The 142,980-nt window shown below is 47.2% G+C and overlaps 2 protein-coding genes, 1 long non-coding RNA gene, 1 other non-coding gene and 2 pseudogenes across 6 annotated transcripts; 4 read left to right on the top strand and 2 right to left on the bottom strand.

Annotated features, from left to right (window-relative positions):
- Positions 1-2,471: 2,471 nt before the first annotated feature.
- On the bottom strand, positions 2,472-5,901 carry LOC129137740 (UPF0450 protein C17orf58-like; annotated as a pseudogene).
- Positions 5,902-11,565: 5,664 nt separating this feature from the next.
- LOC100611605 (dead end protein homolog 1-like) lies at positions 11,566-12,766 on the top strand (annotated as a pseudogene).
- A 13,107-nt stretch (positions 12,767-25,873) lies between these two features.
- Positions 25,874-28,087, bottom strand: LOC107969027 (C-Jun-amino-terminal kinase-interacting protein 1-like). Its single transcript, XM_054671334.2, is given in 2 exon segments — positions 25,874-27,620; positions 27,623-28,087. Coding segments are annotated over 2 exon segments (1,425 nt in total). The 5' UTR covers positions 28,053-28,087; the 3' UTR covers positions 25,874-26,625.
- A 2,014-nt stretch (positions 28,088-30,101) lies between these two features.
- Positions 30,102-39,380, top strand: LOC129137741 (uncharacterized). The gene is made up of 3 exons (XR_008540512.2): positions 30,102-30,190; positions 30,876-30,939; positions 39,301-39,380. It is a non-coding gene; the product is annotated as an uncharacterized LOC129137741 (long non-coding RNA).
- A 5,922-nt stretch (positions 39,381-45,302) lies between these two features.
- Positions 45,303-64,183, top strand: LOC112207920 (uncharacterized). 3 transcript variants are annotated; one of them, XR_008540510.2, is made up of 4 exons: positions 45,303-45,684; positions 47,221-47,354; positions 56,122-56,377; positions 62,507-64,183. It is a non-coding gene; the product is annotated as an uncharacterized LOC112207920 (transcript). The 3 variants fall into 3 exon arrangements; XR_010152815.1 differs by lacking the exon at positions 45,303-45,684 and adding an exon at positions 45,927-46,464; XR_008540511.2 differs by lacking the exon at positions 45,303-45,684 and adding an exon at positions 46,095-46,221.
- A 2,403-nt stretch (positions 64,184-66,586) lies between these two features.
- On the top strand, positions 66,587-68,111 carry LOC134806930 (putative uncharacterized protein encoded by CRHR1-IT1). The gene is made up of 2 exons (XM_063798408.1): positions 66,587-66,797; positions 67,600-68,111. The coding sequence occupies exons 1-2, from the start codon at positions 66,713-66,715 to the stop codon at positions 67,983-67,985; spliced, it is 471 nt and encodes a 156-aa protein (XP_063654478.1). The 5' UTR covers positions 66,587-66,712; the 3' UTR covers positions 67,986-68,111.
- The last annotated feature ends 74,869 nt before the right edge of the window (positions 68,112-142,980 follow it).

Here is a 142,980-nt window from a genome sequence, read left to right on the forward strand (position 1 = left end):
CTTAGGATGTTTCTACCACAGGCCTTGGGCTTGTAAATATATTTAATTTGCATCAGTAGATTTCCTTGGCTAAAAGTATTTTCAATAACTGTTATGCTTCACCTGCCAAGTTCACAATCCTTGAAACCATTTCATGAAAAGTATTTTCCTATTGGTAAAGCTTTTATTCTCCTATCCAAATTCTACAGGAGGTTTAAATAAAATTGTGGCTGGGCATGGTGGCTCACGCCTATAATCCCAGCACTCTGGGAGGCTGAAGCGGGCAGATCACAAGGTCAGGAGTTAGAGACCTGCCTGACCAACATGGTGAAACCCTGTTTCTACTAAAAATACAACAATTTAGCTGGACAAGTGGCACACACCTGTAGTCCCAGCTACTCTGGAGGCTGAGGTGGGAGGATGGCTTGAACTGGGGAGGCAGATGTTGTAGTGAGCTGAGATTGTGCCACTGCACTCCAGCCTGGGCGACACAGCAAGACTCTGTCTCAAAAAAAAAGTGAACTTTTGGAGATATTTTCTGAAGTAAAATAATTACCTTTTTATATTCCAAATGGCCTAGAGTGTTATTTAGAGACACTAAGATTTGCTGTTGTTTGTAATCTACCCTCCTGGGATCTGCAAATAAAAGTTATTTCCCTATTTCTGCTAATTCCTTTAGGCAAACTCTCTACTTCTTTATGTTAAAGAGCCAACCTGGTGGACTTTCAGATCTCTGCACACTTAGTTAGACAAAGTTACATGGTTATTACAGCTTTCACTCTTCCTGATTGAAACTATCATGATATGGCTGGGCGTGGTGGCTCACACGTATAATCCCAGCACTTTGGGAGGCCAAGGCAGGTGGATCACCTGAGGTTGGGAGTTTGAAACCAGCCTGACAAACATGGAGAAACCCCATCTCTACTAAAAATACAAAAAAAAAAAAAAAATTAGCTAGGTAAAGTGGCACATGCCTGTAATCCCAGCTACTTGGGAGGCTAGAGCAGGAGAATCACTTGAACCCAGGAGGGAGAGGTTGCGGTGAGCTGACATCACGCCATTACACTCCAGCCTAGGCAACAAGAGCGAAACTCCTTCTCAAAAAAAAAAAAAAAAAAAAAGAAAAGAAAAAAAGAAACTATTACCATAGGTCTCAGATTTCTTGCCCTTAATGTGAGAATGGGGATATTCCATGGATAAAATAATGAAGTACTTGAGGAGGTGGAGGGAAGAGCCAACCGAGAAGTATTTTTAATAATTTGAAACATTCTAAGGTCTATTTCTAGATACTTGGAGCGAGATACTAAAAGACTTTTCTTAGAAGATTATACCACTTGATCCAATTTGAACCAAATTCAACTAAAGAAATTAGCCATATAGATATACTTTTTGTTGTTGTTTGAGACAGAGTCTCGCTCTGTTGCCCAGGCTGGAGGGCAGTGGCACGATTTCGGCTCACTGCAACCTCTGCCTACTAGGTTCAAGCGATCCTCCTGCCCCCCAATAGCTGGGATTAGAGGCATGCACCACCATGCCCAGCTAATTTTTGTATTTTTAGTAGAGACAGAGTTTCGCTATGTTGGCCAGGCTGGTCTCAAACTCCTGACCTTGTGATCCACCCGCCTTGGTCTCCCAAAGTGCTGGGATTACAGGTGTGAGTCACAGCTCCCGGCCTAGCCTTTTGACATTTAAAAATTCAACTTTGATTTGACTGGCCTGAGTTATGCCTGAGTTAATTTTTTTTATCTTAAAGAAAACTAGCTCAGAAGCTCTTCATTAGCTATAATTCTATCATGCAATAATGCATCTGACTCCCAAAAAGCAATTCTAGTAAAATTTATAATAAATTTCGACAAAACTCATTTTTGGAAAATACTCTAGAAATCTCTCAGTAGTGCTTTACCATAGAACACTCAGAACCTCTCAACTCTTTATTACCTGTCTGCCCCATAATTGGAACAAATAATAGTATCAGGTATTGTAATGTTAGGCTGTTGCCTCTTGGCTCCTGTGATTCCCTAGCGTCCCGTCCTGGATGTCCTTTATGTGTACAGTGCTACTACTGGGTGCCATGGACAGCGTCAGGACACATTCTGACCTTCCTGAGTGCATCACCGTGAGGCCAAATAGGCTGCTCTCTCTCCAGTGAAATTCCTTCCCCTGTCTCTCTTTAGGCGGTCATCTTCATCTATGCATTAGTGGTGTCTCTGTTCACCGTACTTCTTATAAACTGAAGTACAGCCTTATCTTCTGAAAAAATACTCTCATGTCTTTGTGGACTCAGGTATAAAATCAATATTTAATTTAGCTAGTGATTAAACCTTTTTAAAACCAACTGAAAAATGTTTAGAATTCACTTGCTTGTGAGCTGTCATTGGTTAATATTGGTTCCAAGGTTTGGGGAATGAATTTGAGAAAGGCTTTTTCTCAAACCTTTAGGGCTCAAAGGCTAAAACAAAACAAAACAAAAATAAACAGGTGCATCCAAGATGTAATTTCAAGGCAAGATTTATTGCTTTACAAGCAAACATTATACTTGGTCTTAATAGAAAAATGACATCAGATACACCCAGAATACAGTTCACATTGGGATAGCTGCCAGTTCAGCACAAAACATACATTATTAGGAGCAGGGAGGCATGAAAATAAACTATATCTTACTCTTTGGTACATCAGGAACACTTTCGCCTGAAGTAAGCCCTTTGGCACTTTTTAAAAATTTATTTTTTTAATCCACCCATCCGCACACTGGCCCTTTTGTACACTTTGTTGGTTTTTGAGACGGAGTTTTGCTCTTGTTGCCCAGGCTGGCGCGATCTTGGCTCACCACAACCTCTGCCTCCTGGGTTCAAGTAATTCTCCTGCCTCAGCCTCCCTCAGCTGGGATTACAGGCATGTGCCACCACACCCGGCTAATTTTTGTATTTTTAGTAGAGACAGGGTTTTTCCATGTTGGTCAGCCTGGTCTCGAACTCCCGACCTCAGGTGATCCACCCGCCTCGGCCTCTCAAAGTGCTGGGATTACAGGTGTGAGCCACCGCGCCCGGCTTGGTACTTTTTAAGTGTAAAATTTTAATCCTTGTCCTGGGCTTTGACCCTTGTGTTTGATCTAAATGACGTTTCATAGGTAAATGTCTTTTGACTAGTGCGCTTACTGTTATGTGAAGAATTTAATCTTCACGTATTAGTTTTGAATATAAATCAGGTTTGAATATAAAATCAGGTTTGATACATGATATAAAAGTTGTGTATTTAAATTCAGGAAAATGTTTTGTGGACTATTTCTACTAAAGAATGTATTAAATTAAAATATTTAAAAACATGAAGCAGTGATCTGTTAACTAGACAGGTCAGTTATCTGAGCTGTGTAAATCACTGTCTGGCACAACAGTTGAATCACCTTGACACTGAGCTCAGGAGCAGCCCATTTAAGAAGCATCTTGTAAATAACAAAGTGACACCTTCGAGATTACAGTTGTAACTATGCAGGTCATTCATAGAGTAGCTTTGGGCTCTCTTCTAAAGGAGGACCCATTACATGAAGATAGACCTTTCATGTCTTGTTGCCGATGTCTCTTGTGATCCAGAAATGCCAGGATGGTTGTTTCAAATGCATTGGGTATGAATTGCACCTTGAATTTGCCCTTCCCTTTTTGGGTTAAACCTTTTCACATAGCTGCTGCTGCTCCTCAGCAGTCCATCCCCTGGACAGAGATGGCCTCTCAGGACCTGGAGCAGAGCTGTAGGAAGCTGCCCTCTCTTATGGTAGATGTGGCCCATCACAATATACCTGCTGCCTGGACAAAATAACCAGAACATTAATTCATAGCGTTTTTTAAATGCCATGAAACAGAAAATATAAGGCCTTTAAGAAATACCTAAGCTGCAATCTACTATCTTGCTGCACAAGTTGAAACTGATATTTAGTCTACAGGCAAGGTGGAAACAGTCTAGCGACCTTTAGAAGATAACCACCCCAACCAGGCCAGTGCAGTGGCCCACGCCTTTAATCCCAGCACTTCGGGAGGCCGAGGCGGGCAGATTACTTGAGGTCAGGAGTTTGAGACCAGCCTAGCCAACATGGTGAAACCCCATCTGTACTAAAAATACAAAAAGTAGCACGGGGTGTGGGGAAGGGAAAGCAATATGTAACCAGCCCACATTACAGAACAAAGGTCCTTATCACATTGTATCAGGATTTCCCAGAGCACATGCCTAGAAAGATGTGGGAGTGGGGCCGGGCGCAGTGGCTCAGCCTGTAATCCCAGCTACTTGGGAGGCTGAGGGCAGGAGAATGGCTTGAACCTGGGGGACGGAGGTTGCAGTGAGCTGAGATGGCGCCATTGCACTCCAGCCTGGGCAACAGAGCGAGACTCTGTCTAAAAAAAAAAAAAAGATGCGGGAGTGGGTATTCCCCGCTACCAACCCTCCACACACTCCCCCAAAAAAGCAGCTTTTCTAAACTCAGTTCTGTACAGTCCCTTATGGCAATGGTGTTTGGTGGTCGCTCACTCCATTTGTGAACATCTATTTATTGACAGCCCGCTTTGTGCCAACAGCTGCCGTTCTCACCCGTGGGGGTGGGGCTGACGGTGCTTAAATCACAGAGTGGCGGAAATAATACCTGTCGTCTAAATCCTAATCATGTTACAATACTGTCCCCCATCCCTCCCAAAAAAAGACTGGGCGACCCACAGCCCGGGCTGTGGCACCCACGTTACAAACGGTGGTATAAAGTACATATGCAGCGTCATTCAGCTCAGTTTCAATACCAGGTTTAAACTCTGGACACGGTTTATTGCAGCTGGAGGAGTCCAGGACTAACATGTGGACTCGGAAGAAGCCGTCGGGGGTGAGTGAGGTACAGGCGGTTCATCTTGTACAGCCCGTCCCGATCCACCAGCAGGGTCACCAGCCAGATGCCCGCGCCCAGCACGTCCACGTCATGCACTATCCCGTTCATCGCTGCTTCCAAAAAACAGTTTGGGAACCCCAGTTCCTCTCCCAGTCCCCGGGCGTTGGTTTTTAGCAACAGCGAAACGGCCCTCATGGGTCGGGCGCCCTGAGATCTCGCGTGCAGGATTCTCCGGGACTCGGAAAGGCTCGCGGGGCGGCGGCGCGGCGGCCGGGCTCACCGATTTCGCGCTTGCAGAACGCCTCTCGCCCGTCCATGCCCGCCCGGCAAGCGCAAGCGCAGGACTCGGCGCCGGGCTCCGCGTCCCTGCGCGGCTGACTGAGGCCGAAGCTGAAGCTGAGGCGCGGCGGCGGCGCGGGCGGTGAGCCGGGGGCCGGCACGACGGCGCGCGGCCGGTTGGGGTGGGCAGGGCCGGCGGGGCCCTCGGCGGCGCGCGCGAGCGGCCGGGCGGCGGGGAAGCGTAGGGCCCGTGAGCGCGCGCGTCTCGGGGCTTCCTCCGACGCCGGCCCGCGGCGCCGCAACGCGCGGTTCTCGGCTTGCGCCAGGCGCGGGCCTGTGGGCGCGTGTGCTGCCTCACGGAAGGTGGCCCGGTTGTCAGCCGGCGGCTGAGGCCTGGGCGCCCCCTCCCCAGATCCCCGCTCCGCTCCCAGGGCTCCGCACTACAGCGATCTTACTTTTTCTCTCCACCGGAGGTTCGGGGGATGATCCGACGATTAAACAGAGGAGCCAGAAAGCTCTAGCTGTCATTTTTGCAGACAGGGTTCCCAGGCTCTAAAAGTGAGCCTGGGCTTTGCTTGCTTTCTCTCCCCTAACCCCTTCTCCACACCCGCGTCCCCGTTCATGCTAATGAGGGGCAGCCTTTGGGGAAACGGGAATCACTCGCTGAGCAGACCATTGGAACAAAACCGAGCCGCAGGGATTTCTCCCTCTTCCTTCCTAAGGGGGACGAGCACATGGCCTCGCAAAGTTGTCCCCGAGAATGTCTGTCCTGTGATCTGCGGGCGAGGATAGCATCACAGCCTAAACTTTAAACTCGTGTGCGTTTGCGCGCTGCGGTGGGGGCAGCAGAGGGTGGGGTGACAAGTGCGGAGAATAAGGATGTTTTGGGACTGAGGGACTGAGTGGGGGAGAAAGAGTGATGGCCGCTTTTTTCTAGATTAGGTCAACAACAAATAGGAAAATAGTGCTTAAGACAGCGTGGGTTTGTGGAAGGGAGGAGATTCCAGATGACAGAGAATGTATCCTGGAATGTGTATGTTAGGCAATTTCTAGAGACACCAAGTCACTGCTTCCTAAGTTTAGTAAAACTGTTTCATTATATATGACAGCTCACTGTAACCTCTGCCTCCCGGGTTCAAGCGATTCTCGTGCCTCAGCCTCCCAAGTAGCTGGGATTACAGGCATACGCCACCATGCCAGGCTAATTTTTGTATTTTTAGCAGAAACGGGGTTTCACCGTGTTGGCCAGGCTGGTCTCAAACGCCCGACCTCAAGCGATCCACCCGCCTTGGCCTTCCAAAGTGCTGGAATTACAGGCATCAGCCACGACGGCCGGCCCAGAGGTCTAATTATTAATCAGAAGGTTGCCTGTTGAGGCCGGGCATGGTGGCTCATGCTTGTAATCCCAGGACTTTGGGAGCCTGAGACAGGATGATCTCTTGAGCCCAGGAGTTCAAGACCAGCCTAAGCAACATGGAGAGACCCTGTCTCTACAAAAAATACAAAAATTAGCCAGGCATGGTAGCTCACGCCTGTGGTCCCAGCCACATGGGAAGCTGAGGTGGGAGGATCGCTTGAGCCTAGGAGGTGGAGGTTGCAGTGAGCCGAGATCGTGCCACTGCACTCCAGCCTGGGTGACGGAGACCCTGTCTCAAAACCGAAAAAAAAGAAAGAAGAAGAAGAAGGAAGAGGAGGAGGAAGAGGAGGAGGAGAGGAAGAGGAAGAAGAGTAGGAAGAGGAGGAGGAGGAAGGAGGAGGAGAAGGAAGAGAAAAGAAGAAGGAGAAGGAGGAGGAGGAGAAGAAGAAGAAGAAGAAGAAGAAGAAGAAGAAGAAGAAGAAGAAGAAGAAGAAGAAGGGGGGAAGTTTGTCCGTTGAGCATTAAATCAAAGAAGAGAAATTTGCCAAACTGCAGCTGAAGGAGGTGGGTTAATCTACCGTCATTCAGGTGTTGGAGGAGTGAACTATCTTCTCCCTCCAAAAGAGCAAACCTCTACAGCCACTGCAAAGCTTGGGTACACCAGAGTCAGGTTCTCCAGACTAGACAGGCCCAGATAAACACTAGTCAGATAAACACTAGTAAGTTCATGCCCTCGGGGCCCTGTTCATAGATGTCCTCAGATCCCCTTCTTTCACGTGCTCTTTCTTTAAGTCAAGTGGAATAAAATTCACTAGGCTTAAGATTTCTCAGTTACAACCACATCTCTGACATACAACCACATCTCTGACATACATTCAAATCACCCACATCCTGCTGGGGGTGTTCCCAAAACTCTTCTGTTGCCGGAATGTTGTGAATGCCCTGAAACCCACACCGTGAAATGTAGAGACAGAGAGCAAGCTGGATGGTTCCCAGGGGCTCCCAGAGGCTCCTGGGGTGGCAACAGCTGGAAGAACTCACCAGAGTCCAGTGCTGGGTCTTGGGCAGTGTCTGGCTTGCAGCCTTAGAAATCACACTAATGGTGGAAGGTACAAAGAGTTCAAAGAGACTGATCTATGTAGCCAGAATGCCAGTTTATTAATTTACAATGAGAAATCAACTCAGAAATGCAACTCACGTCAGCCTGGGTAGCATTCTTTTTCTATAAACAAGCCACACAGGAAGCCAAGTTATCATCAGGGTGCTTGGTAATATAAACCAGAGCCCAGGGAGTTTGTCACCTGATTGGAAGGTTTAACAGTATTGGTTTCTCACAGCCTAATGTGTTCATCTTTACAATAGGTGCGTATACCTGTCGGGAGGAAGAACCCAAGAGACCAACTGGCAACTTCCTTGATAATTTCTGGTATTTTGAGTGTATGTTTCTGCTTAGCAAATATTTATTGAGCATCTACTGTGTGTTGTATAATAAAGAATTTGTAGGCCAGGCTCGGTGGCTCACACATGTAATTCCAGCACTTTGGGAGACTGAGGGAAGCAGATCACTTGAGCTCAAGAATTCAAAACCAGCCTGGTCTCTACAAAAAAAAAAAAAAAAAAAAAAGTCAGCTGAGGTGGTAATTCTAGAGAATTTGAATTATCCAGAATGACTCACAGAACTCAGGATAGCATTTTACTTACAATGAATTGTATTATTATTTTGTCGGTTCATTATTTTATGTTTATTTTATCTTATTTTAATAGAGATGGTGGGAGCCAGATGCAGTGGCCCACACCAGTAATCCCAGCACTTTGGGAGGCTGAGGCGGGCAGATCACTTGAGGTCAGGAGTCCAAGACCAGCCTGGCCAACCTGGTGAAACACTGTCTCTCTCTCTCTCTCTTTTTTTTTTTTTTTGGAGACAGAGTCTCACTCTTGTTGCCCAGTCTGGAGTGCAGTGGCACAATCTCGGCTCACTGCAACCTCCACCTCCCAGGTTCAAGCGATTCTCCTGCCTCAGCCTCCCAGGTAGCTGGGATTACAGGCATGTGCCACCACGACCTGCTAATACTGTATTTTTGGCAGAGACGGGGTTTCTCCATGTTGGTCAGGCTGGTCTCAAACTCCCGACCTCAGGTGATCTGCCCGGCTCAGCCTCTCAAAGTGCTGGGATTACAGGCGTGAGCCACTCTGCTCGGCCTTTTTTTTTTTTTTTTTTTTTGAGACAGAGTCTGGCTTTGTCACCCAGGCTGGAGTGCAGTGGTGTGATCTCAGCTCACTGCAACCTCCACCTCCTGGGTTCAATCAATTCTCCTGTCTCAGCCTCTCAAGTAGCTGGGATTATAGGCACACACCACCATGCCTGGCTAATTTTTGTATTTTTAGTAGAGACGGGGTTTCACCATGTTGGGCAGACTGGTCTCAAACTCCTGGGCCAAGTAATCTGCCCACCTCAGCCTCCCAAAGTTCTGGGATTACAGGCGTGAGCCACTGCACCGGGCCCCATTTTATCTTCTAGCTCTACAATTATTTATTTGTTTGTTTGTTTGTTTATTGAGACAGGGTCTCACTGTTGCTTAGGCTGGAGTGCAGTGGCAAAACTCTATCAAGGCTCACTGTGGCCTTGACCTCCCGGGACTCAGGTGATCCTCCCTCCTTCGCCTCCAGAGTAGCTGGGACTACAGGTACCCACCACCAAACCCAGCTAACTTTTATATTTTCTGTAGAGATGGGGTTTCACCATGTTGGCCAGGCTCGTCTCCAACTCCTGGGCTCAAGCTAACTAACCTCCTTGGCCTCACAAAGTGCTGGGATGACAGGCATAAACTACCACACCCGGATTTCCTTGTTACTCTAGGAGACATTCTGGAACTTGTACATCAGCCGCTGATTTCATTTTCAGTGCCATCAATTCTGCTTTTTGCTCTGTCCAATGAGGATCTTCCTTCCTTTCTTTTTTCTTTTCTTTTCTTTTCTTTTTTTTTCCGAGACCGAGTTTTGCTCTTGTTGTCCAGGCTGGAGTGCAATGGCTTGATCTTGGCTCACCGCAACCTCCGCCTCCCGGTTCAAGTGATTCTCCTGCCTCAGCCTCCCAAGTAGCTGGGATTACAAGTTACGGGAATTCTCACAAAAGTACAAGGAGAAATAGTCCTTATGAAGAAGGAAATTATAAAAAGGGAATAGACTGAAATGAACAAACAACAGGATGAACAAAAAAGGAAGCTGACTAATAATTCCTGAGCTTTTAAATCCTTACTGGGGCCAGGCGCAGTGGCTCACGCCCTTAATCCCAGGACTTTGGGAAGCTGAAGCGAGCAGATAGCTTGAGCCCAGGAGTTTGAAACCAGCCTAAGCAACATGGCAAAATCCCATCTCTATTAATTAAAAAAGAAGAAGAAGAAGAGGAGGGGAAGGGAGAAAGGAAGGAAGATCGGCTGGGCGCAGTGGCTCACGCCTGTAATGCCAGGACTTTGGGAGGCCAAGGCAGGTGGATCACCTGAGGTCAGGAGTTTGAGAGGCCCGGCGCAGTGGCTCATGCCTGTAATGCTAGCACTTTGGGAGGCCAAGGTGGGTGGATCACTTGAGGCCAGGAGTTCAAGACCAGCCTGTGCAATATGATGAAACCCCGTCTCTACTGAAAATATAAAAATTAACCAGGCATGATGGTGCTCGCCTGTAGTCCCAGCTGCTCAGGAGGCTGAGACAGGAGAATTGCTTAAACTCGGGAGACGGAGTTTACAGTGAGCTCAGGTGGCACCACTGCACTCCAGCCTGGGCAACAGAGCAAGAACCTGTCTCAAAAAATAATAATAACAATAATTGTCTTTAGGATTCTTTGTCAACATTATTTGAGGTATGCTCTGCACATTTTTAAGGGGAAAATATTTTTACTTTTATTAAACATTTAAAAAGTTATGGAGAATAATGTAATGAATACCTGCATAAGTATAACCCAGTTTTATCAGATCTTAATATTTTCCCATACTTGTTTCTTTTTCTTCTTCTTCTTCTTCTTTTTTTTTTTTTTTTAGTGGTTAAAATATTACAAATATAGCCAGGCACCATGGCTCGGGCCTGTAATCCCAGCACTCTGGGAGGCCGAGGCGGGCAGATCACCTGAGGTCAGGAGTTTGAGACCAGCCTGACCAACATGGAGAAACCCCGTCTCTACTAAAAATACAAAAAATTAGCTGGGTGTGGTGGTGCGTGCCTGTAATCCCAGCTACTCGGGAGGCTGAGGCAGGAGAATCACTTGAACGCAGGGGGTGGATGTTGCAGCGAGCTGAGATCGTGCCATTGCACTCCAGCCTGGGCAACAGAGCAAGACTCCATCTCAAGAAAAAAAAAATTACAAATATAGTTTGTAGTAACCATCCTCCAAATAGCCAGTCCCCAATGGCCCCCACTTTCTGGTATTCACATCCCATGTAGTCTCCCCTACCCTGTAGCAGGGTTGGTCTGGGAGACTGATAGCCTATGGAAGAAGTAATATACACTTCCAAGATTAGGTTACAGAAAGACCAAACTCTTTTTTTAAAAAAACATTTTTATTTCCATAGGATATTGGGGAACAGCTGGTGTTTGGTTACATGAGTAAGTTCTTTAGTGGTGATTTGTGAAATTTTTGTGCACCCATCACCCAAGCAATATAGACTGCACCCAATTAATAGTCTTTTATCCCTCACCCCCTTCCCATCCTTTCCCCCTGATTCCCCAAAGTCCACTGTGTCATTCTTATGCCTTTGCATCCTCCTAGCTTAGCTCCCATTTATGAGTGAGAACGTACGATGTTTGGTTTTCCATTCCTGAGTTACTCCATAGACGGGGCACGGTGGCTCATGCCTGTAATCCCAGCACTATGCGAGGCCGAGGTGGGTGGATCACCTGAGGTCGGGAGTTTGCGACCAGCCTGACCAACAGGGAGAAACCCCGTCTCTACTAAAAATACAAAATTAGCCAGGCATGGTGGCGCGTGCCTGTAATCCCAGCTACTTGGGAGGCTGAGGCAGGAGAATCGCTTGAACCCGGGAGGCGGAGGTTGCGGTGAGCCGAGATCCCGCCATTGCACTCCAGCCTGGAGAACAAGAGTGAAACTACGTCTCAAAAAAAAAAAAAAAAAAAAAAAAGAGAATAGAGAGCCATGCAGTCCAAGCGGGATTGTGAGCTGTGGTGTGAGAGGGTGAAGCCAGAGAACAAGGCGGCGCTGGAGGCGTGGGTCAGGGAGACAGGCATCGCCTGGTGCAGGTGAACGGGCAGAGGAAGTATGGCGGGCCACCCCCAGGCTGGGTGGGCAGCCCGCCGCCGCCGGCTGGGTCAGAGGTGTTCATCGGGCGGCTGCCTCAGGAAGTGTACGAGCACCAGCTTATGCCGCTGTTCCGGCGCGTGGGCCGCCTCTACGAGTTCCGCCTGATGATGACCTTCAGCGGCCTGAACCGCGGCTTCGCATATGCCCGCTGCAGCTCGCGGCGCGGCGCGCAGGCCGCCATCGCCCGCTGCACAACCACCCGCTGCGGCCGTCCTGCCCGCTGCTCGTGTGCCGCAGCACCGGGAAGTGTGAGCTGAGCGTTGACTGCCTGCCGCCGAATCTGACCCGCACCGCGCTGCTGCTCGCGCTGCAGCCCGCGCTGCAGCCGCTGGGTCCCGGCCTGCAGGAGGCGCGGCTGCTGCCCAGCCCCGGACCGGCGCCCGGGCAGATCGCTCTGCTCAAATTCAGCTCGCACTGGACCGCTGCCATGGCCAAAAAGGCCCTGGAGGAAGGGCAGTCACACCTCTGTGGAGAGCAGGTGGCTGTGGAGTGGCTCAAGCCAGAACTGAAGCAGCAACTTCGCCAGCAGCTTGTGGGTCCCTCCTTGCGGTCCCCACAGCCAGAGGGCAGCCAGTTGGCCTTGGCAAGGGACAAGTTAGGGTCCCAAGGGGCTCGGGCTACCCTGCAGTTGCTGTGCCAACGAATGAAGCTGGGCAGCCCTGTGTTCCTCACCAAGTGTTTGGGCATAGGACCTGCTGGCTGGCACCGCTTCTGGTACCAGGTGGTGATTCCTGGGCATCCGGTGCCCTTCAGCGGCCTCATCTGGGTTGTGCTGATCCTAGATGGCCGGGATGGGCATGAGGTGGCCAAGGATGCTGTGTCTGTACGGCTGCTGCAGGCACTCAGTGAATCTGGGGCCAACCTCCTGTGGTCTGCTGGGGCTGAGGCAGGTAGCACGGTTAAACAGTGACTCCATTCTCGCTCCACAGGCAGCGCGAATGCGCATGCAGAGCCTGTGTCAGGCCCCAGCCCAGCAGACCTGGGTGGCCACTATCTGACCCCCAAAGGTGGGGAGGGGCATGGGCCCAGGCCCATCAGCCTCCCTGCTGGGACAGGGACCTATGGCACCTGGGGGCAGCTTAGGTTTGGCTTAAGTTGTGGTGATGGGCCTTGCCCTCCCCCTCCCAGCCCAGGGTCCAACCTGACCCAGTTATCTTCCATGGCCATTCCTTGTCCCACCCCCACCCGATCATACCTTCCCCCCTCTGCCACAGCTTAGCATGAATCTTCTTTATTGTCCTGATTTGTCCTGTTTGTTGGTTTTTATTTGTGGGGAAGGGCAGCTGAGCCAAAGGGGTCAGAAATTCTGCCCTTTGCCTCCACCACATGGCATTCTGGTTTTGGTTTCTGTATAGTTTTGGGTCTTTCTATGCTGGTTGTATTTATATTAAACCCCTGGTTAGTAAAAAAAAAAAAAAAAAAAAAAAAAAAGGCCGGGTGCGGTGGCTCACGCCTGTAATCCCAGCACTTTGGGAGGCTGAGGCGGGTGGATCACGAAGTCAGGAGATCGAGACCATCCTGGCTAACATGGTGAAACCCGGTCTCTACTAAAAATACAAAAAAAAAAAAAAAAAAAAAAAAATTAGCCGGGCATGGTGGCAGGCGCCTGTAGTCTCAGCTACTTGGGAGGCTGAGGCAGGAGAATGGTGTGAACCCAGGAGGCAGAGCTTGCAGTGAGCCAAGATTGCGCAACTGCACTCCAGCCTGGGTGACTGAGTGAGACTCTATCTCAAAAAAAAAAAAAAAAAAAACCAAGAATAATAGTCTCCAATCCCGTCCAGGTTGCTGCAAATGCCATTAATTCATTCCTTTTTATGACTGAGTAGTATTCCACTGTGTATCTATACCACAGTTTCTTTAGCCACTCATTGATTGATGGGCATTTGGGCTGGTTCCACATTTTTACAATTGTGAATAGTGCTACTATAAACGTGTGTGCAAGAATCTTTTTCGGCCAGGCGCGGTGGCTCACGCCTGTAATCCCAGCACTTTGGGAGGCCAAGGCGGGCAGATCACAAGGTCAAGAGATCAAGACCATCCTGGCCAACATGGTGAAACCCCGTCTCTATTAAAAGTACAGAAATTAGCTGGGCATAGTGGCACACGCCTGTAATCCCAGCTACTTGGGAGGCTGAGGCAGGAGAATCACTTGAACCCGGGAGGCAGAGGTTGCAGTGAGCTGGGATCGTGCCGCTGCACTCCAGCCTGGCGACAGAGCGAGACTCCATCTCAAAAAAAAAAAAAAGAATCTTTTTATATAATGACTTAGAAAGACTGAACTCTTACCTGGGCTGTGTGTGTTCTCTCTCTCTTTTAGTTCATTCACTCTAGCTACGTGGGGAGGACATTCAGGCAGTCTATGGAGAAGTCCAGGTAGTAAGCCAATGAAGTCTTCAACCAATATTCAGTGAGGAACTACAGCCTGCCAACAACCAGTGAGTGACCTTGAATGCATATTTTCTCCCAATTGAGTCTTCAGATAAGAGTGCAGCCCCAGGCCACTGCTTGACTGAAACATCCCAAGAGAACTGAGCAGAACCACCCAGCTAAGTCCCTCCCAGATTCCTGACCCACAGAAAGTGTGATATAATAAATGTTTTTTGTTTTAAGCTGCTAAATGTTGGGGATAATTTTTTTCGACATGGGCCTCACTCTGTCGCCTAGGCTGGAGTGCAGTGGTATGATCATGGCTCATTGCAGCCTCAACCTCCAAGGCTCAAGGGATCCTCCCATCTCAGCCTCCCAAGTAGCTGGGATCACAGGTGTGTACCACCACACCTGACTTTGGTGTTTTTTTTTTTTTTTTTTAAGTAGAAACAAAGTCTTGCTTTGTTGTCCAGGCTGGTCTGGAACTCCTGGGTTCAAGTAATCCTCCCTCTTCAGGCTCCCAAAGTGCTGGTATTAGAGGCATGAGCCACCATGCCTGGCCCAATTGTTAAATCTTTTTTAAATTTTATTATTTTTTTCTTTTTTGTTCAAAGTGTTTTTTTTTTTTTTTTTTTTTTTTTTTTTGAGACAGAGTCTAACTCTGTTGCCTGGGCTAGAGTGCAGTGGCATGATCTCGGCTCACTGCAACCTCCGCCTCCCAGGTTTAGTTCAAGCAATTCTCCTGCCTCAGCCTCCCGAGTAGCTGGGATTACAGACTTGCGCCACCCACTTGGCACCCACTTGGCACAATCACGTGCCACCACACCCAGCTAATTTTTTGTATTTTTAGTAGAGACAGGGTTTTGCCATGTTGGCCAGTCTGGTCTTGAACTCCTGACCTCAGGTGATCCACCCTCCTCGGCCTCCCAAAGTGCTGGGATTACAGGTGTGAGCCACCATGCCCAGCCTAGTGTTAAATCTTTATAACAACATAAGTATGAGGTTGAGACTTATTACCCTGTTTTACAGATGAGTAACTGAGGCACAGAAAGGTTGAGTTACTTGGCCAAGGTTATACAACTAATAATTACAGGATACCAAAACCGCTAGCTTCTGCCAGTGCTCTTAATATAAGGTTGAAAGAAAAAAGAAGAGAAAAGAGCCAATTAACATAAAACATAGCTGGTAGAAGCTTCCTTCTACAAATGGCCATGAAGTCTAAGTTGATAATCATAGCCGCCTTCTTCCACCACTTCTTCCAATCCCCTTTCGAAGGGTTCTGTGCCTCATAGGGACACTCAATACTTTATTCCATAAGACCTGACTTCTTGGTGGTCTTGTTTTTATTGGGTTGCTCTACTTTTCCATTAACTAGGTCTTAGGGTCAAGAGCCTGCTAAGATGTGTCCCCAGTGAATTTTTGGCTTTCAGACATAGCCTCCTTCCTCTACTAAGTAACAGAGCCATTTTCCTCTTGCTAATCATAGGTAAAGAGGCTAGTTTGGTGATGGTTTTAGTTAGCTCAGGCTGCTATTACATACTGGGTGGCTTAAACAACAGACATTGATTTCTCACAGTTCTGGAGGCTGGGAAGTCCCATATCAGGGTGATAGCACGATTGGGTGCTGGCAAGGGCTCTTTTCCTGGCTTGCAGATGGCTGCCTTCTTGCCATATCTTCACTTGGTGGACAAAGAGAAGAAAGGCTCTCTGGTCTCTTCTTTTTTTTTTTTTCTTTTTGTTTTGAGACAGAGACTCTCAGATGCTTTCTCTGTCCAGGCTGGAGGCTGGAGTGCAATGACATGATCTGGGCTCACTGCAACCTCCACCTCCTGGGTTCAAGCGATTCTCCCACCTCAGCCTCCCAAGTAGCTGGGATTACAGACTTGCGCCACCACGCCCAGCTAATTTTTGTATTTTTAGTAGAGATGGCTTTTCACCATATTGCCCAGGCTGGTCTCAAACACCTGATCTCAAGTGATCCACCCACCTTGGCCTCCCAAAGTGCTGAGATTTCAGGGGTGAGTCACTAGGCAGACCACCTGGTCTTTTCTTTTAAGACACTCATCCCATCGTGGGGCACTGTAAGCCTAATTACGTCCCAAAGGCCCCACCTTCTAATACCATCACATGGAGGTGAGGGCTTCAACATAAGAATTTGGGGGCCAAGGCCGGGCGCGGTGGCTCACGCCTGTAATCCCAGCACTTTGGGAGGCTGAGGCGGGCAGATCACGAGGTCAGGAGATCGAGACCATCGTGGCTAACACAGTGAAACCCCGTGTCCACTAAAAATACAAAAAATTAGCCAGGCGTGGTGGAGGGCGCCTGTAGTCCCAGCTACTTGGGAGGCTGAGGCAGGAGAATGGCGTGAACCCGGGAAGCAGAGCTTGCAGTGAGCCAAGATCATGCCACTGCACTCCAGCCTGGGTGACAGAGCGAGACTCCGTCTCAAACAAACAAACAAACAAACAAACAACAAAAAAAACAATTTGGGGGCCGGGCACGGTGGCTCATGCCTGTAATCCCAGCACTTTGGGAGGCTGAGGTCAGCAGATCACCTGAGGTCGGGAGTTTGAGACCAGCCTGACCAACATGGAGAAACCCCATCTCTACTAAAAATACAAAATTAGCCGGGTGTGGTGGCGTATGCCTGTAATCCCAGCTAACTCAGGAGGCTGAGGCAGGAGAATCACTTGAACCTGGGAGGTGGAGGTTGCAGTGAGCAGAGATCGCGCCACTGCACTCTAGCCTGGGCAACAAGAGCAAAACTCCATCTCAAAAAAAAAAAAAAAAGAATTTGGGGAGGATACAAACACTTAGCCCTTAATAGTAGCTGCCTTCCATCCTTATTGATTCAGCAGCATGAGGAACTTTAAATGGCCAGCTTCGGCTGGGCAAGGTGGCTCATGCTTGTAATCCAAGCACATTGGGAGGCCGAGGAAGGAAGATCACTTGAGCCCAGGAGTTCCAGAGCACTCTTGGGCAGCATACTTGCCCATAGTGTAAAAATTAGCTGGGCAGGGCTGGGCTTGATGGCTCACACCTATAATCCCAGCACTTTGGGAGGCCGAGGTGGGTGGATCACCTGAAGTCAGGAGTTTGAGACCAGCCTGGCCAACATGGTGAAACCCCACCTCTACTAAAAATACAAAAATTAGCTGGGCATAGTGGCGTGCGCCTATAATCCCAGCTACTTGGGAGGCTAAGGCAGGAGAATCGCTTGAACCCAGGAGGCAGAGGTTGCAGTGAGCTGAGATCGCACCACTGCACTCCAGCCTGGGTGACAGAGATTCTGTCAGAAAACAAAACAAAACAAAACAAAAAAAACAGGCGCGGTGGCTTATGTCTGCAATCCCAGCGCTTTGGGAGGCTGAGGCAGGCGGATCACAAGGTCAGGAGTTGAGACCAGCCTGGCCAACATGGTGAAACCCCGCCTCTACTAAAAAAAAAAATTGCCAGGCGCGGTGGCACATGCCTGTAATCCCAGTTACTCGGGAGGCTGAGACAGGAGAATCGCTTCAACCCAGGAGGTGGAGGTTGCAGTGAGCCAAGACCGCACCACTGCACTCTAGCCTGGGCAACAAAATGAGACTGCGTCTCAAAAAAAAAAAAAGAAAAAAAAATTAGCTGGGCAAGGTGGCATGCGACTGTAGTACCAGCTACTCAGGAGGCTAAGGTAGGAGGATCTCTTGAGCCTGGGAGCCTGGGAAACAAGAGTGAGATTCTGTCTCAAAATAAATAAATAAATAAATAGATAGATAAATAAATAAATACAATAAATGGCTAGCCTCGGCTTCCAGTTGAATAAAACCATAATAGTATTTCCTGATCTACACATTTCTTCCTTTGGCACTAGGACCTCTGGACCCACTGAGTCCCGGGTCCCTGGCAAGGAAAGCAAAAATTCTTCATGTGAATTATTAGGGGCCACAGTGAGAAGAGCCACTCCCATCTCCTCTCCTCGGTTCCTGGACTCATTCTAGCATGGTCTAAGTCTAGGAACGGCAGTGCTAGCAGAAGTCCCGCAGGCAAGGGAGGCAAATCCACACCCAGAACACGGGTCTGTCGTTGTGAGGATGAGGCACTGTCCTTACACCCCAGTCTGGTCCTACAAAAAAGGATGGCCTCTCAGGGTGCGACCTTCACCTTGGAGCAGCGCCCTCTGCTGGCCGCCTCTAAGATCTGTGGCCACTTGCATCCCCCTTCTAATCTTCCCCTACCTCTGTTGGTTCAAATCATCTCTCAGTTTATTAATCCTTGGAAAGAATTACATAGCGGTTATTCACAGCTTGTAAATTACAATAGAAAGGTTCCTTTCAAATGGTAGAGTTGCACTAAAGAGGAAATTGGGTTTATAAGAAAATGGAGGCAAAGAACTTAAGTTTTAAGAAAAAGCACTTCAAAACAGAAGGGCAAATGGAAAAGGGGGATATAAAACAAACCAATAAAAATACCATCTGAGGGTGTTACTGTCCAAAAGTAAAGAATAAGATGCATCACTAAGCCCTTTGCACTCGTGTTGACCTCGTAAGTAAAAATTATTACTTAGAATAATAATAAGTGGTGCACACTACATTCCCTGTCCCTCTTCTAGACTTTTTTTTTTTGTAGAAGAATCAGAAAACAATTTACTAACCTCCCTGTTTGATATTAAAAACTCAATAGGAAGGTTTTTAATATTTTCTGTCAGTACAAGTTGAACTTGATTGTGTCAACTGAAACCCTAGAGGTTTGTGTATCAGTAGAATGCAAGAACATTGTTAAAGTTGCTTACAATCTTTTTTGTTTTCCTTTCCATTCCATTGTATCAATTTTTTGAGTAACTTTCAAATGGCTAGAAAATGGTCTTTTTGCTTTGCCCTTTTATAGCTGAAATAACCAGCTCCATTCTTTTCATGAGTAGTAAGTTGATATATTTATTTATCAGGTATCTTTCAGTTGTCACTAAATACTGTAGTTTTCTTGTGTTGTATGGAAATTATAGTTCAATTATTCTAATGTGATGGAGTGCAACAAGTCATTGTAGAACTTTTCACCTGTTAATGTTGAAGTTATACCTCTGAACTTCTGCTGTGGATATCAAGGAAATAATAAAGCGAAAACCCTAAGACATTTGAAAAAAAAAAAAACCCAGCCTGGGAAACATGATGAAAACCCATCTCTACAAAAAATACAAAAATTAGCCGGGCATGGTGGCACACGCCTGTATTTCCAGCTACTTGGGAGGCTGAGGCGGGAGAATCACTTAAGCCCAGGAAGTGGAGATTGCGGTGAACTGAGATTATGCCACTGCACTCCAACGTGGGTGACAGAGCAAGATCCTGTCTGAAAAAAAAAATCAATGAATCAAAGAATGGTGACCCTAGTAAATACCTGATACTTTATTTATTTGGCTCAATGAAAATAAAAAAGAGAATTTTATGCAAAAATTTCAGACAACTGAATTTTGCCAAATGATTCCATTTACTAAGGATTCCATCTTTGGTTCTAATGTAGTATATATTCCCTGTGGAGGAAATGGATTTCTCCAAATAACTGGATCCATAGTCATGTAATGCTAGTGGGGACAATCACCCCAGCTTAGATACCATCAAATGAATTCCAACATATGTGGGCTCTCCCATTATTTGTCTTCTCACCTGCCAGCCTGCCTCTCTTGGCAATGCTAGGATTCCAGAATCAGGCCCTAAGCTCAGCAAGGGCCTCCATGAGGGCCATATTACACCCTAAGATTCCCAGATGTCTATTTGGAACCACCTTTGACTTACTCCCTTATTTTGCCCCTGAAACTGCATGGGGACAAAGAAGAAATCATAAAAACAGGGATAATGGATATGGCCCTAAGTATTTTAATGTGGCCTATCAATAGTGTCGTCATACCATCCCTGTTTACCAAGCCTTTATGGCAATTTCTTCACCTTGATACTGTTGATATTTTCGGCTGGTCATCATTTTTTTATGGGGGAACTGTCCTGTGTGTTTTAAGACATTAAGCAGGCCGGGTGAGGTGGCTCACACCTGTAATCCCAGCACTTTGGGAGGCTGAGGCGGGCTGATCACCTAAGGTTGGGAGTTTGAGACCAGCCTGACCAACATGGAGAAACCCCATCTCTACTAAAAATACAAAATTAGCCAGGCGTGATGGTGCATGCCCATAATCCCAGCTACTCGGGAGGCTGAGGCAGGAGAATCGCTTGAACCCGGCAGACAGAGGTTGCAGTGAGGCGAGAGCGTGCCATTTCACTCTAGCCTGGGCAACAAGAGCAAAACTGTGTCTCAAAAAAAAAAAAAAAAAAAAAAAAGATGTTAAGCAGCGTCCTTGACCTCTGCCCAGATATTGCCAAATGTCACTTGGGGAGCAAAATTGGCCCAGTTGAGAACCACGGGACTAAAGTAAGCAGAATTATCAGGATAAAACAGACAATTCACCTCTATCATACCAGAGTTTTTTGTTTGTTTTTTGAGACAGGGTCTTGCTCTGTCACCCAGGCAGGAGTGTGGGAGTGTGATCATAGCTCACTGCAGCCTCAAACTCCTGGGCTCTCAGGAGGCTGAGAAGCAGTGAGTCACAATTGTGCCACTACAATCCAGCCTTGGCAACAGAGGGAGAACCTTTCTCAAACAAACAAGAGGAAGAAGAGGAAGAGGAAGGAGAGGAAGAGGAGGAAGAGGAAGAGGAGAAAGGGGAAGGGAAGAGAAGGACAAGGAGAAGGAGAAGAAGAAGACTCGGGCTCAAGCCATCCTCCTGCCTGAGCCTCCCAAAGTACTGGGATTACAGGTGTGTCACCGAGCGTATTAGTCAGGGTTCTCTAGAGGGACAGAATTAATGGAATACATACAGGAGCTTATTAAGTATTAACTCACAGGATCACAAGGTCCCACAATAGGCCGTCTGCAGGCTGAGGAGCAAGGAGAGCCAGTCTGAGTTCCAAAACTGAAGAACTTGGAGTCCGATGTTGGAGGGTAGGAAGCATCCAGCACGGGAGAAAGATGTTGGCTGGGAGGCTAAGCCAGTCTCTCACATTTTTCTGCCTGCTTATATTCTAGCCTTGCTGGCAGCTGATTAGCTTGTGCCCACCCAGATGAAGGGTGGGTCTGCCTTTCTCAGCCCGCTGACTCAAAGGTTAATCTCCTTTGGGAACACCCTCACGGACACACCCAAGATCAATACTTTGTATCCTTCAATCCAATCAAGTTGACACTCAGTATTAACCATCACACTGAGCCTGGCCAAAGCTGGACTACTTGTAAGCTTTTGTCTGGAACCGTGATTTGGAAGCCAGTGGCCCGAGGACGATGAAAACTATCAGAGGTGGCTGGGCACAGTGGTTCATGCCTGTAATCCCAGCACTTTGGGAGGCGGAGGTGGATGGATCACTTGAGGTCAGGAGTTTGAGACCAACCTGGCCAACATGGCAAAACCAGTCTCTACTAAATATACAAAAACTGGCCAGGCATGGTGGCTCACGCCTGTAATCCCAGCACTTTGGGAGGCCGAGGCAAGTGGATCGCCTGGGGTCAGGAGTTTGAGACGAACATGTTGAAACCCCATCTCTATTAAAAATATAAAGAACTAGTCGGGCATGGTGGCAGGCTCCTGTAGTCCCAGTTACTCGGGAGGCTGAGGCAGGAGAATTGCTTGAACCCGGGAGGTGGAGGTTGCGGTGAGCCGAGATCATGCCACTGCACTCCAGCCTGGGCAACAGAGCGAGACTCCATCTCAAAAACAAACAATCAGAGGCGCTGACTGCAGTGACAGCCATCCGGCTCTGACAGTTCCTGTGCTTCCAGCTTCTTGCTATTTCAGGGGCTCTGGTCTTGATTCTTGCAGGTTCCCAAACCTGGTCCTACAGCTCCCCACCTCCTGTCTCTTTAGAGGTTTAGTGGGCGCCCCCTCCCCTGTATCTTTCTAGTGAGTTTTAATGTGCTTTGCTTAGGTAGGGCTGGTTTGTTTCCATTGTTGGCAACAAGAAGGAGTTGGTCAAGGAGTCTAAGAAGTTGTCTGGAGAACCAAGAAAAAGATTTCCTGGAAGCATAGAAAGAGTGCGTTTCCGGAAGAAAGATTCATCAAGAATTTCAAACATCAGGGCCAAGTCAAGCAGGACAAGAACTGAAAGGTGCTCCTCAAATTTGCCTATGAAGAGGCCACTGCTGGGGAGGAGTGTGTCAGGCGGCAGTGGAGGGAGGACAGCAAGTGTAAAGGAGACTCTGCAACCTCCACCTCCCAGCTTCAAGCACTTCTCGTGCCTCAGCCTCCTGAGTAGCTGAGATTACAGGCGTGTGCCACCACACCTGGCTAATTTGTGTATTTTTAGTAGAGATGGGGTTTCCACACAACTGGAATACTACTGAGCAATAAAAAGGAGTGAACAGTTGTCCCTCGGCGTCTGCAGGGGATTGGCTCCAGGACCCCCTGCCGACACCAAAGTCCACAGATGCTGAAGTCTTTTCTATGAAATGACATAATGTTTGTATATAGCCTCAGGTATGCTTTAAATACCTAATACAGTGTAAATGGTATGTAAATAATTATACTGTATTTTAAATTTTCTACTGTTTTTATTGTCTTACAGTCATTTTATATATTTCATTTTTTTCAAGTATTCTCCATCCATGTTTAGTTGAATCCATGGATGAGGAACCTGCAGATATGGAGGGCCAGCTGTAGTGATGGGTGCAGCAACATGGATGGCAGCATAATTTCAAAAAATAATATGATAAGTGAGGCCAGGTGAGGTGGCTCACACCTGTAATCCTAGCACTTTGGGAAGCCAAGGCAGGCGGATCACTTGAGGTCAGGACTTCGAAACCAGCCTGGCCAACATGGTGAAACCTCGTCTCTACTAAAAATACAAAAATTAGCCAGGCGTGGTGGCATGTGCCTGTAATCCCAGCTACTCAGGAGGCTGAGGCAGGAGAATCACTTGAACCTGGGAGGTGGAGGTTGCAGTGAGTCTAGGTCATGCTGCTGCACTGCAGCCTGGGCAACAGTGAGACTCCATCTCAAAACAGAAAAAATTATGCTAAGTGAAAGAAGTCAAATACAAGAGGCTACATGCTATATGATTTCATTTATAAGATATTCTGGAAAAGGCAAAACTATAGGAAATCAGATTAGTAGCTAACAGGGGGTGACGGTGGGAGGAGGTGATTGACTACAAAGGGACACGAGGGACCTTTTTGAGGCGACAGAAATGCTTTATATTGGGAATGTGGTGGTGGTTATGTAACTATACATTTGTCAAAACTCATCAAATTGTGCACTTAAAAAGGGTGAATGTTAGTATATGAAAATTATACCTCAATAAACCTGACTTAAGAAAATAATAAAACAAACCTAAAAATGCAACAAGGTGAAAATAAGTCTAAGAAAAAAATAACTTACAGTTTTTCCAGTTCAACGGTCATCATGAGAATGTTCTTAAGTGTTGTAAGTGGGACTTGCGTTGTTCCCACATCTCTGAAGAAGAAAGCCGAAACAGTCATGATATGAACCCCAATAAAAAATTCTGTACTTAAAAAGATAATTCAAGGACATGTGATTACTTCAATTTTGGCTTCCCTATAAAACAAGCCAGTTCAACAGTTTATTTGCCACAAAATTCCAGAGAGCTCTTATTAAAGAAATTAAAGTTGATTTGCATCATCAAATTAATGATATTTAAGAGTAGGTCTTATACGGTTTTTTTTTTTTACCATTATCTTACTTCTCATTTTCATATTGCATTCACCCATCTTGATTATTTACTCTTTTCTTCCTTTTTAGAATAATGAACACCTTTTCCCCTTTGCTTTCTTGGTTAAGTAATATTCCTCCATGTGTCTACATGTTCCAAATCTATATGGGTTCTTCAACACTGTTCTCTTTCCCCTGCTGGCTATCTTGACCATTACACATCCTTTCCTTTGCCAATAATGTTTTTCAATAACTCAGTTAAAATTTAAATTATGACATTTTAGCCTAAATGCAAAATACTTAATCTTTGATGAAAAATTTAAAAAGAGTATAAATCATCTCATGACTCCCAAGAGTACTATAGTACTTACAGATATTTTAATGCCAGTAATTTAAAGAGATACGGATCTTCAACAGTTGTCAGAGGATTGTGATTGAGAATTCTGAAAAATGCAGTGGAATTAAAATAACCTGCATTTTCAATGTGTGAAACTGCATAAGAAGTTTACATTCATTTTTTGGTATGGAACTTGTGGGTAAAAAAAAAATCATTTTCTGTTTTTACCTAATAAATCAACATTAGACTCCGTAAAGCATTATTCCTTTGGGAACTACCTAGATCTCTAGGAGATAAAGTAGAGGAGAGAAAGAGGGGAAAAAAATAGGGAAAAAAAAGTGGATAGCAAAGAAAAAAGATGCCACAGAACTTTTCAGGTCAAAAACCCTAGAAGTGACTATGTTGGTAGGAAGCCCTGATTCTGTAGGAAACACTATTTCTAGTGTCCTCCATAATTCAAGTTGCTCATCTTCTTGTTTTGTTTTGTTTTGAGACAGAGTCTTGCTCTGTAGCCCAGGCTGGAGAGCAATGGCTCCATTTCGTCTCACTGCAAACTCCGCCTCCCAGGTTCAAGCGATTCTCCTGCCTCAGCCTCCTGAGTAGCTGGGATTACAGGTGCCTGCCACCACACCTAGCTAATTTTTGTATTTTTAGTAGAGACAGGGTTTCGCGATGTTGGCCAGGCTGGTCTCGAACTCCTGACCTCAGGTTATCCACCTGCCTCGGCCTCCCAAAGTGTTGGGATTATAGGTGTGAGCCACTGAATCTGACCACTTGCCTTTTATCTTTATAAAGTTATTAAAATTTATGATTTAATTTGCAAAGTTAAGAAAAAAATAGGACCAATTCTTTTGCTTTATAGCCAAAGAAAAAGGGATAAATCTAAGAGCAGGAACTGGTCAAAACCATACTCCCATCACATACTCCCACTTGTCTTCTTGTATGACATCATAGCCTTTGTTACATTGCATGTAATCACCTGTCTACTTATCAGTCTCCTGGACTATCAGCTCCCTGAGGGCAGAGACCACATCTTATTGTCATTGTCATCCCTGTGCCTGGCATTACGTCTGAAATTTACTAGACATTTAATAAACGTTTATTGAATAAACAAATGACATTTTATTTGTATGTCAATAAAATGAATAAATTCTTTTTGATGCAAATTTTTATTCCAAAATGCTGGAATCGATTTTCTTTTTAATTCTTTAAAGTGAACAAGGAAAAGAAAAGAAACAGGAAGAAATAAAAGAAAATCTGCCTTTAGGTTAACCCAAGAATCATCACCATACTTTTGCAGAAATTATAAAAATAATAATTATTACAGTGAGTATCTATTGGGCTGCTAGGTATTTGTGATCAGCATTTCACATTTAATCCTCACAATGCCTTATGGGCTAGATATTATTATTGCCCTATTTTATAAATGAGGAAACTGAGGCACAGAGAGGTTACATAACTTGTCCTACATCACCAAGCTATTAAGAAGCAAAGCTGTAATTTGAAGTCATGTGTTTTAATCTGTATGAAGAAAAAGGGTTTGCTTTAACCTTATGGTTTTTTAATTTTTATTTTATTTCTCTTTCTTTCTTTCTCTTTCCTTCTTTCTTTCTATTTCCCTCCCTGCCTCCTTCTTTCCCTTTTTTCCTCCCTTCCCTCCCTCCCTCTCTTCCTTCCTTCCTGCCTCCCTCCCCCCCTCCCTTTTCTTTTCTTTTCTTTTCTTTTTTTTTTTTTTGACAGGAAATGGCACTTTAATAGTTGGGGCCAGGGTGACAGGACCAAGATGGGGCTAGCCTGTGTCAGTCAGGAAGCCTCCCTCTCCTGCTGGGATAGGGCTTGCGGCAGCTCCTCCTCCCCGCTGAGGTCCTAGGCCTGCCACAGGCTAGCATGCCAGTGAGGTCGGTGGCAGGAGCCACCCAGAGGCCCCACAGATGACAGAGCTGAGAACAGGGACTTCACTTCCACGTGTTGCCATTTCCTCACTGGAAAGTCCTTGGGAGGTGGCTGGGCTCAGCCTGAGCTCAGGGCTCTTCGGTGGGTGTTGGGACAGGGGCAGGGCGGGCACTTGCAGGTGGCACAGGCTTCATCAAGGCAGGACATGGGCTTCATCAAGGCAGGAGCCAGAGCACGCGAGCCCTGGCAGGGGAGGTATGGCCCAGGATGGGGCAGGGCCGTGTGCTCCTGGAACGGACATCCTTCTCTGCCAGAGACCTGCTCCCCAAGCCCTGTCCCTCCCAATCCCCAGGCAGCCCACTCTGCCCTCCATAGATGAATCTAATCCCATATATTACAATAAACTGCATTTACCTCTCCCCATTGCCCCACCCTCCCCTACCCTGAGCCAGCGGCCCCCACTTCCTCATCCCCTGGCGGTGGCAGGTGCCCCTCCTCAAGCAGTGCCACATCCTGTCAGCAGCCAGCTGTCCTGGCACTGGCCTGAGGGCCGGGGGACGCAGAGGGCGGGGCTGCGCGGCTACTCCAGGTAGATATCTTCTGTGGGGCAGGTGTACTCCACAAACTGCTTGTGAAACTGCTGGAATGCTCTCCCCACGGACTCTGCCAGGGCTTTGGTGGAGTCTTCAGACACAAAGACGTGGCAGGCAAACCGGTGGTCGGCGAGGTGCTTGGTGATGAACCCAAAGTACTTGTTGTTCTTTGGATGATATCCGCGGAAAGAGATGTTTTTTAACTGGAAAAAGTGGCTACATTTATTCCCCTTGGCCTCCTGGGAGTCATCGGCCTTGACACCTATCTTCACACCCCGCACGCTGATCTCCAGGACACAGCTGGAGGGCGGGTTAAAGTGCACGGTTAGCCGGCGGGTGGTGGCAATCTTTTGCATAGCGGCAGAGAGGACGACATTGCCCTTGTGATAGGGAACCTGGACTGAGCCCAGGAACTTCCCCCGGAACTGGTCCACCCAGTCACTGTTTTTAGCCAGGACTGCCATGTGCTCGGGCTCCTTGGTGACCTCGATGGCGTAATAGGCAGTAAAGATGCCCCGGGCACCAGTGCGCATGTTGTAGGCCTCGTACCAGTAGTCTTCAGCCTGGAGCTCCACTAGCAGAGGGTCATCCACTTCCAGCTCAAGTTCGTCTTCGTGTCGAGGCACAAACCTGAATATGGTCCGGTGGGTCTGCTCCTGCTCCTCCCCGTTGATGATGCAGGAGAACAGCCCGAAGGACTCGGCACTGGAGGAGCGGGAGCGGCCACTCATGAAGATGTTCAGGAACTTCTTGGAGAAATGGACGTCGGGTTCGTCAGGCGTGGAGTCCTTGGAGAGGCAGGCAGGAGGCTGGGGCCGGGAGGCCTCCTCATATTCCTCTCCGATGGCTGACTCATAGGGCGAGGAGACGGAGGCACAGTTGTCGTAGACGATGGCCGAGTCACTCTCGTCACTGTAGTCTCCGAAGCACGGCCGCAGGCTCACCAGCTCCAGCTGCGCGTGCTCATCTACCAGCAGCGTGGGCTGTTGGTGGAGGTCCCTCGATCTGTGGTGGGGGCGGGGCTGCTCTGGGGGGGCAGCTCATCGCTCAGGCAAATGTGTTCATGCGGTGGTGTCTGCTCCCCTGTCTTCAGGGGTGAGGATGATCGAGACACCCGATCCTGCCAACTGTACTTTTTGCCCAGAGAATTATTATTCAGTGTGTCCTGAGACAACTGCACCTGCGGAAAGAGGTTGAGCGTGGTGGGCCGCTTGGGCCGGTACGTGTCCCCGCTGCCCGGGCCCTGGCTCTGGCCTTGGCTCTGGCCCTGGCCGCGGGACGCCGGCTCCTGGCCGGACTCGGCCTTGGGCGGCCCCGCTCCCGGCCGCCGGGCCGCGCGCTCCTCCTCGTCCTCCTCGTCGTCCTCGGCCCCGGGAGTGTCCCCCGTCGCGTCGATCAGGTCCATCTGCAGCATCTCGGCCTGCAACCGGCTCCCGCAGAGCCCTCCCTTTTCTTTTCTTTTGTCTTTTCTTTTCTTCTTTCTTTCTTTATTCTCTTCATGTCCCTTCCTCCCTCCTTCCTTCCCTTTCTTCCATCCTTCCCTCCCTCCCTCCTTCCTCCCTCCTTTTCTTCTTTCTTTCTTTCCTTCCTTCTTCTTTCTTTTCTTCCTCTCCCTCCCTTTCCCTTCTTCCCTCCTTCTTTTCCTTCCTTCCCTCCCCTTCCTTCTTTCTCTCTCTTTTTCTCTCTCTTTTCTGTCTTTCTCTCTTTTCGCCTTCCTTCCTTTTTTCCTTCCTTCCCTCCCTCCCTCCTCTTTCTCTCTCTCGCAAAAAAAGAGTAAGCAGACATGATATCAATATATTCATTTACCTCAAGGACTGAGAATAATGAATTTAGTTCATGCAACTATGATTCTTCTTGTCATTTATTCAAGAAACTTTGAGATTCATTCCCATTATAGCTAAACACTCTTGACACTGGGAATATAAAGATAAATAACTCACAGTCCCCACCCTCAAAGGTTTATAATAGAGTAGGAGAAGGGAAACAGTAAACAAAAGTTTGAAGTGTGATATAGTGAAATATATATATTTGGTCTTTGACCTCATTTCCTCGTATACACTTAGAATCTCCAAAGTGATATCTTCTTGTATGCAAACAAATTGACTGGTAGCTTCAGGATGGGGGCTGGCAGCAAAAGACCAAAGCAGGATTAGAGGGTTGGGACTTTTCTTCCCCACCCCCCAACCTCCCAGGAGGTGAGAGGAGCTGAAGATTAAGTTCAGGGACAGAAAAAGCTGTCCTTGAAAATTCAAGGCCTTGAAAATGCAGAATTAAGTTTGAATATGAAAGGGAATAATAGACCCAGTGCTTTGGGAGGCTGAAGCAGGAGGAACCTTTGAAACCAGGAGTTCAAGACCAGCCTGGGCAAGGTAGGGATGCCCTGTCTCTACAAAAAAAATAGAAAAATTAGCTGGGCATGGTGGCATATGCCTTTAATCCCAGCTACTTGAGAGGCTAAGGTGGGAGAATCATCTGAGCCCAGGGAGGTTGAGGCTGCAGGGAGCCATGATTGCACCATTGCACTCCAGCCTGGGTGACAGACCCAGCACTTTGGGAGGCCAAGGCGGGTAGAACGCAAGGTCAGGAGTTCAAGACCAGCCTGGCCAAGATGGTGAAACCCCATCTCTACTAAAAATACAAAAACTAGCCAGGCGTGGTGGCAGGCGCCTGTAATCCCAGCTACTTGGGAGGCTGAGGCAGAGAATTGCTTGAACCCGGGAGGCAGAGGTTGCAGTGAGCCAAGATCATGCTGCTGCACTCCAGCCTGGGCGACAGAGTGAGACGTCGTCTGAAAAAAAAAAAAAAAAAAAAAAGAATAGATTTCCTGTGACCAATTTCGATATTATTTATTTTTAGCCAAACTTATTGACCCAGAATGACCAGTTTAGATAAATCGTGGTCCTGGGATGGAACACAAAAAAGTGGAATTTTATTAGCAAAGGAGAAGGGGAATGGCTATTGAATGTTGATGTTGTGTTCAATTTAGTGAGGGTTTTTTATTTTGTTTTTTGAGACAGGGTCTCAGGGTCTTGCTCTGTCTCCCAGGCTGGAGTGCAGTGCAGTGGCATGATCATAACACTGTAGCCTTGAACTCTTCAGGCTCAAGTGACCTTCCCACCTCAGCCTCCTGAGTAGCCAGGACTACAGGCATGCACTGCCACACCTGGCTCATTTTTCAATTTTTGGTAGAGATACTATCTCATTATGTTGACCCGGCTTGTCTCAAACTCCTGGGCTCAAGCAATCCTCCGACCTTAGCCTCCCAATGCACTGGGATTACAGGCACAAGCCACTACACCTGGCCTGAACTTTCTTATTCTAAGGATTTGCAGAGTTTCTGTTTAAGCCATTATCTTCAAATAATGGTTTTAATTTCTTTTTAATCCTTATGTAAAATACCTTATTTCTTTCTTTTTTTTTTTTTTTTAGATGGAATTTCACTCTTGTTGCCCAGGCTGGAGTGCAATGGTACGATCTTGGCTCACCACAACCTCCACCTCCCAGGTTCAAGCGATTCTCCTGCCTCAGCCTCCCGAGTAGCTGAGATTACAGGTATGTGCCACCACGACCTGCTAATATTGTATTTTTAGTGGAGGTGGGGTTTCTCCATGTTGGTCAGGCTGGCCGCAAACTCCCAACCTCAGGTGATCCATCCATCTTGGCCTCCCAAAGTGCTGGGATTACAGGCATGAGCCATCGTGCCCAGCCCTATTATTCTTTTTTAAATTTTTTTAAAAATTGAGGTGGGATTTTGCCATGTTACCTAGGCTGGTATCAAACTCCTGGGCTCAAGCAATCCTGCCACCTCTTTCTCCCGAAGTGTGGGATTACAGGTGTGAGCCAGCATGCTTGGCTCTTTATTTTATTTTATTTATTTTATTTTATTTTATTTTATTTTATTTTTTGAGAGAGAGTCTTGCTCTGTCACCCAGGCTGGAGTGCAGTGGTGTGATCTCGGCTCACTGCAACCTCCACCTCCCAGGTTCAAGTGATTCTCCTGCCTCCCTCTCAAATACCTGGGATTACAGGTGCCCACCACCACGCCTGGCTAATTTTTGTAGTTTTAATAGAGATGTGGTTTCATCATGTTGGCCAGGCTGGTCTTGAACTGCTGACCTCAAGTGATCTGCCCACCTTTGCCTCCCAACGTGCTGGGAGGGCGTGAGCCACGGTGCCCAGCCTTTTATTTTTTATTTTTATTTTTAATCTGTCTTGATTTTGCTTCCTTCCTAAACAGTTTTGGCTTCGTGATCACGTAAACCAAGAGTCACAAACTGAAATGCCATCAAGGGGCCAAGCAGGTAACAAAATTCAAGTCATACAGGCTCAATGTCTTAGTCACCCCAGGCTACAACAGAATATCATAGACTGGGTAGCCTAATAATACAGATCATTTTCTCATGGTTCTAGAGGCTAGAAAGTCCAAGATCGAGATTCCCAAAGGGTTAAGTTTCTGGTGTTGATGCAGGGCAGGTAAGCCACAAAACTGGGGGTTAGACTGAGAGGGTTCTTGGCTTCACCCAGGAACTAATTCAAGGGCAAACCGAAGGTGTTAGAGGCCAACTTTTTTTTTTTTTTTCGGGACAGGGTCTCACTCTGTCACCCAGGCTGGAGTGCAGTGGCTAACTGCAGACTCTGCCTCCTGGGTTCAAGTGATTCTCCCGCCTCAACCTCCTGAGTAGCTGGGAGTGCAGGTGTGCGCCAAAACAACCAACTAATTTTTTTGTATTTTTAGTAGAGATGGGGTTTCACCATGTTGACCAGGCTGGTCTCAAACTCCTGGCCTCAAATGATCCACCCGCCTCAGCCTCCTAGAGTGCTGGGATTACAGGCATTACCCACTGCACCTGGCCTAGATGCCAACTTTTATTGAAGCAGTGGCCTATAGCAATAGCAGAGGGACTGCTCCTTGCAGAGCAGGGCTACCCTGTAGGTAGTGTGACCAGAGTAGCAGCTCAGGGCAGTTCTGCAGTCATATTTACATTGACCTTTAATTACATGCAAATTAAGGGGCAGACTATACAGACGTTTCTAGAAAAAGGCTGATAACTTCTGGGTTGTCAAGTTGTTGCCATTGAAAGGGGTGGTAGGCTGAGCACAGTGGCTCATGCCTGTAATTCCAGCACTTTGGGAGGCCAAGGCAGGTGGATCATGAGGTCAAAAGTTCAAGACCAGCCTGGCCAAGATGGTGAAACACTGTCTCTACTAAAAATATGAAAATCAGTTTGGTGCGGTGGCAGGCACCTGTAATCCCAGCTACTCGGGAGGCTGAGGCAGGAGAATCGCTTGAACCCGGGGGGTGGAGCTTGCAGTGAGCCAAGACTGTGCCACTGCACTCCAGCCTGGGCGACAGAGTGAGACTCCGTCTCAAAAAAAAGGCGGTGGGGTGGTAACTCTGAGTTCTGCCATGGAAATGGTAAGCTGACATGGCGCACTGGTGAGCGTGTCTTATGGAAAGCTGCTTTCACCCTGTCCCTGTTTCAGCTAGTCATCAATTTGGTCTGGTGTCCAAGCCCCATCTCTGGAGTCCAGTTCCACCTCCTACCTCAGCGTGGGCTTTATTACCTGGCTTGCCTTCTTGAAGTGGCCTCATGTGGCAGAGAGAAAGCTAGGGAGCTCTCTGGGTTCTCGTCTCATAAAGACACTAATTCTATTAGATCAGTGCCCAGCTTTATGACCTCATTTGACCTTAATTACTTCCCATAAATCCCTTTTTTTTTTTTTTGAGACAGAGTCTTACTCTGTCACCCTGGCTGGAGTGCAGTGGCATGATCTCGACTCACTGCAACCTCTGCCTCCCAGGTTCAAGCAATTCTCCTTCCTCAGCCTCCTGAGTAGCTAGGACTACAGGTGCACACCACCATGCCTGGCTAATTTTCGTTTTTTTTTTTTTTTTTTGAGATGGAGTCTTGCTCTGTCGCCCAGGCTGGAGTGCAGTGGTGTGATCTCGGCTCACTGCAACCTCTGTCTCCCGGGTTCAAGCGATTCTCCTGCCTCAGCCTCCCAAGTAGCTGGGACTACAGGCGTGTGCCACGACACCTGGCTAATTTTCTTTTTTTTTTTTTTTGTATTTTTAGTAGAGATGGGTTTCACTGTGTTAGCCGGGATGGTCTTGATCTCTTGACCTCGTGATCTGCCTGCCTCGGCCTCCCAAAGTGGTGAGATTACAGGTGTGAGCCACTGCACCCCGCCAAGTTTTTATATTTTTAGTAGAGATGTTTTTAGTAGAGATGGGGGTTTCACCATATTGGCCAGGCTGGTCTTGAACACCTGATCTCAAATGATCCACCCGCCTTGGCCTCCCAAAGTGCTGTGATTACAGGCTTGAGCCATTGCATCCAGCCCCACAGGTAATACTTAATGATGAAAGACTATAAGTTTTTCTCCTAAGATCAGGAAGAAGACAAGGATATTCACTCTTGCCACCTCTATTCAACATTATACTTAAATTTCTAGCCAGGAAATTAGCAAGAAAAAGAAATAAAAGCCACACAAATTAGAAAGGAAGAAATAAAACCATATGTATTTGCATATGACATGATCTTGTATGTAGGAAATTCTAAGGAATCCACAAAACCGTCAGAACAAGTAAACAAATTCAGCAAAGTTGCAGGTGTAAGAGTGATATAAAAAAAATTGGCCTGGTGCAGTGGCTCATGCCTATAATCCCAGCACTTTGGGAGGCCTAGGTGGGCAGATCATGAGGTCAGGAGTTCGAGACTAACCTGACCAACATGGTGAAAACCCATCTCTACTAAAAATACAAAAATTAGCTGGGGGTTGCGGCACGCACCTGTAATCACAGCTGTTCGGGAGACTGAGGCAAGAGAATTGCTTGAACCCAGGAGGCAGAGGTTGCAGTGAGCCGAGATCACACCACTGCACTCCAGCCTGGGTAACAGAGCGAGACTGTCTCAAAAAAAAAAAAAAGTAAATAAATAAATAAATTGTATTTCTATACAGTAACAATTAGCAAGCTGAAAATGAAACTAAGAAAATTCATTTACAATATCGTTTACAAACACACACTTAGGAATAAATTTGACCAAAGTGCTAGACCTTTTTCTTATTTATTTATCTTTTGGTTCCTAAAGTATCCACACCAAACACAAAATAAAGCAAAATCTTTTTTTTTTTTTTTTTTTTTTTGAGACGGAGTCTCACTCTTTTGCCCAGGCCGGACTGCAGTGGCGCTATCTTGGCTCACTGCAAGCTCCGCCACCCGGGTTCACACCATTCTCCTGCCTCAGCCTCCCGAGTAGCTGGGACTACAGGTGCCTGCCACTGCGCCTGGCTAATTTTTTGTATTTTTAGTAGAGACGGGGTTTCACCGTGTTAGCCAGGATGGTCTCGATCTCCTGACCTCGTGATCTGCCCGCCTCGGCCTCCCAAAGTGCTGGGATTACAGGCATGAGCCACCGTGCCCAGCCACAAAGTCTTAATAGTAATAAATTAATTTTGCAAAGTTGGAGGATACAAGATCAACGTACAAAAATCAGTTGTTTATTTATTTATTTTTTAAGAGACAAGACCGCACTATGTTGCCGAGGCTAGAATGCAGTGATCATTTACAGGCACAATTATAATGCACTATAGCCTCAAACATGGCCACAAGCAATCCTCCTGACTCAGCCTCCCAAGTAGCTGGTACTACAGGTGGTGCACCACTACACCTGGCTCAGTTGAATTTCTATACACTAGAAATGAACAATCCAAAAATGAAATTAATAAAACAATTCCATTTGTGATGGCACCCAAAAAAAACTTAGGAATGAATTTAACCAACGAAGTGCAAACTACAAAACATTATTGAAAGAAATTAAACTTAAATACATGAAAAGACATTGTGTGTTCATGGATTGAAACACTTACTACTCTTCACATAGCAATGCTTCCCAAATTGATCTACAGACTCAACACAATCTCTATCAAAATCCCAACTACCTTTTTTGCAAAAATGGACAAGCTGATTCTAAAATTCACATTAAATTGTAAGGAACTTCAAATAGACAAAACAATCTTGAAAAATAAGAACAAAATTGGAAGACTCACGCTTCTTGATTCAAAATCTAATTCAAAGTACCAGTAGTTGAGCCCCTGGGCACTGGCATAAGGACTGACATATAGATCAATGGAATAGAATTGAAAGTCCAGAAATGAGTGCTCACATTACGGTCAACTGATTTTTTTTCTTTTTTGAGACAGGGTCTCACTCTGTCACCCAGGCTGGAGTGCAGTGATCAAGGCTCACTGCAGCCTCCGTCTCCCGATCCCCCTGCCTCAGCCTCCTAAGTCACTGGGACCACAGGCATGTGCCACCACGCCCAGCTAATCTTTTTTTTTTTTTTTTTTTTTTTTTTGAGACAGAGTTTCATTCTTGTTGCCCAGGCTGGAGTGCAATGGCGCAATCTCGGCTCACCACAACCTCCGCCTTCTGGGTTCAAGCGATTCTTCTGCCTCAGCCTCCCTAGTAGCTGGGATTACAGGCATGAGTCACCACGCCAGACTAATTTTGTATTTTTAGCAGAAATGGGGTTTCTCCATGTTGGTCAGGCTGGTCTCGAACTTCTGACCTCAGGTGATCCACCTGCATTGGCCTCCCAAAGTGCTGGGATTACAGGCGTGAGCCACCATGTCTGGCCTGCCCAGCTAATCTTTTTAATAATTATTTTTAGAAATGGAGTGTGCCTATATTGCCCAGGCGGGTTTTGAACTTCTGGGCTCAAATGGTCTTCTTGCCTTGGCCTCCCAAAATACTGGGATTACAGGTGTGAACCATGGTGCCCAGCCAAGGTCAACTGATTTTTAACAAATATGCCAAGACAATTCAATGAGAGAAAGTGTAGAAAAAAAAGTCTTTTCAAACAATGGTCCTGGGACAACTGGATACCCACACACAATAGAATGAAGTTGAACCCTCACCTCATATTATCTATAAAAATTAACTCAAAATATAACAAAGCCTTTGTTTATAAAACATTTGTTAGACTGAAAAGTAGAAAACTCTTCTTTTTGTTTTTAGATGGAGTCTTGCTCTGTTGCCCTGTTGCCAGGCTGGAGTGCAGTGGCATGATCTCAGCTCACTGCAACCTCCACCTCCTGGGTTCAAGCCATTCTCCTGCCTCAGCCTCTGGAGTAGCTGGGACTACAGGTGCGTGCCAACACGCCCAACTAATTTTTTTTTTTTTTTTGAGACCGAGTTTTGCTCTTGTTGCCCAGGCTGGAGTGCAATGGCACGATCTTGGCTCACCGCAACCTCTGCCTCCTGCGTTCAAGCGATTCTCCTGCCTCAGCTCCCAATTAGCTGAGATTACAGGCATGCGCCACCATGCCCTGCTAATTTTTTTGTATTTTTAGTAGAGACGGGGTTTCTGCATGTTGATCAGGCTGGCCTCGAACTCCCGACCACAGGTGATCCACCCACCTTGGCCTCCCAAAGTGCTGGGATTACAGGCATGAGCAACCATGCCCAGCCCAGTTTTTTATATTTTTTTAATAGAGACAGTGTTTCACCATGTTGGCCTTAGAGGAAAACATAGACATACATCTTTATGACCTTTGGATTAGCAAGTTTTCTTAGATATGACACAAGTGTTTAACACAGAGCTCCCATATGACCCAGTAATTCCATTCCTAGGTATATATGCCAAGAGAAATGAAAACAGAAAAACTTAAAACACACACACATATGGCGAAACCCTATCTCTACTAAAAATACAAAAATTTTGCTGGTGTGGTGGCTCATGCATGTAATCCCAGCACTTTGGCGGGCTGAAGAAGGTGGATCATTTGAGGTCAGGAGTTTGAGATCAGCCTGGACAACATGGTGAAACCCCATCTCTACTAAAAATACAAAAATTAGCTGGGTGTGGTGGCACACGCTTGTAATCCCAGCTACTTGGGAGGCTGAGGCAGGAGAATCTCTTGAACCCAGGAAGTGGAGCTTGCAGTGAGCCGAGATCACACCACTGCACTCCGTCCTGGGCAACAGAGACTCTATCTCAAAAAAAAAAAAAAAAAAAAAAAAGAAAGGAAGAAAAATTAGCCGGGCATGGTGACAGGTGCCTGTAATCCCAGCTACTTGGGAGATTGAGGTGGCAGGATCAGTTGAACCTGGGAAGCAGAGGTTGCAGCCAGCTGGGATTGTGCCACTGCACTCCAGCCTGGGCAACAGAGTGAGACTCCGTCTCAAAAAATAAAAATAAAAATAATACACACACACATATACACATACACCTCTTTATTTCTTCAGCGAGACCTGAAGATATATATCCATAACATAAGAACAGGATGCTATAAAAAATGAACAATAAGAAAGCAAGAAAAACTATCATAAATTAGAAATATGATAGCCAAGGCTGGGTGCAGTGGCTCACACCTGTAATCTCAGCACCTTGGGAGGCTGAGGCGTGTGGATCACTTGAGGCCAGGAGTTTGAGACCAACCTGGCCAATATGGTGAAACCCCGTCTCTACTGAAAATACAAAAATAAGCTGGGCATGGTGGCCCACGCCTGCAATCCCAGCTACTCAGGAGGCTGAGGCAGGAGAATCACTTGAACCCAGGAGGCGGAGGTTGCAGTGAGCTGAGATCAAGCCACCGCATTCCAACCTGGGTGACAGAGTGAGAACCTGTCTCAAAAAAAAAAAAAAATAAATAAAAGCCAAAATTAAAAATTCAATACAAAATTTGAAGGTTGAAGAAATCTCCTAGAAGAATGTAGTATTTAAATTCTTTTTCTTTTGAGACAAGGTCTTGCTCTGTCTCCCAAGCTGCTGTGCCGTGGCGCCATTCTAGCTTACTGCAAGCCTCAAACTCCTGGCCTCAAGCAAGTCTCATATCTCAACCTCTCAAAGTGCTGGATTATAGGCATGAGCCACTGCAGCTGGCCAGAATGTAGAATTTAAAAGGTGTTGAAAAATATAAAAAATAAGAAAATTGGAGGATTGAGGCTGGTTGAAGGCAGAGGCAGGAGAATAGCTTGAGCCCAGGAGCTTGAGTATAGCCTGGGAAACACAGAAAGCCCATCTCTATATTAAAAAAAAAAAATTTTTTTTTTTTTTTTTTTTTTTTTTTTTTTTTTTAAGAGAGAGTCTTGCTCTGTCACCCAGGCTGGAGTGCAGTGGTGCGATCTTGGCTCACTGCAACCTCCACCTTCCGGGCTCAAGCAATTCTTATGCCTCAGCCTCCCATGTAGCTGAGATTATAGGTGTGTGCCACCACACCCGGCTAATTTTTGTATTTTTAGTAGAGACAGGGTGGGGGAGTGTTGGGGGAGATGGGGCATGGCAGGGAGGGGATGGCGGGTTTTACCATGTGGTAGCTGAGATTATAGGTGTGTGCCACCACACCCGGCTAATTTTTGTATTTTTAGTAGAGACAGGGTGGGGGAGTGTTGGGGGAGATGGGGCATGGCAGGGAGGGGATGGCGGGTTTTACCATATTGGCCAGGCTGGTCTTGAGCTCCTGGCTTCAGGTGATCCTCCCACCTCAGCCTCTAAAAGTGGGATTACAGACGTAAGCCACCGCGCCCAGCATTTTTTTTTTTTTTTTTTTTTTTTTAGACAGTGTTGCTGTGTTGCCCAGGCTGGAGTGCAGTGGCACAATCTCAGCTCACTGCAACGTCTGCCTCCTGGGCTCCAGCGATTGTCATGCCTCAGCCCCCCAAGTAGCTGGGATTACAGGTGCACACCATCATGCCTGGCTAACTGTATTTTTAGTAGAGATGGGGTTTCACCATGTTGGCCAGGCTGCTCTCAAACTCCTGGCCTCAAGCAATCCACCTGCCTCAGCCTCCCACAGTGCTGGGATTACAGGCCTGAGCCACTGCACCAAGCCCCAGCTCCAGATTGTGAGTTTCAGAGCCAGGCTAGATAGGATTCAGACTCAGATCTGTGAGATTTCTGCTGCTCAGGCTGTTAACCAGTGACTCATGTTTTCTTTTTTTTTTTAGGCAGAGTTTTACTCTTGTTGCCCAGGCTGGAGTGCAATGGCTCGATCTCAGCTCATTGCAACATCTGCCTCCCAGGTTCAAGTGATTCTCCTGCCTCAGCCTCCCAAGTAGCTGGGATTACAGGTGCCCGCCACCATGCCCAGCTAATTTTTGAACTTTTAGTAGAGACGGGGTTTCACCATGTTGGCCAGGCTGGTCTCGAGCTCCTGACTTCGTGATCTGCCCACCTCGGCCTCCCAAAGTGCTGGAATTACAAGCGTGAGCCACCGCGCCCTGCCTGACTTGTGGTCTTTTGAGATTATTTCTGATGTCCCATAGACATTTCAAAAGCAAAATGTCAAAAGCTACACTTGCCTCTCAAACCTTCATTCTCTCTGTGTGATAGGCACCCTCCTTCCCATCTTCCTTCGCTTCCATGGGTCACTCAAAGCTGAAGACCTGCAAGCCATCTCAGGATCCTGTCCCGTATCCCATCAACACTCATCACACCCTCTCAATTCTGGCTCCTAAATACCCCTTGGATTTGGCCTCTCCTCCCCGTTCCCCACTGGCATTGTTTTATTTCAGGTCTTTATGATTTCTTGCCTGGGTTTCTGCAGCAGCCTCCTAACTGCTCTCCCTGACTCCAGTCTTGCCCTCTCTGTTTCATTTTTCATATTGCACACAGGGTGATTTTTCTAAAATGTAAATGTGACCACATCTCTTGCAGGCTTAAAACCTCTCAAAGGTTCTTCACCCCCTCAAGGCTGCAGCACACACCTCCCAGCACAGCTCTGCAAGTTGACCCCGCCCTTCTTCTCCATCGGTGGTTCTCAGAGTGTAGCCCTCCGAGCAGCAGCACTCTGACCCGCTCCATCAAGATCTCTAGGCTTGGAGCTTGCGAGACTATGTAAACAAGGCCAGTTTTTTGTTCGTTTGTTTGTTTTTTGGAGACAGAGTCTCGCTGTGTCACCCAGGCTGGAGTGCAGTGGCTTGATCTTGGCTTACTCCATCTCCACCTCCCAGGTTGAAGTGATTCTCCCGCCTCAACCTCCTGAGCAGCTGGGACTATAGGTGTGCACCACCCCACCCAGCTAATTTTTGCATTTTTAGTAGAAATGGGGTTTCAGGCCGGGCGCGGTGGCTCACGCCTGTAATCCCAGCACTTTGGGAGGCCAAGGCGGACGGATCACGAGGTCAGGAGATCGAGACCATCCTGGCTAACATGGTGAAACCCCGTCTCTACTAAAAATACAAAAAAATTAGCCGGGCATGGTAGCGGGTGCCTGTAGTCCCAGCTACTCGGGAGGCTGAGGCAGGAGAATGGCGTGAACCCAGGAGGCGGAGCTTGCAGTGAGCCGAGATCACGCCACTGCACTCCAGCCTGGGCGACAGCGAGACTCTGTCTCAAAAAAAAAAAAAAAAAGAAAAAAAAAAGAAAAAAAAAAAGAAATGGGGTTTCACCACATTGGCCAGGCTAGTTTCGAACTCCTGACCTCAAGCGATCCGCCTGCCTCGACCTCCCAAAGTGCTTGGATTACCGGTGTGAGTCACTGTACCCAGCCAACAAGGCCAGTTTTTATGCACATTTAAGTTTGAGAACCACATTGCAGTTAATCTCATCTGGTTTCCTTTCTTGAACTCCATGCTTTAGCCTCATTGAACCATCAGTTTCTGGAAAGTGGTATATTATCCCTCACCTTCTATAATTTGCACATGCTATTCTCTGCCCTTATCCCATGGCAATGGCTTTGTCTGCTTTTATCCATATTCCCCACCTCTGTGGAAACTGGAAGGCAGGGTCACCACCTTATTCATCTTTACATCTTTAGGGTCTTGGACCTGACATACAGTAGGTGCTCAATAACCATTTTATTTCTCTCTCTCTGTTTTTTTTTTTTAGAGATGGGGTCTCACTCTGTCACCTAGGCTGGAGTGCAGTGGCTCAATCATGGCTCACCTCCCCTCAACCTCCTGGGCTCAAGCAATCCTCCTGCCTCAGCCTCCCAAGTAGCTGAGACTACAGGCACTCACCACCATGGCCAGCTAATTTTTAATTTTTTTGTAGAGATGGGGGTCTTGTTATGTTGCCCTGGCTGGTCTCCAAATATTGGCCTTAAGTGATCCTTCCACCTCAGCCTCCCAAAAGCGCCACTGCACTACAGCCTGGGCGACAGAGTAAGATTCCATCTCAAAAAATAAAAATAAAGATAATACACACACACATATACACATACACCTCTTTATTTCTTCAGCGAGACCTGAAGATACATATCCATAATATAAGAACAGGATGCTATAAAAAATGAACAATAAGAAAACAAGAAAAACTATTATAAATTAGGAATATGATAACCAAGGCTGGGTACGGTGGCTCACGCCTGTAATCTATTACAGGCGTAAGCCAGTGAGCCTGGCCATTCAATAACTATTTTCTTAATGAACATTGAGGGTGAGATGAGCAGAAACATAACTGCTAAAAGCAGGCAACATTCAGCTACCAGGATTTATGAGGGAGAACACAGTAAACTGTGCTATTACTTAGGAATACCTAGAGTCAATGTACATTTATTTTCATTTTACTCTAGCCCCACTGGTGATCTCTGCCCAGTAATCTAACTAAATTGATGACAGTGGGAATGAAAGGAAATCATAGATATGTATTATTGTAAAGGAAAAGAAATGCAAATGAATGGGTACAGGGACAGTCTGTACAATTGAAGATCTCATCTCTTCATATATATATATATATATATATTTTTTTTTTTAAGACAGGATCTTAGCACCTACTATTTGCAAGACTCCCCCTATGTTAACCTTTACAGCAACTCTCGGAGGGATGTTTTATTATTGAGAGAACTGAGAGACAGAGGTCATTAAATATTTGTCCAAGATCCTACAGCCGCAACATGGTAAATCCACTGCTATTGGAACTTCCTGTTAAGTGAGTTCCATGGCCCCAAACTGCATTCCCACCCATGTTGCTCACAGATTGCTCACAATGTGGCTCACAGTCATAGGCACAGGTGAATGGATCAACCATTATTTTCGATAATGATTCTGGGGTATCATCTTTGACTCAAAAACGCAAACTGTTATTATTATCTATGCAGTCTACAGCCCTCTGCTCTACCAGCTGAGCTATCGAAGAGTGCACAAGCTGTTATTATATCACAAGATTTTTTTTTCAGACAGGGTCTTATTCTGCGGCCCAGGCTGAAGTGAAGTGGCTCGATGGTAGCTCACTGCAGCCTTGAACTGGGGTCAAGCGATCTTCCTACCTCAGCCTCCCAAGTAACTGAAACTACAGGCAGGCACCACTATGCCTGGCTGACTTTTGTATTTTTTGTAGAGACGGGGTTTCGCCATGTTGCCAGGCTAATCTGCAACTCCTGGGCTCAAGCAGTCTGCCCACTTCACCCTCCCAAAGTGCTGGGATTTCAGGCTAGAGCCACCATGCCCAGCCCACAAGATCTAAACGCTACTGTTGAAGCAAAAATACTTGAAGACAGAATTTGCCATCCTAATATAAGCCCATGGTAACCTGAACCTCCTTCACCCTAACTCTCATCACAGTGTATTGTGATTGCTTATTGAAGATGAAATTTGATTTTCCTTTTTGATGTTACTTCTCCAGCACAGTACCTGGTATGTGGAAGGCACTCAAACTAGGGCCAACCTGGTGCCAGCTAACCTGGGACTAGTGCAAGCTCCTGAAATTCACCTGGTCAAGGGACACATGTTCACAGGATCTCCTGGGGTTGTGTCACCAAAAAAAAAAAAAAAAAAAAAAAAAAATTTCACCTGGTGTCTCTAGTCACCATGATTTTCTCTAAAATGCCACAGAGAATTCTATGTATGGAATTTTTTTCTTTTCTTTTTTCTTTCTTTCTTTTTCTTTTCTTTCTTTTTTTTTTGAGATAGTCTGTCGCCAGTCTGGAGTGCAGTGGCGTGATCTCGGCTCACTGCAGTCTCCTCCTCCCGGGTTCAAGCAGTTCTCCTGCCTCAGCCTCCCGAGTAGCTAGGACTACAGGTCCGTGCCACCACGCCCAGCTAATTTTTGTATTTTTAGTGGAGATGGAGTTTCACCATGTTGGCAAGGATGGTCTAGATCTCTTGACCTTGTGATCTGCCTGCCTCAGCCTCCCAAAGTGCTGGGATTACAGGCGTGAGCCACCGCGCCCGGCCAAAATTTTTTAAAAATAAGGAAAGTTCAAGTTTACTTTAGATACCATAGTTCAGGATTTAAACTCCTGTCCTTACTTTGGAATGTCATTTTAGATACTTATGTGATTGACTGAGGAAAAAGACATTGTAACTGATCTTATCCCCTTTTAAAAAAAAAACCAGCTAACAATTATTCATTTAGTCTTCTGTACATTGTGTGAAATAAAATATAGAAGACTAGGGGACAGTTTCTGCCCTCAAGGAGCTTATGTGGTTTTTTTCGTGCGTTTTTTGTTGTTGTTGTTTTGTTTTGTTTTGTTTTTTTTGACAGGTTCTTACACTGTCACCCAGGCTGAAAGGCAGTGGTGAGATCTCGGCTGACTGCAACCTCTGCCTCCCAGGCTCAAGTGACCCTCACCTCAGTCTCCTGAGTAGCTGGGACTACAGGCATGCACCATCGTGCCCAGCTAATTTTTGTGTGTGTGTTTTTGTAGAGACGAGGTCTCGCCATTGCCAAGGCTGGTGTCGAACTCCTGGCTTCAAGTGATTCACCTGCCTCAGCCTCTCAAAGTGCTGCGATTACAGTCATGAGCCACCTCACCCCGCCAGTCAGGCTCTTAAAAAATCCATCATACAGGCCGGGCGCCATGGCTCATGCCTGTAATCCCAGCACTTGGGAGGCCAAGTCGGGCGGATCACGAGGTCAGGAGATTGAGACCATCCTGGCTAACACGGTGAAACCCCGTATCTACTAAAAATAACAAAAAATTAGTCGGGAATGCTGCGGACGCCTGTAGTCCCAGCTACTCAGGAGGCTGAGGCAGGAGAATGGCGTGAACCCGGAAGGCGGAGCTTGCAGTGAGCTGAGATAGTGCCACTGCACTCCAGCCTGGGAGACAGCGAGACTGTGTCTCAAAAAAAAGAAAAAAGAAAAAAAAATCCATCATATGTATTCACTAATTTAATCTTCACAACAACTCTAAAGGGTAGGAACTATTTTTTTTTGCCCCATTTTACAGATATGAGAGGCTGTGTTGAAGGTGTTTTCTGGGGTTGATTTAAATAGAATTAATAAACTCAGAAAAAAGATTCTTAATAGATAAAGGTGTTTTTTTGTGTGTGTGTTTTTTTTTTGTTTGTTTGTTTGTTTTTGAGTCGGAGTCTCACTCTGTCGTCCAGGCTGGAGTGCAGTGGCGTGATATCGGCTCACTGGAACCTCTGACTCCCTGGTTCAAGCAATTCTCCTGCCTCAGTCTCCCGAGTAGCTGGGATTACAGGCATGCGCCACCATGCCCGTGGTTTCACCATGTTGGCCAGGATGGTCTTGATCTCCTGACCTTGTGATCCGCCCACCTTGGCCTCCCAAAATGCTGGGATTACAGGCGTGAGCCACCGTGCCCGGCCTTGGCTTTCATTCTTGTTGTCCCATGGTTACCAGAGCCTAAAGAGGTAAAGAGGTAAGACCTATGAGGCTCTCACAGTTTTTTTTTTTTTTTTTTTTTTTTTGAAACAGGGTCTCACTCTGTCGCCCAGGCTGGAGTGCAGTGGCGCGATCTTGGCTCACTGCAGCCTCCGCCTCCCGGTTCAAGCAATTCTCCCACCTCAGCCTTTCCAGTAGCTGGGATTACAGAGGCGCGCCACCACGCTTGGCTAATTTTTTTTTTTGCATTTCTATTAGAGATCGGGTTTCACCATGCTGCGCAGGCTGCTCTCGAACTCCTGACCTCAGGTGATCCACCCGCCTTGGCCTCCCAAAGTGCTGGGATTACAGGTGTGAGCCACCGTGCCCGGCCTCTCTCATAGTTTTATTATTCTATTTTCCACAGACCCTTCCTCCCTTAATTTTCATGCCTCTTTAATATTGTTTCTTTTACCTCACTGACCTTCTTTTTCGTCCTCCTACCTTTTACTGTGGGTGTCTTATTACCCTTCTTTGGGAGTTTATCCTTTAGCATGTCATAGATCACTATCTTTAGGCAGAGGACCCTGCATCTTCTCTAGTCCTGATTGTCTACCCTCTCTCAAGTTCCATAACTTCAGTTGCCTCTGGGACACCTTCACTGGGTTTTACAAAACCCTGTTACCGGGAACTGAACATATTAAAAGCTAAGATTCCTCCCCAAATCTGCATGTTGCGCCAATTTTCCTGCCCAATTATCTTGTCTGTCCCCTGTTTTTGCGACCTTATTTAAACATTTAAATCCTTTTCTTTAAATTGGAATTTTGATGAATGGTGCAAAAATCAGTGGATACAAATGATATGCCGAGATATGGAAGTCTTCCGCCCACTGGTTCCCTAGGCACTCAGTTCCTCTCCCAGGAGGTAACCACTGTTGCCAGCTCTTAGAGTGATTTTTGATTCCTTCTTCTACCGGCTCTATCTCAAGTCCTTCCCTGTCTGTGAGATGTGTGCCCTTTCCTTTCCAGGCCCTAGTGAACTGATATCTGGTTGAGTTTATATATAAACATTTTTATGTGTATATTTTATATACATATATAACATCTCTCCCTATGGCCTTCCGGCCTGGAGTTTTCATCACGTCGCTTCCTGGATGAAGGAACCTCGAGGGGTGACGGGCAGGGGTTGGGGGTGATGGAGAAGAGAACCTAAAGGGGACTTAGGTAGGGGGTTCAGAGTGGCCAACTGGCGTGACGCTCTGTCAGGATTCCTATTCCTATTCCTCCCACCTCAGGCCCCCTTCTAGTCCTCTCAGCCAAAAGCCTCTCGTTTCCAAGGGCCGAGACAGAGACAGAGACAACGAGATACACAGAGACAGAGACGCCAAGGCACCAGCATCCCTCTCCCCCTTCTGTCCCGCCCCATCGCTCTGACGGACACCATTGCTCAGCCAATGTCGCTCACGATGTGCCCCTGAAGGGCCAATGAGCGCCAGAGGAGGGCGGAAGATTCCCCGCCCCCACTTCTAGGCTTGGTTGAACCGTGCAGGTAGGTCCGGGGCTGGGGGAGCTGCCTTTGGCACTGGTGCCCCTGGGGGTGGGGGCACGAGTGGGCCAGGGTGATGGTGAGGTAGAGGAGGTGTCCCCGACCCGACGAGCTCGAGGGAGCGGCCCGGCTGGGAGGCGGGGGGCCGCGGGGCCCGGGGAGCGGGCGCCGCCGAGGGCCCTGGAAGCGGCCGGGCTGGGGGAGAGGGGACGCGTGTGTGGGGCACGGGGACCCCCGCCCAGCGCCCACTCGTAGGCCTGGGACGCGGGCTGCCGGCCGAGTGGCCTGAGGGCCTGGCTGCCCGGGGGGCGGGCCGGGGCCGCGGCCGGGGGCGCGGAGCGGAGCTCGGGGCGCCAGGCCGAGCCGAGGTGGGACGGACCGACGCGGAGAGGAAGGGAAGCCGCATCCCGCGGGGCGCCCCTCCTGAAGCGAGCCGGGCAACGGCCGCGGGCGCCCCTGCCCTGAGCCCACCCCGCGCTCTGCCCTCCCTAACAATGGGAATGGGGCAGAAGGAGGCGCCCCACTGCGGGGAGGTGAGGGGTAGGTTTGGGACTGGGGTCCGCGGTGGGGGGAGGTGCGATCTCGGGCTCTCGCCTCTCCGCTCCCTCTGGCTCTGGAGTTGGGGGCCCCTGTGGGGCTCTGAAGTCCGCCTGAGACTTGGGTCAAGAGTCAAACTGTCGCCCCCCGCTCCTCCCCCAAAATCCGGTGAGCGGTAAGGAAAGTGATGCCAAGTCTTCGAAGCCTCAGTGACAAACGCATAGCAAGAACACATCCACTCCAGAGGTGTTTATTTTTTATTTTTATTTAAAAAGGGGTACTTTTCGACATTTATTTTTAAGAAGTGGGTGCTGTTATTTTTGTCCCTACGCGGGCAAGCCTCCATTTTAAGCGAAGCAGTAACTGGTTAAGCTGGAATTGTATACAGGCCCAGGACTTGAACGAGGATCCTACCAGAGGTCATTTAGTCCATCCTCCTGCCTCCAGGCAAATTTACCTTCCTCCCACCCTCAAAATTAAGTTGCTCGGTCTGCTTTTAACGATCTCTGGGGAAGAAGGGTCTTTTATTTGTTTCTAGTACTTCAGTCAAGAATAGGTTTTACTTTTCATGTGGAATTGACTCTGAAACTTAAGCATAATCTTGGGACAGTCGGGATGATTAGAGAGGTTTTACTTTACTAAATACAATTAAATGTGGCAAGGGTCTTTTTTTAGACGGTTAGTTAACAAATCACGTTTAGTGTTTATGAAGTACCCTGGAAAATTACTTTATTCTCTCTGGGATTTTGGCTAATTGTTTGATAAGCAATTTTACATTATCTAAAATACGTGTTACATATTTATTTCTCTTTTTATGTAAAGTATGTTTCTACACACATATATATGGAGACACACATTTGCCCTTTTCTAAAGGGGACTGTATTTTCTATACTTTTTTAGTGCGATGAGGCAAATAGTACTTCAAAATCCCTGCCCAGGTAGCTTAAACTATTTGCATCGTCTTGATTATTTTTTAGTCTAAATGAAAATCCTCTCTTTCAGATACCTTCTCGAAACAAAAGATTTTCCTACCTGCTTATACTTGGTAACCGAGGGAATTACTAAGACTTCTTGCTCATTTCTGAGTATTGTCTTTATATCCTGACACTATGAATGCTACTTGGATGCCTCTTAAGGTAAGATGTGTTATTTTTTCATTACCAGCCTCATTTTATTCATTTTTCTTTAGAATTGGGAATATTATAGTTTTTGAATTTGCTATTCTTCACTTCCTTTACCTGCCATTTCTCTTGCCTCTTGTGTTTGCTTCCTAGGATTGATTGGCTATATCTTACTTTGTATCTCTACTGTTCTTTGATTATCGGTGTGAATGTTTTAATGAAGTTCTCAAATTAACTTCCATTATAATGAAAGGCAGTGATCTTTTTAACTTTAAATTATGGCAACTTACATAGTTGTAAAATTATGTTCCGGTCTTAGGATGGGTTGGCAATTCAAACATCTAGGTCCACTTTTCAAACAGGTACTTTAGAGTCATAGGTACTAGGGTGTGTCCCACTCTTGCAAATCAGTAGCTGATTCATGTGTTACAAAAGATGTGTCATTAACCATTTGTTTACTCTGAAACTTCATATAGTATATTAGGGCATTCTAAGACCTGCTGGTTTACACGTATGACTCTTTCAGAGTCCTCCTGCTGCACCCCAGTCCTTTGTGTGACATTTCATACTATTTTTCTCAGCAGGTAGCACTTACACCAAGTTTTATTTCACAGGGTAAACCTCATTTGGACAGTGTGGACAGATGACCTTTAGATGAAAAAGCTCCCATTGATGTGGTTCTCCAGTCTCTTTGGCTCCTCTAATCTCTTGTACATAGATGGCCAAAGAACTCTCCATTAGGACTAAGCAAAGGGCAGAGCTTAAGACTTAAGTAGGTGGCTTCTTTGATTTTCTTGTGACTAAAAATACATTAAAAAAAAATTAAATAAAAACAAACAGAAAAGACATAAGGAGGGGATGGGAGGAAGGACAGAGAAGGATAAGGAGTCTTGGAAACCCTCCACCAGCTTCGCCTTTCTTCAGAGTTGGATACTAGCTTAGTTAAGATTGTTGGGTGCTAATCTGCTCTGTGGACTTCCAGATTGATGCAGAGGAGAAATCAGACAATAGTGCAGTGTGTGTAACCTAAATATCTGGACTTGTGGGAAATCTTAGGTCATGTAGGCTGAGTTCTCATCTTCATTTATGTTTCAGCTGCTATTGCTGGATAAGAGTGCTTATATTAATATACAGGAAGCCAAAGTGACACAGTTTTTCCAGCATTCTCCCTGTAGAGTTGGAGGGGTTGCATGGGGAATGCAACCAGAAGTTCTGAACCCGTTAAGAATCAGAGGACCTGTGTAAGAGTGTTTCGACTTAGCAAGTGTTGAGCCCCAGTGTTGGTGGCCTCTGTCCTCTTTAGGAAGCAGGCAAGGGGATTGAGATCAACACATTGGATTTCATTTTATAGTTTCCTAGGTTTTAACGAATGTATTTGGTACACAAAGCCCTACTTTTAAAGATATTTCCAGTGTTTAAGGTTTTACCTCTAAATCTCTCTGAACCTGGGTTGTAATACAGTAACCTCAGAAGTTCTACTAGAGGTCTCTGGCATGGCAGGAATAGAGAAAGGAAATCAGCTCCATATCGTGAGTTACCACCTGTTACTACTTAAGAATGCAGTTAGGTGGTTGCCTTAATATTATGTTCCTTACCAATCCTTTGCTCAGTGGGAAACATCTTCTAAGTGTAAACCAATTTTTGGGGGTAATGTTTTCTTCCTATTTTTATTACTTAGAAACCTTAAAAATTACAGTGTTCGTCTGGTCAGAAAAAAAGGTCCTTTTTGCGGGGAGGATAGCATTGAGTTTGTGGGCTGGAAAATAAAAGTGGGGAGAGGGAACTTTATTCTCTTTTTCATTGGTGAATATCCTTAAAACATTTCTAAGATGTAGTTTCAGATTGGAGCTACTTAATTTAAGTAAAAAGAAATGATAGGTTAATTAAAGTGCATATTTTGGAGCCTAAATGTTTATTTTATATAGATCTTATATTTTGTTTCCAATTATCTTATTGTAGAATGAACTCTGTCGTTCTGTCAGGCATTGCGTAAATGTTAGACTGAGTATGTGCTTGTTTCCATGCGTATAGAAAATAGCGTCACACTCACTCAGTCTTCACAAATGAAAATGCCAGAGGAGGCAAGTAACAAGGAAGAATAACTCCAAACCAAAACTCCTCAATTTAAGGCACTCTCGTTAATTAGAAGTTCTCATGGAAATTATTATTTATCCCTTTTTCTCTGTGTTAGGGGTCTGTACCTTTTTAAAGCCTGAATATTTCTAGCCACGACTAAGCAATGTCAGTGATGTTACTAGGGTCTAGTTGTCAGGGTTAGGGCTAAGGAGTGGGTGAGATGGGAGAGGAATAGGGAAAGGAAGGAGAATTGAGTGAGTTGGAGAAAAGAGTGAAATGAAGATGAGGAGGAGAGAAAAGATACAGGGTCTTTAGTGTGTAGCATGGAGCCATCATCAGTTGTCTCAGGTAGTTCTTAGGGCTGCTGGATGCCTTGTGTGCTAGACTGAACTATGGTGAAATGAAGTAAAAACTGTTCTTGACAAGCAAAACGAGAGAATTAAAACATAATTTAATATGATATAGAAAGATCTGCAAGGCAGACAGTTAAGTGATGAAAGCAAGATGCAGAACAGTATGTATGATTTGATACCCTTTGTGTTTTTTGGAAAAAAAAAACAGGAGAAAAAGATAATTTGCATTGGTGTATGTATGCAAAAAAAAAAAAAAAAAGATCTTTAGGGCTGGGCATGGTGGCTCACACGTGTAATCCCAGCACTTTGGGAGGCCATTGTGGGTGGATTACCTGAGGTCAGGAGTCTGAGACCAGCCTGGCCAACATGGTGAAACCCCGTCTCTACTGAAAATATAAAAACTAGCTGGGGCGTGGTGGCACACACCTGTAATCCCAGCTACTCGGGAGGCTGAGGCAGGAGAATTGCTTGAGCCCGGGAGACGGAGCTTGCAGTGAGCTGAGATCACGCCACTGTCCTCCAGCCTGGCTGACCAAGCGAGACTCTGTCTCAAACAACAGCAACAACACAAACCTTTAGAAGAATAAGTAAGAAAATGGTGGCACTGGTTACCTGTTAGGTCTAGGAATTGTTCAGGTAGAGGACAGAGTAGGAAGGAGACTTCTCATTGCATTATATCTTTTTACACTTTCTGATGTTTGTATCAGATTTTAAAAATTAAATAGAAAATTGAAAATTTTAGCTGGGCACAGTGGCTCACGCCGGTAATCCCAGCACTTTGGGAGGCCGAGGAGGGCGGATCATGAGGTCAGGAGATCGAGACCATCCTGGCTAACACGGTGAAACCCCGTCTCTACTAAAAATACAAAAAAATAGCTGGGCGTGGTGGCAGGCGCCTGTAGTCGCAGCTACTCGGGAGGCTGAGGCAGGAGAATGGCGTGAACCCAGGAGGCGGAGTTTACAGTGAGCCGAGATCGTGCCACTGCACTCCAGTCTGGGCGACAGAGGGAGACTCCGTCTCAAAAAAAAAAAAAAAAAAAAATTTTAAAGAACAGCATCTCAATCCTTCCTTTTCTTCTCTTTCTGTGTCTGGAAGTCAGAGAAATGGCAAGGGTTCTAACTGAGAGAATAGTTTTTTTGTTTTTGTTTTTGTTTTTTTGAGACGGAGTCTCACTCTGTCACCCAGGCTAGAGTGCAGTGGCGCAATCTCGGCTCACTGCAAACTGTGCCTCCTGGGTTCATGTCATTCTCCTGCCTCAGCCTCCCGAGTAGCTGGGACCACAGGCGCCCGCCACCACGCCCGGCTAATTTTTTGTATTTTTAGTAGAGACGGAGTTTCACCGTGTTAGCCAGGATGGTCTCGATCTCCTGACCTCATGATCCGCCCAACTCGGCCTCCCAAAGTGCTGGGATTACAGGCGTGGGCCACCGTGCCCAGCCGAGAGAATAGTTCTTGAACAGTGGTTGAGGGGATACACATGCAAAAGGGCCCATAATCTAGGACATGTGTTCTCTTGGAATCTTCAAGAATTTTGAATTTATAGATGTATATTTCTAGTATTGAACTGCAAAGTCAGGCATTAAAAAATTTAACTTGGCCAGACGCGATGGTTCACGCCTGTAATCCTAGCACTTTAGGAGGCTGAACAGGCAGATCGCTGGAGCACACGAGTTTGAGAACAGCCTGGGCAACATGGCAAAACCCCATCTCTACTAAAAATACAAAAGAAAATTAGCCAGGCATGGTGGTGTGCACCTGTAGTTGCAGCTACTTGAGAGGCTGAGGTGGGAGGATGGCTCGAGCCTGGGAGGTGGAGGTTGCAGTGAACTGTGATTGCGCCCCTGCAGTCCAGCCTGGGTGATAGAGCCAGACCTTGTCTCTTGTCTCATTAAAGAAAAAAAAAATTAACTTGTTCTTAAAGTTTTAGTAAAAACAGGTTTTCATTGTATATCCCCTTAAGTTAGCAATTAGATATAATCTCAGCATTCTTCTTCTTCTTCTTTTTTTTTTTTTTTTATGAGACAAGAGTCTCACTTTGTTGTCCAGGTGATCTTGGCTCACTGCAACCTCCACTTCCTGGGTTGAAGTGATTCTCCTGCCTCAGCCTCCCGAGTAGCTGGGATTACAGACATCTGTCACCATGGCCAGCTAATTTTTTTTTTATTTTTAGTAGAGATGGGGTTTCACCAGCTTGGCCAGGCTGGTTTTAAACTCCTGACCTCAGGTGATCCACCCGCCTCGGCCTCCCAAAGTGCTGGGATTACAGGCATGAGCCACCGTGCCCGGCCTAATCTCAGCACTCTTAACCGTGTGACTTTGGGCGATTTTCTTAATCTCTCTGAGATTCAGGTTCCTCCTTCATACTGGAAATAATAACACTTACTTCAGAGGACTTTTGTATTATATCTGTAAAGGACATAGGGCAGTGTTTGGCTCAGTGGACTACTACTGTTCTTATTGTAATTACTAATTTTTTTTTTTTTTTGAGTTGGAGTCTTGCTGTGTCGCCCAGGCTGGAGTTCAGTGGCACGATCTCGGCTCACTGCAACCTGCGTCTCCTGAGTTCAAGCAATTCTCCTGCCTCAGCCTCTCAAGTAGCTGGGATTACAGGCGCCTGCCAGCATGCCCGGCTTATTTTTCTATTTTTAGTAGAGACGGGGTTTCACTATGTTTGCCAGGCTGGTCTCAAACTCCTGGCCTCAAGTGATCCACCCGCCTTGGCCTCGCAAAGTGCTGGGATTACAGGCGTGAGCCACCATGCCAGCTCTTATTGTAATTACTGTTAATAATAGCTCCTCATACACTAGTGGTGAGAGAGAGGGCTCTGGCTATGTGATACTGGGTAAGCTCATTAACCTCTTAGAACCTCGGCGTCCACACTGTAAAAAGGGTATAATGATAGTACCTAGATCCTAGAGTGGACTTTATAAGGATTAAATGAGTTTATTCACGCAGAGTGTTTAGAACAGCACCTGGTAGGTACTTAGTAAACCTGAGCTGTGAATTTTCTTATGACATCTGTTTGCTAAGGCTGCTGCCACAGAGTGACATATGCTGAGTGGCTTAAATAACAGAAATTTATTGTCTCACTGTTCTGGAGGCTAGAAATCTAAGGGCAGAGGCATGCTTTCTCTGAAGCAACTGGGACAGGATCTGTTTCAAGCCTCTCTTCTAGCTTCTGGTGGCAGCATAACTCCAGTCCTTATGTAGAGTTCTCCCTGTGTGTATTTCTTTTGTTTTTTTAGACAGAGTCTTGCTCTGTTGCCCAGGCTGGAGTGCAGTGGCATAATATCGGTTCACTGCAACCTCTGCCTCTCAGGTTCAGGTGATTCTCCTTCCTTAGCCTCCTAAGTAGCTGGGATTACAGGCACGTGTCACCATGCCCAGGTAATTTTCTGTATTTTTTGTAGAAACAGGGTTTCACCATGTTGCCCAGGCCGGTCTTGAACTCCTGACCTCAGGTGATCTGCCTGCCTCGGCCTCCCAAAGTGCTGGGATTACAGGCATGAGCCACAGCACCCAGCCTAAATTTTGTATTTTTTGTAGAGACAGGGCTGCACCTTGTTGCCCAGGCTGGTCTCAAACTCCTGACCTTAAGTGATCTGCCCACCTTAGCCTCACAAAGTGCTGGGATTACAGGTGTGAGCCATTGCGCCCAGCCTCCCTGTGTGTATTTCTTTGTGTCCACAATTTCCCCTTTTTTATAAGGACAAGTCATATTGGGATTAGAGTCCTCTCTGATGACCTCATTTTAACTTTATGACCTCTTTGAAGATCCTATCTCTTTTTTTTTTTCAGAGTCTCTGTTGCCCAGGCTGGAGTACAGTGGGGTGATCTCAGCTCACTGCAACCTCCTCCTCCTAGGTTCAAGTGATTCTTCTGCCTTAGCCTTCCAAGTAGCTGGAGTTACAGGTGCTCGCCACCATGCCTAGCTAATTTTTACATTTTTGGTAGAGATGGGGTTTCACCACATTGGCCAGGCTGGTCTCGAACTCCTGACCTCAAGTGGTCCACCCACCTCGGCCTCTTAAAGTGCTGAGATTGCAGGCGTGAGCCACCGCACCTGGTCTGAAGATCCCGTCTCTAAGATCACATTCTGAGGTACTGAATGTTAGGAGTACTACATATCTCTTTTTTTTTTTTTTTTTTTTTTGAGACAGGGTCTCCCTTTGTCATTCAGGCTGGAGTGCAGTGGCACTTGGATCACTGCAACCTCCAGCCCCCCATCCTCCTGTATACTCTAAATCAGTGGTCCCCAACCTTTTTGGCACCAGGGACTAGTTTCGTGAAATATAATTTTTCCACAGAGCCGGGGGCCGGAGAGGGGGATCAGGGATAGTTTTGGGATGATTCAGCACATTGCATTTACTGTGCACTTTATTTCTATTATTATTACATTGTAATATATAATGAAATAATTATACAAACTCACTGTAATGTAGAATCAGTGGGAGCCTGAGCTTGTTTTGCTGCAACTAGATGGTTCCATCTGGGGGTGATGGGAGACAGTGACAGATCATCAGGCATTAGATTCTCATAGGAGCACGCAGCGTAGATCCCTCACATGTGCAGTTCACAATAGGGTTCACGCTCCTATGAGAATCTAATGCTGCAGCTGATCTGACAGGAGATGGAGCTCAGTTGGTAATGTGAGCCATGGGGATGGGACGCGGCTGTAAATACCGATGAGGCTTCTCTCACTCACCTGCTGCTCACCTCCTGCTGTGCAGCCCCATTCCTAACAGGCCCAGTTCTTAACAGTACTGGTCTGTGCCCCAAGGGTTGGGGATGGGGACCCCTGCTTTAAATCACCTCTAGATTACTTATAATGCTGAATACAACATAAATGCTGTATAAATAGTTGTGAAACGCTATTGTTCATGGAATAATGACAAGAAAAAAGTCTGTACATGTTCAGCACAGATGTAGTTTTTTTTTTTTTTTTTTTTTTTCTGAATAATTTCTATCTGTGGTTGGTTGAATCCATGGATATGGAACCCATGGATGTGGAGGGCCAATTCTATAGTAACAAGTCACTGTCTCATTCCTGTCCCTTAACCGTTCGGTTCCCCTCCCATAGACAACCTTTTTTTTTTTTTTTTTTTTTGAGACAGAGTTTTGCTCTTGTTGCCCAGGCTGGAGTGCAATGGCTCGATCTCGGCTCACTGTGACCCCTGCCTCCTGGGTTCAAGCGATTCTCCTGCCTCAGCCTCCCGAGTAGCTGGGACTACAGGTGTGTGCTACCATGCCCAGCTCATTTTTGTATTTTTAGTAGAGATGGGGTTTCACCATGTTGGCCAGGTTGGTCTCAAACTCCTGACCTCAGGTGATTTGCCCACTTCGGCCTCCCAAAGTTCTGGGATTATAGGCTTGAGCCACCGTGCCTGGCTGACAAACATTTTTATTTCTTGTATATCTGTCCAGACATATTTTTTGTATATACTGGCAGCTCTATATACATATATTCCCATTAAAAAACACATTAGTAGTATACTATTCATGTGTAAATATACTTTTTTTTTTTTTGAGACGGAGTTTCACTCTTGTTGCCCAGGCTGGAGTGCAATGGTGCGATCTCGGCTCACTGCAACCTCTGCCTCCCAGGTTCAAGCAATTCTCCTGCTTCAGCCTCCCGAGTAGCTGGGATTACAGGCATGTGCCACCATGCCCGGCTAATTTTGTATTTTTAGTAGAGATGGGGTTTCTCCATGTTGGTCAGGCTGGTCTTGAACTCCCGACCTCAGGTGATCCACCCGCCTCGGCCTCCCAAAGTGCTGGGATTACAGGCATGAGCCACTGCGCCCGGCTGTAAATATGCTTTTTGTAGGTTCTCTTAGTTCAGATGTAGGACCAGTCTGATGTTAGGTTCTTAGGTAAGGACCTATATAAAGATAGTATAAAATGGTACCTAATATTACAAAGCTTTTTTAGGAATGGCAAAGGGATAATATGGCAGCTTCCTCCCTGTCAGTTCTGCATTGGTGACTAAGGATCTCAAATTTCTAGATAATCTGGCTTGCTTAGTTACGACGAGAGACCAGAACTTGCTGATAGCATATGAAATCTTCGGGGGAGTTTTGAATGTTTTTCAGTTTTTAATCTGATATGATGTAGCAGACATGACATTGACTCACATGCAAGCCCCAAACATGCCGAAGCCGCGGGAGCTCTCTATCAGCCATAGTAGGCTGCTCTGGAGCCGTTGGTTCAGGCAGCTGTTGAGTGGGCCTGGGAGGCACGGAGGGAAAGGGAAGAGGGCCGGCACTGGTTTACTCTCCTAGACATAGTCGTGAAATCTCATGGTCAAAGGAAACCAAGAAGTCATCTTATCCTGCTACTATTTTCCTTCCAGGGTCTCTTCTGCAGGGTCCCCATGAATTGTGGCTGAAGTTGTGCACAAACAAGTATCTCCAGTGACAGGAGTGCCTTCTGAGGCAGCCCATTGCATCTTCATCTGCTGACACTCTGCTAGGCTGACTTCTGTAGTTTTCACCACTGATCTTCAGTCCACCTCACAGAGCTCTATAAAACGCTTGAATCCTCTTTACATCATAGACTTTCAGCTACTTGAAGATAGCCATCAGCCGCTACGTGACTCTTTGCTCCAGGTAAAATCTCCAGTTATAGCAGCTGTTCTTCATATGGCCTAGTGTCTAATGAATTTGCTCTCCTGGTCATTTTTTGAATTTCTTCAGTTTGCCCATGTCTCAGAGTGTGGGATCCAGCACTACCCATATAACGTTCCCAGGATGTTCTGACTGATGTAGAGTAAGCCTGGTATCACCCATGTCCTAGGAACTGAGACCCCGTCACTACTGGTGATGCAGCCTAGGATCAAACTGTTCTTTTGGCAGCCACTTCACATTTTTGTGTTAAGGGGTTACTCTTAGCCAAACACAAATTTTGTTTTGTTTTGTTTTTTGTTTTTTCTGAGACAGGTTCTCACTCTGTCACCTAAGCTGGAGTGCAGTGGCACGATCTCAGCTCACTGCAACTGCTGCCTCCCGGGTTCAAGCAATTCTTTTACCTCAGCCTCCCAAGTAGCTGGGATCACAGGTACGCGTCACCATGCCTGGCTAATTTTTGTATTTTTAGTAGAGATGGGGTTTTGCCAAGTTGGCCTGGCTGGTTTCGAACCCCTGACCTCAAGTCATCTGCCCACCTTGGCTTCCTGAAGTGCTGGGATTACAGGCCTGAGCCACCACACCTGGCTGACAGATTGTTGTTATCATTAATGTCACATGAACTACTGCCAAAGGCATCTCCCCTTCTTGTGCTTGGAGGGTGTGTTGGATGCCACCTGTGCCCCTCCCTGGAGATGCTTTTGGCCCCACAGCTTCCTCCAGCCAATGTAGCAGTGACTGGGTCTGTGCAGGTTTTGGTCACCTTCACTCAGGTGTGATGGGGTGGTGCCTTTCTTTGGCCTGCCCCAGGTATCTTTTACTTCTTGGGATGTATTTGATGCTATAGTATGGAATGCTGCAGAGACTTCCGGCACCAACCCCCTGGAGTTGGACTTTATTTCACAGGTTGAGGGCACCATCCTCCACAAGAATCCCCAACTTCAGCCACCAGCTGGCAACAGGTTTGGGGGTCCTCAGCCCACCCTCACTTCTGGCCAGATGGCTACAAATTTGGCGATTTCCACTACCCCCTCAGGTTTGATCACTTGTTAGAATGATTCACAGAATTCAGGGACATGCTATGCTTACAACTACAGTTTTATTAATTGATCAAAAAAGCAAAAGGATATAAATGAACCAGTCAAAGGGAAAGACACATAGATCTGGGAGGACACCAAACGCAAAGCTTTCATTGTTCTCTCCCCATGGAGTCAGGGGCTGTTAACCTTTCCAGCACATCGATGCGTGACAATGTATAGAGTATTGCCAACCAGGGACGTGCTCCTGAGCTTCAGTATTTGTCATTTTTATTGGGGCTTCCTTGCATAGGCACGATTGATTGAATCATTGGCCATGTGACTCAAACTTTAGCACCCTCATTTCCCCAGAGGTGATCTTGTTAGCATGCACTATCTAGGGGCCCACTCTGAGTCACCTTGTTAGCATCAACTTAGAGGTGTGGGCCCGCCATGATAACAAAGATACTGCTGACCAGGCGCGGTGGCTCACGCCTGTAATCCCAGCACTTTGGGAGGCCGAGGCGGGCGGGTCACAAGGTCAGGAGATCGAAACCATCCTGGCTAACATGGTGAAACCTTGTCTCTACTGAAAATACAAAAAATTAGCCGGGCGCGGTGGCGGGCGCCTGTAGTCCCAGCTGCTCGGGAGGCTGAGGCAGGAGAATGGCGCGAACCCGAGAGGCGGAGCTTGCAGTGAGCCAAGATCGCGCCACTGCACTCCAGCCTGGCGGACAGAGCCAGACTCCGTCTCAAAAAAAAAAAAAAAAAAAAAAAAGATACTGGATACTGCTATCACTCTGAAAAGTCCAAGGGTTTAGAGGCTACCTTCTAGAAACTGGGGACAAAGACCAGCCAAATTCATTACTATACAGATGCCCATAGGAATCTCTTGGTGTTCATACCAATGTGACCCAGAAGTATGGGTGGCCTAACACCTGTTGAGTTGTTCTTGAGCAACAGGGAATGGGTACTGAAGGATACTTGTTTCCTCTTTTGTCCTCTGGGTGGACAGTTCTGACAGGCATTTGATATGGCTTCTTAGAATGTCCAACAACGGTGAGCAGTGGTCCCATAGTGGGGGCCCAGCTTGATAAGTCATCCTTCTATTGTCTGTCCCTCCTGCCCTGTTTTACTCCCTCAGCCCCTCATTCCTGCTCTCTGGGATCACTTCCCAAAGAAAGTACCTGCACTTAAGCTTTTGTCTCAAGTTTTGCTTTAGAGGGCTAGCCCTAGAATGCTTTTATTATACTAAACTTTACATGTTTTAAAAAACAATGTTTTGGCCAGGAGCAGTGTCTCACGCCTATAATCCTAGCACTTTGGGAGGCTAAGGCAGGCGGATCACCTGAGGTCAGGAGTTCGAGACCAGCCTGACCAATATGGTGAAACCTTGTCTCTACTAAAAATACAAAAATAAGCAGGGTGTGATGGTGTGCCTATATTCCCAGCTAATCGGGAGGCTGAGACAGGAGAATTGCTTGAACCCAGGAGGTGGAGGTTGCAGTGAGCCGAGGTCACGCCACTGCATTCCAGCCTGGGCTGCAGCGAGACTCCATCTCAAAATAAATAAATTAATTAATTAAAAAAAAGTTTTTTTCCCTGACGTGGAAATTAAGTGATTAAAAAATGAGACTAACTTTTTCAGGATATATTCTTGTTGTTAATATGGTGCAGGGCTGTGATGCTTCTGCAAAATGTGAGTTGAGTGTATAGCAGGCCTCCTAACTCTAGAGATGATGTATCCTTCTGTATCGATTGCCTTTGTGAAGTCACACACATAAGCAGGGAGAAGTCGTGAAGATACATAAACAGCTGCGTTTTCCAGGCTCAGATCACTAACATGCTCGTGATTTCTTTCTAGGTCTGATTTTTATGGTTGACAGTAATGACAGAGAGCGGATTGATGAGGCCTGGGAAGTGCTAACTTACTTGTTAGAGGACGATGAGCTCAGAAATGCAGTTTTATTGGTATTTGCCAATAAACAAGTATGTTGTTATTGGCTTTCTGAATGCTGGAACTGAAATTTACTGCCAAATGTCTCACTTGTAAATACAGACATTTAAATGAGATGTCTGCCTCCCTGTCTCCAGTACCAACCATAATATCTCCCACCATCTCCTTGCTAGAATGTCTTTTTTTTTTTATTGAGACAGAGTCTCACTCTGTTGCCCAGGCTGGAGTACAGTGGTGTGATCTCAGCTCACTGTGACCTCCACCTCCCGGGTTCAAGTGATTCTCCTGCCCCAGCCTCCCAAGTAACTGGGATTACAGGCATGCGCCGCCATGCCCACCTAATTTTTGTATTTTTAATAGAGACTGGGTTTCACCATGTTGGCCAGGCTGGTCTCGAACTCCTGACTTCAAGTGATCTGCCCACCTCGACCTCCCAAATTGCTAGGATTACAGGTGTGAGCCACCGAGCATCTACTAAGTTCCAGACTTGGTTTTAGGCTTAAACCAAGACAGATAAAGTCCTTGTGTTCTTGGAGTTTACGTTGCTAGGGGGAAGAGAGTCAACCAATAAATAACATGAAATGTGCCAGGTGTGGTGGCTCATGCCTGTACTCCCAACACTTTGGGAGGCTGAAGCGGGGGGAATCACTTGAGCCCAGGAGTTCAAGACCAGCCTGGGCAACATAGTGAAACCCCATCTCTACGAAAAAGTACAAACATTAGCTGGATGTGGTAGCATGCACCTGTGGTCCCAGCTATTCAGGAGGCTGAGGTGGGAGGATCACTTAAGCCTGGAAGTTTGGGGCTGCAGTGAGATGAGATTATTCCATTATGCTCCATCCTGGGCTACAGAGTAAAATAAATAATAATACGTGTCAAATGGTTTTTAAGTGTTGTGGAAGAAGCAAAAGCATAGTAAAGGGGCAGGGCGGGTGTGGGAAAGACTGGGAATGCCTCTCTGATGAGATGACATCTGAGCGGAGACCAGAAGGCCGGGAGGAAGGGAGCCACACAATTCTAGGAACAGCATGGCAGCCAGTGCAGCTGGAACAGAATGAGCCGGGGAGAGAGAGAGGAGATGAGATTGAATCATATAGGCCTGTTTTGGAGGAGGAAAAGGGCTTGTACATAAATGTAAAACAGTAAAAGAAATATGGGAGGAAGACCAAGCGTAGAACTATCCAGCCTCAGGACTCTGAGCTAAAGTAAGCATGAAAAAGAAGGTAGAAAGAACCACGTGGAATTGTACCAGTCTGAGATGACCACCGTCACATTCTGACATCCTTCCTTCACTTTCTCTTCCATGAGTGCATTCATTATGTAATTGTGATCATACTGTTGTGACAATGTTGCATCCTGTCTTATCACTTTAGATTTGTCAAAATCATTGTCTCTTGTTATCCAACTCTTTGTAGACCTGATTTTAAACGGTGGATGGATCATCATTTGTACAACCGTTACTCTCACTGTTCAGGTTCAATGTCAGTCCAGAGTTTGCACAGTGAACATATGACTATTAAAGAAAGAAAATGACTCTGGAGGGTGTGTGTGTGTATGTGTGTGTGATTTTTTTGTTTTGTTTTGTTTTGAGACAGGGTCTTACTCTGTTGCCCAGGCTGGAGTGGAGTGGTGCGATCACAGTTCACTGCAGCCTCGAAGTCCTGGGCTCAAGTGATCCTTCTTCCTCAGCCTCCCAAGTAGCTGGGACTGCAGGCATGTGCCACCATGCCCAGATAATTTTTTAATTTTTTTGTAGAGCTGAGATCTTGCTATGTTGCCCAGGCTGGTCTCAAACACCTGTGCTCAAGCTGTCCTCCCACCTCAGCCCCGCAAAGTGCTGGGATTATAGGTATAAGCTACCGTGCTTGGTGCCTCTGTTGTTTTCAATGATGAAAACAGAATGTTCTCATGGTATAAATATGCATACAGTTCAGAATATTCAAGTGAAATATTCTAGTGCTACTATTCATTGTTAAATTTATTCTTTCTCTTTCCAGAGATCCAACTTTATCTGCCTGTGTAAGCAATTGTATGATTATGTTCTTTCACTTAGTATATCTTGGAAGTCCTTCCATATCAGTACATCTACAGCTACTTTATTTAATTAATTAATTAATTAATTAATTTATTGAGATGGAGTTTCACTCTTATTGTCCAGGCTGGAGTGCAATGGCGCTACCTCGGCTCACCGCAACTTCCGCCTCCTGGGCTCAAGCAATTCTCCTGCCTCAGCCTCCCGAGTAGCTGGGATTACAGGCATGCGCCACCACTCCTGGCTAATTTTGTATTTTTAATAGAGACGGGGTTTCTCCATGTTGGTCAGGCTGGTATAGAACTCCCAACCTCAGGTGATCCGACCACCTCGGCCTCTCAAAGTGCTGGGATTACAGGTGTGAGCCACCGTGTCCAGCCTTACTTTGTTCTTTAATGCTGATTTATTCAAATTTAGTTTGAGCTTATTCTGTGCCAAGCACATTTCAAGGCACTTGGGATACATCAGAGGACGAGATAGACCAAGATTCCTGCCCTTGTAAAGCTTGCATTCTAGTTAGGGGAGACAGATAGATAGTCAATAATAAATATACTTAAATAAGTAAATGTCGTGATGTAGTAATGTATGGTGAGTGCCATATTGAAAAGATGGAACAGACCACTTCGTTGAGGTCTCCAGTCCAGGAGGCTTTGTAGACCATAAGGACTTGGACTCCTATCCTGAGAGAGGGGGAGCTGTTGCAGTTTTGATAGAAGAATGATTCAATCTGATTCACCGATGGCTGGGTTGAGAATAGGCTTCACGGGAGCAAGAGCAGAGAAGTAGGGAGGACAGTTAGGAAGTTATTTCAGTCATCCAGGTGAGAAGCGATGTGGTGTCAGATCGCGGCGACAGCTGTGGAGTTAGTAAGTGGTCAGATTCTGGATACATTTTGATAGTAGAGCCATTAGGAGTTCCTGACAGATGGGCTGTGACATTGAGAGAAAAAAAGTAAGGATAATTTCAAGCTTTTTGGCCTGAGCAACTGGAAGGTTGGAGTTGGCCATCAACAGAGAAGACTGTGGGTTTGGGCACGTTTAACAGGGAAGAGCATATTTCGCTATATGGATACAACAGTATACATTGACTTTTGAATGTTCTTTTTCAAGGATCTCCCTAATACTATGAACGCGGCAGAGATAACGGACAAGCTCGGCCTCCATTCCCTCCGCTACAGAAACTGGCACATTCAGGCTACTTGTGCCACTACTGGACATGGGCTTTACGAAGGCCTGAACTGGCTCGCCAACCAGTTCCAGAACCAGAACTGATCAGAAGGATCTATTCTTTGTGCCTTGTGGCCACATCAGCTAGCCTCTGCTGTGTGCACGTGTACGTGTGTGCTGGGAGTGGAGGCAGCTTTCTCACGGTGCCTTATCCATGCCATAAGAAAAGCAGTGTTACATTTTAAGAAACCCAGTGTTAAGTTTTAAACACCACCTTCCATTTCAGTAGCTTTGATGATCATTTTTGCAATTGATGGAGAAGTCCAGAGGGCTTGCTGGTGCTCGAAGGCCAGAGCGGGCTTCATGGAGGCGAGTTGGAGCGGGGACTGAGTTCAGCTGTTGCAATCCTGCTCTGGCGTCTGGAGTCCTGTTAGTCTTTGGCATCCTTTCGTAAAAAGGAAGGAATTGTCATTCTTTTTTTTTTAACCATATTTTTACTGTACCTTTTCATGTTTATTTATTTTTTATTAAAAAAATTTTTTTTGAAACAGCCTCCCACTCTGTCGCCCAAGCTGGAGTGCAGTGGTGCGATCTCAGCTCACTGCAACCTCCGTCTCTCGGGCTCAAGCAATCCTCCCACCTCAGCCCCCTGAGTAGCTGAGACTACGGGTGTGCACCACCACACCTGGCTAATTTTTGTATTTTTTGTGGAGACAGGGTCTTGCCATGTTGCCCAGGCTGGTCTGTAACTCCTGAGCTCAAGGGATCCACCCACCTCAGCCTTCCAAAATGCTGGGATTACAAGCATGAGCCACTGCGCTACTGAGAAATCGTCATTCTTTACCACCACTGCTGCAGCTAGCAGCTCACTCTTCAGTGCTTTAAGCAAATGATCCTCAGGAAAGAAAAGGTATTTGCTTATTGCAGGTGCAAAGAGGCTCAGATTGGAACTTTTCCCTGAAGCTGTATTGTAGCCCAGAGTTCCTGATGTAAGATGCTTTATTTAAAGACATCCGTGAGCTTTTTCACTGGCATATCAATACTTCATAACACTAGGAAGGTATCCAGCCTTTTCCTTATGCTAGTTCCTTCCCTTATTTGCCAGATGGGGACCCTGTGGGGGGAGGTGACCCAGTGTGAGGCCGAAGCTCTTTCCCAGAGCCCCACAGGCCAGTGGAGGGTCGTGTTTGTGCTCTGGGCATCACCGTCTTGGGTCTCGGTCCCCTGCGACTGCAGCTGCTACATCCCTGCTCTGAGATAAATGTTCTTCCCATGAAGCAGACGGTTCACTTTTGGGATGGCGCTGTCCCCAGGTTTGGCTGTCTCAGTCCAGATGATGTTTGGTTAGTTTCCATTCCCAGAACCACAAGCCTTTGAGTTCTGAAAGTTTGTGACAGAATCAAGAGGCTACTTTGGGAGATGTGAGATTCCCAGCCCACCTGGTATTGCCCTCGAGTTAGTGGTAAATTTTGCTATGGAAAATATCTCTTGTCAAGACCAAGCTCCGGCGCATTGCCTCCCTCTTTTGGATGGCCATGGCATCTCATGAACCACTTGGAAATGTGTTTTATGTTGTTCTCCAAATATTAATAAAAATATCCCGGAGAGGAGGTTCACTAAGTAGCCTAGAGCTCGTTTGTCCAGGCAATTGTTGGCCATATTAGTACCTAAGCACTTCTATTTAAACTTCTTCTTCTTTTTTTTTTTTCTTTTTGAGACGGAGTCTTGCTCTATCACCCTGGCTAGAGTACAGTGGCGTGATCTCGGCTCACAGCAACCTCTGCCTCCCGGGTTCAAGCGATTCTCCTGCCTCAGCCTCCTGAGTAGCTGGGACTACAGGCGCCCGCCACCACGCCCAGCTAAATTTTGTATTTTTAGTAGAGACAGGGTTTCATCATGTTGGCCAGGCTGGTCTTGAATTCCTGACCTCAAGTGATCCACCTGCCTCGGCCTCCCAAAGTGCTGGGATTATAGGCGTGAGCCACCACGCCTGGCCTATTTAACCTTCTAAAACTACTTTTTCAAGAAATATTTATTCAAATTATAGAAGATTGGCCAGGCACAGTGGCTCATGCCTGTAATCCCAGCGCTTTGGGAGGCCAAGGTGGGAGAGTCGCTTGAGCCCAGAGTTTGAGATGAGCCTGGGCAACATGGCGAGAACCTGTCCCAAATTTAATATAATAAATTTTAAATAAAATAAAATTTTAAAAATAAAATTAAATAAAAAATTATACAGGAGGGCCATGTCAGGTGAATTTTAACTGAAGCAAACCTTATTTATTCATAACAATGAAGTTGATATTACTAGGAAAAAATTTCATTCCATGATAAATGTGTGGTATCATGTTTTTCTTTAAAATATTGAATTTAAAGAATGTTCATTGCAATACTGGCAACTAAGTCCAGATTTGCTTTTTAACCATGGAGTAATTTCTGAGAAATATTTGTTTTATTTTATTTTATTTTTTTGAAACAGAGTCTTGCTCTTGTTGCCCAGGCTGGAGTGCAATGGTGTGATCTCTGCCTCCTGGGTTCAAGCGATTCTCCTGCCTCAACCTCCTGAGTAGCTGGGATTACAGGCGCCCTCCACCACGCCCGGCGAATTTTTGTATCTTTAGTAGAGACAGGGTTTCACCACGTTGGCCAGGTTGGTCTTGAACTCCTGACCTCATGATCCGCCTGCCTCAGCCTCCCAAAGTGTTGAGATTACAGGTGTGAGCCACCGCACCTGGCCTCTGAGAAATATTTAGATTGTACGCCTCAAATGGGCAGGGACTGTGTCTTACACTTTTGTATTTATGCTACAGCTTACCTAATACAGTGCCAGGCCTCGTTAAACACTTATTGATTGCTCAGACAATAAAGAACTTGCTTTGGAAGGAGGAGAGGATAGTCATGTGCTTCTGAATGTACTGAACTTCTTGAAATCTCTTTCCCCATCAATTTTAGCAGAGTTTCTATTGAAACTCCTAGGGTGTGTTTATGGAAGACAAACTGAGATGTGCTGTCCCAGCCTTAGGCCCTGGCAGTACGCCTTTGCCTTTTCACGGCACACCCACTACAGCCTTTCCCACACTGTGACACTGGAGCTGGTGAGTCAGAGTAAGTATAAGTGGGGAGCACTTTTCAGTACAGTAGTTTTGAGGAAAGACTTGGGTCTCTGAAAGCCATGTTTGCATCCCTGCCATGTCCCTCACTGGCTGCTAGCCTCAGGCCACTGACTCTTAGCCTCTGTATGTCGGAGCCTCAGTTTGCTTAACTGTTAAATGGGGATACTGATACCTGCCTCATAGAGTTATGAGGATTGTCTCCTACCTTTGAATGTCTTGCTCCGGTGTTTCCCTGGAGATATCTTGTCCAAGTATGAACAGCAGTGCTGGCCACAAACTCATCAGCATTATTATTATTATTATTATTATTATTATCATCATTATTGAGACAGAGTCTCACTCTGTCACCCAGGCTGGAGTGCAGTGGCACAATCTCAGCTCACTGCAACCTCTGCCTCCTGGGTTCAAGTGATTCTCGTGCCTCAGCTGCCCGAGTAGCTGGGATTACAGGTGTGCACCACCACATCTGGCTAATTTTTGTATGAGTAGTAGAGACGGGGATGCACTGTGTTGGCCAGGCTGGCCTTGAACTCCTGACCTCAAGCGATCTGCCCGCCTCGGCCTCCCAAAGTGCTGAGATTACAGGCGTGAATCACCGCACCTGGCCACTTTTAAAACATTTCTATCACCCTGAAAAGAAACCCTGTACCCTTTAGCAGTCACTCCTCATTTCCCCCGTCCTCCGCAGCACTGGGCAACCACTAACCACTGACCTACTTCCTGTCTCTAGATCTGGTGGAGATGCTTTTTAAACTTTTTTTTACTACCCTATGGTCCCTGAGGAGCATTACACTGAGAAGTTTTCTCCTATTTTGTCTTTCATTCTCCGCATCCTCTTTTGTTCTAGTGCATGGCATGGGAAGCCCTCTCTAGGAGGATGCTGTGGCCACACAAGCACTAGACGAACCGCTGGAGTAGGTGACTTCCAAGGTGTCCTGATGTAGTAGCTATTAGACAAACTCCTGCATTTGGCCAGTAATTAGCGTGCTGCTGCACATTGCCACTAGGTGGTGCTGCTGCTCCATCCCAACTAACCCACATGCATCCCTGGCTGGGGTCAGCCTTGGGGTTTCCCAAGTGTAGAGGAATTCATCTCTGTGCCTGTGGTAATGGCTGGACACCAGGAGAGACCCAGAAAACAGGGATATTCCTAGAAGAGAAAGGCAAAATAAGCACTCAGAGCAGAGGACATTTGAGTGTCAATAATGAAGGTGGCAGCAGTAATCATGGCTATCATTTACTAAAAATAGTGGATATTGGCCAGACATGGTGGCTCACACCTGTAATCCCAGCATTTTGGGAGACCAAGGTGGGTGGATCACTTGAGGTCAGCAGTTCGAGACCAGCCCGGCCAACATGGTGAAACTATCTACTAAAAATACAAAAATTAGCCAGGTGTGGTGGTGCACGCCTGTAGTCCCAGCTACTCGGGAGGCTGAGGAAGGAGAATCACTTGAACCTGGGAGGTGGAGGCTGTAGTGAGCTGAGATCGCGTCACTGCACTCCAGCCTGGACAACAGAGCAAGACTGTCTCAAAAAAAAAAAAGTAGATACTGTGCTAGTCACTTGATACACATCATCTCTGATCTTTGCACTGAGCGAGGCATGTGTATTATGTCTGCATTACAAAAGGGGAAAAATTAAGGTTCAAGAAGATAAAGTCACCAGGCATGGTGGCGCATGCCTGTGATCGCAGCACTTTAAGAGGCTGAGACAGGCGGATTGGTTGAATCCAGGAGTTCAAGACCAGCCTGGGCAACATAGTGAGACCTCATCTCTACAAAAAAATTAAATTAGCTGGGTGTGGTGGTGTGTGCCTGTAGTCACAGCTCCTCGGGAGGCTGATGTGGAAGGATCACTTGAGCCCGGGGGATAGAGGCTGCAGTGAGATGAGACTGAGCCATTGCACTCAGCCTAGGCAACAGAGTGAGACCCTGTCTCAAAACAAAACAGAAATAACAAAAAATAAGGCAACTTGCTGGAGGCCACATGGCTGTGAGCCAAATACAGGTCTGGGTTATCAGGGCTCACATACTTCTAAGTACACCCTACTGCCTTGGAATCTGCTGAAGACCAAGCCCCTGCTCCCAAGCCATGGCAAAAGAGGGAAGGAAGCAAAGGTGCCCAGTGGGGACAACTCGGGGAGCGGCGAGGTGCCCAGGGCCCAGGAAGGCCAAGCAGCATGTGGCAGGGCAGCATCAGGTGACTCCCAAGAAGGAATGAGGAGAGGATGTGAGGAAAGAGCCACAGCACAGAGGCCTGCTGTTAGGTCAGCGGAAACCACGGCCCATGGGACCTGGATCTACCCTTGATGCTAACAATGTTCTTTGGGGAAAAAATCTATAATCACAAAGTTTCTGCAACTGGACTGTAGTCATGGTTGCAGAACTGTATAGATTTACTAGGAACCATCAAATTGTTCACTTACAATGGGTAAATTGTACAGTACATAGGTTATCCCTCAGTAAAGCTGTATGAAATTTATAGTCATGAAACCAATAGTGACAAAGGAGCTGGGTAAGTAGGTCTCAGCTGTTCTGTAGGCACTTTGAGAAGAGGAAGAGTAGCATCTCGGTTTTAATAAAAGAAAGCCTGGCCCATGGCGTCCAGCTTCTGCTTGAATACTTTCAGTGCCCGGGAACTGAGTATCTCAAAGCAGCCCACTCCGGTTTAAGAGAACTCTAAACCTTAGAATGTTGAAATACATCATTATTATTCTAGTACTGCTGTGAAAAATAAATGTCTTTGTTTTGCCACATAACATTTCTCTGAGAGCTTGAGGACAGTTATTGCATTTTCCCAAGTCATTTTTATCTCAGACAGAATTCCCTGATGACCTGTAGGTTTTTTGTTTTTTTGTCTTGTTTTGTGTGTGTGTGTGTGTGTGTGTGTGTGTGTGTGTGTGTGTGTGTGTGTGTGTGTGTTTTGGAGATGGAGTCTCTGTCGCCCAGGCTGGAGTGCAGTGGCATAATCTTGGCTCACTGCAGCCTCCACATTCCGAGTTCAAGCAATTCTCCTGCCTCAGCCTCCCAAATAGCTGGGATTACTGGTGTGAGCCGCCACACCTGGCTAATTTTTGTATTTTTAGTAGAGATGGAGTTTCACCACATTGGCCAGGCTAGTCTCGAACTCCTGGTTTCAGGTGATCCACCCTCCTCGGCCTCCCAAAGTGCTGAAATTACAGGTGTGAGCCATTGTACTTGGCTCTCCTTGTGTTTTTTACAGGACAAGATTTCCAGCCTCTCCCATTCTCCCATTCTCCTGGTAGCTCTCCAGGAGCTACCCCTTTGATCTGTCCACATCCTTCTTAAAATGTGGGGACCCATGGGGAACCTGAGATTCTGCAGATGCCAGCCCAGTGCTGTGTGGTTAACAATTTGGATCCTAGCATTAAGATCCCGGGTTCAAATCCGTGCTCCACTGTAGGCCAGCTGTGTGACCATGGTTAAAAACATCTACCTTTCTGAGCTCTAATGTCATCATCTAAGTTATTGTGAGGATTGTACTGACCCACACTTTCTATCTGCCCAATCCCTTGAGGTGGGCTCAACCTGGGTTGGCAATGGTTGGGCAAGGGAGAGCAATCCAAACAGCAAACTGTCACACTGCTGATAAGCCAAGCAGAGACACAGCCACCATTAGGAGAAGGGGCTCTTCCATCTCTATCTATCAGGCTTTTCTGTCATGGAGCTGTAACCCCTGGTAAAGGAGGTGAGGAACTTGCTGGGGGGAGCACACAAACACCTGCTGATGTGCCTGACTTGGATACCCAGGAAGTTGCTGGCTTTCTCTTCCTTTCCCCAACATTTTTATTTGTTTGTTTGAGGCAGAGTCTCGCTCTGTCACCCAGCCTGGAGTGCAAAGGCGTGATCTTGGCTCACTGCAACCTCCGCCTCCTGAGTTCAAGTGATTCTCCTGCCTCAGCCTCCTGAGTATTTGGGACTACAGGCGTGCGCCACCTCACCCGGCTAATTGTTGTATATTTAGTAGAGATGGGGTTTTGTCATGTTGGCCAGGCTGGTCTCGAACTGACCTCAGGGGATCCACCCGCCTCGGCCTCCCAAAGGGTTGGGATTACAGGCATGAGCCACCGCGCCTGGCTGGCATTTTTATTTTCAACATAGTCTCCTCTTGATCTCATCCTTTGTCCACTGCACAAACCCCTCCCCAAAACGATCCCCAAGGAGGGGGGCTCCCGAACTAGATCAGCCTAGGGTAGGCCTACCCGGTTCAATCTTAGCCGGGTCTATGGTGCCATCTGATTGAAATCTAACTTGACTCTCTTCTCACTGACCTCTTCGGGGTCCCAGGGGTGTAAACATCCTGCAGCCTTCCGCCAGCCTTGTCTCTTCAATGTTCCCCTCCATTCATGACTCTCCTCACTGTATTTCTACTAACTTACTCTTACATACAAAACAGATCTTTCCCCCTTCCTGTACATCAGATATCATTTTGGATCGATACTACACCCAAGGCTGGGTGTGGTGGCTCATGCCTGTAATCCCAGCACTTTGGGAGGCCGAGGCAGGCAGATTACTTGAGGTCAGGAGTTTGAGACCAGCCTGGCCAACATGGTGAAACCCCGTCGCTACTAAAAATACAAACTTAGCCAGGCATGGTGGCGCGCGCCTGTAGTCCCAGCTACTTGGGAGGCTGAGAAATGAGAATCACTCGAACCCAGGAGGTGGAGGCTACAGTGAGCCAAGATTTCACCACTGCACTCCAGCCTGGGCAACAGAGGAAGACCTTGTCTCAAAAAAAAAAAAAAAGAAAAAGGAAAAGAAAGCAAACTACACCCCCGGGTACTTACATAAATGAGATCATTTCTGTAAACACAGCGCAGTAGCAGCATCTAGTATAATAAGCACTCAATAAATACGAGCTATTATTGCTGAGGCAATGCATATTGGGGCTCTTTTTCTCCATCCTCTTGTGTAGCCTAAGTTCGCAGCTGTGTTTGGCAGCCGCCTCATACTAATGAAGCACACTGGGCTTGGGATCATTTCAGACCTGCAGATCTCTTTTGCATGAAATGCAGTGGGGCCAGGGCTCCCTCTTCTGCATTTGTGCAGCTGCTTTTAAGAACATAATGAATGATTTGCATTTGTCTCTTTTCATTTCATCTAGGCTTTGGCCCATCATCCTAACCTGTTGGCTTCATTTTGAATTTTGGATTTTGTTATTGAATGCATCAGATCTCCCTCCAAGCTTTGCTTCCTATAAATTTGATACCCATGACTCATAAGTCATCATCTGAGTCATGATAAAAAATACTGAATAAGGCTGGGCACGGTGGCTTACACCTGTAATCCCAGCACTTTGGGAGGCCAAGGCAGGTGATCACTTGAGGTCAGGAGTTGGAGACCAGCCTGGCCAACATGGTGAAACCCCATCTCTACCCAAAATACAAAAATTAGCCGGGTGTGGTGGCACCCACCTGTAGTCCCAGCTGCCTGGGAGGCTGAGGCATGCAAATTGGTTGACTTTGGAAGGTGGAGGTTATACTGAGCTAAGATGGCACCACTGCACTCCAGCCTGGGTGACAGAGGAAGTCTCTGTCTGTCTGTCTGTCTCTCTCTCTCTCCATGTATATATATAAAATTAGATGGGGACATACCATCAGAAACTTCCCTCCAGCTTGATTCATTTGTGTAACAGTAACAGATATTTACTAAGCACCTATAATGTGCTCTGTAGTGGACACTGTTCCATTCATTAGATGTGGATGTTCAGCCATCTATGTAACTTGGCTAATCATACTTTAAATCTAGCCCTTATTTCTCCATCTTATCCACCAGGAATCCTGACAGATTCTATCAAGTGCTTCGCTAAAATTAAGTATACAATATGCGTAGCAATGCCTTCATGTACCAATCCCTCAGCAATGGAAATAAGGTTAATTTGACTAATTACTCTTAGTAAGCCGCTTTGACCACTGGTAACATCTGCCATCTTTTATAAGCCTATCTGATTGCAGATCAACCTCAGACATACCCATCTGTAGTTTCTGGAATCCACCTTCTCTCTGTCACAAACCTGGGCGACATTTGCTCATCTCTAATTTTTCTCCACCCTTCTCAGCTTCCTGACTTCTCAATATTTACAGTAGGAGTTTGCAATCACACAGTAAAGGTCTTGGATATATTTAGTTGGAGTTAAGAGCGCTGGGCTCCCATAAAGCAGTAGGGCTCTCCTTGAGTTTAGTTTATATATATTTAGTTGGAGTTAAGACTGTTGGGCTCCCATAAAGCAGAAGGGCTCTCCTTGAGTGCTGCATCATCTGTCTTAGATCCCGATTTCCCCATAATCATGTTTATTATCCTTTCCAGGTTGAAGATTATTCTCTCTTCTAAAGAAAATAGAAGAATATTAGGAGAAAATACACTTTAAAATGTTCACTCTTTTATTCACATTACATCATCTGTCTTGAATAATGGGTCTATCTCTTTCCTGTTGCTCTGGCCCTGAGAAAAAAATTAGCTTTTTAAGGCTGCTTTTGTTACGTATGCATTTTCTTGTAATCCCGTCATTCTGGGATTTAATAACAATAGTATTAATACCACCTACCGTTTGTTGGTTACTTACTGTGTTTTAGGCACTGTGCTAAACGCCTTCCATGTATTCATCTCATTAGTAAACATTTCTGAAACTATTCTTACAATTTGTCCTTTAGTTTTTCTTGTTCTTGTCCTCTTAAAATCTGAGCTTAGTCATGAGCTCTCAGTGAAGCTGCTTGTATTTCTTTAAAAACCCTCTTTGCTTCCTCCAAGTGGAGTGGGTTGTACTTCTGAGGTCAGGACAAACTGGGCACCGGAGGAGTTCAGCCTTCCGAGGCTGCAGGAGGGGTGGGTCCCCTGAGGCGAGCAAGATGATGTAAGGCCTTGACTTGGGGTAACAGACAGCCACAGACGGGAAGAGAGAAGCCAACATTTAACCACGGAAGGATGTGAAGGGCGGAGAGGTGGGTTGAGCACTGGGCCCCGGGTGCGGGGAGTGGGAAAAGGTCCAAAGGTGAAACCTGGGAAGCCTGGGCTTGGGTCTGGAAGTGGAGAGAAGGAAGTCATTCCAGGGGGAGCTGTGAGCAATGTGAACCCATCATTTCTGTTTTCACCAGCGAGGGTGAGAATTGAGTCCACAGGAGTGGCTCCCTCCTCTGCTTCCTCGACCTGCAGAGGGCTAAGTGGGGCAACGAGCAGGGTAAAACTTTTCAAGATGTTCTGCTCTTAGCAGAATGAGGTGTTCTGACCATTTCCCAAGAGCCAAATTTCCTCATCAGTCCTGAATGTTGCCTCTGTTCTATGATTTGCGTTTAAAAAAAAGATACAGTCTCCCCACTGTGTTGTCAAATCTGAAATAAGGGACTGTGTTTCTGCAAAATTGTCTTCCAAGGCCAAGCACAGGGTCAATGTTCAGCAAATATTTGGTGAGTTAATGAATGAAATGAAAGCACTCTCCTTATGCTCCTTGGCTGGGTGATGTGGAGAAGAGTTCCAGAACAATATAATTTAGTTTCTTTCTCCTTTTAACCGACCCTAGAAATTCTCCACAAGGCATATGCAAATACCCCAGACATGTATTTTTCCAGGCGTGTGTTTTATGTGCAAATACTCCTGCATATGTATGATTTTATTTTACTTTTTGAGACAAGGTTCATTGTCCAGGCATTGTCTAATGCACCAGTGCATTGGTGCCATCTCGGCTCACTGCAGGCTTGACTGTCCGAGCTCAGGTGGTCTTCTCACCTCAGCCTCCCAAGTAGCTGGGATGACAGGTGCACACCACCATGCCCAGCTAATTTTTTGTATTTTTAGTAGAGGTGGGGTTTCACTATGTTGTCCAGGCTGGTCTTGAACTCCTGGGCTCTAGCAATCTGTCCACCTTGACCTCCTAAAGTGCTGGGATTACAGGCATGAGCTTCTGCTCATATACGTTACTTGTTCATCTGACTGAAGACCCCAAAAGAGACCAGCACCCCAAAGAAGCATGTATTACTCTTTGGAACCAGAAGCAAACATCCTTCTGTTTGCTTGGGATGCATGGGATGAGCATGCAGTAGGTGTTTAATAAATACTTGTTGACTAATTAGGGGGCATAAATATGTAAAAGTGGTAAATTAGCAAGAAAGAGCTGCAGTGTAGATAATCAAATAACAAAGTTGTCTAGGACAAGAGAATCTATCCCTGAGGGTTCTGTGTAGGAGGAGAGGTGGTGTTGGCTAGTGAGGCAGATCTGCCTTCTAATTAGGCTCCAATCAGGATAATATTGCAATTAGCTCGGGATATTATAGCAGTTAGCTTCTATTCTTGGAACAAATTCCTGGGAGATTTAAGTTGGGTGGTCAAAGAAGGTTGTCCCAGGAATAAATTTGCTGTGAACCGCTTTGGAGTGACTACTTCATATGTGCCTAATTGAACCGCCAATGTAAACCTGATTGGATTGTTTCCTTCTTTATCAGCGACACTTAAACATGAGCTCAGGAATTTGGACAGCCACTTGACAACAGAACACAGCTCGGGAAATTGCAGATTTCAAATTTCAGAAAAGTCGATGAATTTAGACAACTTGAGTGTCTTCTTTGTGTTAGGGTAGACAGGCTTTGGCCTCCAAGATCTGGCTGACAAGTGCTTGCTGCTGAGACAGGCACTGAAAAGAGTAAAAAATATAATGTCTTCAATTATCTTCCCAGTTATTGAGACACTTAAAAACTCCACCCCAGCCCACCCTGACAGTCTCCTGTAAGGAGCTCGATTTTCTCTGTGTCAACCTGATGACAGACCCAGGAGGATGTTGTGTCTGGGAATGTTTGCTCTTCCTGGCTGGGGTGAGTAGGGCTTGGCAGCAGAGACAGTGCGAACAGAACCAAGCCACGAATCCTGGCTCTCAGTCCATCCAGCCAGCAGCTTTTCGCTTCATCCTTCACCCTCCACACTTCTTCTCTTTCTTCTGCATCAGGAGAGGCAGATGTAGAGCCCAGAGTTTTTTGTCAAAGAGCCTGAGTTGGAATCCTGCCTGGCACCATCGCTGGGGGGTGACTGTGGCTTTCTGAGGCCCAGTTTCGTCATCTGTAAAATGGGCATGATAATATCTGCCCAGATCATTTCAGGAGGTTGGTTGTTGAGAAGGGGTGGTGCCTGTACGACTGCCCTAAGCTTGAAAGGACAGCAATCGGTGCCGGCTTTGTAGCTCACAACCTTTACCTTAATGCTGACCATCACAGGGTCTTGGGACAGGCCCTAGGACCAGCCCCCCCACCCCTGCTGGTGCAGGGCTTCCCTGCAGATGGCGCTGTGGCCTGGAGAATGCAGCCAGCAGTAAATCAGGGCAGCTTGATTAAACATGTCCAAGTCTAGTCAAGCCAGACTAGATGTGGGCGTGTTTGGCACTATAGGTGGATCCAGTCTGGATTTCCTTTACCTGCATGTCCTGGGTGTGTATCCCTCACAAAAGTTCCCCCCCCCCGCCATCACATTCGCACCTCACCAAATTAAGCCACCCAGCCCCCACTTGGCCCCCTGGGAACCACTGCAGCAGGCAGTGTGTTTAATCCCTGTGAAGCATTTTAGCATTAGATGAAGATGACGCCTTGGGCTCCCATCCGCCTGTGACAGAGGCTGCCAGCTCCACTCTTGGAAACACCCTTGTTCTGACTTAGTTTCCCATCCAAGATGAAGGTAGGCAGACTGAAAAAGCCAATGCTAAAAGAAAGAAGACCCCAAGACCCCTGTGTGAAGCTTAGAAGGCAAAGGCCTGTCTTCACAGACCCAGCTAAAGAGCTAGGCTTTGGCGCCACCACATCCTGTTTGGAATCCAAGCTCCACCGTTTAGCATTTGTGTGACCAGGGGCTTGTTAAGGAAGGCCCCAAGGCTCCCTTCCCTGCGTTTAAAAAGAAGAGATGGTACCTGCTTTATAGGATGCAGTGGTGAGGGTTCAATGAGAAGAGGCGTGCAATAGGCTTGGTATAGTGCCTGGCACATGGGGATATTCAAATAGTGGTGACTATTAGATCAGGAGCAGACATTGGGGTAGGAGGTATCAGCCCGGGGAGGAGACGACAAGGAGAGTTAGGGAGGGAAGGACATGCCAGGGAAGAGACGGTGGGCTCTGCAGAGGAAGGCTTCTTGGTACCTCTCGAAAGCTGCTGTGGGAACACACCTTTACTCTGCTGACATTTTCAGGCAGCCGTGCTGGCAGGGATCTGGGCACCTGGCAAAGCGAGCTGACCATCTGGCCGGCTGTTTCTGCAACAAAAAGAGATGGTGTCAAAGGTTTTGGGAGCTGGGCTCCTTTGACCCACAGTTGGCACCGGAGGCCAAAGAAGTCCTCCTGGAGACCATCACCTTCTCATCAGCAGTCTTCCAGCCAGCACACTGCAGCGGCCAGGGAGTGCAGGATTGTCTCCAGGAAGCCAGTGCCAAGGCCAGAGGCCCAGAGCCTGCACTGAGCAAATCGCCAGGGAGTAGTGACAGCCCTTCCTTCCTGGTCAGTGCTCTTGTCCCGTGGGGCTACTATCTCCTCTGGATCCTATGAAGACTGCTCCCTGCCATGGCCATGATTACCTGTCACAATGCACAGTTAGAAGGGCAGGTTCTGAGGCCAGGCTACCTGGGTTCATGCATTAGCTGTGTGACCTTGGGCAAGTTACTTAGCCACATTTTGCCTCAGTTTTCTGGACTACAAAATGGAGTTGTGAGAGTTCACCAAGTTCATGCTTATAAGGAGATGGCAGCAGTGCCTGGCATTTAAAAAGTGCCCCACAGGTGTTATCTGGGGCTGTTGTCATCTCTGTGGCCAATTGTGCATCGGTTCCAGGTCTTGGGGTCATGTCTGTGTGCCTGGTGCCCTAGGCGCCCCAATATCTAGTCTCTTTTTCTCCCATTAAAAAATCAATCTCACTTCTCTGTCTCCGTATCTTTCTCCCTTTCATCTTCCCTTTCTTAGCACATTATTTATTCAACAAACACGGATGAAGTGCCTGCCCTGTGCCAGGCGCTGGGGACGGGGAGGATGGGGGGCTACAGAGATGGAATAAACAGTGAGCCCTGCACAGGACCCTCCGAGTGCCCACAGCTAGGCAGAACAGCAGTTAGTCCATGCTGATGCAGGATTCATCATCGTCACGGGGGAGCCAGAATCTGGAGACACCCAGGCCCTGAAGACGGAGCCTGCCCAGCCCCCACCGAAAAGAGAGCTGCTATTGGCCTCAGCGTCCAGGAAGAGCCGGGTGATTCAGCGGGATGGAGATCCTCCTTCCCAAGACAAGATGGGGGCAGCAGAGGTGAGATTCTGGCTGGGAGTGAATGGGTCTGCTGGCTGACAGCTTGGCTGTCACATTCAAAAGCTTATGCATGGACAGTGCCCCTCTGCCCTGCTAATGACAGGGATGTCACTCACAGGTCTCCCCTGGATTGTGCTGAACCAGACATTGCTGCCTTTGCCTAGGCAGGGTAATAGATGTCATGAGGGCTTGGGAAGCTTCGGGGGGAAAGTTAGGCTAGCTGCCCACCCCTCAATCATGCCACGCATCCCCAGAGTCACACAGAAATGTTCTTACACACCTCTGTGCCTTGGCGTGGCTGCTCCCTCTGCCCAGCCTGCCCTCCCCTGGATCGGGCCTTCTCCATCTGAGCGTCCCACATGTCCCCAAGCCTCAGTCCCCAGGAAGCTCTGGGAGCCTGCAGTGCTCCAGGATCACGGGAGTCCCTACCTCCCCCCAGTGGCCCTGATGCCTTGGACATGCTTTTACTACCACACTGTCACATTGGGTGGTCATTATTTGTTTAGGTGTCTGTTCTCCTTACCCTAGACCTTGAGTTCTTGAGGCCAAGAACAGCCAAGTCTCAGCTTTCTCTGCAGGACCGAGCACACAGTGGCACTCTGCAAATGCGTGCTGAGGAATGGATTGTCATTACTGATGTCACCATCCACCCCTGCACAAGTCTTGACACGGAGCAGCCTCCCACCCCTGCTGGAAGCCTGGCTTAAAGTGACCAACCTGCTTTAGTGAAGGGTTGGGATTTGGAAGGCCCACTGGATACAAGGATCTAGAATGAGGAGGTCTTTTCCTATTGAGGACCAAAGCTCTCAACTCTTTTTTCCTAATAAACTAGGAGAGACCAGTTTGGAATTGTCTCTAAATGTACAGGATGAGTTTGAGTTTAGAGGTAGCGGAGCCTCTTGTTCCCAACTGAAGGCACTCACGAAACCTGAACTGCACCCACTTGGAGGAAAGTGAGATGGGGCTTCCCAGTGAGAACCCAGGGAGATGCCTCAAAGGCTACAGAGGGAACAAACAAACAAGCAATTTAATTTAGATTTTTTAATGCAGAAATGAAGTGTTCTGCTTGTTTGCTTTTAAAATGGAGAACAGAGAACATAAAATGACTTCACAAATGAAGGAAGTAATTAGAAAAAATTACTCCAGTTCTATGTGATGGCCAGTAAAGGAAGAGAGAGCACAGAAAAGATAGAACGGGAAGGGTAGATGGGAAGGAAGGAGAGTACGACACAGAGATGATGACGCAAAGAGAGAGAGTGGAGAAGAGATGAACATGGAACCATCCCTCCACACACACACATTTTGATCTTATGGAAAACTTGCTTTGTAAAATTAAAGTTTGTCTTTTGTTGTTTTTATACTATAAGAGAGTGATTTGAATACATTTATTGTTTTCTGACTTCTAGAATAAGAAGTTGCCAGGGAGAAGTCCAATGCCATTCTTAGTCTTGATCTTTTTTTATAATCTTTTATTTTTCTCTGTGGAAAATTTTAAGTGTTTTTTTTTTTTTTTTTTTTTTTTTTTTGAGATGGAGTCTCACTCTGTCACCCAGGCTGGAGTCCAGTGGTGCGATCTCTGCTGACTGCAACTTCCGCCTCTCAGGTTCAAGCAATTCTTGTGCCTCAGCCTCCCAAGTAGCTGGGATTACAGGCATGTGCCACCATGGCCAGCTAATTTTTGTATTTTTAACAGAGATGGGGTTTCACCATGTTGGCCAGACTGGTTTTGAACTCCTGACCTCAAGTGTTCCGCTTGCCTTGGCCTCCCAAACTGCTAGGATTACAGGCGTAAGCCACTATGCCTGGCCTAAATTTTAAGATTTTACTTTCATATACATCACTATGAAATTAGCGTGGGCCTTTTTTCATTCATTGTATTGGGTGCACAATGGGCTCATAAACTCTGCAGATGCAGGTCATTCAGTCCTAGGAAGTGATTTTGTATTATTTCTTTGATAATGGACTCTCCTCCATTTCTTCTACTCCCTATTCCTTTTGCTGGGCCTCCTAGATGGATCTTCTGCTTTTCTATTTTCTCTCTGATTTTCCATACCTTTATTTTTTTTCCTCTTCCAGGTAGATTTCCTTGACCTTATCTTCCAAATCCTCTACTGACTATTTTATTTATGGGATCAAATTTTCAGTACTTTGCACTGTTTTTCTGATTATTCTTTTTTTTTTAAAAAGAGTTTTATTGGAGGTACACTTTACATACTCTAAAATTCACTCATTTTAAGTGTCTAATTCAATGATTTTTAGTAAATTTACAGAGGTCTGTAACCATCACCACAATCCAGTTTAAATTATTCTTTTGTGTATAGTTGTTTGTTTTGGTATCATGGGTGAAATGTCTCCTCTTATCTTTGTGTGTGTGTGTGTGTGTGTGTGTGTGTGTGTATGTATGTGTGAGACGGAGTCTCACTCTGTTGCCCAGGCTGGAGTGCAGTGGCGCAACCTTGGCTCACTGCAACCTCCACCTCCCAGGTTCAAGCACTTCTCCTGCCTCAGCCTCCCAAGTAGCTGGGATTACAGGTGCCCGCGACCACGCTTGACTAATTTTTTGTATTTTAGTAGAGATGAGGTTTCACCATGTTGGCCAGGCTGGTCTCGAACTCCTGACCTCAAGTGATCCACCCACCTCAGCCTCCCAAAGTGCTGGGATTATAGGCATGAGCCACTGTGCCCGGCCATCCTCCACCTGTTACAATGCAGCCAAAAGGCCCTCACTAAATGCTGTCCCCTAATTTCAGACTTCCCAGCCTCTGGAACTGTGAACCAAATAAACTTCTATTGTTTATAAATTACCCAACCCCTGGCATTCTGTTATAACAGCAAAAAATGGACCAAGACAAGGTGATATCTATCCTTGCAGATCCCTAAAAAAAGAGTTCCTGGGAGTTGATGGATCTTTAATACCTGCTTGAGGGACAAACCAGATACTCTTTTGAGAGCCCATCTAATTCTGGGATTCTACCCTCAAGTGGGTCGAGGGGCTCAGAGTTTGCAAAGCTAGAGAGCATCAGGACCAGGGACAGACCCAGGTATTGTGAAACCTGAAGCTTATACAATTTTCGGTGCTTTGTATAAGAAAAATAATGCAAAATTATGGATGTCAAATTAGATACGGGGCCTAGGAAGGGGCTCGTAAACTCTGCAGTAGTGGGCCTTAAGCATAAGCTTATTAGCCTCCCAGTAAAGCCTCCTCTGTCTAGGACAGAACCATATTCCTTTGGAGCCAGTAGATGTCAATGTGTTTTCCCCCAACAGACTTGGTCTTCCAGATTCTACATCTCCCTCATGATTTCCCCCACCCCCCAAATTTCTAACTCAGCAAAAGCTTATTGAATGCCCACTGTGTGCAAGGCATTGGGTTGGGCCACTTCATTACCTGCCTCTGTGGCAGGACTGAGATTATCACCCGCCCAGGGAGAAGCACATCTGACTCAAGATGCCCCTGAGTCTGTGCAGGTACCATCAAGGCAGAGGAAGAGTAGGATGGGCACAGAAAACCAGATGGGAAGCAGGGCCACATCTGATCTAAGGACACAGGTGGTCTCCTGAGGACATCAGGCCCCTGTGCTCAGAGGAGAAATCCATGCTGCCCTCTGTCTCACTTCTAAAAGGAATTGTTGCCGCAGAAACTGCACAGAGACCTCAGAAACCTGAGTTGGAGTGGAAGGCTCAGCTGTTTTCCTGCTGCCCCTCTGTCAGACACATCACCCCTGTTGTGGGACTGGAGTCAAATGTCATCACTCAGAGTCAGCAGCCCTGCACTTGGTCTGGAGCCCAGCTGCCAGCCCTGTCCCCACAGTTGTCCCCGGCCCTGTCTGGGCCTTTTTGAGCTGATTGAACTACAGCGTCTAGAAAACTCCAGGCCAATTCTAGGTTCTGTCTACAATCTCTGAGTGTTTTCTTTTCTCTTGGAATGTTTAACCAGCAGAAAAGCACACGCCAGCAGTGGTTTCTGAGGCCCTCTTCACCTTGCCAGATGACCAGGCCTTGCCAGGGACCCACTGGGTCTCTGTCATCTCCCCGAGCTTTTTTCCTCATCTGTAAAACTGAGACGAGAACCCCTATGAAGGGTAGTTTTATGACTGTGGTCAAGGTCAACCTGGGTCTGGGTGTGGGAAGGGGTTACTGATATCTCACAGTCTATCTTCTGGTCTAGCTGCACAGGTGATAGCCACCGGTCCCCACCAGTTAGATGTAGTGTTGGAGATAATCAGGCAGGTCAGGGCCCTCAGATGCCCCAAATTTGCTTTATGGTTTATGACATTCTCCCTTGGTTTGTACTGACAATGCTGGCTGGGAAGGAATAAAAACAGCCAAACTTCTTAAGGTGATTTGCCAGAGAATTTTTATTTGGATACACACTGTACTGAACACAGACCTGAAAATGCATTTTAAAAGGCTTTCTAATGAAGCGAATACAAAACAACTCACACATTAGACAAACCTCTGTGGTACAGCCATACTGGGGAGAGCAGAGGCTTTCTCAGAGAAGGTGGGCCAAGGAAGAGGTGGGGGAGATGTGAGGATGGCCCAAGAAGGTTTAGGGAGGGATGGTTTAGGCTCCCCTCTGAAGTTCACTGTGACCCCTATGTCCACCCAGAGAGCTCAGTGCCCTATCTCTGTTATTTATACTAGTTGCTTCCCAAGCTTCCTGGGCTTTTCTCTAATTTGGGGTGCAATTTAGGGGCCCCACTGATGAACTTTAAAATCCATTGATATTGGGCCGGGTGTGGTAGCTCACACCTGTAACCTCAGCACTTTGGCAGGCAAAGGTGGGAGGATTGCTTGAGGCTAAGAGTTCAAGACCAGCCTGGGCAACATAGTGAGACCCCCATCTCTACAAAAATTTTTAAAATAAATTAGCCAGGCATAGTGGCCTGAGCCTGTAGTCCCAGCTACTTGAGAGGCTGAGGCAGGAGGATCGATTGAGCCCAGGAATTTGAGGCTACAGTGAGCCAAGATTATGCTACTGCACTCCAGCCTGGGCAACAGAGCGAGACCCTGTCTCTAGGAAAGAAAATCCATTGATATTATATGCAAAACTTTATGGGTGTGAAAAAAATCTCATGTGGCCGGGTTTAGAATTCTTTTCTGGGAAGGGGGCCTGAGCTTTTACCTGCTCTCCAGTGGGTTCAGCACCCACCATGGAAACCATCATGGTAGACCATGCTAAGGCAGGAAAAGGTGGGCCAGCACATGATTCCAGCAGGGCCACTGCAAGAGTGGGGAATGCAGACCACCTCCAGTTTCGGGGTGGGCTGGGTACCCAAAGGAAGATAGAGACTCAAGCCCCAGGATGTCGTTTCCCTCACAAGGTCTGTCCCCATGCTACCTGGACAGTAGTCAAGACCCTTCTATGGATGATCCCATTCAAAGCACCTGTTTGGCACCCCTGATGAACCTGGCACTTGTGGGGAACATAAGGAAGGTCAGACATGACCCTTGTCAGCCTGTATGGGCGCTCCTAGTCTAGGGGGCTGGGGAAACAGGCACCCAGAGAAATTACAGGGTTCTGTGGAGTGTGCTACACATGAAGGTAAAATAACCGGGCAGCACGGAGGGAAAAGTTAGCTCAGCTCATTCGGGAAGCTGGAAGCCACCCATGGACCTTAGAGTGAAACACCAGCCACCCATGGGCCTTAGCATGAAACACCAGGCTGTGTGATTTCTGAGGACCTCAGTTTCCTTATTAGTACCATATGGCAGTAACTATTTATGGAGTTGGGAGAGTCACATGAAGTCATGTCCACACAGTACATCCATGGATTGGACCTTCAAGCGGAATTTGCCTTGTGGAAAGATCTAGAAGGACACCAAAAGCAGCAAGGGCAACATGGATAAGAGGCATGGCTCGGCAGGGCACTTTGTGCCGACTCAGCGATGGGTCCATGCTGTGACTTGGAGAGACTCACTTTTGATGGTCCAGCAGCGTTCAGGTTCAATGACTCAGCAATTCTTGATTCAATGATGTGGTCATTTGAAGATTTGTGGGTACCGGCGATTAAGTAAGCAGAGTGTTTATAAATCTAGGCTGCTGATAATCATAATAATAATCGCTGCTAAAAATGATTGAGAGCTTACTATGTGCCAGGCTGCACATAGCATTTACGGATTAACTCACGGAATCATTAGGTCACGCTAATGGAAGGGACTTGGGTAATCCCTTTGCCAAGGAGCCACCTGTCACCTTTAGTTTCAGTTTATTCCTCCCCCTCCCATTCTTACTCAGGCCTCCCCACCCTTACCTCCCCATAAGTCATGACCCTCTCCTAAAAGTCCTAGAAGTTCAGAGCCAGAAGGGACTTGGGAGATCCCTAGTCCAGTTCCTTTTTTTTTTTTTTTTTTTTTGAGACAGGTCTCACTCTCTTGTCCAGGCTGGAGTGCAGTGATGGGGTGATCACAGCTCAATGAAGCCTTGACCTCCTGGGCCCAAGTGATCCTCCCACCTCAGCCTTCCAAGTAGCTGGGACTACAGTTGCATGCCACCACACCCAGCTATTTTTTTTTATTTTTATAGAGACAGGGTCTCACTATGTTTCCCAGGCTGGTCTCAAATTCCTGGGCTCAAGCAATCCTCCCGCCACGGCCTCCCAAAGTGCTGGGATTACAGGCATGAGCCACCACACCTGGCCTCAGCTCCTCATTTTATACAGAAGGAAATTAAGCCCACAAAAGGAAGGGACTTGCTTTTCTAGAGTACAGAGAAAGGGCCTCTGAGCACCTGTGTAGGTGCTTGGTGAATCCAGCCAGGAGGCCTGATTATCCTTCATTGACTATCCATGTGATCTTGGGTGAGGTTCAGAGTAACAGTCAAGCCAGTGCTCAGCTGGGTGTGTCCACACCTCCCTGGTACTCATATGCACTCCGCTCTTCTTCTGGCTGTCAAGTCCCTAGATGACCCAGGCCACCTCGTTTTCCCTCAGGTCAAGCAGCTGAGGTGGGGGTTCAGGCCTCTCCAGGGCTGTAGCTCAGGCCTCAGGAGGTGCAGGAGACACCTGGGAGGTTCAGAGAGGCACAGTAACTTTAGATGTGTGCAGGTGGCCAGAAATAGCCACTGAGCAGTGCTATGGCCCTGCCCAGGCCAGTACCGTGGCCAGCCTGGGAAGCTAAATCTTCAAGACTAGCTTAGTTAGGATTGCAGTCTGGTTTCCCCAAATCCTTCAAACCCAGAGCCATCCCAGGCTGGAGTGCAGTAGCATAATCATAGTAGCCTGAGCTGTCTTCCTCTGTCTAATCCCTTGACTGTATTCCAATGTCTTCAACCCTGAGATAGACTTACTGATGCCCCTGAACTTATACCTTCTCCCCTTCTCTGTCCCTCACGCCTGCCTGGCCCCATCACGGTCCCTCGCCCTTCCCAGTTGAGCCTCAGCTCTTGCCTGGCTTCACAGGGGTCTCCTCCCTGACGCCTGTTCTCACTTCACAGCCACCTGTAAGTCGACCCTGCCTTAATCTTCCACCAGCAGAATTTGTGTGGGAAAATAGACATAACATAAAATTTACCATTTACCTTTTTAATCATTTTTTTGTTTGTTTTTGTTTTTGTTTTTTGTTTTGTTTTTGAGACTGAGTCTCACTCTGCTGCCCGGGCTGGAGTGCAGTGGCACAATTTTGGCTCACTGCAACCTCTGCCTCCTGGGTTTAAGTCATTCTCCTGCCTCAGCCTCCCGAGGAGCTGGGAATACAGGCATGCACCACCATACCCGGCTAATTTTTGTATTTTTAGTAGAGACGGGGTTTTGTCATGTTGGCTAGGCTGGTCTCGAACCCTGACCTGAAGCAATCCTTCTGCCTCGGCCTCCCAAAGTGCTGGGATTACAGGCGTAAGCCACTGCACATGGCCCATTTTAATCATTTTTAAGGTGATAATTTAGGGGCATCAATCACATTCAGGATGTTGTACAATCATCACCACTATCTATTTCTAAAACTTTTTCATTACCCCAAACAGAAACTCTGAACCAATTAAGCAACATCTCCACATCCCCCACACCACCCAACCCCTAGTAACCTCTAATCAATGTTTCTGTCTCTGCTAATTTGCCTATTCTAGATACCTCATATAAGTGAAATATTTGTCCCTCTATATTTGGCTTCTTTCACTTAGCACAATGTCAAGGTTCATCCATGTTGTAGCATGTGTCAGAGCATCATTCCTTTTTATGGCTGAATAATATTCCATTGTCTATATACACTTTGTTTATCCATTCATTTACTGATAACACTGGGTAGTTTCCATCTTTTGACTATCGTGAATAATGCTGCTGTGAATATTTGTGTACAAGTATCTTGTTTGAGTTCCTGCTTTCTTTCTTTTTTTTTTTTTTTTTGAGACAGAGTCTTGCTGTTGTCACCAAGGCTGGAGTGCAGTGGCACGATCTCAGCTGACAGCAACCTCTGCCTCCCAGCTTCAAGCAATTCTCCTGCCTCGGCCTCCCAAGTAGCTGAGATTATGGGCATTTGCCACTATGCCTGGCTTACGCCTGGCTAATTTTGGTATTTTTAGTAGAGATGGGGTTTCACCATGTTAGTCAGGCTGGTCTCAAACTCCTGACCTCAGGTGATCCACCTGCCTCGGTCTCCCAAAGTGCTGGGATTACAGGCATGAGCCACCGCGCCCAGTCTTGGGTTCCTGCTTTCGATTCCTTTGGGTACATACCTAGGAGTGGAATGGCTGGATCAAATGATAATTCTATGTTTAGCTTTTTAAGGAACCACCAAACTGCTTTCCCCAGTGAGAGCACCATTTTACATTCTCACCAGCAACATGTATGGGTTCTGATTTCTCCATCCTGAACAACTCTTGTTATTTTTGAAACAGGTTTCTTTCCTTTTCTTTCTTTCTTTCTTTCTTTTTTTTTTTTTTTTTTGTTGTTGTTGTTGAGAAGGCGTTTCGCTCTTGTTGCCCAGGCTGGAGTGCAATGGCACGATCTCCGCTCCTCACAACCTCTGCCTCCCTGGTTCAAGTGATTCTCCTGCCTCGGCCTCCCGAGTAGCTGGGGGATTACAGGCATGCGCCACCATGCCCGGCTAATTTTGTATTTTTATTAGAGACGGGGTTTCTCCATGTTGGTCAGGTTGGTCGTGAACTCCCGACCTCAGGTAATTTGCCTGTCTCAGCCTCCCAAAGTGCTGGGATTACAGGCATGAGCCACGGCACCCAGCCGAAACAGGTTTCTTATTCTTTCTAGCAACAGCCCCCTCTGGGTCATCTTCAGGAGGTTTCTGTTCTCTTTAGAACTCGACCTCAAATGGTCCCATCACATCCCAAGTCTCCTTAGCCCAACTGCTGCTGCAGTAACCCAGGAAGTGGGGTGCTGAGATGAAGGTCCACATCAGCAGGTCTAGGGTGGGGCCCCGGAACTGGCATTTCTAACAACTTTCCAGGAGGTGCTGATGCTGCTGGTCTGGGGATCACTGGAGAACCAAGGCTTGAAGGCATCACATTTTATATTTTGCTCTAGGAGGTTTCTGCTTAGTTCTTTCCCTTCCACATTTGCATAAAACAGAAGTCCCGCAACTCAAGATCTTGTTAGGCTCTGGGGAGGAAGACAGGGAAGGGATTCCTTCCCTTCCTCAATTCCCAGACTCTCTGTCCTGCTCCGTCTGGAATATGAGTGTCCCCTGTTCTGTCTCTGCAAACAAGTCAGGGCCTTTGCTGGGGCCAACAGCGGCACAAGAATTAAGTTCCAAGTTAGCTTTGGATCAGCTTCAATCGACTTTTCACTCTGGAGCTGTTCTAGGTGAGGCATTGGCATTTTATTCAGTGTGTTAAATGGCTGACAGGCGTTGAGTCTGGTGAAAGATTGCCCTGAAATACCTCCCTCAAGGCCTGTGGGAAAAAAACAATGAAAGCCTGGCCTCTCCTCTGGAGCAGAGAGCCTTTCATCCAGGCCCCAGAGCCGTCCACTGAAGCTCTGTCCAAGGTAGCCAGTCACAGGGTCCTCTGCTTCAGAGCTCCCAACTCTGGCTCCCTCTGACCCGCCCCTTTCTCTTTCTCCCAAACTCTAGCTTTGGAGACCTTTGCCTACTGTTGGCCTCTGGTTTTGGCAAACAGTTTCCAACATCTCAGATTTCCCCATTTTGCATACAAATCACTTCCCTTCTGTGGGCCTCAGTTTCCCCATTGTTCAAATTAAACGACGAGAGCAATCATTTTGTAACCATGTTCCACAGAGCTCGAGGATTTGCTGAAGGCCAAGGTATACCCCGAGTTCGCCACCTCTGCTTTATTAGAGTGGCCTCGTTTGTATTTGATATCTGAAAGTTCTATGTAAACATCTCATTTGGAAGACAAAGTTCTGCTGCGAAAAAGTAGTTTGAAAATCAACAGCCGAGATGATCTTGAACATTTTCCCCTCTGGTTTCATCTTCTATATTCTATAGTTCTTTGACCATTACATCTTTTCCAAGTCCCAGCCTGCATGTGACACCAGTCTTGAATTTTCCTTGAGCTTCTGGAACTCAATGCTCAGGAACACGTGTTTCTTCCATGACAGGGATAGGGCAGTGGCCGGCTGGCTGGGTGGTGACTGCTGCAGCCCTCTGGCCAGTCTAGGAGGGCATGGCACCTCAAGCAAGGTGGAGTGGGGCTGAGTAGGGGAAGGAGGTTGCAGTGGTCACTACGAGCCTTCCCGGGTGTGTTTGTGTGTGTGTTTTCCACGTGGAAGACGCCACCCACGAAGGAGTAGGAACTCGTTTCACAGTTCCCGTGACAGTCCTGTGTGAAACACCAGTGAACTCCCAGGCCCAGTGGAGGGTGAGAAGGGAGGTCAAGTGGGAGCCACCCACAAGGATGTTTTCTGGCTATCAAATTGGCCTCATGGGCCTGAAGTTGACACGCATCAGCACGATGAATGAGCCTGTAATACCTGATCATCAGGACAGAAGCAAGCGTCCCTGGGATGCTTCTCTGGGAGCCAGAAGGGTGGTAGGAAGAGGGTAAAATATGCTGAGTTGAAAGAGCTGAGGCTGTTTCTTCTGGAGAAGAGCAGGCAGAAGGCTAGGGTGGGTAGATGGGGGACTATCTATTTATCAGGCTCAGGTACACGTATCCTTATTGCAGGAAATGTGAGGTACAGGCTTCTGGATTTATGGTGAGGGAGAGGCAGGACTCTAAATCATTTTGCAGACCCTGAAGCCCTGACTGGAGGCTTCTCAGGCTGGAATACATTACGTGGTGGGAGCTCCTCCAGTGATGCACCATCAATTGTGGCACCGTGGCTACTCCAGAGGCACTGGAAATATTAAAAGGGAGGAAGGAAGATGGGAACTGTGCAACGGCATTGTATGTATAAAGGGAGTGCCCAGGCGCCTGGGGTGAGGGTGAAGCTCCCACTGGAGTTCCCATAGTTCTAGCTGTGCTCTGGCACTTAGCTCTGTAAATCTGCCCAAAGACCCTGACAATGGAGTAGAAAGGGCTTTGCAGTCAGATGAATTTGGGCTTGAATCCTAGCTCTACTTATTGGCAGCTAGATGACCTTGAGCATCTTATTTGAAAACTCCTAAATCTGTTTCCTTAGCTGTAAAGTAGGAATAATACCCAAGGATGTCACTGTTTGTTTTTCATCCACAAGCCAATCTCCCTTTCTCCTTTGATTTTGTTTAGATGAAACATTAGGGAAGAAGGGCCTCTCCTGCAGCTTCAGCAAGATAAACTGCAATTGGTCGGATCTAAGCATAATCATGTCATTTTCTTTTAGCTATTGATTGGTTTAGGAGAGGGCATGTGACCTAATTTTAACCAATGAGATTTTTCTTTCTGATTATGTCAGAGAGTCCTACTGTCATCTTCCTACCATAATGTGGTTGGGTGAGGATGTGATGCTTGGAGCTGTGGCAGCCATTCTGCAACCATGAGGTGATAAGCCTAAGAAAGAAAAGAAAACACAGCAAGGATGGTGATGCAGAAAAATAGAAAGAAGCTGGGTCCTTGAGCATTTTGCTGATCTGTGGAACTGTAATAGGTTCATTGCTCAATGTGCGAGGCAAGTCAATATGCTGAGACACTAGGTTGCAGCAGAGAAAGAAGTTTAATCATAGGGTCGCTGGATGAAGAGAAGGGAAGGAACTTCAAATTTATCTCCCTGAGGAGTTTGGGGCTAGGGTTTTTAAAGGATTTTGGAGTGGGCCAAACTGTGGAGATCGTTGATTGGCTGAAGAGTACAGGGTGAAGTCATGGGACAGGGAGATGAAGAAGCTGAATTCTCTTACTGAGCCCATTCCTCTGTGGAAAACATCCGAAGTGATCCTTAAACAAAAGCCTTATGATTTTTTTTTGGAGGGGCTGTTAACAGCTTTATTGAGACATATACTACACATACCATACAATTCACCCACTTAAAGTATTCCTAGTATCTTCACAGAGTTGTGCAAACTTCACTACAACCAATTTTAGAATATTTTCTTCACCTCAAAAAGAAACTCTCTATGCTTTTGCTATCACTTCCCAACCCCCTACATCCCCCAGCTTTAAGCAACTATTAATCCACTTTTTCTCTCTATGGATATACCTATTTTGGGCATTTCACATAAGGAATCTAATATATAGTATTTATGACTGGCTTCTTTTACTTAGCATAATGTTTTCAAGGTTTATCCATGTTATAGCGTGTATCACTACTTTATTCATTTTTATGGCTGAATATTATTTCATTATATGGATACGCTACATAAAATTTTAGGATTTGGCCAGGTGTGGTGGCTCACACCTGTAATCACAGCACTTTGGGAAGCTGAGGGGGGTGGCTCATTTGATGTCAGGAGTGTGAGACCAGCCTGGCCAACATGGTGAAACCCCGTCTCTACTAAAAATACAAAAATTAGCCAGCTGTGGTGGGGGGCGCCTGTAATCACAGCTACTTGGGACACTGAGTCAGAAGAATTGCTTGAACTCAGGAGGTGGAGGTTGCAGTGAACCGAGATTGTGCCACTGCACTCCAGCCTGGCAACAAGAGTGAAACTCTGTCTCAAAAAAAAAAAAAAAAAAAAAAAAAAAAAAAAAGCTTTAGGATTCTGATTTCAGAGACTCTGTCTATAGGAGCAATGGGGATGCAAACAGTCAGGATCTAGCACTACCCGACCTCTAGCAACAAGGAAATGGGCCAAAGTGCAGCCTGATTAGTGCTGAATTCTAACTACATTTCTGTCCAGAACCTGGCATGCAACCCTTGTCAACCCTCTGGGGGCAGTGTCAGTTGCTGCATGGACTCTGGGATTGTGTGTGTCTCCAGACTTCTTATCTGAGAGCGAAGAATCTTTATTCCATATGACATTGGCAATTGGGTATTCCATTACCTGCACCTAAAGCATTCCTCCCTGTAGTACAGCAATCTCACAGGGTTGTTGTGAGCATTAAATAAGATAACAAATATGCAAAAATTCCAAGCCTAGAACTTGGTTTAGTGTAGGTGTTCAATACATGCTAATTTCTTCCCTCTCCTCTATTTTAATCTCTTAACTTTAGATTTTTTTTCTACTCTACCAATCTCACAAGATTGTGCTAAAAAACAAATGAGATCATTGTTATTTATTGCCACAATAATGCTGTATAACAAATAGCCACAAAACCTGAGTGGCATACCACAATAAACATTTCTTTAGCCCACAGACGGGAGACACTGTTAACTTGGGTAACAAAGGGGCGGATGCACAGGCCTGTGAATCTACTAAAAGCCATTGAATTAAATGGGTGAATTTTATGGTATGTGAATTACATCTCAACAAAGCAGCTAAAAAGAAAAAAGGAGGATGATTGCAGAGTAGGGAGAGGAGGGAAGAATTACTAGGTGGTGGTGATACCATCCATCTCCTATAAGGCTGCTGGGGCCCCACCATGCAGGACCATTCACAACCCTGCTTGTTAAGGTTTTCTCTGCCATCCTTGAAAATAATCACTGGTTGCATAACGGACGCTGTGAGGAAAGATTCTGCTGACAGCAATTCACTCTGTGGCTGACTTTGCTGGAGCACAAGCCCCCTATCCCATAGGCCCAGACAGGAGCTGGGATCTCAGTGCATAGAAGGAAGTAGAGGCACCAGATGAGAGGTGGGAGCATCATCCCAGGGCTGCCTCCTTGGCCAGAAGGTGGCATTAAGGGCTTCTGTCCTGCTGTGTATTTGGAGAGGCAGAGGCATGTGGGAAAGGGAGAAAATGTTAGCGTTTAACAGCGACGAAGGGGCTGGAGCATGGGACCTACAGGGAAGGATGAAATGAACCGGGGTTATGAGCTACAGAAGAGCAGCATGAGGGGCAGCTTCACAACTATCTTCAGGAAACAGTTGGGTTATTAACCCCTGTATTAACCCCTGCAAGGGGGCCATGACAGGCTGCTCTCCAGTCTCTTTGAACTTGAGTCCGTAGGAAGCAAAGTTGCTTTCACAGGAAACTGGCAACTGCCTGCAGCATCTGAGCAAGTGCATAGGTCCCTGGTCCATGTGGACATGAGGTTCCCCCTTCCTGTGGAACATTCCCACCCCCACTGAAAAGCAGCCACAGACAGCATGTAAATGAATGGGCATGGCTGTGTTCTAATAACTATTTATAAAAACAGGCCCAGTGAGTGTAGACTCCTGGAGAAGGACAGAACTGGGAGGGCCTCAGAGACCAGTGATTTCTAGTCCTGCCCACATAGTAAAGTCACCTGAGAAACTTTCAAACACTACTCATATCTGGGCCCCATGTAGAAAGTCAATTTCGTCAACTTTCTGGGGGCCAGACCTGAGCATGGGCATTTATTCAAGTTCCCCAGGTGGTTCTGACATGCAGTCTGGGGTTAAGAGCCACTGCCCCAATCCAACTGCATCATTTTATACATCAGGAAACCGAAGCCCGGAGACAGCCAGCAGGTCTACGTTCTCACAGTCAGTCTGATTTAAGGGACTCCTCCAAAGCGGCAAAGTGCCATTTGGGTCAGATCTCTGACCTGAGCTGCCTCTCGGGGCTGTCATCTTTCTCCCCTCCTGACAGGTGGATTTTCCCATGTAAACTTTAGATCGGCTGATCTAGGAACTAAAATGAAAATGGGGCACCCTGAGGGCCCACTGGGGAACAGAGTTTGGGAGGGAACATGGAGGGCAGTTTTTTGTAAAGGTAGGTTTTAGAGAGAAACAACTCAATTTACTAGCTTTGTGTGACATGGGCAGGTTACCTAATCCAAGACTTTGTTTCTCCATTTATAGAATAGGGCTGATCATAATGCCTGCCTTGTGAGGGTGTTGTAAGGATTAGAAGGGATTATCCATGTAAAATGTTTAGCATTGCTCCTGGCACACAACCAGTGCTAATAAACAGCAGCATTTACAAGTATTTTTATTTTATCTTGGTATTAGATCCATTACTGTGGGTGCACTTAGCAAAGTCAGAAGCAGGAATCCAGCTGGAAGGTAGAGGGCAGTCCAGGCATGGGCAATGGCCAAAGAAAGGCCATGAGGTGGGGGTGAGCAAGCTGTGATGAGACCCAGCTCGGGGGACCCATTCAAATGTCACCAAACCTGCCTGTGTCCAGACTGCCACCTGGAACCTGCTCCTCCTCTCCCCCAGCTCCTGAGCTTCTGTTCCGCTGTGGTCAGGGTCTTTACTGCACCCTGCTGGATTGGGGAAACTGCCCCTGGTGAGGGCAGGTGTGCCCTGTGTGTTGGTAGCCTCCAAGGGGCCTTGTACCTTGTGTGGCACACAATAGGCATAGCCAGTCAGGCTGAAAAGGAAGCAGCTTCTAATAAACATTAAAATAAGAGAGGCACAGCAGGGAAAAGCCGTGGCAGGATGGCCAAGGAGCTTCTGTTTGATGCCATGGATGGGAAGCAAGAAGCTGTACTTGGCTGGAGCTCCCCACATACCCCTAAGGGATCCCGTGCTGCTCTGACCCAGGGCCATTTGCTCTGGGAAGAGAGTGCCTTGGTCCTGGGCTGGGACAGGAAGTCTTCCCTGACCATCACTGTCACATCCTTCCATGTGCTCTGGCTGTGGCAGCCCCTCCTCCAGAACTTGCAATCCACCCCCTCCTCACTACTAAGGCCGGGCCCAAGGTGTCTGAGCCCACCGCAGCCACCCTACCTGACACCTGGGCAGCCTTCCCATAGACCAGGGAGCGGGGGAGGAGGGAACAGACCAGTGGGCCTGGAAGGGGACTGGATAGTTGATTTGGGGTCCACCCAATTAGGCTCCAGGTGACTGTAACTGCATTCAGAACCCTGATGCCACCCCACCCAGCTGTACTAACATAGCAGCTTCATGTTCACAGGTGCTTTACTATGACTTGCCTCACTCCAGCTTCTCAAGCCATGCTCTTAACCTCTGATTCCTTTCTCAGGGTTCAGAGCTCTTTTTCAGGTGGGTCACGTGGGGGAAAAGGTTGATTTTTCAGCTGGTGCTGATGTGCCCTAGCCTACCATGCCTGACTGACCCCATTGAGATAAAGGGGACAGAAGACCCCCTGTCTCCTGGCTCCCCAAGACTTGCCTGGAGATTGGGGTGTCATGGGGAATGGCACAGAGAGCACACTAGGTGTTTTTTCTCCAGGCTTGCAAACCCAGCCTGAGGAGGAACCCCATTATCTTAGCTTCAAGGATTGTCCTTCTCCTCCAAGGACCCTCTCCCTGGGCCAGTGTCCCTTCCTCCTTAGTCCCACCAGGGTGGGGAGGCTGCAGAATCCATCTGGAGACAGAGAGCGTGGGATTGATGTGCTGTTTTTAGTTCCGTGGGAGAACTCACAACAAGGGGTTGTAATTTCTCTGCAATTTCCCTCCTTGATGAGGCATCTGTTGGCATGCTGTGAGGAAATTCTCATTGGAGCAGACAGGGCACGTCTATGGAGCCACTTGCATGGGTGTGACAAGGCCTCATCACTGTTTCTGCCCCCCAGAGGTCCTGGGCTTTGCTCTGAATCAGAGGAGCTCTGAATCTGGGGCCTGTCCTCCTTCTCTACCTCTGTCCTCCTCCTCTACCACCTTCTCTGCCTCCCTCTCTGGCTGACTCACGTGTGGCCTCCAGCTGTCTCTGCCATGGGTGGCACCTGCCTGTGCCTCGGTCACCTCTTGTTTCTTGCACTGTCCGAGCCTGATGGTCCCCTCAATGGTGACCTCTGAGCTCCAGCACATCCACAAGCTCAGCTGATACTTTCACCCATACCATGTCCTGGAGCTCCAGGGATGAACAGGGAGCCCCCTCTCCACCCACTCACCCTCAGGTAGCTGAGTGCGTGGGTGGGAGGGAAGGCAAGACACTAACATGAGATGCCTGTGCTCATGGTACAATGCACAGTGGAGTTTGGGAGCTCAAAGAGGGAAACCCTCATCTCTTGGAAGCACAGTGATTGGCAGAGCTGGAGGTCAGACAATTGGAGTTTTGCCCCAGGCCAGCCAAATACACAGGCTATGACATTTGGGGGAAATGATTAGATGTGTGATGGGGAATGTTACACTTACAGGATAGGACATGCTCTCCCATGCAGCAAGTACTTGGCAGGAATGGTTATTTACAATAGGAAGCTCCCAGGCAGTGCACATAATACTATCCTGTTCCTCACTGTCTCCCCAGCCACAACCAGGCACTCCCAAGCTGATGTGAGGACACCTTTATCATCCTTGTCCTGGGCATCAAGGTTGCCAGTTATAGTTCTGGTGGCTCAGGGTGCACCAGGGAGCAGGTGATGCTTTGCCTGAGTCTTGATGGGTGGGCAGGGGTTTGCCAGGCAGGTGAGGGGATGGAGTGCAGGGAGTTCCAGGTAGGAGATGGAGGTGGGCATCATATTCGGAAGAATATACATGGTTTGACCTGGCAAGGGCTTGAGGGTAAAAGGGCAGGAGATGTCCTCAAATGCTGGGTGGAGCCAAACCCTGAAGGCCTTGAATGTCACACTGAGAGGTCATGGCTTTTCACCTCCAGGCCTTTGCTCATCATAGACTGTGCCCCCTCAGGAGCAGGACAAGCAAGGTGCAAAATTTACGGAGACACTCACTCTCAGCCGCACCAGTGCATGCCGGCACCTGATAATGACTGCCTCCTTATTTTGCATCCTAGGTCCCCTTCGTAGGTCACCCTACACACAGCCCTGCTTAGGAGGGAGGTCACTTTCTATTCATCTTTGAGCTTGGGGCCTGAAACAGTGTCCAACCAGAGTAGAAGAGCAAGAAATGCTTATAGAATTAATGAACAAATGAATGAACAAATGTTGTTCTCTCTGTCTGGAACATGTTTACCTTCCTCTTGGCCAGTCAAGGTGTGTCATTTTTTTTTTTTTTCAGCTTACCTCTTCCCTGCAGCCCCTCCAGGCAATGCTGTCCTGAGTCCTCAGCTCTTATGTCGTATACATGTCCTATTTCCCAGCTGGGTGGTGTTCTTCTGTCTGGAAAAGGACATAGACACGGCAGGTGCCCTGTAACATCTGGGCATCATCGAATGTATCCCAGGCCCTTGGGTGGGAAATATCAGCCACTGCTGCTGCTGCTGCTGCTGCTGTGAGTTTTGGTTTCCCTCCCTCCACTTCCTTCCCTCTCCTTCATGGGGCTAGACTCAGAGAAGGCTCCTGGAGGTGGTTGCTCCAAACTGCCCCTCCATAGATACAACGCATTTGCTCAGTTCGAGTTCCTGATTCCCCACTTTGGATGGCTCCCAGCCGGCTGATGCTCATGCAGTCTGGAAGACTCCAGAGGTCTTCTGATTTGCCCACACCCCCCCATCCTCTGGATGGCACTCCTCATCAGGTATGAAACCCATGGGGTCTTGGCTAAAAAAACGAGGTTAAACACGACCACTCCTGGGCTGCAGAAACTCCGCGGATAATCAATGATGTTCCCCAGAAGGGGTCACGACATTCACATTTTTTTGTCCAGTAGAGAATCTGTTTCAATCAGGAAGCTACTCTTGCTGTCCAGAAAAGTGGGTCAGTCCCCTCCCATGCTCACCTCGTGAGAACAGGGAGGACAGGCACAGGGCATCATGAGGGTAGCATAATTACAGAGTGCCCAGGTCAGGGCGCTGAGCCTGTACATCAAGAAGGAGGCCATGCCCTGGCATCCATCAGAACCTGGCATCCTGCATACTACATCTCAGAGGGCAAAAACCTCCTTGGGAATGCTGTTGCTAAAGAACCAGTGCTCAGGTGAACTTGAAGCAACTGCAGACAGAGAATGAGCAACAAAGGGCTTAGAGACAGTGCCAAACCCCAAACCTCCTGTGCAGCACAAAGACCTTGGGGCCCCCTGAGGAGGTCCAAGCTCCTCCAAATAAGGAACAAACTCCAATTCAATCAGGGAAAGAGCCGGGCATCCTCTTAGCCATTCCTGATAATAGGTTTTTTACTAGCTGTGTGCTTGTTAATTATGCCTGAGTTGCGAGGAAGTTTAAGGCATTGGTAACGAGCTCTGCCATTTACTAGCTCTGTTCCCTCAGGCAAGTTATCTAGCCTTGCTGGACCTTAGTTTCTCCATCTGTAAAACGGAGATAATTCTATCTACCCTCAAAAGGTCTAATGATTCAATAAGTCCTTAGAAAGTCTGGCACATCGTGGATACTATTAAGTATTGCCTGATAAGGATAATCAAAATATTTTCCATATAGTTTAATTACATTGAGCTCTCATTTTGAGTCTGTGAGGGCTAAGTCATTAAAATATCAATCATTTGTACTTTTCATAAAGTCCAAGTTCAAGAACATGTGTAGGTATTACAGCTACCTGAGCCAGGGGGCCGAACCTGACTTCTGAGAGCCAAGATTCTGACGCCCAGGAGGGCAGAACTAGGTAAGCAGCATCCCCTCCTTCCTGGATCCTATTCTTTTAAGGTCCATCCCTGCCAGGTTGGCTTCAAGTCACACAGACACAGCCCACCTTGGCTTTTTCAACCAGGCTGAAGGCAGCCCTAGTGTGTACGGAGTTGGTTCCTTCCGGTGGGTTCGTGGTCTCACCAACTTCAAGAATGGAGCCGCGGACCTTCGCATGAGTGTTACAGCTCTTAAAGATGGCACGGACCCAAAGAGCCAGCAGCAGCAAGATTTATTGTGAAAAGTGAAAGAACAAACCTTCAACAAAGCTTCCACAGCATGGAACAGGGACCCAGGAGGTTGCCTGCTGGCTGAGGTTGGGTGGCCTTAGTGGGTGGCTAGCTTTATTCCCTGATTGTCCCCTCCCATGTTCTGTTTCTGTCCTATCAGAGTGCCCCTTTTTCAATCCTCCCCACAATTGGCTACTTTTAGAATCCTGCTGATTGGTGCATCTTACAGAGCGTTGATTGGCTCGTTTTACAGAGCGCTGATTGGTGCGTTTTTCTTTTTTGAGATGGAGTCTTGCTCTGTCGCCCAAGCTGGAGTGCAGTGGCGCAATCTCGGCTCACTGCAAGCTCCGCCCACCGGGTTCAGGCCATTCTCCTGCCTCAGCTTCCCAAGTAGCTGGGACTACAGGCGCCCGCCACCACGCCCGGCTAATTTTTTGTATTTTTAGTAGAGACGGGGTTTCACCGTGTTAGCCAGGATGGTCTCGATCTCCTGACCTCGTGATCCGCCTGCCTCGGCCTCCCAAAGTGTTGGGATTACAGGCGTGAGCCACCGCGCCCAGCCGATTGGTGCATTTTACAATCCTCTTGTCAGACAGGAAAGTTCCCCAAGTCCCCACTCTACCCAGGAAGTCCAGCTGGCCTCACCTCCAACTAGACTCGGCCATGGGGACCCTGCTTCGCCGTTCTGAGTGTCTGCTTCTGTTGGCAATGGCAGAGAAGTTTATCTCCCCTGCTGTGGGGCAGCGGCAAAGTGGAAAGGAGAAAAGTTCAGTATCTGGCAGGAATGTGTTTCTTTAACATTTCTCTGTGCGAGAATGGGAAGAGTGGCACTAGGATGGGTTTTCTGCCATCACTGCTCAGGGCCTAAGAGCCAGGGTGGAGTAGCCCCCTTGCCCTGCCGAACTCGTGAAGGTGAGAATACCATAGGCAGCCCTTGGAGGGTAGGGGAGGGAATGAATAGGGTGGTTTGAAGAAAACTGATCTTGGCCCTGCTGACCCTGGCCTGGGCCAGGCAGCTCCCTAAGGGCATTGTATTATAACTGTTGGTAGAGGGGCTGCAAGATTGTGGGAGCATCCCCACAACCGGGTTGTGCCCAGAAAGTGTTCCCGCCCCTGCCCTTTTTTTTTTTTTTTTTGAGACTGGGTTTTCTTATGTTGACCAGGCTGGTCTTGAACTCCTGAGTTCAAGCAATCCTCCTGCCTCAGCCTCTCGAGTAGCTGGGACCACAAGCACGCACCACCACGCCCAGCTTTCCCACCCTCTTCTTCATCATTTTGCTTTCCTGGCCACAGGAGCAGAGGCTTTTGTGCCTGGCATCTCACCCCTTGGCCCTCTTCCAACCCCAGCTCCAGCGGCTGCCCCTCACTGTGCCTTTTCGGCTCAGTCCTTGCACAGGTGCAACCTGGAATGGCAATGGTGGGAGGAGGAAGTGGGAGGCAAGAGGAGGGGGATAGGTGCTTCAGCCTCCCGGCCTTCAGGGAGTCGATTCTGATGTGTACTCCACACCGCTTCAGGCCCACTTAAGAACCACCTCATTAACCCTCCTCACCCCCTGATTGCTTCACATGGTTGCCTCCCCGGTTAACCACCTGCATCCTAGTTGTTTCTGGCCCTGCTTCCTGGGAGCTGCACGCTCAGATCGCACGTGACTGCCATCCCCGTGAAGGTGATTGGCCAAAAGATAGAGTGTGTCCCCAAGCAGGGCCAATCAGAATCCTCCCCTGGGCAAACACGAGCTGCTCACGTGTAGGCACTGCGTAGGCTGCAGGTGGTGCCCAGCACGTGGAGGCGGCGGGATCTGGGATGTGAGAGAGAGGGCGAGACCCCTGCGAAAGAAGAGACAAGCAGACGTGAGAGACTGGGGGAGCCTCTTGGGGTTTTGAGCACCTGAGGCTCTGGTTGCTTCCTTGGGTCTATGAGTCCCAGCTTTCCCAGCCACATGAGGTCTAACTTTCCCGGAGCTGGGGTGAACTGGGTCTGTTACTCAACTGAGAGAGACCAGGCTAAGAGGATGTTTCTGTCTTCCCTCAGGAACGAGGGCTCCCTGAGGGAAGGGACTGGGGCTCCTTCATCTTTATGATCCTAGTGCAGTGTCTGAAGGCATCAGGTACGTCATGATGAATGAACGAGTGAATGAACGAGTGAATGAGTGAGTGAATGAATGAATGAAGAAAGGAGCGAACGAGAGAGTGGGTACATTGTGGATATCTTTTGCTGTTCTTCCTCCCTGCCATCACTGGGCCTACCTTCAACAGTCTCTTTTCCTATGAAATAGAAACAAGATAATTAGGCTTTAGATTGTGAAGTATTGCAGAGTAAAAAAACTTGAGTAAATGATTCAGGTCCCTTGTATAGGAGAAAAGGTGGGGCAAAGGAAAGATGGAAACCGAAGGCACCTAGTGATGCACACTCCTGATACATTACTTTAAAAATTTTTGACAACCCCACGGAGTAGGCATTATCCCTGTCTTACAACTGTGTAAACTGAGGCACAGGGTGGTCAAGTACTTTGCCTGAGGTTTTACAGAGAGTAATCAGTAGACCCGGGGTTTGATTTAAGCCGTTCTCATAGGTGTTAGTTGGTATCTTGTAGCTTTAATTTGTATTTTCCTAATGTCTAATATTGTTGGGCATCTTCTATGTCCTTATTTGCCATCTTGTTTAGTTCATACTTGTTCAAATTTTTTGTCCATTAAAAAAATTGGTTGTTTACTGGTTGTTTATTGGCTTGCTATTGAGTTTTGAGAGTTTTTTTTTTTAATTTTCTGGATACTAGTCCTTTATCAGATATACGTTTTGCAGATAGTTTCTTTTTTTTATATTCTTTTTTTATTATACTTTAAGTTCTAGGGTACATGTGCACAATGTGCAGGTTTGTTATGTACGTATACATGTGCCATGTTGGTGTGCTGCACCCATTAACTCGTCATTTACATTAGGTATATCTCCTAATGCTATCCATCCCCCCTCCCCCGACCCCATGACAGGCCGCGGTGTGTGATGTTCCCCACCCTGTGTCCAAGTGTTCTCATTGTTCAGTTCCCACCTATGAGTGAGAACATGCTGTGTTTGGTTTTCTGTCCTCGCGATAGTTTGCTGAGAATGATGGTTTCCACCTTCATCCATGTCCCTACAAAGGACATGAACTCATCCTTTTTTATGGCTGCATAGTATTCCATGGTGTATATGTGCCACATTTTCTTAATCCAGTCTATCATTGATGGACATTTGGGTTGGTTCCAAGTATTTGCTATTGTGAATAGTGCCACAATAAACATACGTGTGCATGTGTCTTTATAGTAGCATGATTTATAATCTTTGTGTATATACCCAGTAATGGGATTGCTGGGTCAAATGGTATCTCTAGTTTTTGCAGATAGTTTCTATCAGTCTATAGCCTGTCTTCATTTTCTTAATGGTATGTCTTGAAGAGCAGAGTTTTTTTTATCTTGATATAGTACAGCTTATCCATTTTTACTTTTATGCTTGGTCCTTTTTGTGTCCTGGACCTGGAATCTAAACCCAGATCTGTGAATGTCAAAGTCCTTCTTCTTATTACATCTCACGTAGTGTTGCCTCAAAGTCTATTCTAAGGCCAGTGCCAGGCACCATGAGAGTCACCCAAGGAGCTTGCTTACAACTGTGGAGAATCTGCTTCTATGGGCCTGGGTAGACCTGGGAACCTGCATATTTTATAAACTCTCCAGGTGACTGGGTGATCAGCCGGGTGTGGAAGGGGCTCTAATGCAGGGACCCTGGCACCCCTGAGCCTTTAGACCTGGTGGCTTCTTGGCCTCTTTTCTCCTCTCCTCTCCTTTTTCTCTCTTTTTTTTTTTTTTTTTTTTTTGGTGGAGTCTTACGCTGTCACCTAGGCTGGAGTGCAGTGGCACAATCTTGGCTCACTACAACCTCCACCTCCTGGGTTCAAATGATTCTCCTGCCTCAGCCTCCCGAGTAGCTGGGATTATAGGTGCGCGCCACCAAGCCTGGCTAATTTTTGTATTTTTGGTAGAGACAGGGTTTCACCATGTTGGCCAGGCTGGTCTCGAACTCCTGACCTCAGGTGATCAACCCGCCTCGGCCTCCCAAAGTGCTGGGATTACAGGCATGAGCCACCGCACCTGGCCTTCTTGGCCTCTTTCTAGCTGCCTCCTGTAAAGTGCTGGTGATGGTGACATTTCTAGGTCTGTTTCTTATGTGTCCCTTCCCCTGCCTTCCTCCCCAGCTCCTTAACACAGTATTTGACATTCAGCAGATGATGAAGACATGCTTTTAAACCAAGTGACCCACTCTCTACCAGTAGAGGGGAGTGGCAACCTCACTCCACAGCTGGCACTAAGCGAGCCAAGTAGAAACCATATAATTACTGACCCTGGTTTAGAGTGCTCTCCTTTAGCTCCTTCCCTCCCCAGCCGTGGGTGGCCACTTAAGCCGGTTGCCTCACCCTCTAGCCCAGCCAGAGGCTTCTGCACCTAGAGAAACTGTTATTTTAAAGTAGCTCCAAGATTGGCTCACGGAGTTGAAAAGGACACTTGTGTAAGTGAACAGCTATGGCAGCCTCCAAATAAAAGAAAACTGGATTAATTTGGAACAGGGGATGGGAGTGGGGAAACGAAGTGTGTTTTGGCTTAGGAGCAAAACAAGCATCTAGAGGTTTAGCACCTTTCTCTGGCATGTCAGATTGTGACATGTCATAGGGTCAGAAGTGAATGCTGTAGGGTGACAAAGATGGTCACCTGCTTTCTCCCAGCCAACTGGGACTTCTTGCGGAACAGAAATGATTTCCTTCCCCCACCCTCAAAGGGAGCAGCAATAAGAAAACTAAGATCTATTGCCAGGGTTTTATATTTTATTTAATCCTTCCAATAACCCATAGGGTCAATATTATTCACATTTTTCACATGGGCAAACTGAGGCTCAAGAGTTTATAAGGATAGCCAGGATATGCTGGAGCCAGGAATAGGAATGTAGCAGAGGCTGAGCCATGTAATAAACAGGCCTCAAAATACACTGCTTTAAAGAATGTTGACAGTTATTTCTTCCTCATAAAACATCTCCAGGTCAGTAGGAAAGCTCTGCTCCAGGCAGTCACTCAGGGACTCAGGATCCTGCTATCTGTGGCTTCACAGGTTTCTGGAATTGGGGTCAGCAATCTTTTTCTGTAAAGAGCTCGATTGTATTTTAGACCATGCAAGGCACGTGGTCTCTGTCCTGACTACTCAACTCTTGTATTGTGACAGTAGACATAGACAATATGTAAATCAGTGGGCATGGCTGTGTTTTAATAAAACTTTATTTACAAAACAGGCTGGATTTTTGGTTCAAGGGCTGTAGTTTGTTGATCACCATCCTAGGAGGGTGGTTCTCAAAGTATACTCCCAGGGAACTAGCAGTATCAGCGTCATTTGGAAACAGAAGTACAGCTTTTGCGGTGAGTCCCAAGGCCCTGCTGAATTAGAAACTCTGGGCTTGGGACCCAGTGATGTGTGTTTTAACAAGTCCTCCAGGTGATTCGTATGCATGCTGCGGTTTAAGCATCATCACTGTTATGGGGTCCTACTTCTCAGCCCTGGCTGCATCTGAGCATCACCTGGAGAGTTTTAAAAACTCCTAATGCCTGGGCCATATCTCAGGGCCATTACCTTGGACTCTCTAGGGGTGGAACCAGAACTTTTAAAGCTGCCTGCTGATTCCAGAGTATTGCAAAGCACTGGCCTAGAGCGGCGTTATCACTGGTGTGGTCAAAGCTGGCTTGCCACCTGGCTTCCAACCACACCTCCTTCTCCAAGGTGGGGCACCCAGTGCTCCCTGAGATCTGGGTTTTGGTTTTTTCCTTTGTCTTATCCCCCAACCCCCTGGCACCCTGGCTCCTTCCTAGAAACTCTCTATGGGGCTTTGTGATTAGGGAGGACCTCAGTTCAAGTTTGTCAACTAACCGATCTCTGGTTAGGAGTGTTGCAATACGGGGTTGGGGGGATGACCTGTGCGGGTGAAGGAGTGTGGAATGGAAACAAACCAGGAGAGGAAGGAGGGAGGGGACAGAGCAGGAGGAGGACTTGGATGTAGAAGCACCTGGCACAGTGGCATGTCACCAAGATTCAGTGAAGGCCAGTTCCCTTCCCCGCCTTTTCCTCCCCAGCTCCGTCCAGCACCTGGTAGGTGCACAGCCTTCTGGAGGGAAGGGAATGCTATAGGGTGACAAAGAGCAGTCCCTGGGTGCTGCCAAGCCTTCCTTTATAAGTGAGCACTTAGCGTTGACAGTGTGCCTGGTAGTACAGTTGTCCCCCAGTATCTGTGGGAGATTTGTTCCAGGACCCCCATGAATACCAAGATTCTCAGGTGCTCAGATCCTTTAGTATTCTAAATGCTTTATATGAATTAATGCATTAAATCCTCACGGCAACCCGGAGGGTAGGCACTGTAATTACCTCCATTTTACAGATGGGGAGCTGAGGCTTTAAGAAGTCAGGTGACCTGCACATGGTTACACAGGTGGTAAGTGGTTGAGCCAGGAGTCAATTCAGGAAGTTTGGCTCCAGAGCTAAGCTCTGCTGTCTTCTCTTCATAACTGCAATGGTGGCCTTTTTTTTTTTTTTTTTTTTTGAGATGGAGTTTTGCTCTTGTTGCCCAGGCTGGAGTGCAATGGTGCAATCTTGGCTCACCACTACCTCTGCCTCCCGGGTTCAAGCGATTCTCTTGCCTCGGCCTTCCAAATAGCTGAGATTACAGGCATGCGCCACCACGCCTGGCTAATTTTTTTTTTTTTTTTTTTTTTTTTTTTTTTTTTTTAGCAGAGACGAGGTTTCTCTGTGTTGGTCAGGCTGGTCTCGAACTCCCGACCTCAGGTGATCCACCCTCCTTGGCCTCCCAAAGTGCAGGAATTACAGGCGTGAGCCACTGCGCCTGGGCCCGTGGTGGTATTTTTATTCCCATTTTACAGATGAAGAAACTGGGGCCATGCAACTTGCTCAAGATCACAGAGCCAGGAGGTGGTGGAGGCAGGACTCGAACCCAGATCTTCCTGCCAGCAAAGCCCTTGGATTTGCCAGCTTGCCCCACAGCCTGCATCAAGTTCCCCTCCCTTCTTCCCTCCATCTGTCCACCCAACTTATTCTGGGTTTGCACGTGTGGGGCTGACTCATAGGGAGCAGGAGAGCCCATCCTCTGGAGTGAGAAGGCAGATTTTATTTCTGTTCAGAGCATCTTGGGCTGGTGCTGGGAGAGCTGCCAAGCCCAGCTGACACATTTTCTTCTGCCAAGGCTACTGAGTGGGTGGGCAGCCCCGGGGGGCTCTAGAGGGCCCCAAGACACCAACTCCTCAGATGTGTCTCAGCACCTAGGGGAAAGATGGGGATACCTGCTTCCTCTGCCTTAACTGCCATCTCTTTCCCTAAGGGAGTTTCCTGGGGCTAAAATTCCAGTTGCTAAAATCTTCCTCATTTCTCTGCTCTGGTCCAAAGCTGAAAGGAACCCCAAGAAGCCATTTGTTCAAGGCTTTTGCTTTTAGGCAATCAAGGTAGTCCTGGTTGTTCCCATTTTACAGATCACAGAAGCCAGCTGTGGTTCTCACTGGCTTGTCCTCCTTCCCATTAGCCCTATGATACTTCCCAAATGTCCTTTTTCCTATCAGATCATTTCTCCTATCAAATGAGCATAAGAATCCCAGGGCACTTGCTAACTTTCTGGATCACCTGTCCGCTGCTGTAAAAAATTAGGAAGCAGTCGGTTAGAGCTGGGGCCCTTTACCAGATGCAGTGGCTAATGCCTGTAATCTCAGCACTTTGGGAGGCTGAGGCAGGTGGATCACCTGAGATCAGGAGTTGAAGACCAGCATGGCCAACATGGTGAAACCCCATCTCTACTAAAAATACAAAAATTAGCTGGGCGTGGTGGTGGGCGCCTGTAATCCCAGCTACTCGGGAGGTTGAACCTGGGAGGCAGAGGTTGCAGTGAGCCGAGATTGCACCATTGCCCTCCAGCCTGGGTGACAGAGTGACACTCCACCTCAAAAAAACAAACAAACAAAAAAGAGCTGGGGCCCTTTAACAAGCACTGCAGGTAACTCTCATCATCTGGGATAATGGGAAATACTGGCACACAGAGACCTCCCAATGGGTGCCAGGATTCTCCCCCACTTAAGGTACAAACCCCGACTGACTGTCTTAGCTGTGCCCCAAATTGTTACAATTGCCCCCCGCCTCTTGGATGAGTCTTGTGGGTTTGGCGGCTCATTCCCCTCCAAGCCCAACTCAGGCCATTAGAATGGGGCTGCAGGATGGTGTGGTGTGCCTGCATCCCCCACCCTGCCCACCCCTGCCCCTGGCCAGTCCTGCCTTATCCTCCAGGGGCTGTTCGCTGAGGATCATGGAGACCTTGGCAGTGTCCTCAGATCTATGGCTATCTTAGCCTCACTTCAGCCAGACACGCCAACACTCAGGGCTCCCCATTTGCCAAGGGTCCCTAGCCCATTTGTTTCTGTTCTATGTAAGAAAAGCCAAAAGTCACTGGAGAGGACATTTGTTTCAAGTTGTGGTGGTTTCATAATATGTCTAAAAATTCGTTGAGCCTCCTTCCTGAAGTTGCAGAGCCTGATTTTCCTCTCCTTGAGTGTGGGTGGACTCAGTGACTTCCTTCTAATACAGAAAGTAGAAACAAGAATATGTGACTTCTGAGACTAGGTCATGAAAGGCACCATGGCTTCCTTCTCTTTCCTGGATTACTCACTGCAAGGGAAAGCCAGCTGCCATGTTGTGAGGACACTCAAGCAACCCAGTGGAGAGATGGTGAGAAACTGAAGCCTCCTGCCAATAGCTAGCAAAGAAACGAGGCCTTTTGCCAAGAGCTGTGGGAATAAGCCATCTTGGAAGCTGAACCACCATCCCCAGTCAAGCCTTCGGAGAACTGCAGCCCAGGCCAATGTTTTGTCTGCAACCTCATTAGAGACCCTAAGCCAGAACCACCCAGCCAAGCTGCTGCTGAATCTCTGATTCACAGAAGCTGTGAGATACTAAACATTTGTTGTTTTAAGCTACTAAGTTGTGGGTCATTTTTTAAATGCAATGATGGGAAACTAATACACAAGTCAGGAGCCACAGCCTTCATCGACAAGCTGAGTGGGTAGGTGAGAGGACTGAGGCAGGCGTGGTACCCAAAGACCTGGACAGAGAACCAGCATTTGTCAGGATGGAGTGCAGTGCTTGGATGTGTGTCCTTCCATTTACTGTTAGTGCTATTACCCCTGTTGTCCATGTCAGGAAACTGGGGCTCAGATAAGTCAGGTCATGTGACCAAGGTTGCCAAGCTCATCGGTGGCACAGCCAGGATTTGAGCCCAGTCTGTCTGCTCTGGTCCATACTTTCCCACTCTTGATGCTGTCTTCATGATCTCAGTGATTTTTGGGCAAGACCCACCGCTTTTGGGGCTTGCATAGAACTTGAGCCGACTGCATGCATATTGATGAGAAGGTTGAACCTGGTGCTCTCTGGCCCTGGATTCTCTAAGTAAGGTGTGTGAACCCTGCTCTCATAGCCTTTGCCCTGTAGGGTGCCCCAGGGTAGGTCAGCTCTGTCTGCTAAAGATCTAGTGAGCCAAGGATGAGGATGTGACAGCTTGGCTTTGAGAGCCCCTGTGCAAATGTGTAGCTTCCTTCAGCAATACCATCTCCTGATTCTCCCTCACAGACATGTGTGCCCAGGTCTGTTTGCAATGACACCAACATCACCCCTGCCCTTGGCCTTGCCCCTCTCTTCACCTCCATCCTGATTCCTGCTCTGTAGCCACACAGATGCCAACAGCTGGCACTTGTCCAAGAAACATGTGCTCAAGGTCAGGTGCAGTGGCTCATGCCTGTAATCCTAGCTTTTTGGGAAGCTGAGGAGGGAGGATTGCTTGAGGCCAGGAGTTCAAGACCAGCCTGGGCAACATGGGGGTCCTTGTCTCTACTAAAAAAAAAAAAAAAAAAAAAAAAGCTGCGCATAGTGCCATGCCTATGGTCCCGGCTACTTGGGAGGCTGAGGCAGGAGGATTGCTTGACTTAAAGAGATTGAGGCTGCTATGAACCATAATCATGCCACTACACTTCAGCCTGGGTAACAGAGCGAGACCCTGTCTCAAAAAAGAAACAAAAACAAAAACAAAAACAAAAAACAGTAAAAGAAACGTGCTTGGGGTAATGCATGTTGACTCCATCTTGTCACCCAGAGCTCAGCAGGAGGCACCTTCCTGGGAGAGTCAGATCAGGAGCGCACAGGGCTGGACGGACACAAGCACCTGGGGCAGCCTCGGGAAGCTACTGCTCAGCGGCAGCAGAAGATCCTGCCCCTCTCCCAGGGCCTGGGGCATTGCACTTAGCATCTGAAGCCCTTCCTCCTCACCCCCTTCTGCAGGTGGGGGCAGAGCCCACTCTGGGATGCCTCCCTCTCCACAGCTCCATGCTTTGATGGGACACTCCCCTGCCACCTCTCTCCCAACCACAGCTTCTACCATAGCCACGGCCAACAGCCTCCATTAGCCTGTGCTTGCAGGACAGTCGAGGGGCTGCCTGGAGCCTCCTGCAACTCCACCCTCATCCTGCTCCACCCTCTCCCTGAAGAACCTCCACAGGCTCCTTGGTCCTGTTTGTGAGGAACCTGGCCCCTCATCCTGCTATTCAAGGCCCTCCAAGCTCTTTCCTGGGCCCTACACCGCACCATCCCTTTTCACAGCAGCCTCTTCCTAAGTGGTTTGAATTTTGGGTCCCCAGGCCTCCTCGAGCTGAAACCCCGTCTGTAGACACCCTGACTCCCCTCCACCCACCTCCCACACTAGAAGTAGAGGAAAGGCAGATGGATGGGGTGTCTGCCCAGCCTGAGGGGCAAGGTGTGGGGACAGGCAGGGAGGGCAGGCCCCAGGATGGACAGATGGACAAGGCATCCGGCTCTCCCTTTTCCTGAATGGCCATGGGAGGAATGAGGTTGCCACCCCATGCCTCTCACAGAGATGCTGTGAGTGTGAATGAGAACAGCTTGTGAGGGGTTCTGACAGGCATAGCCTGGTGCGGAGACCTTTTGTAACCTTCCGGACCTGGCATTGAACCAGAGGACGGATCACGTGACCCATGTTGCTCGGCCCTTTTAGCCTTCCCGGCTCATGGCTCACATCCCAAATACCCTCACGCTCTGCAGGCGCTCTTAACCTGGGGAGGGGCATGGATTTGTTTGAGGGTAGGAGATGCATTGCCTGTGTTAAATCTACAGCTGTATGCACAAATACTTTTTTATTTTTTTCTGGAGTGTTTGCCGCTTTTCAAAGGTTTTGTGAACCATAAAATGGTCTAACTAACTTGGTACCAGCTTTCCAGTCTAGGCCCACCTGGATGTTTACTCCCAGCAAATCTGGTTTCCAAGCTTAAGGGCTGTCAGCATCCATCCTGATGAAGCACTCGCCTCTTCACTTTGAAATTCTAACACCTAACCTGCTTCAGGGAGATCTGAGATCAGATCAGCACAGTGGGTACATCCTCTATCCTTCTCCTCCTAGGCTGACCTCAGTTTCCCTGCATCCAAATGGATCAGTGTCGGGTTACAGCTACACTCCAGGCTACTGGCAATGTTCCCAGTGACAGGTAAATCTCCATCCCATGCAAACATCTTGCATCTGAGCAGCCCCTTTCCAAAGATGTTTTCTTTTGTTTCAAACACGAGAGCTTCTGCCTTGTGCAGGAGTTTTAGTGTGTTTCCCAGGACAGAACTCAGCCTCCTAACCTTAAGTATAAATAGGGTTGTTCACAAGCTAATGACTCTGATCATGGCAAGATGACTTCTATCTTGATCTCACCTAAATTCCTCCTCAATCCGTCTTTAACCTGAGGTCTGAAAGCTGACCACAGCATGTTCACAAAAGCTAAGCAGCAAAGAGAAATGGCTTCCCCAAAGACTGTCCTATCCCAGTACAACTTTGTCTTATTATTATTATTATTTTAGATGGAGTCTCGCTCTGTCACCCAGGCTGGAGTGCAGTGGCGCGATCTCAGCTCATTGCAACCTCCTCCTCCCGGGTTCAAGTAATTCTCCTGCCTCAGCCTCCCGAGTAGCTGGGATTACAGGTACCCACCACCACGCCCTGCTAATTTTTTGTATTTTTAGTAGAGATGGGGTTTCACCATGTTGGCCACACTGGTCTCGAACTCCTGACCTTGCGATCTGCCCGCCTCGGCCTCCCAAAATGCTGGGATTACAGGCATGAGCCACTGCACCCAGCCTTTTTTTTTTCACGTGTAATAAGTTCCTGAAAATGTCTAAGAATATAAATGTATCAAAGTTAGATAATAATCTTACCCTATGCAAGAAGGAGGAGAGCCTGGCGGTTAAGAATGTGGATAGTGACCTACCTACACGGGCATAAATCTGCCACTTCCTAGGTGTGTGGCTGAGACCTCTCTGTGCCTCAGTTTTCTGAAAGACGGAATGATTATAGAAACCACCTTATAGGGTTCTTGTGCAAATTAAGTAATATATATAAAGCGCTCAGAACAGGGTCGTATGCACTGAATATGTTAATAATTATTCTATGTTTTAAGGTGGATTCTATACTCAGCTAAAAATAATGACAACTCCCTAATTATATTTTGCTTCTAAGAACATGATCACTTATAATTTATTTCTAAGGCCTTATTTTCTGGCTGAGTGCAGTAGCTCAAGCCTGTAATCTCAGCACTTTGGGAGGCTGAGGTGGGAGGATTGCTTGAGCCCAGAAGTTTGAGACCAGCCTGGGCAAAATAGTGAGACCGCCATCTCTACAAAAAAAAAAGTAAAAAGTTAGCCAGGCGTGGTGGCACAAGCCTGTAAGTCCCAGCTACTTGGGAGGCTGAGGTAGAAGATCACTGGAACCCAGGAGGTCAAGGCTGCGTAGGCCATGATCATGTCACATCACTCCAGCCTGGGTGACAGTGAGACCCTAAAAAAGAACAACTATTTTACCCCTCACACATGAATCCAGTCAACCAACTTGAGTTAAATGAACACTGGGCTAAAATGAAAACAGCTTTCATTTTATTTTTATTTTTAATTAATTAATTAATTAATTTTTTGAGACAGTCTTGCTGTATTGGCCAGGCTGGAGTGCAGTGGCACGATCTCAGCTCACTGCAGCCTCTGCCTCTCAGGTTCAAGAGAATCTCCTGCCTCAGCCTCCCAAGTAACTGAGGCCACAGGTGTGTGCCACCATGCCCAGTTAATTTTTGCATTTTTTAGTAAAAGCCAGATTTTGCCATGTTGGCCCGGCTGGTCTCAAAACTCCTGACCTGAGGTGATCCTCCCGCCTCAGCATCCCAAAGTGCTGGGATTACAGGCATGAGCCACTGCGCCTGGCCTCATTTTAATTTTAATTATATTAACTTTGTGAGACCCTTTCTTGTTTATTACTTAGTACCTACACTTTTAATTTCCCATTTTTGCTCATTTTTACTATCAATAAACACAACAACATATTCAAACAATTGCATCGACAGGCTATACAATATGAGCCAAGTGGAATAGAGATACTTCAAAAATGGGGCTGCTGGCTGGTAGTTTATGTCACCTCATGACATCCCAACATATTTGCCAGTGGATGTGAAAAAGTCCAGATTTGGTGAAGAAAAATCAATTTAGGAATGTCAAAGTCCAAACCTATAACAGTGGTGATGGTTCAAAAGCCAAAAATCCTTGAGGCTGGGACGTATGTCTGGGTTCATGTCAATGATCTTGTTGGAAGAGCAATTTGTTACCGTGAAGTAGGAGACAGTCTTCACTTTGACAACAGACCCATTCCAAGAGAGCTGGCTATAAAGAAACTATTCATATTGTGAGTCACATTTTTTTTTAAATTCCATTATAAAACTAAGACGGTCTTCTAAAGGAAAATGGAGAGCTTTGAAAAGTTTTGGTGGATAGGGCCAGGTCTTTGTCATGCTGGGATTATGGTGAGAGAGATTTGAAAGCACTTTTAGTAATTGCTGTTCCTTCCTGTAGCTGAAGCTTCAAGGGGAGCTTCTTTTCTTTTTTCTTTTTTTTTAAACACAAGTTTCCACTTTTATTAGTTTTATGTAATGATGCACCAAGGTTTGTCTTGGGCCTCAGAATTTAGCTAATGTATGTGTTTTCTTTTCTTTCTTTTTTTTAAAATTTTATTATTATTATACTTTAAGTTTTAGGGTACATGTGCACAACGTGCAGGTTTGTTACACATGTATACATGTGCCACGTTGGTGTGCTGCACCCATTAACTCGTCATTTAGCATTAGGTATATCTCCTAATGCTTTCCCTCCCCACTCCCCCCACCCCACAACAGTCCCCGGTGTGTGATGTTCCGCTTCCTGCGTCCATGTGTTCTCATTGTTCAATTCCCACCTGTGAGTGAGAACATGCGGTGTTTGGTTTTTTTGTCCTTGCGATAGTTTGCCGAGAATGATGGTTTCCAGCTTCTGGAATTACGGTGAAATTTACGGCAGACTGCCTAAGTTTACAAGGAGCAACAGATACTCCAGGCTACCTCTCAGTGTGGCCTGATCCCTCCCCCTTTTATTCTCCTAGAGAGTGTCTCACATTATAGCTGATAACACTCACTAATGTCTCCATTTCTTTTTTCTTTTCTTTTCTTTTTTTGAAGACAGGTTTGTTTTGTTGCCTAGGCTGGCGTGCAATGGTGCAGTCATGGCTTATTGCGGCTGTAATCTCACAGGCTCAAATGATCCTCTAGCCTCAGTCTCCCAAGTATTTGGGACTGCAGGCATGAGCCACCAGGCCCAGCTAATTTATTTTTATTTTCATTTTTGTGGAGACAGGGTCCCTCTATGTTGTCCAGGTTGGTCTCCATCTCCTGGGATCAAGCAGTCCTCCTGCCTTGGCCTCCCAAAGTGTTAGGATTACAAGCGTGAGCCCCCGCACCCGGCCTTCAGTTCTTTTTCACCACATTTCGTTGTGTCCTTTTGCGATTGGGGTTTAGATAGCTAGAGGTGGAGTTCTTTACTTTCCTGACAGTTAGGGTTTATGCAGTCTTGGTATGCTCCCTTCTTTGATGGCTACATTCTGGAAGCTGGGGAAGACGCGTGTAAGTCTGAGCAGTATGTCTGGCACCGAAACATCAAGAGAGCCCTGATGCCACCCGAGGCCTTCACATGTTGACGAGATGGCTATGTATACACAAGGGCTCCTGCGGCGGGCGGAGTGGGGGATGCCATCACCAGATAGAACTTCATAAGACAAAACATCAAATTCCTTCCTTCCCCTCTCTTAGTAATGGTCCCCCTATTTAATCCTGGGATGTGAGTTCTTTTGGTGATGGGGGTTTGCTGAATTGATAGGGAATGGTGCCAGTGGTTATGTCCGAGTGGCATTGAACCATAGAAACATTTCTGAATGTTTCTTCTATTTCTATCCCCTAATCTTTTCATGCCACTAGGCATGTGAGGCCAACATGGCCTTCTAAGCTTCTACAGTCAGCCTGGCTGCCACTGTCCCTGCATGATTTTGGCGACTCTAAGGAAGTCCCAGAGACCAAGGAGAGTCCAGTCTTGTGGTCCTGGCCAGAACTGAAATTTCACCATTGACTTTGTCATCGTGCTGTGTGCTTCTCCAAACCACAAGGGTTCCTCCTGCTTCCGGGGGCCTCAGCTCTATCCTTGCAGCTCTCGTGAGCCTCAAATTCTCATGCAGTTTTCAGATTAGGTGGTTCCAGGAACTCACACCTATCTCCTTTCTCCTGTGCCATTGTCAGAGATGACAGCAGATCATGTTCCACAGTGGGAATGGCCAGTTAACATATGCAACGCTTCCCTTTGAAAGCACCTTAAGTGGAGAATTCTAGAAAATAAACCAGGCTGGGCATGATGGCTCATGCCTATAATCCCAGCACTTTGGGAGGCCGAGGTGAGAGGCTCACGAGGTCAGGAGTTTGAGACCAGCCTGACCAACATGGTGAAACCCTGTCTCTACTAAGAATACAAAAATTAGCTGGGCATGGCGGCACACACCTGAAATCCCAGCTACTCAGGAGGCTGAGGCCAGAGAATTGCTAGAACCCGGGAGGCGAAAGTTGCAGTGAGCTGAGATCATACCACTGCACTCCAGTCTGGGTGACAGCAAGACTCCATCTCAAAAAAAAAAAAAAAAAAAAAAAAAAAAAAAAAAGAAAACTTGCCCACTTTCATCAATCTTGGAAGCTCAGACCTTAGTAAAATTTATTTATTTCAAAGAAGGTGCAATAAAATTGTTCAAGCCCACTTGGAAATCCATTGTAAGAGGTGCTGGCATTTTGAAAAATCATTTTGCTGATTGTGAGAGTAATACATGCTCATTGCAAATAATTAAGAAAATACAAAAAGGTACATAGAAATAAAATCTCCCAAGATGTTACCTCTCAGAAATAACCATTATTAGCATTTAATGTGCCACTCCTTTTTCTGTGCACAGCAATTTATAAAATTACATGGTACTTTATCTACAATTTTTCATCTTGCTTTTTTCACCTTAAACAACCAGAACATTCTTCCATGTCATCGTCTACTCTTCAAAAACACCGTTTTAATGACTACATAATATTTCATTGTCTGGTTGTACCAGGATTTATTTAGCCAGTTCTCTATTTGCAGGCATCTAGGCGGTTTCTTATTTTTCATGATTATAAATGATGCTGCAGTGAATATTCTTGTCCAGGAAATCTTTATCTGGGTTTCTGATAATTTCCTTAGAAGAGATTCCAAGAAGGGAAATTGTGGAGTCTCAATTCTGCTGGGTGTTACCTGTCTCCTATGGATGCTCAGAAAGGCGGAGTGGCTCCTGTTACCCTGAGTGGGTAGCATTTCCTGCCGCTAAGGCCTCCTAAAGGCCTAGACCATACAATTTTTATTCCTGCTGGGGAGAGATGGAAAAGGGGCCCCTGAGCCTCCCCAGACAGATCCCAACTACTCACCTGAACCTGCTCCGTACAAAGCAGAGCATCCCCCTGCAGGACTCATTTCATAATTAACTTAGAGACTAAAGCATATTTAATTAACCATGGAAACCCTCCCAGCCATCTGCCTCTGTTTTTATTTTGAGGAAAATGGCAGATTTTTTTTTTTTTCCTTAACTCCCTCTTTTTGGGGATGGAGCTCATTTCCAGCATCTTGGTTCTTGTATAGAGCTGGGTCCTCTCCCCTGCTGATGGGCACTCCAGAGTGTCAGAGTCAGGGGTTAGCTTGAGGTGGGAGGCTGGGTGAGAGGTTGCACAAGGGCCTGGGCTTGGCCTCTAAGGCCAAGTCCCTGCCTGGGGTGAGCTCAGCCAGGCAAAGGTGGCACCCATGCACTACAGTGTGGACCTTCAAGGACCTAGCCTCAGACTCTTGGCTGCTGTCCTAAACTTACAGGGCTGCAGAGAGGGGCAGAGCTCAGAGAAAGAAGCCAACACTCTCATTCCACAGGTGAGGAAACTGAGGCCCAGACAGGCTCCAGGTCAAGCCTGAGCACAGAGATTTTCAGGCCCCTTGTTTGCTTCTTTGTTGTAGCCTCAAAGGAGTGGGGACGGCTTTGATTTCACTGCACTCCAAGGTCAGGGGATTTAAACGGAGTTCTGGGGGCTGTAACAGCCCACAATGTTGGAGCACTTTGAAATGTGCAAAACGCGTTCGCAGATCACGTCTCGCTGAATACTCAACCCAGGCTCCAGAGACTCCGGGGTCACGTGACATGCATGTAGTCACACAGCTGGTGAGTGTTGAGGCTGCGATGGAAACGAGAAGTGCTTTGGTCTGAATTCCCAATGTAGCAGAATGGCTTTTGTTCTCACAGTATTCGTCAGAGGCCCTGGACTGGGAACTCATAGCGGAAAGGCCTGAAGGAACATTAGTCCAGTTATTTCTAGTGACATCACCTCCTCCAGGAACCTTTCCTGGGCTATCGCCCCAGGCTGAGTTGGGAGGGAGGGCTGGATCTCTGACCCTTTATCAACCCACACACACCACAGCATTATACCCTAGGGTGCAATACTTCATGCTATACTCCAGGTTCTAGCAAAGGGTCTGGCTTATACTAGTCGATCAGTAAGTGGTATTGAATTGAATGAGATCAAATGTGGACGCCGGTGTAATTGCTTCAGCGCCTCACTTTTCCTTCCCTCAGGAGGTCATCTGAGAGCTCTCTCGGGGTGGATGTCACATGTGCTTTGGGATGGTCCCCAAGGGCTGCCATATGGACCCATCTATGTGCCAGGCTGGCCATGTGCCCCAGATCCTGGAGCTGTCAGAAGGGCTGGAGATCTAGCTCACAGACCCCGGCCAGGTAGCATCACCTTTAATAGATGTGTGGCCAGGCCTGGCAGGGGACTGGGGACATCTGCCACCCCGTGCTTTTAGTAAATCATGCCCACCCTCTGAGACTCATTTGCTCCTCTATCAGATGAAGGCAATTTGATTGGACCCTTCCAGCCCTGATGATCCATGTCCTATGACTTTATTTATAATGTCCCCAGGCAGGGGCCAGGAGTGGCAGAGAACCAATCCTCCCTCCCAAATCAGTTTTGGGGGTTAGTCCAGGAAAGCTTTCTGGAAGAGGAGATCTTAGAAATAACTGGACTAATGTTCCATTGGACCTTTCCTCTGTGAGTTCCCAGTTCAGGACCTCTGATAGGGACCAGGGCAAAAAGACGGAGAGTCAACTCCAGCCAGAAGTCAGAAAGCTGGAGCTGCTAACCAAGCTAAAATGTATCCTGCATAGAAAAGACAGTAAAGTACCAGGTTTCCTGGAGCCACTTTAATGTTCCTGCCAGGCTGAAAATCTCTCTCCTTTTAAGATATAAAAGATTTGCTCCCTGACACTCATCTTCAATCATTTTCTGTCTCTCTTCAGCCACTACAGCCTGCATTGAAGGCGAGGGAATCCACGGTGATGAATTAGGCATCTGTAGATATTTCTCCAGAGCTGCATCTGTTAAACCCAAAGCAGGTCTTGGCTCCACTGAAATCAAATTCAACATGAAAAGCCCTCAATGTGGAGCCCTGGGGCACCCCCAGCCCAGAGCCACGCTGCAGCCTCCCCCTCATCCCCGCTCCGTGGCACATCGCACATCACCTGGGCCACCTATTCTGTAAATTACTGTAAAATTCTAGTAGAGAACTTATCTTTTTTCCTATCAAGAGAATGACCTACAGAATGAAAAAATAATTCAATGGAGGAAGATGAAGGTAAAATGCAGCTTCATTCAGGGAGCTTTTGGGAGAGAAAAATAGAAAATGCCTCTGTCATTTGCTTTTAAAAATCAAGAATGGGGAGCATGTAACTCTCTCCAGTAAATACAACTAGTAATAAAAATGCTCTTTAGTTGTATGCTGTGGCCGGTTCTTGGAGAGAGGCTAAAGAGGAAGGAGGAGGAAGGGGCTCAAGAAGTAGGACAGGGGGAGAGAAGCAGCCAGAAACAGGTGACTAGAAAGAAGGAAAAAAAATCAAAACTCCGTAAAAGAGAGGGCATGAATGACAGTCGCATGCAAAGCAGCACAAAAATACAGACAAAGAGAAGCATGCACACATCACAGCCCAGCCACTTGATAGGAAGAGAGACGGAGATGGGGAGGCTAGAGGAAGAGAAATAGACACAAAGAGGGACATGAGAGGGAGACAGGCGAAGACGGGCTCAGCAAGCAATACAGCTATTTAAAAATAACCAACACCACAATCGAGGCTTGTTTTTGTTTTTAAAGAAGCAAACATTATCAGAATTATGTTTTCCCAGCATTACTTTTTAATGTGTTTGCATTCCTGTCCAACTTTGAGAAGCTCAGGCATTCTTAAAAATCCATCCTCCTCATTTGCCACCCACAGAACTCCTCATTAACAGTTCCCGGCAAGGAGATCTCACACCTCGTGCTGTAACCTTTTCAGATGATGCCGCTGAAAACCTTAAAGTACTGTTGTGTTTTCACAGTGCTGTTGTGTTTTCAAGTGGTCACACCTCTCTGTGCAGCTCTATGGGTGCCTTTTGCTCAACCCCATCCCACCTTTGCAGAGACCACAGATTTAGAATCGAGGATGATCCAGCCAGGGCCAGAGCTGACCATTCCATGCTGCTTGGTGACAAGGTTTGCTGAGCAAATAAGTAATGAAAATAAGATGACAGCGGATGTGTAGAATGAATGAAAAGAAGGAGTGCCAGGCCCTCCAGCTGCATCATACCCAGTAAAAGCTTCCCAAACCTGCCAAGCGCTCTTGCACCTCGCTGCCAGAAACTCCTCTTTCCTCCCCTGCCTCTGCTGTGGGAAATCCTTCCCACCCATCATTCATCAATCAATTCATTGTATTAAGCATCTCCTCTGGGAATTCTTTTCCAACCCTCCTCCTCCCTGGGGGTTAATCATTCCTTCATTTGGCTTCCTGTCTTGCTACCTCTGCCGTAGGTCTTAGCATATTTCATTAGAGCAAGATTTCTCAACCTTGCACTATTATTTTGGGCCAGATACTGCTTTGTTGGAGGGCAGGGAGGGGCTGTCCTATGCATTGTAGCTTTAGCAGCATCCCTTTCCTGTACCCACTGGATGCCAGCAGCCCCACTCTCCTGGTCGTAACTACCAAAACAATCTCCAGCCGTTGCCAAATATCCCTCAAATCACACCCAAAGACACCAAGTGAGAGCAGTTGTTGGGGGTGTCAGCCTCAGAGACAGTGTGGCCTCTGGAGTCTCAGTGTTAGAACAGTGGATGGCATAGAGGAAGCACCTGGATTCTGTAGAAGAAGAATCCGGATGCTTGGACTCTGCCCATGGGTGGGTAGATAATGAACTGGCCAGTTGCACACGAGCCATGTTGATCATTGAAACAGGAGTGTTGGTGCATTAGGTCCAAAAGCAAATCCACCAGTCTATTGAATGATATGTGGGAGACACAAGGAATAAGAAAGAAAGCATCTCTGTTTAAGGCTTTTGTGATCTAGTTCATCAGAAAAGGCCTGCAGCCACGGGACGCTGATGTAAGAATAACGGGCAGTTTGTAATGAGTTCTGAAGCAGTGCAGGTTCCTCTACATGGGTTTAGGTATTTAGAAAAGGGGAAGCCAGGGTGGGCTACTTTTCCTGTGGAGGGCCTAGGGGGCTCCATGGAACTTGACCAGGGCCTTTAAAGATGGGATGGACTTGAGGTTGGGGGGTGAGTGTGGTGTGGCTTACAGCAGAAAGTGTTTACGCCAAGGGGCAGATCCAGCCAGGCCCATAAGTTGGGTCTTGATGCTAGGAGGCCAAGTCTCTTCAAATATGTCCTGAACAGCCTGCAGCAGGGTCGCCTGGGGTTGCTGGTCATAAATGCAGATTCCTGAACCCCCCAGGCTTAGTGACTTGCTATCCCTGGGGTGGGCCCAGGACCCTATTCTGTATTTTTCACATGCCCCGCCACCCAGCTGATTCTGATGCTCTGTGAAGTTTGAGACCCATTTCCTTGTGGTTGGTGGGGAGTGATTGAACAGTCCTGGTAATAAACTTGGCCTTCCATTGTGTGTAGCCTGTAGGGTTTACTTGGTCCAGCAGAGCAGTTAAGTACACAGGTTGTAGTGCCAGGCTGCAAATCTTGGTCCTGTCATTTCTAGCTGTGCAACCTTGGGCCAGTCACTTGAAATCTCTGTGCCTCAAACTTTTCATCCATAATATGGGGTTAACAAGTCCCTACCTCACAAGATATTTGGGAAAATTAAATTAAGTCAAACATATAAATACTTAGCATGGAGTCTGGCAGATAGTAAACACTCACTCATAAATATAAGTCATCACCATCATCATTATTTTAGCATTTGAGGCTTGCAAAGAGTTTGACAAAGCTGAAGTCTCCTTTATTAAAAATGTGGTCGGTCATCCATGGCCCTCCTCTGCTCCCCTCAGCTTGCCTCTAGTTCCTCCAAAACCTGAAGTTTAATTGCCTGAGCCCTTCTCCAGGAGGAAGATGGACCCTGAGGTGCTCTGAGTGGAGGAGCAGTGTTGGGACGAACAAGGGAGTGTCCCTGGCAGTGTCAGGCCCCTCCCAGTCTTTGGCTCGGAGAGGAAACACTTCTTGCCTCCCCAGCCCTGGGATGGACATATTGGAGGCCCAGAACATCCTTTTGCCACTACCAGATGGCCGTGCCACTCCTCAGCAAGTCTCTCCCAGAGGGAGGCCTGAGCCAGGGCAGAAAAGAGGGAAGAGCAGAAAACAGCTCCGTCTGTGGCAGATGCCATACCCCAGTCTTCTGGTTTTTTGTTTTGTTTATATATATATATATATATATATATATATATATATATATATATATATTTTTTTTTTTTTTTTGAGACAGGGACTCACTCTGTCTCCCAGGCTGGAGTGCAGTGGCACGAACTCGGCTCACTGCAACTTCTGCCTCCCAGGTTCAAGTGATTCTCTCACCTCAGCCTCTTGAGTAGCTGGGACTACAGACGTGCACCACCATGCCTGGCTAATTTTTGTATTTTTAGTACAGATAGGGTTTCACCATGTTGTCCAGGCTGGTCTCAAACTCCTGACCTCAAGTGACCCACCCGCCTCGGCCTCCCAAAGTGCTGGGATTACAGGCATGAGCCACCGCACCCGGCCCATATCCCAGCCTTCTAAGAGTATAATGTGGTGTTCAAAACCTGGCACACATGCCTTCCTTAGAGTCTTACAATGACCCCAGGAAGTGGGTGGGGAGGCCTTGCCCACCCATTTACAAAAATAACAGCTTTTTGGAGATAAAATTTACATACCATAAAATTCATCCTTTTGAAGTATACAATTCAATGGCTTATAGTATATTCACGGAGTTGTGCAGCCGTCTCCTCTAGCCAATTTTAGAACATTTCATCACCCCCTAAAAAGAACATTTTAATCACTCCCATTTCCCCCTCCTTCCAGCCCTTGACAACCATGAATGTCTTCTCTGTCTCTATGGATTTGCCCACTCTGGACATTTCATATACAAATGGATTCATGCAATATGTGGACATTTGTGTCTGGATTCCTTCACTCAGCACAGTGTTTTCAAGGTTCATACATGTCGTACCATGTGTCGGTATTTTTGTTCCTTTTCTTTTTAGTACTTTATTCCTTTTTATGGTTAAGTAATATTCTGTTGTATGGACATATGACATTTTGTTTATCCATGCATCTGTTGATGGACATTTGGGTTGTTTAAACTTTTTGGCTATTATGGATAATGCTGCTATGAACATTCACATACAAGTTTTTATATGGATGTACATTTTCATTTGTCTTGGGTATAAACCTAGGAGTGGAATTGCTGAGTCATGAGGTAACTCTATGTTTAAACTTTTGAGGAATCACCAGATTGATTTCCATGGTGGCTGCACCATTTATAATCTCAAAAAAAAGGGCATAAGCATTCCTGTTTTTTCCATGTTCTTGCCAATACTTATTACAGGTTGAGCACCCCTAATCCAAAAATCCCAAATCCCAAATGCTCTAAAATCTGAAACTTTTTGAGTGTTGACATGATGCCATCAGTGGGAAACTCCCATGTGATCGCCTGCAGTCAAAACACCGTCAAAACCTTGTTTTATGCACAAGATTATTTAAAATACTATGGAAAATCACCTTCAGACTATTTGTATTAGGTGTGTATGAAACATAAATAAATTTCATGTTTAAACTTGGGTCCCATCCCCAAGATATCTCTTTATATATATGCAAATTTTCCAAAATCTGAAAATTTTTGGTCCCAACATTTCATGTAAGGGGTACTCAACCTGTATCTGTCCTTTTGATTACAGCCATCCTATTTGGTGTGAATTGGTATGTCATTGTAGGTTCACTCCTTATAGATGAGGAAATTAAGGCTTAAGAGGCAAAGCAACTTGGCCAAGTACACTCAGATAGCCAGGGGCAAAGCCAGAATTCAAACCAGACACATCTCACTTCAACATCCATTTTCTTTTTTTCCTCTTACATCAGGCAGCCCTCCAGCTGAATGATTTTTGTCTGTGCCTGGCCCAGTCCCTGAGTCCAAAGTGGTTCTTAGGATTCACATCGGTTACAAGACCGGGCCATGGTCTGCCCACCTGAAGCTGACCACCTGGTCACTGTTCACTCTCCCAGCCAGTCTGCCGGCCAAAGTCCATTGAACGCCTACTGTGTGCCGAGCTCAGGAGCTGTAAGTAGATTAAGGAAGGCACAGAGCCCACTCTCAAAAATGGACTGATTGCTTTTAATGTGTCTCATCAAATGAAAGATGAAATTTTAGACTCTAGATTTACACGGTGCCAGAAAATTGCAGAAAGCTGACCTGGGAGAGAAGTGAAAAAGAAGAATGGCAAGGGACCCCCAGCTGGAGAGTTGAAGGGCGATGGCCTGAGCCAGTTTCAGAAAGATTTGGTGCCAATGCTGAGGGCCATGGCCAGGAAGAAGAGGACCATGTTAGAGAGGTAGGTTGGAACTGCTTTCAGGGATGGGGTTTAGCAAGAAACTGAGGAGCAATTAAGAGGGAAAAATAAAGGAGTCAGAAGGAGGAGGGGAGAAAGAACAAGGGCTAATCTGTGTAATTATACAAATATACAGCTTCCATTTAGCAGGCCTCTCTGAGGGGCAGGATCTGTGCTGAGCGCTTTGCATACCCTGCAAGGTACATTGTTAATATTCTTATTTTATAGACAGGAAACTGAGGCTCAGAGATATTACGTGCTTTCGCCAAGGAATACAGTTGGTAACATTCAATCAGACTTTAAATCCTATTCTCTTAACCACTCAAACGTCTACTGAGTGAGTAACCAAGGGATGCTTATGATGGAACGTGCCGTCAGGGGTGCTGGAAATAGGAACCAGGCTCAGCTTTCCCTCTGGAAGGCTGGTATTTTTGGAAATAGAAATGCTTTGGAGCTAATGGTTTTTCCTGTAATGGTTTCAGCCTGTTTGGGGTTTTCACGCTTCAGTTTACAGTCTGAGCCACTGGTGTGTACTCATTTATTCCTTTTTACAGGAAAAAAAAACCCCAACGAATTTTTAATCAAATTGAGCTTGACTATTTGACCAGTGAATCAGAAAGTCTTCCAAGTCTTAGGAAGGAGGTGGAAGTGAAGATGGAAAATGTATACCCATCTCTCTTCAAGAAGGTAGAGTGAGGGAGGCCCCTCCTGGGGGTTCTGGGACAAAAGGAGTGGAAATTAATCCCACAGGCTGTCTGCAGCAGGATCACCAAGCTCTCTAGGTCATTGCGTCTCTCAGGGGATAGCAACTGGTCAAGATTCTGCTGGTACATCAAACATTCAGCTGCATGATGATGGTCTAGACCAGGGCAGCACATTTTTCTATAAAGAGCCAGATAATTGTAGGCTTTGCAGGACACCTATGGTCCCCATCACACCTTCGTGTCTTCCTCCTTCCCCTTCCTCATTTCCTTCTCTTTCCTCTTCTTCCAGAACCATTTAAAAATGAAAAAAAAAAAAAAAAAAAAAATTAAAAAAATTCTTAGCTGGAGGGCTATACAGAAAACAGACTATGGGTCAGATTTGTCTGATGGCCATAATTGGCCAACCCCTGGTCTAGATATCTTTTGGAAACTAACTTGGATGAATTGCTTAACTTTCTGGAGCATTATATAATGTATCTATTGAACACCTACTGTACGCATAGCTTCATACCAGTTGCAATAGAAAGAACACAAAGATAAATGAATGAAGAAGCTTTGCTGTAGCTGCTGTGGGTGTAATGTAGGGGAAACAGCAGCAGACCTAGAGCCAGAAGACTTGGATACCAAGCCTACTTCAGTCCCTGAAGAGCCTGCAGAGCCACATCTGTAAATGGGGAAAATAATGCATCCTTTGCCTGATTAAATAAGCTCAGGAGTAAAGTCATTTTGAAAAGCACTATATAATAGGAGCTATATTTAGAGAGTTGAGGTTACACATGCCTATGAATAGTTGACTCACAATATAAAGACTGTATAAAGCTATGATGTCAGAGGTGTTAAGAGAGAAAAGAGATTGACACACTGTCATATAGGACTCCCTATGCCAGGTACTCTCACCTGTGTTAGCCTGTGAGTGATTTAGGCAGTGTACCCATTAGAATTGGGTTTGGCTGCTTCCTACAGGAAGCCCAAAGTAAAAATGGTCTAACCAAGACAAAAATATAACTCTTAGCCTGGGCAATAAAGTGAGACCTTGTCACTATTTTAAAAATTTTTTAAAATAGCCAGGCATGGTAGTGCACACCTGTGGTCCCAGCTACTCAGTAGTCTGAGGCAGGAAGATGGCCTGAATCCAGGAGTTCAAGGCCACAGTGAGCTTATAATTGTGCCACTGCACTCCAGCCTGGGTGGCAGAGTGAGACTCTGTCTCAAAAAAGAAAGAAAGAGAGAAAGAGAGAGAGGGAGAGAGAGAGGGAGGGAGGGGAGGGGGAGGGGAGGGGAGGGGAGGGAAAGGGATGCTCTCATTTGAAGTGGAGGTATGCAGTCCAGAACGTGGAGAGCATCCCCACAGTGTCAGGAACCCAGGGTCCTTCTCCTTTGCTCCATTTTCCTTGCATGTAACTCCCATTCAACAAAGACATCTCATAGGCCAAAATGGCTGCTTGACCTCCAGCCATTACATCTGCATTCCAGGCATGTGAAAGGAGGAAGGAACAAAGAAGAAAGGGCTAAAGGACATATGCTAGGAGCCTTTCACAAAAATGTACTGGAAGCTGGCTGCAAATACTGCTCCTTATATCTAATTTGCTATACTTAGCAACAAAAGAGACTGTGAAAACCAGTCTTTATTGTGGGTGGCCATGTGCCCAGGTAAAACTACAAGGTTCTGTTTTTAAAGAGGAGGATAATCAACCCTGGGATAAGCAACTAGCTATGGCTATCATAGGTAACAAGTTCATAGAAAGACAAAGTCAGGGAAGGCTTTATTAAGAGAGTGAGACAGGAACTCACTCTCTTAACATGAGACAACTCATGGCTTGAGGAAATGAGTTGGAGGTCTGGAGGGAGATAGTGGGCAAACTAGTCTAGTCTAGACTACTCTTGTAGAGGAGGTTTCAGGTTTTAATGCTGGAAAAGATACTAATTAAAATAATACTATAACCAGTTGGGTACCCTACCACCTTGGGTGATGCACCACCCCTTGATGACTTTGTGACTCCTCAGAAGCTCCTCCCCTCCTCCCCCTCCTCTTCCCCTTCCTTCAATATGTCACCCACACAGCCTTCTTCTGCCAGGGCTGCCACTTCCCAGGAGGTGGTCCTCAGGTCTTCCTGAGTGGGTCCCTCAATGCAGCTCAAGCCCATCCACCTTCCCCTGCATCTCCCAGTCCTTGGAGAGACTTTTATCTTTGCTGCACTAAACTCTACAAGTGAGGATTGTTTCCTGCTCAGTACTCTCTTTCTCTCAGCTGCAGACACAGGCTGCTGCAGTTCTCTTGACTTGAGACTCTTTGGGAGGTGACTGGTTGGGCCCTAGTTTCTGTGTTCTCCCAGCTCTGCGGGTTGCAGGTCAGGTTCTTCCCTATATCTCTCATTCCAGCTCCATGACGGCATCCGGCCAGTGGAACACCCACAGTTAGCTTGGGGAGATGGAGATGGGGAGGCCCTGGGTCATCCCAGGCCTCACTACTAGCTGAGAAGTCTAAAAATCCCCACCTCCCTCTAATCACCTCGATGAACCTCTAGCCTTCTCTTTGGCATGGGCTAAGGTGTAATGGGGCAGAGGATGCAGAACCAGTGAGGGACCATTCTCAACAAGTCCCAACTGGATGGTCTGGCATCTCCCTTCACAGTGTATGGGCAATTCACACCTGAAGTTCTTAGCCTTGGGACCTCAGAGGAGATTCTAAAACAACAGGGCAAGCCCCTGGTGAATGTCCTCTTAAATATATTCCATTTATTGACTTCTAACTATGTGTCAGGCACAACTAACCCACTACCAATGAAGTCTTTACAGGTAAAGAGACTGATGATGGTGGAAAGGCAGGTGAGGACCAGACGATTCCAGAAAGAAGTCATGAGAAATGAGGCCAGGAAAGAGAGGTGGAGGCAGATGGCAGAGGCTTTAGTGCGGGACTGAGAAGCTCTGACCTTCTCCTATAAGTGCAGGGAACCATCGAAGGATTCTAAGCATATGTGACGTGGTCTCAGTTGTGGTTTTGGAAACTTTATCTCCAAGTAGAGTGTGGGAAGGATTGGAAAGAGAGGGCCAGATGTCTTTCCATTAGAGCGTGAGTCCTGGGAAGCAGTGGAGGGGGACTGGGTATGGGGAAAAGAATGAGGAGGAAGAGGAAGGAAGATATAGGGGAAGAGAAGAAGGAGAGGGGACAAGAGAAGGAAAGGGGAAGAAGAAGGGGGAGGAAGAAATCGAGGAGATTTGATTCCTCTCTTCCTCTCTTTCCTCTCCTCTCCTCTTTTTTTCTTTTCTTTTCTTTTTTTTTTTTGAGACAGAGTTTCACTCTATCACCCAGGCTGGAAAGCAATGGTGTGGTCTCAGCTCACTGCAACCTCTGCCTCCTGGGTTCAAGCAATTCTCCTGCCTCAGCCTCCTGAGTAGCTGGGACTACAGGCATGCACTACCATACCCAGCTTTTTTTTTTTTTGTATTTTTCATAGAGACAGGGTTTCACCATTTTGGCCAGGCTGGTCTTGAACTCCTGACCTCAGGTGATCCGCCCACCTTGGCCTCCCAAAGTGCTAAGATTACAGCATAAGCCACTGCGCCCAGCCTGGTCCCTCTATTTCATTTGCTCAACAGAAACATACAATTTGTGAGCACCCACCACATGTGAGAGGGGCTTGGACAAACAAGGTGGACCATCATGGTCCTTGTGAGAGCTCATAACGTGGAAGGGAAGAGGGAAGAGGATGCCAACTGATGTGTACAGGGTCCTCTGGAGCTGACAAACGGCCTTGACAAATACTATCTCCCTCCATCCCCGCACCAGTTCTGTAAAATAAGCAGGACAGACATGCTTATGCTCATTTCATAAATGAGAGAACTCAGCACTGGTTAACTTACTCAGGGTTCTACAGCTGGGAGAAGGCGGAGCTGGGATTCAAATCCAGTGCTGTTTCTGCTACATCAAGTACACACAGGAAAGGTACCCAGAGCTCAAGGGGAAGGTAGAATTTGGCAGAGTGATTAAGGGCTGGATTCCGGAGTCCAGTCTGGCTCCAAAGCCTGTCTCCATCTCACTGTGTGTGAACCGTAGATGAGTTTCTTAACTCTCTATGCTTTAGCCCCTTCACCTGTAACATGTGAAGAATGGTGCCCACCTCCTAGGGTTGCATGAGGCTCACATGAGCTATAGTTCAGGCCTGGCCCAAAGTAAGCACTCTGAAAGGGATTCTGCCATTACCATTACATTTTGAGGTGGGTGGGTACAGGGAGGTGGTCCAGGCAGAAGCAATGAGCCATCTCAAGGGGAAGTGCAGGGACCCAGGCCACTGTCAGGACCTCCTTTCTGGGCCCAGACCCCCTAGATGCCCTGGACCTAGTCTTTTGCTTCCTCTCCTGTATCCTTGCCCATCGTCCTCTTCCTCTCCCTTTCTTTGTTCCACCCATTTTCCCTTTCTTCCCTGCTGATCCTTGCTCAGTTCTGTTGAGCCCTGGAAGCTGAAGACTGTGCTAACACTTCCCCACCACCCCCATGTGACTATGGGCCAAGAACCAGCCTTCCAAATTGCTTTGACATCCACCGAGGAGCATGTTCCAGGAATATCAGCTGTTTAGCAGGTCTGCTAAAGGGCATGGTCAGAGCACCTGGCTTTTCCTGTGGGGAGAGGCTTCTGCAGGCAAACGCCACTCCCTCCTCACTGCCCCTTATCCTGCTTCCCAGTCTGCATGGTCTCTTTTTTATTAAAGGAGAGGGGGAGAGAGGCTGAGAGAGAGGGAGGGAAATATTAGAAATATTGTCACAACCTGCTCCCTGGCTTCACAGAAGGTAATCAGGAAAGAGACGAGAAGAGAACTGGGCTCTGTGGTTATCACAGCTATTAGTGGGAGATTATTTGTTCATCAGCCTGTAAAAAGTTCCCAGCTTTGGCAAAGGTAATTACCAGCCTAGGTGGCTGGGCCAGGTCGGGACATGGGGGGAGGTGAAGCTGTCATTTCCAATTCACCAGCCTCCATTTGCTGTTTGGTCAAGAGGTTCAAATGAAAAGGTTAATTAAGAATCAGAGGATTTGCTCATCAGGTTAAGTCATGTATACACAGCACAAAGGGCATGTCTATACATGATAACTGCTTTTAAAGAAACCAATTCAATTCAGCATGCATTTGTTGACACACTCACCTCCCCCCCCTCTCCCAACACACTTACAACCCCTCGGGGTTAGGTGTGTGCTAGCCTCTTTGTTTGTTACAGGGGATATGATAGCCGGTGAGGTATGGGTGCTTACTTGGGATATATGGCTCCCTCTGCAATGGAGATCAGCCCACAAATGTGGGGGCTCCAGTCAAACTAGCTACTTGCCTACTGTGTGTCCCTTGGGCAAATAACTCTCTATCTTGGAGGAGGTTAGAGTAGATCTGCAATTCCTAGTCATAATAGTCTGCGGATTGGGGAAAAGGAGATGCAATAGAACCATTTTGGACAACTTTTAAAAATATACTCCCTACAGGAATTCTGATAGTTGCCCTTCTCCCAATTTCATCCAAGTCTCTTGGTACATGTAGTGGATGCTGTAGAATGTCAACCTGGTCCCTCCTTAAGGATTGAGGTCCTCACTTCTCCAGTTGCAGCTAGGAGTATTGATAGATGATGTCTCTCAGCTAGGTCCCTCTCTAGGAATTGCCTCAGCCAAGGAGAGCCAAGGTCACTTCCTTGGGGCAGCCTGCATCAAACTACGGATGTGGGGGTGTAAATACCCGTTCCTTTTGCTTCAGGACAGGACAACTTGGAAGGCCATCCTAGCTCCAGAGCTCCCTGTAGGCTTGGCTGGGACCCTTCATCCCAGCTCAGCTTCTCTCTCTGCCTAATCCCATTTCCTTCCCTCTCCTCCACACCCCCTTCCCTCTCCTCCCCACCCCAAGTTGTTGATGCCAAAAGCAACCTCAATAAATTTCCTGCATGAAAATATCCATTTCAGAGTCTGTTTCCCAGGAAACCCAACCCAAGGCAGCACACACAAAAAATTGAGACTCACCAGTTCCAATGATTGGCAGGAGCCGTTCATCCATTCAGCAAACGAGTGTTTGGCACCTATGTTAACTCTAGCCCTAGAAGACGTCCTGGGTGAGGAAGGATTCCAAGTGGGCCTCAGAGGGGGCAGAGTGTGGAAGGAGGAGGAGAGGCAATGAATTTAGTGGAATCATTGTGTGTTTTGGAGTGCACACATGGAGTGACCAACTAGATGTCTGAAATTATCCTGGAGTGCCGAATTACTAATTCCAGCTCTGGAGTGACCCTATCTGACCTTTAGTGGGTGCAGGATTATTGCCTGTGGCCCACAAGACAGAAAATTCTGTCTTGCTTCTGCCATGTGTTATGTCCCAATGGCAACCTGTCCTCACACCCTACCTTTAAAGAGGTGATCTGTCTCCATCTCACAGCCAACATCAACAAGGGAAAGCTCCTACCTCCATGGTATTATTTGCAGCCTTTGTTCTGAACCTATCAATCGCTTCACCCTCTTTGAATCTTCTCTGAATTGTCCCTGAGGCCTCAGCTGCCAGCCTCTTGCCCTACCCCCTGACCAGGGCCTTGCAGGCTCTCCTTGACCCTGATGACTGATGTTTCCTTCCCAACCCTCAGCCTTTGACTCCCCACTCATTTATAATCCAGACACATTCTTCATCACATCTGTCTTCTGCCATGCCAGGGGTCTCCCCAGCCCAGCCTGTCCCAGGCTTTACCTCAGCACTGCCCCAGATGGTCAGGTGCTCTGCTGGCCTATAAGCCCTGTGACCTCAGACTGACTATGTAGTGTTGCGAGGGGGATCTGGAGCTCTAAAAGGAGTTGGGGATTGTGACTATGACTGGGGCACATGACTGAGATGGTCCTCTTATTCTAATAACAGCAGGAAATGCTGTTAGGTCACCTCCTTTCTAGGGTTCTGCATCTTTACTCCCACCTGGCATAGTTTGGCTTCTGGCTTCCAGTCCAGTATCCCCAGGAAACAGGCAGACTTGAGCAGAGCTGAATCCTCAGTGAGGCACTGGAGACTTTGTCTTAAAGGAAATCAGGAAGGAGAGACACAAAATAGAAAACAGCCTGGGAAGAAGGGGTTCTGTCCATGGTTCTGAAAAAACAATCCCAGGAATACTGTGATTACTTGCTGACCTTCCACCTGAGGCTCAGCGCTCAGCTGTACATTGTGAGGAGCCCAAAGGACATGGAATCCCAGTTCCTGCCATAAAAGGTCCTTTAGGCAAGTTGGACACAATAAAACACCTACATGAGAACACACAGGAATAATTCTGAGCAGTCCAAATATTGATGGGTCTCAGAAAACTGCACATAGGAGAGTTCTGGCTGCCTTGATAAAGGGGACCTTGAGGCAAACCCCATTTTAGGCTCTAGGCCCTTTGAAGAAAAAACCACTTTGTAATGAAATGCTCTTTCTTTAGTCACCATACCATTCCCTGCAGTATTTAAAACCTAAAGGTCTTGGATATAAAACTAGTTTATCTAAATGCAGCAGTGCAGCAGTTTAAATTTAGGTGCTAATGCTATGTTTGAAATGTAAGCATACCATTGGCTTTTAGTTATGTCTTTAAAAAAGGATTGGTGAGTCATTTTTGTCTGGGTGCCCCAGCTCCAGGCCATATGGCCATGGTCTCTCAACCCTTGCTTGTCATAGTCACACAGAGCTGACCCTATAAGCAAGAGGCTCCAGAGCCTCACTTTCCAGGGCAGCCTGAGGCCCTGGGACATGTACACAGCAGCGTGTCTGTCACACCCACTGCTGATGGGAGTGCGCTCCCTCCCCAGGCACTGCTCTGCCCTCAGCATTGTGAGGATCTTAGTATGCAGAGACAACGCATGGCCTCGCTGCTCTGCTCCCAGCAGGTGCCCTCCCTTGCCTTGCATGAGGAAAGGCTGCAACTTTGAGCTCCCTCTTTAGCTAGGGAGCCTCCCTTGCCTCCCCCACTGGGTCTCAGGAGGAAAGAGCTTGCGTACATCTTCATCCAGCCTCTGTATCTTTGTGGAGGTCTTCTCATTCACAGACAAAAGGAACTGCTTTAGGTCTATCTTCGGAATTGGAAAAATTAATATTCATAAGACAAATACCCTGATCCCTGACCAACCTGATGTCTGAGGGGCAGATCACACGTCTATTGACCTCAGTTTCTCCTTTAAAACAAGAAGAGCTGACTGGATGATCAAACAGGTTTCTGCTGATTCATCCTAACAGTCTCTGAATCAGAAGGAGTGGGATGAGTCCTTCTTTACCTTAGATAAATATGTACCCTATCCATCCACCCCACTCCCTGAAATCTTACCTCCCTGAGAGCCAATACTCAGGGAATTCTGTGTCCATGAGAACACTTCTTTTTTTTCTCTCATCTGGGACTGTTGCTCTCTATTCCATTTGATTTCCTACCTATGGAACTGGGGTAGAAAACATGGATCCTATAGGAACCCTTCACTTATCTCTCCTGAGACCTTCACTAGAGCCAGCCTCTCTTTTGTGCTCTGCTTTAATTTCTTCTAACTACCAAGAGGAAGGGCAGAGGGCATGTCCTGCTCCACAGCCTCACCACCTTGGGAAGATAAAGAGAGAAAAGAAAGAGTCGATTTTCACTCTTCCAGACAAATCCCTCATTTCAAAGCCTTCAGGAAAAAACTGGTGATCCCAGGAGGAGGCTGGCACACAGGGAAGGGTGTGGGAAAAAGACATAAACCTCAATTCAGTGGGTGGTAAAGATTACCCAAGAAGGTTTCTCAGAGAAGCTATCAGAACAGGCATTGAATGAGGATCTGTAGAGATACAGGGAGAAGACAGAGGCATACCTTGTAAAGACAGAAGCAGTAATTGGCAAGTCACTTGTATTTGGGGAACGGGAGAGTTCCAGTGGGCTCCAGCGGGCTGCGGGAAGAGAGTGAGATGCATTTGGCGAGATGCAGGATTGTGGGGCGGGCAAATGATGAGGGCCTTGCATGCTGGAGTCTATTTTCTGCAATAGGAACAAGAAGGACGTTGATCCTGATGCCGGGTCTCTGTGGGTTGGGTGTTTGTCCTGGGACTCCCAAACTTGGGGAGAATGTAGGGCTCAGACATAAGTTTGTGTAAGTGTGTGAATATGCGTGGGAAATGCAATGGATACGGAGTTTCATTTGAGCCATTCTGGCTTGGTCCAAATTTATTTTAATTTGGTCAAGAGTATGAAATCCACATTACTAGTCATTGGTAACTCAAGCCGAGGCTCCAGTGACTGTCAGGCTGCGTGATTGCTTCCCTGCGAGCACAAAGGAGAATGAAGCTTACAAGCTTGGTAAATATTGGGTTGGGGAAGAGAAATGGATGTTTTTTCTTTTCAGTCCATCGATTTTGTTATTCTCAATTGCTGTCCCAGTGGACCCACATGCTCCACACATCCCTGAATATTCTCTCACATCTGGCACGACTTGGGACAGGAGCGGAAATGCTGGGAGGGGTATCTGGAGAAGAGTCTGGAATGCTTCTTGGAGGTTCAGCCACGTTTGAATGTGCAGCAGGACTGCCCCAGCCACTCAGGGCCAGTCATCTCTCATCTTGCCTCCAGTCCCGTTTTCTGCCCTACTTTCCACATGTGATAGTTGCTTTTAGTAGAAATCCACAAGCATTTGCCTTCAGGGCCTCCAAGAGCTCCCCTTCCAGTCTCCCACTGGCTCCCCCTCCACCTGCAGCAACACAGGAGCCAAACCTGGGATTTACCACTGCTGCCCCATCTGTATCAGGGGCCAGTCTTAGGACCTGCAGGAAGGGTGGGGAAAGTATGTTGGGCCTGTTGACATAAGTGAGTCACTGTGAGTGGGAGCAGATGACAGGGAGAGTATGACTCAGTGAAGGGAATACAATGTGGGTGAACACAAGGGGTTTGCAAATTTTTACCTGCCCAAGGGAATGTGGAAACTCAGGGGACTTGGAGCAGGCCCAGCTGGTGCTTACTGATGCCATGTTGGCCCAATGGTGCTGCTGTTTTCAGGTTCTCTCTGGGTAACCAATACGTATGGGGTAGTCTTCCTGAACTTGTCTCTTCTGCATTCTTTGGTGCCTCCTTGTATCTTGACCCCTTTAGTCCTTCTTTGCCAGGGAGGGTGGTGAACAGAGGCCTCAAGGAATCCTCAGCCAGTGTCCCAGCTACTGGGTCCACATCCATCAGAGGAGCATGGAGCTGGGACCAGTGTCCTGATCTGAGTTTCAGAACAGAGTCTACCATAGGGAAAGGCTCTTAAGCATCTGACTTAGTGACTGAACATTGTGATGCTCTGCATAGGTCTCTCTTTTTGGAATATGGGAAGAGGGACAGTATCCTAGATGCTAAGGGCTGCTGCCTTCCTTCTTTGGCCAGCAGCTTGTTAGGAGCAGGAGAGTAAAGTGGTCCAAGCTATACAAGGAAGAAGAGCAGGGGAACGCTGCCACAAGCCTCATGACACTGGCAGCCACCTGCCTCAGGGCCTTTGCACATGCTCTCCCCCCTTCCCTTCACGTGGAAGGCTCCTCCCCATACACCTGCATGGCCAGTGTCCTCACTTCCTTTAGATCTTTGTTCAGATGTCACATTTTTGGTGAGGCTTCCCTGACCACAGTATTTAAAATGCCACCCTACCCACAGCATTTTCCGTCTTCCTTTCCTGCCTTATTTTTTCCCCATATGCCTTCTCACCAACTAATATACTGTTACTCATTTACTATGTTTATTTTATACCTCCTCCTATTAGAATGCAGGCTTCATGAGGATAGGCATTCAGTCTGTTTTGTTCATTGCAGTATCTCCAATCCCTAGAACAGTGCCTGGCACAAAGAAGGTTCCCATTAATCTTAGTTGAAGATTTAGTGAATTGACCAAGAATATTCTGAGTGCTAGTAGGAAAGGTTATATGCCCAGGCAGGGGTTACCCACTGCAGAGGATGGAGTGGACAAAGAAAGGCTCAGACTGGGATTCCGGGGAGCTGGGTGCAAGCCCCAGCCCTGGCCCTCTCCAGCAGCAAAGTGGAGATAAGCCAGCCCACTCTGCATCCTCTGGGTAATGGAAGTATCATCACTTTGTAAATTATAAAGAGTTGCCTGCATGGCCCTCATCCTGACTCCACTGTGGTGTATGGGCTGACCCTGAGTTGCAGTGTGATCAGATGGGGTTGGGGTTAGTAGAGAAGGTTTTGTGGAGGAAGTGCGTCTTGGGATGGGCTCTAGATATGCAGGGAACCGCACTGGCAAAGGCCCAGAGGAACAAGGAGTTTGGGGTGGGAGACAGGCAGGGCCTCTGTGGAGATTGTTCTGATGCTAATTCAGAGGCACCAGGGACTAGGGAAGCTTCCGCCTTTCGTGGCCACAATTCTCAGGCTAGTTGCCCGGGTGTGAGCTATAGTCTGCTCAAGCCGTGCTTGTTACAGGGAACTGCGACCCACTGCGCTGCCTTGAGTGAAGGGGTGTTGCTGATTGGCAAAGGTGACAAACAGGCAGCCTCAAGGCCGTAGAATGGGCTTTTGGAGGCTGGAGCTGGATGAGCAGGGAGCCCTTCTCCTGGGCCCCGTCAGCCTACTCACTTTTCATAAGGTCCAACTTAGCGGCCACTGTCTTTTCCCCCTGTTTGGTTTCAGTCTCCATTCCTGACTATGGATTTCTATGTGTCTCAACGTTCTCAAAAGAGAAAGCATTTCTAATGCCCTTGAATCAGCCTATGGATGGGAGAGTCACTTGCTCACCTCTCATCCATCTCCTGTAGCCTAGAGGGCACAAAGTCACATGGTACATGACGGGAGGGCTTCCCTCTTCAGTGCCAGGAGAAAGGAGTATTGATCTAGGAAGGCAGTTGGGCAGGGAAGGCCAAATGGCTAGGACTTAGGCACAAGTCCTAAGACCATCCTGCAGACCAGGGCTCCTAGTGTGGATTCAGGGAGAAAAATAAAAGGGCTGTTTCCACAGTGACCCTGCCTGAACTTTAAGCTGTATCTTATTATTTTTTTAAATTTCTTTTTCTCTTTTCCGCCCTCATTCTTGCTGTCATCTTATAAGCTTTATCTTTGTGGTCTCTTCACTCCAGCCCGACTCACCCACTCACCAGTGCCTACTTCTGCCCATGTCCTCTCCCTGGCCAACTCATTTCCATTGATTCAAATCCTATCCATCCTTCCAAGCTCAGCTCTGCCCCATCTCCTGCCGGGCTACTGCCTTGATCACTCCAGCCCTTCCATCTCCCCTCCTCTCTTCCTCTCATTCTTATGTCTCTTCCTGGTTATTTTCAGCTTCCCTGACCCTTCATGTAAACTGTCTGGTGATAGATGGCCTTTGTAGGGTCGTCCTGTATTGCCACTTATTTCTGGTAATTTTTCATGCCTTGCTTTCCAATTGGTCAACAGGACAAACATCACACACCCCCTCAGGTCTTTCCTGGGCACATAAAGATCCTTGTAGACATGCACAGCCATTTGCCTTTGGGGCAAGAAGGCTTTAACCACCATCAGGTCAAATCTGAGAGATGAGGAAACAGAAGTCTAGAGAAGAGGAGTATTTTGCCCCAAATCACATAGTCAAGGTCAGCGTGGAATTCAGGTCTCTTGGCTCTTTACCCAGGCAAGAACTATGAGAAGCAGCTTTGGCTGTGAAGTTGGTACCATAGTGTTGCAAAGTACACCAGAGCCAAGGTGGCCAGTGGCAGTCGGGGAGGTCTCATGCATCAGAGAGTGAGTGGCTGCCCACCTGGGTGGATGCATCCCCTGCCTCCTTGCAGGGTCCCAGAGCCTCATATTCTGCCAGGAGCCATCTGTTCCTTTGGAAACAGCCATTTCCCCCACTCAGTTTCCTCTTTTAAAATGCAAACTCCTAAGAGATGGGCTCAAGGGCACAGGCTGGCAGGGAACTCTGGCTGGGTCCCCCTTGGAAGGAGAGGGGGAGTGGTGGCAGAGGAGCCTTACAACTTCACCGTGGCCACTGCCAAAGTGCGCATTTCCTGATTGGCAGGTGGACCAAATAAAAGCCAGCCCAGGGATCTGGGGAGAATAAATCTCAATGAAATGTTTTTTATCAGGGTTCTGCTGCTCTACAAGGAAGATGTGCAGGTTAAGCTGGACAAATAGCAGGCTGAGTGCGGCTGGGCTTTTCCCAGTCTCCAGGGAGGACTCAGGATTGAGCTGCAGGGCCTGGTGATCATCCCAGCCTCAAGGCAAGGGCACAGCTGCGATCCTGCTTGATCTCACCCTGCTTTGTCTGCTTCCTGTGGAGAGCTCCCACCTTGAGAGTGGGAAGGAATGTGTGATCATCCCCATTGTACAGAAGGGAAGAGTGAGACCCACAGTGACTAAGTGAGTACAGAGAGAATGAGGAAGCAGAAAAAGAATTGGATTGGGGTCTGGGCTTCTGGTCCAGGCTCCACCCTAACCTGCTGTGTGATTTTGTCCAAACCTTTTATCTTTTCTGGGTTTCTTCACTCGAGTGTGAACTTTGGACCAGATCAGTGACTTCCAGATCACTTTTCCTAACCACAATGGGCACATGTTAGCCCTTTCCATGGGCCCGGGGCACTTCCAGGACCCCTATAGGGGCTGTAATGCAAACCCTTATTCCTTTTCCAGAAAGATCATCAGAACAGAGAACCCTGAGAATTGCATTGCAGGGATACCCTTGCCTCTGTTCTAATTTATATAACAAATTCCAAAGCCTTTGCACTCAGTGTTTGGGAATGAATGCCCTACGGGGCACCTGGGTCACTGTCTTGAGAACCTTTAGCTTTCCTGGGTTCCTCACTGAGGTGCTAAGATGCCAGGATCCTGGGCATCTGAGTGTACCCTGAGGTCTGGTCTCATCCACTGAGGCAGGAGGCAGAGCTGGGCAAGCCTGGGTGTCCAGCCTCCATGCCCCTCACTGATCAGGGGTCACTGTGGCCCCTCACTCTATCTGCCGCACCTTTCCCAGCAGATGGTAGCTGGGAAAGCAAGTCAAATGCCTGTTTCCTCCGGTGGACTTGGGCAGATCATGCTCTGAGCGCTCCCCAGCCCTTTTCCCTGGATCTCTGAGCTGGCTTTCTCCAAATCTCCACCTCCCTTTCTCTGCGTCTCCAGTGAATACTGCCACACAGGGAGCCTGCTTTACCAAGCCTTACTTGAGTCTTGAGATGCTAATAGATCCCCTGGGAATGGCAGGCTGGAGTGGAACCTTGCACGGGGAAGACAGACTGTGCCAGCTCCCACCAGAGCACTGAGCACTGCAGCTCTGGCACCACTGAGACCCCTGATCAAGGTCATTTCTACCTCTAGATGGACAAGCCAGGCTCAGGGGCACTGCTGGATTGCCCTGTGGGGGCCTCTAGGCAGCACAGAGGGCCTCCCTGCTGAGCTCAGGCTGGGAATTCTTCTTGCCCTAGGCCCAAACCAGCACTGATTTCAGTCTGAATGTGGTGGCTGCAAGGCAGGGCCCACTGTTCTGATGGAACCTAAAGCCAGAGGAAGAAGGAAGAAAATGACCACTGATTAGTACCTGAGGAGGACAGTGACCTCTTCAGGGGTCATCTCATTCATTCCTTACCTCCCAATGGCACTGTGCTGCAGGCAGTACTATTCTATTTACAGGCACAGAGACTGCAACCTGGGGAGGCCAAGCAGTTGGCCCAGGGTCACACAGCCGGCCAGAGGCAGAGCAGGGATTCTGCCAGGCCTATTGCTCTTCCCACTTCACCATATCAGGGGCCTAAACCACAGTAAAGGAAGCCAGGAATTGGAACCCCATTGGTTGGTGGCCCTGTTTCTTCCTTCCTTTGCCCGGGGTGGGTGACGCTGCTCTTTCTGCACCACTGCACAACTTGTCATCCCTTCTAAGATCCCAGCCAGGGCAATGCCTACTGTTCAAGAAAGAGAACCCTCATCTCCCACCAGCAGAAATCAATAATTTATGAAATACTGCTTTAGCCAGAGCAGAGAGTGATATATTATAATGCTTCTTAAAATCCAATATTAACAAGTTTTCTAAAGGGTGAAAATATTTGAATTAGGGGAAATGAATGTTTTACAAGCCAGCAGGGGAGCCATCCCCTGAGATGGGCAGGGGGATGGCCGGGGAGGTGGGAGAGCATTGGACTGGGGCTAGGTCAACTGTCCTGAGGCTTTAAGCCAGAAGCCACCATAACTCAAAAGGGATGTGCCTTGGGCAGAGTGGGTGCAGAATCACATTCCGCAAAGGGTCCCAAAGGGCGTTTATGCTAGATGCCTGCTGGGCAATGGCCAGGGGTGTTGAAATCTAAGACTCTTGTGGTCTTTAAATTCTGCCTATTGGGACCTGCCCCTTTAGAGCAGCTGGTCCTCCAGGCCTTTCTGCCCAGGGGGCTGTAGGCAGGATCACCCTCTGTGCTCAACTATGTTATTGTTCAGCAAATATTTACTGTCCCCTCCTCACTGGGCAGCTTGAGAGGACTGCCTGATGATCCTACAGACCTTGGCTTGGGCTGATGGAATGTGGAGGGCAGGCATATGACTAAGGGCTCCTCCAAGCAGAGGCCTTGAGTGAGTTCACGTGGAAAGCTGGGGCTCTTGGGCGCCAGTCCTGCACTCTGAGAAGAGGCTGTGCCCCAAGGAAGTCACTGTTCCTCACACCTGGATCTGGGATGAGACACCCATGGGGCCAAGCCAGGAGCAGTCCCCACAGCCAACCTGCAGGCTCATGAGCTCATTGGTGTAAGACACTGAGATGCAGAGTTGTTTGTCATAAGGCATCGTCACAGAAAAGTCAGCACACCCTCCCCTCCCCACCACCTCCATGCCCTGTTGGAAAAGCATCTCCTGGCCGCTTATCCAGGCACTTTGTTGTCAAATTCATGCCCTTTGAAGGGTACCTGCTTCCCTGCCAGACATGCTCCCCGCAAGGAGAGCAGAACAAGCTCTCCAGCTTCTTCCATTGTGAAAGCCCATTTATAGCATCAAATGTTGTCTCTGCCCCCTAAGGTTCAGTGGCTATATTTTTGTAGCCATTGATTGGGACTAGGTGTGGGGAGGAGCACAGTGAGAATAAGCAACTATGAATCAGTTACCCTTTAAAATTGATTATGCTTTAATGTATATTTTATCCAACAGAACAACAGTTTACAAATATTTGAAGAGCAGTATATGAACATAAAAGGGGTAGTGTTTATTCCCTCACTGCTGCTTAAACCTCAGATTCATGGACTCCTTGCAATCTGAGACTCATAGGGACTGCGGAAAGAGAGTGAATTTTGTTGTGAGATCGATTACTTCCCAGCCACTTCAACTGCCTGGATCTCAGTTTCTTCTTCTGTAAAATAAGCACATCTCTGCTGCAGGGTTTTCTGAAGTATTAAGGCGAGCACAGGAATGGTAATATACGTGGCAGACATGGGATATACTCAACAGTCACATCTTTTTAATTTTGTCTCTGCTGTTTATTCCACCCTGTGACCTTGGGCCAGATTTGGAGATGACTCTCAGCCTTAGTTCCTTCCTCTGCAAAATGAGGAGCATCATACCTATCTCAGGGGAGACCCAGAGTCCTGAACGAGAATGCACCTGGAGCACAGTCAGTGCTGAAATAATTTTCTCCGTCCTTTCTTCTCTGCCAGCCCCTCCTGTCTTCCATGGCCACACGCAAGGCACAGCTTCTCCAAACAGCCTTCCCAAGGCCCCCACTCCACTCAGGAGTCTCCTTTAGGACAAAGCTCCTCTCCAGAAGTGCATTCGTCACAAGCTAAACACCCAACAGCTGATATCAGTAACAGAGGACCGAATCGCAAATTAATTAAAGATCCTGTTTACTCGCCTGCCTCCACCGTGTCATGTGCTCCTTCAACCTACAGCCCCGCACCTTAATTGAAGAGTGTGCAGCAGTTAGGGACAGCCTGGATTTCTCAGACTTCTGCCAGTTTCACACTTGCTTGCATTACCCGAGACAGGCCGAGCCAGCCTGTCCACACCTGGTGGTTAAAATGTGGCCAGGCTCTCACCTAAGCCACTTGATTAGTCTTCACAGTGGAATTAGAAATAGAATCCCACCAAATCAGGGCAAAACAAGGCAGGAAGAGTATTTGGTGAAAGCAGGGACCACACCTTTTTTTAAATTTTTTTTTCCAAGCACCAATCTTGTATTTTTCTTGCCGATAACTAGGCCACAGTGACCTCCTGCTTCAGTCTCCTGGGGCCAGGACATGTACTCCTCACCTCTGAGCCCTTGACTGTATCCTCTTGCCTCAGACTTTGCTCTCTGCTCTGAGGACAGTGGCAGGATAGTAATATGAGTAATAGTTAGGACCGGCTGAGCACTCAGTGAGGCACTTAAAGGCAGTTCTACGTGTGGTGGTGAAGAGCACCAGTTCTGAAAAGAAAACGGGCAAGGCGTGGCAGCTCGTGCTTGTAATCCCAGCATTTTGGGAGGCCAAGGCTGGAGGACTGCTTGAGCTCAGGAGTTGGAGACCAGTCTGGGCAACATGATGAGACCCCCATCTCTGAAAAAAAAAAAAGTAGCCAGGCATGGTGGTATTCGACTGTGGTCCCAGCTACTTGGAAGTCTGAGGTGGGAAGATTGCTTGAACCCGGGAGATCAAGGCTGCAGTGAGCTCTGTTAGCAACACTGTACTCCAGCCTGGGTGACAGAGAGAGACCCAGTTAAAAAAAAAAAAAGAGAAGATGTACAAGTGGCCAAAAAGCACATGCAAAAATGCTCTCAACATCACTAATCATCAGGGAAATGCAAATGAAAACTGCTGTGAGATATCACCTCACACCTGTTAGAATGGCTATTATCAAAAAGATGAAAGATAACAAGTGCTGGAGAGGGTGTGGAGAAAAGTGAACCCAGGTAAACTGTTGGTGGGAATGTAAATTAGTACAGCCATTATGTAAAACAGTATGGAAGTTCCTCAAAAAATTAAAAATAGAACTCTCATATTACCCAGCAACCCCACTACTGGGTATATCCAAAGGAAATCAAATTAGTATGGCAGAGGTATTTACACTACCATATTTATTGCAGCACTGTTCACAATAGCCAAGATATGGAATCAACCCAAGCGTCTATCCATGAATGAATGGATAAAGAAAATGTGCCTTATAGACACACTGGAACATTATACAGCCTTTTAAAAGAAGGAAATCGTGTCATTGGCAACAACATGGATAAACGTTATGTTAAGTGAAATAAACCAGGCACGGAAAGAAAATACTGCATGATCACACTTATATGTGGAATCAAAAAAAGCTAAACTCATAGAAGTAGAGAGTCGAATAGTTGTTACCAGGGACTGGCCAGGGGCGGGGGCCAGGTGCAGAGAGGTTGGGGAGATATTCGTCAAAGAGTACAAAATTTCTGTAGATACGAGGAATAAATTCAAGAGATGTATTGTACCACTCGGTGATTATAGTTAATAACCATGTATTGCATTCTTGAAAATTGCTGAAAGTAGATTTTGAGTGTTCTTACCACAAAAAAGGATAAGTATGTAAAGTAATGCATAGGTTGATTAGCTTAATTTAGCCATTCCACATTGTATACATATTTCAAACAACATATTTTATGAAGTAAATGCGTACACTCTTTATCTATTAGAAATATAAATTAAGAAAAAAAAAAGAAAAAGCATACCAGTTCTGATTTTGGGTCTGGTCTCTGGCTGTGTGACCCTGAACACATGACCTAATCTCTCTAAGTCTCAGTTAGGAAACTCATCAGTAAACCAGGGCTGTCATGGGGACTAAAGGAAGAAATGCTTGTAGAGTGATCGGTGCAGTGACTGGCGCATATGAAGAACCCAGTAAATATTAGACATCATTATATTTTGATAAGATGACTTCTGCCAGTGACCCTGTGGAATAGCTGATCTTATCCCCTGTTACAAGTGAGGAAACACAGACTGGGGAAGTTAAGTAACTTGCCCAAGGTCACACGGCAAATAAGAGGCACCAAGCCCAGCTTTGTGTGCTCACGACCATAGGAAGACACTCTGCAAATGAAGAGATAAATGCCTGCCTGGATGTCCACCACGGAGCCCTATCTGTGTTAGGACATTCTTGCATTTCCATAAAGAAATACCTGAAAAAGAAAAAACAAACAAAAACCCCCAAACAACAAAGTTTAAAAAAAGAAAAAGAAATAGGGAAAAAAGTAAAAAACGAAATACCTGGGGCTGGTTAATCTATAGAGAAAAGAGGCTTAATTGGCTCATGGTTCCACGGGCTGTACAGGAAGGATGGTGCCGGCATCTGCTCAGCTTCTGGGAGGCCTCAGGAAGCTTCCAATCATGGCAGAAGGCAAAGGGGCAGCTGGCATATTACATAGCCAGAGCAGGGGCAAGGGGCAGGGGAGATGCCACACACTTTTAAACAACCAGATCTTGAGAGAACTCAGTCACCATCACAAGGACAGCACCAAGACATTCGTGAGGGATCCACTCCCATGACCCAAACACCTCTCAGCAGGCCCCACCTCCAACACTGGGGATTGCATTTCAATATGAGATTTGGAGAGAACAAACATTCAACCTATAGCACTGTCTCGTGCCTACTGCCTTAAGTGAGTGGCAGAGAGTGGACTGAGGCCTTGGGGAAAGCAGTGAAGCTGTGAAAAGACTGGGATCAGAGCCACACCCCTCAGGGTTGGCGACCTGCTCTGAGCTTCACTGACTTTAGGCCTTTGCAGCCTGAGTTCCCTTGTCTGCACAGTGGGTATGAATGATGCCTACCTGTGGTAAGGATTATGTGAACGCTGGGTGCAAAGCAACACAGCACCATTGTGCAGCAATGTATATGTGGCACATAGTAGATGCTCAAGGAATGTGAACTCCTCTTTCTTCTCCCCTTAAGGTTTTGGAGTTGGGGGTCCCTCAGTCACCCCAACACCACTCAGGCTGCCTCCTACTCTGCTGAAACGCCAGCCCATCAATCCTGGGCACTTCTGTGGGGCCTTTGGTCTGTGTTCGGCCATCCTGCAGCACAGGCTTGACTGTGGGTGACACTCTGCCAGCTCTTTTCTAGTTCTCTGGGTGACCTTGGTGAATCACTTCTTTTCTATGGGACTCAGTTTCCCTACCTGCCCATAAGTGGCTTGCCCTGGTTCAAGACCCCAGACAGCACCTTTTGGATAGGCTACATCAGCATCATCTGGAAAAATATTTAAAATGCTGAATCCTTGACCCCACTTTCTGGAGGCTCTGCTTCAGTGGATGGGATGGGCCCTGGGAACCTGTATTTTTAATGTTTGGGAACCATCAGCCTGGTCTCTCAGCTCCCCCGCAGTTCCTGTAGGCTGCTCTTCCAAGTGTGGACCATGCGGCTTGCCTTTGTGTGCTCCCCTCCCTTGAGTGGCACGCTGCACCCCAGCCTGAGCTAGGTGGTTCCAGCAAGGGATTAGGGAATGCCGATGGGAAGGAGGAATGACTTTCCAAGCCAAACAGGAATCTTGCCAGATGCCTCGGGACAATCATAAGCTCCATGGGACCTGTTCCCATTTTCTACTAGTGATGTGGCACTTCTCAGCTGGGAAAATGCACGCTGATGTGGGTGGATTTCCTTCTCCTTTTGCCCCCAGACCTGCCTCCACACACACGGGTGTGAGCATACACACACACACACACACACACACACACACTAACATTCACACACACACCAAGGAGTCTGATCTGAGGGATTGTCCTGGCCTTGGCCTTGTCTGCTCTTTGAAACAGCCGGATGTATGGAAGTTGCTGGGGGGTGGGGTGGGAGGAGGGGGCAGCTTAACTGTCTCATTTGTTTCAGTGGCTGTGGCTTCATCTACCCGCCAGGGGATGTTGGAGGGGGTCTCTCCCAGAGGGTAGTGGTGAAGCCCAGGAGGGTTCCAGGAACTCCCTCCATGGGAAATGCATGCTTTGTTTGTTTGTTTGTTTGTTTTTAGAAGGAGTCTCACTCTGTCGCCCAGGCTGGAGAGCAGTGGCGTGATCTCAGCTCACTGCAACCTCAGCTTCCCAGGTTCAAGCGATTCTCCTGCCTCAGC

The sequence above is a fragment of the Pan troglodytes genome, chromosome 19 (assembly GCF_028858775.2).
Source record: "Pan troglodytes isolate AG18354 chromosome 19, NHGRI_mPanTro3-v2.0_pri, whole genome shotgun sequence".
In the NCBI taxonomy this organism is placed as follows: domain Eukaryota; kingdom Metazoa; phylum Chordata; class Mammalia; order Primates; family Hominidae; genus Pan; species Pan troglodytes.

Coding starts and splice junctions, on each gene's coding strand:
- LOC134806930 (XM_063798408.1), top strand. CDS start 66,713: ATGCATCCCTGGCTGGGGTCAGCCTTGGGGTTTCCCAAGTGTAGAGGA. Junction 66,798..67,599: donor TGGTAATGGCTGGACACCAG/GAGAGACCCAGA, acceptor CTAGGCAACAGA/GTGAGACCCTGTCTCAAAAC.